The sequence below is a fragment of the Urocampus carinirostris genome, chromosome 9, assembly GCF_059441175.1.
Source record: "Urocampus carinirostris isolate Australia breed hairy pipefish chromosome 9, RoL_Ucar_1.0, whole genome shotgun sequence".
Lineage (NCBI taxonomy): Eukaryota > Metazoa > Chordata > Actinopteri > Syngnathiformes > Syngnathidae > Urocampus > Urocampus carinirostris.
In genome coordinates this window covers 15247843-15390384 of record NC_142357.1, presented here as the reverse complement: position 1 = coordinate 15390384, position 142542 = coordinate 15247843, and the positions used below count along the sequence as shown (strand labels likewise).

Here is a 142542-nt window from a genome sequence, read left to right as displayed (position 1 = left end):
TTCTTCTCATATCCAATTATACAAAAGGTCTGGCAAGGTTTTTGCATTTGGTTCACTCCAGTCATCTCTACTTTTCCTACTGCTTAATCCAGAGATCATATTACATTCGGATTTAGGATACAAATCAAGATCAATGTATTAGTCTAATTTTATGCAAAGCATTTTCTTTAATCTCAGACTGGCTGACTTGTATGTCAATTAAGTGACATATTTTTATAGCTCTAGCATTTCTTTGGAGCTGCAGCCATGCAGCAGCCATGTTGTTCTCAACAGAGAACAATATGTCGTGTTTAATAAATTCCGACTAAACGAACGGAGTCTTCCATTGTCTCTTCATCTACCCACACTGTCGTTGGGGTCGACTGGTAGATCGTGATCAACATATTGGGCATCCCTGCTCTAGTCTAAACGTTTTTGTCTCAACGAATAGAAAAGTATCCAGTTAGTGCCAAGAAAGCCAACAGTTTTTATATTATTTGTTACAACATATCTTTGTGTTTGCCCCTTTTTAAAAAATGACAGGCATAAAAAAAAGGAAAACAGACATACTTTGCCGCGTAAATTACACAAGAGTATCACATGTCAATATAAAACCATGCAAATCTGAACTGGTCTGTCAGAACCAGAACAGACAGTGGAACCAGACACGTAAAGTTTTAACACAAGCTTTATTTTACGGGAACGGAGCAGTCATGCGCAGGAACACAAACGCCAGCGATTCAGCGATCGCTGAGCAGAAGAAGTGAGACAGGCACGGGAAAATAGGAAGCCAGGGGCAGACAAGATCAAAACCAGACAGGACAGACGGGCTCGATACCAGATACAGGATACACGAGCAAGATACCGGACAGGACGGGACAGACAGGATTGATAACAGAGCAAGATACTGGACAGGACGGGACAGACACCAGATACTGGATACTGGAGCAAGATACCGGACAGGAACGGAAAGACGGGATCGATACCAGATACTGGATACTGGAGAAAGATACCGGACAGGATAGGACAGACGGGATTGATACTGGATACTGGAGCAGGATACTGGACAGGATGGGACAGACGGGATGGATACCAGATACACGAGCAAGATACCGGACAGGGCAGAACAGACGGGATCGATACCGGATACTGGATACACGAGCAAGACACCAGACAGGACAGACGAGATCAATACTGGATACTGGAGCAAGATACCGGACAGGACAAGACAGACAGGATCGATACCGGATACTGGAGACTGCAGAAAGATACCAGAGAGGACGAGACAGGCGGCATGAATACCGGACACTGGAAACTGGAGCAAGATACCGGACAGGACGAGACAGATGGGACCGATACCAGATACACGAGCAGGATACCGGACAGAGTCAAAATACAAGTCTTGTAAGTGCAGGGGTTTGTTGACGGACTGACCAGGAGTGAATGAGAGCACTGAGTTTAAATAGGAGTGGAGCCAATCAGGCAACAAGCAACAGCTGGCGCCAAACGAGCGGGCCCAAGCGAGGGCAATGGGCAATAATGACATGGTCTTTAAAAGGCAACAGTAATTGTTACACTGATTTGCAATTTTATTATTTGTGAGATCATGCACTATGTTTGTTTTGTTCTGCATGGTTCCTTTTGCACACCACTTTAAAAACTTCATCTTGAATCTGAAAAAAATATCATATTTTGTTTGACACTAAAGTAGGGTTCGGTGAATGGGCATATGATACTGGGGGGATTCGGTAGCTCCAAGAACCACTGAAGTTTCAAACTCATTATGGCAAAATCGAGTTGATTATATTTGTAATTCTACAGTAAATAAATGCAAAGGTTTTGAATCAGTTGAAATTGGGAATCCTCAGTTTGATACCTATGCATCGGCTCGCTACAGTTTAACTGTACGTGTCAGTTGTATCGACATTTTGTTCTGTGTGCATTGTTACAAATAATGACAATAAAAGTAAATTCTATTCTATTCTATTCTATTCTAATGTTGACAAATTCAATGAGGAAACAAAGCTTGCCTCGCAGAAATGTCACGCTGACATGTTTCAGCCTTTATTCTTTATTTAGATCTTAAGTCATGTATCAAGCACATAGGCCCACAGCGTGTTTCCATTTCATTTTCAGTACTTTCATGTCCTTGTCTAGACTTTAATAAATGTGTCAAAGCCTGCAAGAACTCTGTTCTTTAGATCATGGTAATCTTAGACACAATAAATCAAAGTATAAAATACAAATGTACACCAAGGCGTTAACTGAAATGAGGGTTTTATGTAACAAAGGAGTCTGGAATCAAACCTGGGGCATTTGATCTATGAGGCTTGCTTGCTAACCCTATAAAGGACCTCTTTACAATTGTTTGGCTTTTAAGTTAAGAACTTGAGTTTAGTGGATTCACTGAGTGTTTTTCAGTCCTTTTAAGGAGCTGAACTTGGTCTTTTCCCTGCGCTGCTCTCTCAGGATGAGCTGGTGTGCATGGTAACGAGGTAAGCTGCCTTCCAGGAACCTGCCCGAAGGTTGCCCCGCGCTGCTATGCTAACATTAGCATTCCGCCAGCAGGTGATTTGTTCAAACACGTACTGTGTTTAAATATTCAGGTAAAAATATGCGGAAGGACTCGCAAGGTGCATGACTGGTGTGCACTTCTCAGTTAATGTGTTGCGGGTGTGGGCATGTTCTCTTTGTGCATAAGTTTCTCCGTAAAGTCATGAGTTATAGTAACTAGTTACTTTGTTTGAAAAGTAATTCAGTTCTCCCCCCTGAAACCAAAAAGTAACACCTTGCTTTGAAAGTAACTATCTTGTTCGCATAATAACCCTTTACACCCACAGAGAACCTGACCCCCCCCTAAAACTACTTAAAAACTGCCGCATAATAAAAAAAAAAGAAGAAAACATACAGTATACACCACCCTGCAGCCTCTATATTTCTTGGCTTGTGCAATCTTGAGGGATCACAAACAAACACTTAGCTGAGACACTCCATTTCCATTTTGTCTCTGGGCTTCAAACCACTCTAAGATATCCTTCTCATTTCTAGGTACCCTTCAAGATGTTTTCTTTTTTTCTCCAGACATGGTTTATTGCAAGTATAATTTTACAAATAAAAATACCAAAATTTAAAACACTTTTACCGTTACCTCCATTGATTTCACGTTAGTTTTTGTTCCCATACAATCCGCACCTGCCTCCCCACACAGTTCCTACCCATTGCTACTGGTGACACACAAAAAATATGCACATGTAAGCTGACTCCCACTGATTTCAGTATTCTTTTTATAGTTGTAAATAAGGCTTGGACTCAAGTACAGGAAGGGGAATATCTTCATGAGAAATTCAGCTTTCTCGTACTCTGTGCTTGATATGGCGCCACTGAGACTGTATTCAGTTGTATTTTGGAGGTGAATATAACGAACCTTCAGGGGCTGCCTCCACTAGGTTGAGGGATGTATGTGACAACGTGAGGGAAAAATGCTTATCCAACAAAGCAAACTATAAGTAATCATTTGCATTCATTAAGTAGTGGAGTATCATAGTAACGCACCAGATAGTTAAAACGGTAGGGTTACTATATGTTATCAATACTGCATTAGAGTACTCATTACTGAGAAAAGTAACTGCCTTACAGGAATAAATTCCTTTGTAACGCGTGATCAAATATTGTACCTCAACATGTTAAGAATATTAACACTTGTCCGTCCAATTCCGAGCACGGGAAATTATTGTTCTGAGTTTTCTTCTGGATATGTTAATTTGGGGGGATTTGTTTTGAGGTATGAGACAAATAAATCAATCAATGAAATATGTAGCCCAAACTGGCTGGCATTAAATTCTCTGGCTAACAGCAGGTCAAGGTCATGAAGGTCAATGTGTGAAAAATATCTGGAGGCAGATTCAAGGTCAAAAATGAAAATGTCCGATATGTGTTGCATACCTGTCAACTTGTATGTTTCCCCATATCTTATACGTTTTTTCATCATCGCCTTGCCCATTTTGGCTCTAATCCGAATCGTCTCGGTCACTGTTGGCAGTTGACCACGTCATCATAGATTGCTAATATTGTTGCTGTACACTAACAAATGTTATCCTCGGTTAAACATTTATTTGGTAAATGAAATACTGTGTTTTCACTAATGTATCTTTGTTGAGAAAGGATAGTGGGATGTTTGGCCGTGTTCTAAGGGATGGGCAGGGCACCTGTATGATGCGGCAGAGGTAAACCAGTGAAAGCTGTTGGGCCTTGCTGTTGAACAGAAGCGTGTGTTTTGTAACCCTGACCCGAGTGACATTTCATGTGTCCCGTTTCATCTGGAGGGACGAAAGCATGACCAACTTGTGTCCCGAGGTGCTTAACTTGTTTGGGTTTTCGGGCATTTGGGTTGGCCATGGTCAAATTTTTGTTTTTTTGCTACTTTTTCTTGTTTTCCTTATCTTTGTTTTTGTCTATGTGTTTTTCTTGCTGTCGATCACCCCTTTCGATGGATAGGACCAGGGTACATAGATAGATAGATCTCTGTTGTTAGTCAACATAGTCTGTCTTGCTGTGAGTAAATAGGTTCTGCGATTTGTAAGGTTAATTCTCGCTTGATAATGAAGATTTCAATCAATAAAAAGGGGAGCAATTGGCCAATGATGACAGGTATGGTGTTGGAAGGTTATGTTACTATCGATATGGAAGGCATGCAGCAAACTACAGATTATTCAAATTGACTTTATTGCAGTTGGTCAAGAACGCTTTGCTACTATTGTCAGAAGAAACATTTTGGAGAGATAAAAAAACTCAGCCCGCGAGACCCTCCCCAGGTTAAACATTCCTGTTTTCATTGAGCACCATGGAAACCAGGCGCAAATGAGTGTCACCATGGAAACCAGGCAAGAGCAAGCCAGAACAGTAGTGGAATTCAACCACTCAAAAAGTAGTTTAAAAGCAAGCGTAGGAAATCCTTTATTCCAAGCTTTATTTTTGGCCTTTTACACTTTAGTCCAAAGATGTCCAATGAAACCCCACCTAGATCCATTTAAATATTCAAAAAAGCAAAATAATTTACATCAGAAGTCTTTAGTTTGATGTTAGTTCATGCATAGCTTTCTTTAGCCATTTTTGTCAGTTTACTAGTGGTACAGGTAGAACATTTTACTTAAAAAAGAAGCAATGAGCACCATAATTGATTTTAAAAATCTGTCTTATTCTTGAAGTTAGTGTTGAGCACCACCGTAACAGATTCAAATGTTTTTTTTATTCTTAAAGTGAGCTATAAGAAGCAGCCGGTCATGCGACGCCTCCACTTGCGCTTGTAGCTGACGCAACTTAGATTAGGAGGTCGTTGTCCACATCCTCTGCAAAGACAAAAAATATATTCCAGAGTGAAGCAAGATTAGCGCTGGCAATTAATTGTCTTGAAATCTTTGGAGGACCGATCCTGACATATGTAAAAAATAAACATATCAATAATTGCTAACAAACGTATGCTATATAAACACATAAATAAATCACGTAATACCAAAATATGACGTAAAATGCAATCCATTCATATAGTTAGGTATTTTGTAATTGTATTTCGTCATTTATTTAGTTTGCCGCGTTATCAACACAGTCCAGAAGATCATTGGCGGCTCTCTGCCCAGTCTGGAAGACATTACTGCTTGCGATTCAGCAGCAGAACCGTCAACATTATAACGGAGTCTTTTCACCCTGGCCACCTCCTTGACCTGTTGCCCTTTGGTAGGTGCTACAGGTCCCTTACAGTATGTCTCTAATGTGAGTACAGCCCTCACATTTCCTCAGAGGTTTCATGAAAATATTTAATTGAACAACCCTGAAGAAAAATCACATTGACACAATAAAAGGTAGTCTGTGTAAAGATTATATAGCTAATATAGTGTTTTATTTTTCCCCCTCAAAAAACTCAAAATATAGCCATTAGTATCTAAACCCCTGGTAACAAAAGTGAAAACACCTGTAAGGTAAAGTTACTGAAGTTCAATATTTTGTGGGGCCATCATTATTTTGCGGAACCACTTTAATCCTCCTGGCCATGGATTTGACTAGAGCCTCACAAATTTCCACTGGAATGATTTTCCACTCCTCCATGACAACATGACTGAGCTGGGGGATATTCAAGATCTTGTGCTTCTCCACCTTCTGCTTGAGGAAACCCCAAAGATGTTCCATTGGGAGACATGCTTGGCCAGTCCATCCCCTTTACCCTAGGCCCCTTTAGAAAAGCCTTGATCATCTTAGAACTGTATTTGGGGTTATTGTCATGCTGGAACATTGCCCTGCAACACAGTTTCTGGAGGGCGGGGATCATTCTCTGCTCCAGTTTTGTAGTATGACCCGCGGCTACATTTTTCTCAATTTTCTTTTTCTTACGATGTTTTTTTTAGGAAGTCATTTATTAATCAAATATAACCAGCACACATATATCAATCCATAACTACAAATGAGAAAAATTGGTCAACATCGTTTTTTCTCATGTATTGCTTAGGTATTGGATTCTTGATTCTCAATTAATCAGTTAATCTCTTATTTTTCTTCTGATCAGGTCCCACTGTCAACATTTTAACCCAATGGGGCCACCCCTGGTCTAAGTAGACTTATAAAATCAAGATTTTTTTGGGGGGTGGGGGGTTATTGCCTTAATCTACACTGAGGCTAAGGGGGGACAGTGGAACTGTGCTTCCGACTTTGTTGCTGTCAAGGCAAATTGAGACTGAGGAGTTTTTTGGGGGATATTTGAGACTACTCACCCTCCTTAATGCCGAAGCAGGCTGCCCATTCATCCAGGGCGATGTATTTGTCGCCATCGGCATCACATTCCTCGAAGAAGCGTGTGGTGCAGTGCTCCATGGGAATGAGAGGTGCGCGCAGGGGAGCCAGCTCACCGTGAGTCAGGTAGCTGTCAATCGCAAAAATGCACCGCTCTTGTCAATGTCAAAGCCTTAGCCTTTTTTTCCCCAAGGGTTTTGCAACAAAGTATTTATTGAATCTCTCCAGGGGTATGTTTGAACACATTTTTAGAAAAATATTACAATTCCAGACTACAGAGCACACCTAATTAAAATCTCATCTCATCTCATCAGCCGTACCGCTTATCCTCATCAGGGTCGCGGGGGGGCTGGAGCCCATCCCAGCCATCTCCGGGCAGTGGGCAGGGGACACCCTGAACTGGTTGCCAGCCAATCGCAGGGCACACGGGGACAGACAACTCATTCGCTCATTCACACCTAGGGACAATTTGGACCGGCCAATTCACCTGAAATGCATGTTTTTGGAACGTGGGAGGAAACCGGAGTGCCCGGAGGAAACCCACGCAAGCACGGGGAGAACATACAAACTCCGCACAGGAAGTCTGGAGCTGGATTTGAACCCACAACAGGTTCCCATGACATGAACTGTGCCGCACAAGCGCTAACCACTGCGCCCCTAATTAAAATCCACATGATCAAATTCAAGAACGAATCGGAATTTTGTCTCATTACGAGCAGCACTGGACTTAAAGCCGCAGGCTTAAACAGCCATAAAATAAGCTATTTTACGTTCATTTCTGGGCAGCACGGCTGCACAGTGGTTAGCACGTGTGCAGCACAGTTCTGAGGTCATGGGATCAAACCTCCTGTGTGATGTTTGCATGTTCGCCCTGTCCTTGCGTGGGTTTCCTTCAGGCACTCCGGTTTCCTCCCACATTCCAAAAACATGCTATCTATCTATCTATCTATCTATCTATCTATCTATCTATCTATCTATCTATCTATCTATCTATCTATCTATCTATCTATCTATCTATCTATCTATCTATCTATCTATCTATCTATCTATCTATCTATCTATCTATCTATCTATCTATCTATCTATCTATCTATCTATCTATCTATCTTGGTCATATCCCTCAACATGCATGCTAGGTTAATTGGCCGGTCCAAATTGTCCCTAGGTGTGAATGAACGGGCGAATTGTCGGTCCTTGTGTGCCCTGCGACTGGCTAGCAACCAGTTCAGGGTGTCCCCTGCCCACTGCCCGAAGGTAGCTGGGATGGGCTCCAGCACCCCCGCAACCCTACTGAGGATAAGCGGTGCAGATAATGGATGGATGGATTCATTTCTTGAATTTTAACCCCGAGGTACAACTGGTGGCAACTGTGCGGGGAATTTGGCGTCACATTCCCCTGCTCACCTGAGGCTGTTTTCAGCTGTGTCGTTTTTCAGTTCTTTTCCTAGTCATTTATGTCACGTGTTTTCAGATCATGTGACCATTCAAGATAGCAATTACAAAGACGAGCATATATTTACTATGGCACAGAAAAAAAATGCAAATGAAGATATATATATTTGAGTATATATTTCTGGACAACACCGCCACAACAACCAATCTGTGCCAGATTGCAGCACAGACATGTGTTTTTATATTGTTGTAATTGGTGGTTTCCACAGAAATGGACAGAATTGCATTCACTTGTTTCGTCCCTGGAGGGTCAAAGGGAATTTCAGTGACCTGACATCGACACAGATGAAACAAAAAGACATGTGTAGCATTTTTGATCGGTTAAACTGTTGTTCAATTCGGATGTATAAATTGAGGACTTGATTTGTGGGTGAAAAAAATCACGAGTATGTTGTAAATGTTCAATAAAATACTGTTAAACCTCCTGTTATGTATTAAATGAATAATTTTGGCAAAGGACTAATTTCTCCTCTAAAAGGGTGTCCTGTATGTCTCCAGGTTTGACTGCAATGTTTTGTTTTTAAAGCGCATAAGATCTGGAAAAGAGCAGCTTGCTGTTTTCCTCAGTGAACCACAAAAAAGAAGAAGAAGCCGTAGCGTATTTAAAGCAACAGTATTTAAAACGAAGCAAAAGAAAGTGGCTTGTAATACGTAGTTTATGGTTTCCTTTTTCCCCCATGGAAAAAAATAATTGTCGGTGTAGAATTTTTGTGGGATACACGCACCCGTCGGCAGGGTGACCATCTAGCTGCTTGAACTGCCAGTGCACGGGGAAGATGTACATGTTGTAGTTCTTGACAAAGTCATGAGCCAGCAGGTCCAAAGTGTGCTCTCCTGCGATCAGCCTCTTCTCGTTCTCATAGATCTTCTTCACCTGAAGGGCCCAAGTTGGCAGGTCAACAGCGCACCAGAAAAAAAAAAGCGAATAAACCAGCGGCAATTAGGCAAGCACGGTTGATCTACACAGAAGTTAAATTTAATGACTTTGAGCGTATGCGAGAAATTTGCTGATTTTGGACTTTTAGAAAAGACACCATCATCTCTGTGAAAGGAACCCGTTGAAAGTCAAGGCCAGGGTGTGAAGTTTAGCACCTGATGCTGACTTTTACTGTGCTAGACGGAGGAGAACCCCCTCCCCACATCTTAGGAAGAGACGAAGCCAAGCACGCACTCACCCTGAGCTTCTGCTTCTCTGTCAGCAGATTGTTGTCTTCGTCGCGCTCGTACAGAGTTACCAGGACGTTCTTCAGCCAGTCCCTCATCCTCAGAGGAAACTGCTTCAGCTCGTTGTCCATGCAGGGTGGGATTTCTGCGGCATCACAAAATACCGTTCAACATAAACTGTCCTCTGACTCAAGGGCGTTGCAACATCTCCACGTGCACCTTTGCTGTAGTTTGAATGAGACTGTCATTATGAAGTAGAATATTTAAAGACACTCGTGAGTGCATCAGAGGAAGGATCAGGCCTAAAAAAAAATCAACCCCAACCCAGACCTGCAGGTATTAAAGCCCGACCCAACCAGAACTTGACCGGATTACTTGATTTGCAGGGCCCACCCCGAGGACAAGTTTCATATTTGATTTGTTAGGACTCGGGAAGAGGAGAGGTGATTTATAATAACAAACTAAAGTCTCTTTTTCCACAAAATCTAAGTTAAACAAGACTGTATAAAGTTTATACTATAAACATTTACATCTTCTGTATTTCTGTGTCTACAGAGGTTACACTAACGGACAATTTCCCATCATCTACTGAATTATTTAAGAGTCGATGGTTGAAAATTGGGCCATAAACCACAGCAGCAGAACACCCTTAATAATCTAGCAAGGCACTTTAGGAGAGAGAGAGGCAGAGAAACGAAGAACAATGATGGGTGGACAAAAAAAAAAAGTCAGCAAGAGAGACCCAAATGTAATGATTGACAATTTAGGCCCAAGCCAGGCCAAAATTCATGTCGGACTCAGGCTTGGGCTTAAGATCTTACCTCTAGAGTGCAAATGCTTCACAACACTCAATAATAAGCTAGTTCTCCACTTGAACCCTGGACTCCAATAAGAACGTAAGCATGTTTGTGCATGTCTCAGTCGACACAGCTGCAGCTGTTGCTACTCCTCCCGCTTTAAATGGCTTCTCTTTCTTGGCAGTACACTTCTCCCTTGACCTCCAAGTTCCATTTAATCCATAGCAAAACTTTTCGTAATTTATTTGTTGAGTACAATAAATAAAGTTTGTGATAGTTCTCTGAATTTGCACGTCAAAAAATGGTCTTCCTACAGTGCAGCAAAGCAACATATACTAGGGTTTAGGCACAAGCACATCCTCCATTTGCACACCGCCAACCTGTTTGGTTTTGCCGTATAAAGTACGTTTTTTATGCCTTTTAAGACGAGTACGATGAAAATTTGTCAATTTGCATAATTCCGAAAAAAAAAAATATGGTGTACGATTATTTTGTATTTTGTACAGGAAAATACGACAGATTGTACGGGCATGGAGCCGCGGAGGTTGACAGGTATGCATTTCCATTTTTTTGAAGGGAGGGGACACCATCTTTTGGAAAACACTTATTTACTGTTGATGCCCATCTATTCATTTAAGCATTATAATGTTGATACCAATACCGTAATTCCTCATTTTAACGCAGTTTGCTTTTCATGGTTTTGCTACATCACGGATTACTATTGTTTAATGGTTCTGTAGTTATTTAGAAAATGAATGAATGAATGAATAAATAAATAAATACATGAATAAATAAAACATTCACACAGTACTAGTATTTAATAAAAGCTTGAGGCTGTAAAGAGGGTTTGTTTTTTGGTTTCACAGTATAATGGAGTATTTAATTGTAAAAAAAAAAAAAAAAAAAAAGGTTTCTGCTTAATAGATTTTTGCCCTTTTGGAACTTAACTCCTTCGTTAAATCTGAATATCTGAATATCTTTAATCATCCATGACAAACAATTAGGAACCTCCTCATAGTAAACATTTTTTAGAAGTTTTGAATATTGGATATTTGTGAATATTCAGTGATGGAGATGGTTCACCTTTGCAGGGTCCAATGTAGTCCAGGTGAAGCTTGTGACCTTTCTTGGTTCCCTCCAAGGCACATTTTCCGGCAAAGAAGTGGCAAGAAGTGTCGTAGGTCTTGTTGTCAGTCCCACAAACCTGAACATGACAACAAGAAAATCCAAAGCATTAGTGTGTGTGCTTTCAAAGGTTTCTTCATTTCGTTAGATGGATGCATGTATGGAATGATGAATGGATGGTGAATGGAATGCGTGGTTGGGTGTGTTGATCTGTTGGGTGGGTTGGATTTTAAGTAGGTGGGTAGGTAGGGAAGCTTTGAGTAAACAGGGCATGTTTGATTCAGATATAATTTATGAAGAAATATATTTCTGTTTTGTTTTGGGTGTGCATCTCACTGATGTAGACTCACATGCTCGAATGGTCCCTCAGCGGGGGTGCAGGTGGAAGGGTCCTGACACACACACATTGGTGTGTTGCTCTCGTCTACCTCACACACTTTGCCCTTCTTGCACTGGTGCTGCAAGCAGGGGTCTGGAAAAACAAAAACGTACACACAAACGCTTGTTCTTTGGTTTTCCCCAAAAAGGAGTACTATATATATTTTGCAACTATATAAGGACAAAAAATAAATAGGACGAGTTCTCACATAGAATAAATTATTTTTGTGTTTTGTATGAATTTCATAATAGAAATATATGCAATATATGACGGCGATAGTGTGCCTAGGGTGAGGACCAAAATCTAGAGCCAATCTGGGGCCCATCCCAGCTATCTTCGGGCAGTGGTCTGGGGAGACCCTGAACCGGTTGCCAGCTAGTTGTAGGGCGTATTTATTTTTAAGGTTTTTAATGAATTATACTTGGGCGGCTGGTTGGCACATCATCCTCACAGTTCTGAGGGCCTGGGTTCAAGTCCAGCTACCAGCCTCTGTGTGCAGAGTTTGCATGGTCTCCCCATGCCTGCATGGGTTTTCTCTGGGCACTCCGGTTTCCTCCCACATTCCTAAAAAACATGCATAGGGGGGCGATTGGCGGGTCTAAATTGTCCCTATGTATGAGTGAGTGTATGAATGGTTGTCTCTGTCCGTGTGCCCTGGCAACCAGTTCAGAGTGTCCCCCTCCCACAGCCTAAATACAGCTGGAATGGGCTCCAGCACCACTGCGACCCTAGTGACCATAAGAGTTACAGAAACTGTTCGTATTGATTATTATTATTATTTGTCATGTTTTTACTTTGTTTTTATTGTTTGTATTTGGCATTTTGATCGATGGGTGGGGAAAATGGAGATTTTATTGCTGGATGTTCTTATACAGCACTTTGAGTATCAATTCCTTGCCTGAAAAGTCCTTTACAAATAAATCTTAATTGGATTTGATTAGTGTTTAGCTTACAGCAGGGAATTGCCGGAAAATAGAACTTTTTTTTTAATTAGCTCAATTGTTTTCTAATTATTTGTTTATTATCATGTTGAAAAATTACTGTTCACAGGCATGACACTTAAACAATTTAGTTAAGTTGGCAGGGTGACGCGTGGAAGTGTGTTGCGGCGACATTATCCTTTGCTTGCTCACTCTCGGCCACGTCTTCCTCCACTTCAATGGCCTCATCAAAGTCACCGATCTCCACCTGAACCGGGTTGGTGCCCACTTCCGCCTCCTGCAACCCAATAAAGATCAAAGTTAAGGCAGGGAGGGAAGCTAATGAAGCGGAGTTAAAAAAAATGTCCACCCCAATGGGAAGAAAGGAAGATGGCTGTTGAAATGAAAACCAATGGCTCTCTACGGCCAATAGAGAGCAGTATTGAGTTTGTATAGTGTGGTGAGTTTGTTCATGTGTAAAACTGCATTCACTCAACTGTTAAAATAAACCAGTTAACACATTTAATGCCAAACATGAAAATATCTTTTCCCACTGTTTGTGAATAAATGTGTTGGGTTTAGAAAAGTTCCCTTGCATCCATGATAATAATACTTAGAGTAAGTTACTAATGTAGGCTTCATGATAAATGATACTACTGAAAATAAATGCAAAAAATTTTGAATAGACATACTTTTACCGATTCGGCTCACCTCAGAACAAAAAGCCTGCATCTGGCCCTGGAGCCAAACTGAGTTTGACATCCCTGCTCCAACGCTATCTGCTGTTTATTGACTTTAGAAACAATTTCACCTGCCTGTGAGTACCCCTGACAAACAAAGTTGAAATGTGTTTACTGTCATTCTGGACTAAAAGCCGCGCCACAATTTCAACCATGCGGCTTAAGCAGAAATATGTCTGAGGTATGTATTTTTTCCGCAAGGTGCGCTCAGGTAGAAACGGTAAGAGTGAGACAAGTGGTGTTGAGTAAGACGCAAGTCACAATCGCAAGTAAAGAAAATGGAAGAAGTTTAATGTACGGTAACACGCTTTGTATATGAATAAAATGAGCATGGGAATATGCAAAAAGAAAAGCATATGATGCCGCTTTTGAGTTAGAGGATATCGAGCTAGCCGATAAAGAAGGAAACAGAGCAGCTCCACATACACTTTAGTGCGGCTTATATATATGTATAACATATTTTTTCTTTAAAAGATGTATTGTGTGCAGCTTAAAGTTAGGTGGGGCTCTTAGTCCGGAAATTGCGATAGATTTTAAAAACCTTGCTCAGAAAATGTTGCAATGTAACTTTGATACAAGCAACTGCTTCATGAAATGCAATTAAAAGTATCTAAAGGTTTTGTGTCATCCTATTGAATGTGTTGTATACATAGCTGTCTCAGCTCCTCGTAAACCAGGGGTGTCAAGCTCATTTGAACTCGGGGGCCACACGATAGAACAAACATTCTTTTGGGGGCCGGACTAGTCGATTCAAGAGAAAGAAAAAGAGAGATAAAGAAATAAGAGAGAGGGCGGGACAAAGAAAGTGAGAGAGGGAGAGAGCGTGAGAAACAAAAGAGATAAAAAGAGAAGTCGTGAGAGAGGGGGAAAGAAAGGGAGAGGAAGAAAGAAATCCAAAGAGAAGTAGAAAGACAGAAGGAGGGAAAAGAGAAAAGAAAGCGCAAAGGGTAGGAAGAGAGACACAGAGAGTGAAAGAGAGAAAGAGAGAAAGAAAGAAAGAGAAAGAGAGAGAGAGAGAGAAAGACACAGAGAGTGAAAGAAAGAAAGACAGAGAATGAAAGAGAGAAAGAAAGAAATAGAGTGAAAGAGAGAATGAAAAAGAGACACAGAGAATGAGAGAGAGAGAGTAAAAGAGAAAGAAAGAAAGAGAGTGAAAGAAAGAAAGAAAGAAAGAAAGAAAGAAAGAAAGAAAGAAAGAAAGAAAGAAAGAAAGAAAGAAAGAGAGAAAGAGAGAGAGAGAAAGAAAGACACAGAGAGTGAAAGAGAGAAAGAAAGAGAGTGAAAGAGAGAATGAAAGAAAGAGACACAGAGAATGAAAGAGAAAGAAAGTGAAAGAGAAAGAAAGAGTGAAAGAAAGAAAGAAAGAAAGAAAGAGTGAAAGACAGAAAAAGAGAAAGAAAGAGAGAAAGAAAGAAAGAAAGAAAGACACAGAGAGTGAAAGAAAGAAAGAAAGAAAGAGACACAGAGAGTGAAAGAAAGAAAGAAACAAAGAAAGAGACACAGAGAATTAAAGAGAGAAAGAAAGAAAGAAAGAAAGAGTGAAAGACAGAAAAAGAGAAAGAAAGAGAGAAAGAAAGAAAGACACAGAGAGTGAAAGAAAGAAAGAAAGAAAGAGACACAGAGAGTGAAAGAAAGAAAGAAAAAAGAAAGAGACACAGAGAATTAAAGAGAGAAAGAGAAAGAAAGAGAGAAAGAAAGTGAAAGAAAGAAAGAGAGACAGAAGGATAGAAAGAGAGAAAGAAAGAAAGAGAGAAAGAAAGTAAGAGAACGAACGAAAGAAAAAGAAAGATAAAAAAAGAAAGAAAGGAGAAAGAGAGAAAGAAAGAAAGAAAGAAAGAAAGAAAGAAAGAAAGAAAGAAAGAAAGAAAGAGACACAGAGAATGAAAGGAGAGAAAGAGAGTGAAAGAGAAAGAAAGACAGAGAAAAAAAGAGAAAGAAAGAGAAAGAAAGAGAAAGAAAGAGAAAGAAAGAGAGAAAGAAAGAGAGTGAAAGAAAGAAAGAAAGAAAGAAAGAAAGAGACACAGAGAGTGAAAGAAAGAAAGAAAGAAAGAAAGAAAGAAAGAAAGAAAGAAAGAAAGAGACACAGAGAATGAAAGGAGAGAAAGAGAGTGAAAGAGAAAGAAAGACAGAGAAAGAAAGAGAAAGAAAGAGAAAGAAAGAGAAAGAAAGAGAAAGAAAGAGAAAGAAAGAGAAAGAAAGAGAAAGAAAGAGAAAGAAAGAGAAAGAAAGAGAAAGAAAGAGAAAGAAAGAGAGAAAGAAAGAGAGTGAAAGAAAGAAAGAAAAAGAAAGAAAGAGAGAGGGAGAGAGAAAGAGAAAGAAAGAAAGAAAAAGAAAGAGAAAAAAAGAAAGAAAGGAGTAAGAAAGGAAGAAAGAAAGAGAAAGAAAGAAAGAGAAAGGCACCTGGCTTTGGCAACAACAAGTTGACATATTTCAACCTGCGGCTCGTTTTTCTCTTGTGCTTCTCTGAGTGTTGTCTCGCGGGCCGGATTCAATCTCTTAGCGGGCCTGATTTGGCCCGTGGGCCGCCTGTTTGACACCTGTGTCGTAAACGATTGAAAAAGGGCACTGCCTTGGTTAATGTTTTAATTTAATTTGTTTTAAAATGCGCATCTGCTGTATATTCATGTTAGCAATTATCCTGCAGGCAGAAGGATAAACGATTCTCTTGTTTAAAGACAACATGTCGTTTTCATAACAATTCCCGGGTAGAAGTTTACTCTTGGCGCCGTCAAGGCTTTATTTGTGACCCCTGAGGCTTTGAGGTGGGACTGGCCGCATTCCGGAAGGTTCCGCCTTGAAGGAACCAGCCTGTGACTTTGAGTAGTCCAGATATTAACCAGCAAGACGTCAGCGCTTCCAGAGAGCTGGCAAGAAGCAGATTTTTCCAGCTGTGGTCTTAGTGGTCCTCTGGGAGCCAGCGTTCACACGCTAATCTTCCGGGGTAGGTTTTTTTTTTTCTTCTTCTCCTTTTAAACAGCAAGTAGCTTGCAGGACATTCTGTCCAGGCGCTTCATTTCCTGACTATGGCTACTAAGTGGAAATTGTTTTTTCTCTATCTAAATACAGCTGGTGGTTCAGAAGATCAGGAACTTTGATGTTAGTACATATGGTGACATCATCAAGAGAAATATGTTTGTTTACTGACAATGCTTGTCACGTATAGTCCCCAGAAAGATTTCATTATGTCTAGATTTGAAGTGCAGACTTCCTGGTGAAACTTAGTTCATCTTTTTTGAATTGCCAAGACATGTCCTGTATGACAGAGCATCACACATGACATCTAGCACACATCTGGTCTTTGTTCAGGTGTTTGGGAGATTCCGGCAGCTTCAACGTGCTTTCAAGATTTCATATTGTCCCATATTACTGCTTACTGCTTTTCATCTTTTTGAAGGCTGTTTTGGCACTCATAGGCACAAGAAATTGGGATCAAAGGTGAAAGTCTTCTCACTGGACAGACTGTCATTCTTCTTTCAATAGACAAAAACAAGTATCTCCGGGCATGTTTGGCTTTTGTATTCTAATTCTTTCTAAATATGATCATTTGGTAGGTAAGATTTCGTTGTTTTATGTATTTTTAAGTAGAAATGGCAGCACTACGACCAACCAATGGCATGTCTGCTTCAGTCGTTTTCAGGTTACGGGGCTAAGGGTTTCCAAAGGTTTACTGTGGCTCAGTTTCTCCAGAATGGTGATTCTGTTTCTCAATAAATTAGGCCATTAATTTGGTCATCAAGCTTAACTCCGAATACCAGCAAATGGTCTTTCTTCCTGCTGATGTCCAAGTTTTGAAAATTTGGATTAGGCTGTTCCTGGACCTAAATTAGGGACCCCTGGTTTTGAGGCCTCTAAATGGTCCCCATATTTCATTTCATTGAGGTGGTATTCTCTTCCTCCGTCACATTTACATTTACCTTCTAATGCTGCATTCTTTGTTTTTTTCCGCAGGCCCCCAGACATGGAGTAAGAGCTGAAAGTAATGGAACTGACAACTCCCATTTTCTAGGTTTCTTTCGTGCCTACAACTCCCCTTTCTTGGTCAAAAACCCGAATGCAGAGGTTGAGCTTGCTTGTTGTCAATTTTGATTTAGTTCAACTTGACAAATTGTAATCAATGTTGCTGAGTGACGATTGGGTGCAGGACAGCCGGATTCACCTCAACAACAGAATCCTCTGCCACTGGTTCGTCCACCGCCATCTCTTCGTCTATCACAAGTTCCTCATCGGCTGCCGGCTCCTCATCAGCTGCCAGCTCCTCGTCCACTACCAGCTCCTCATCGGCCACCAGCTCCTCATCCATGACCGGCTCCTCCTCCGGTACCAGGGCCTCATCCATGGGTTTCTCCTCAGTCTGACAAACACATAACAAAATGCTCAAATTTAACACAAGAACCTGATATAGGACCATATCCAGCATTTCACATTGGAGTGAGTAATGATTTGAATGGAGACCTGAAAAAACCCTACACTTTAAGGAAGCTGGCGACTTGCCAGAGCTGTTAAAGAGTGAGCAGACTTACAGGAGCAGCCATGGCATGTCCCGCCAGGCAAAGCAGGAAGATGACCAACATCCTCATCTTCAGTGTCTACAACCACAAAAACAAAAGGAAGAGACTCTTAAGTTGCATTTACATTCGTGTGCATTCAAAAACAAATGTCAGACACAAGTGAAACCCTGAGAAAATCATTAGTAGACCATCGTATGGATTTTTAAATCGCAATTGACTTTGGTTTCATTCGTCGCCAAAACTAAAAATGGAAAACGAGCTATGAAGCAGGATTCTGTCAGGCACTAAACATTTCTCTTTAGGGTGAGCGTTTTCTAACAAATACAGCAAAGTTTGGTGTGCTTCCAAAGCCTTGGGTTTGAGCTGCTTTTCGACTTATTGGTGCAGTAGACCACAAGGCTTGAGACAGCAGCAATTGCATAGCACGATTGCGTGGCATATGTTGGACAAATGAGCTTTGTGTCTGGTACGGGCTGGCTGTGCCAACGCAAGCAGCAGCTCATTAAGGAATTTTGCCTGCCTCTGAAAGCCTTCAAGACAAGAATTCCAACGCAGTACTTTTGTTTGGGTTTTCTCTACAACAGGAACGCCCGTATGGAGGAGCCACTTTAGAGATGCCAATATCCATATCTGGGATGTTTGCATCTTAGATTGAATGTGTTGAATGTGAAAGATGTGTGACAAACATTCAGGATGGACGTCTGTTTTTGATGTTCACTTATGAAAAGACTAGCATAATGGCCCAGTGTTGCTGGGCTCTGCATTGCCAAGCATTATACTTGGCCATAGTTTGTTGAAATAGTTCCAGGTGGCCACTAGGAATCGCCAAAGTGCTGCATGCAGCTCCAAAGCCGCTTGTACACACAAGCAGATTTGTATCGATTTTGTTGGTAGTAATTTGTGGTGCTTTAACATGAAACCTATCTTAAGACACTCACAGAAGTCTAAAGTACAACTGTGTACATTTTTACAAAAATCTGTTTAGCCTGTTCGGAGCCTATAAGTCACATACAAACACAAACACACACACGCCAACCTGGATTTTTATGGTAATTTAGATTAGATTTGAAAATATGCCACCTATTTAGCTACTGTAGGATGTAAGCATGATAAACTGTTGTTAAAGCGTCGGTGTGGTAAAATAAGATCATTAAAAAAAATTCAAAAAGATTCTGAACAAAACCACCGAAAGATTGTTAGATTGCCTTTATTGTCCACTCAATTCAGTTTGATTTTCAGCAGTACCACAATTATTCATTTAAATGAATATAAATAAGAACAGAACACTATTAAATGTGTTTTGAAGTGATGAAGTAAAAGATGTACTGTGTTTATATTTAATTTGGGGATTATTTTTAAACTACTTGCACCTCTAATACAAATGTAAGTTTGTCAAATAAAAACTGTTTAAAAGATTACTTGAGTAAAAAAGTTGTTTTGTTCATGTTAGTTTAAAATTGGTGGAAAATGGTCAAATAAGTGAAAATTTGGATGAAAATATCATGATAACAAGTGATATAATTTTACCGTGTAATCCGTCTTGTTTTAACAAGACAACTTTTGCTTCGCTTTATGCTTTGTTTTGGGTATTAAGCTAATCATGTGATTGATACTGTATATGCTAAAAGGAGGCCATTTGAATGGGCAAGATATTTACTTGCTTCAGTTCAAAAGTTAGATTTTAGTAGACACTCTCAAATTACATTGTTTAGCTTGGGTTGATTCTACATCTTTTGAAATATGCATTGCTTGCTTTTGGTCCCAATTTCCAGGAGAAAACTTTTGCAGCCAAAAGAACTTGTGTAACAAGAACATGGTGCACAGGGAATAGATAAAAGGGTGGGGGAAGATCTCGCTGATGTGTTTGATTTGGAGGAACACCTTCTTCCCATTGGGCCAGGAAGAGGAGGAGGAGGAAGAGGAGGTGACGCCAGGTAGCAAACAAAGTGTTTTATTTGGAAAACCCCCAGTCCCTTTTCTAAAGTCAGCCTTCACTACACAAGCTTCTTTGATTTGCTGTCCGACTCGGCAGGCTCAGGTTGCCAGGAAAACGACCTGCTGCACGCACGCTCACACAAATACACATAGAAGCAAAGAAGACTTAAGTTTCCAAACGGAAATATCGAAGGAGGCTCAGTTGACTTCAAGTTGAACAACCAAGAAAGATGAATAATAAATACTCAATGATAGTTTGGATTATTGCGACAGTACTTGGCCTCAAAAGTGATGATGCAAAGGTTTTCAGAATTTTAATTGATAACCGTTCGATTTGGGTATTTGTAGCAATTATTTGCGGATAACGCCCGAAGCGTCTCTGCAAAGCACCCCCTGCTGACTCCTGCGCACGGCCAAAGCTTCCATTGGCCAGTGAGAATGCATGAAAGTAGGGAAACGGGTTCCTGACTTAGCTTTCATGTCCTAAATGTTTTTTTTTTCTCTTTCGTTTCAGGTGTCACCACAAAGGCTCCATAGTTAGTCGAGGGAGAAGGTAAGATGAGCTCGGCCCACTGGAACGGGAGCCCAATATGAATTGTGGGTCCTTTCATTAGGAACTCTTCTCTGTTGCTATTTGTATTGACTCACGTTGATTCATAGGAGTCAAGATACATACTGTAAGAGTCAATTTTGTTTTGAATTATTGTTGTGTGTAGGTGGGCTGTCAGACCTATGCAAAGAGTATACACAGGATTAGCCGGTGCCACTGATTGACAGACAAACATTTCGACCAGTCTTGCAGATTTTTGGTTGGTAAAGGTTAGATTTTTCTTGCTACTTTGTTTCTATGTACATTTGGGATTTTCCTAATAATTGACTCACTTTTCACAAAACCTTTTATTCATTCGATACCGTCTCTTTGACTTTGACCAGTGGCCGCAAGTAGTGGATACAGTCATAAGGGTCAGCGACCTGCAGTCAGGGTAGGCAAGTGAAGTTGTGCCTCAGCTGTATTCACGGAAATACAAAATCAAAAATATATTAAACGAGTATATTTATTTAGTAGGGTCACAATATCACAAAATTGCTGTTCTTTACATTATATAATGAATCTTTTAATAAAATTAGTATGTAATATGCTATCGTTCTGAGCATCAGCAGATGGAGAGTGAGCCATGCAATTCTTAGTGAGAACAATGATTTGGCGCACACATAGGCCCCAAACATAGTATAAGTAATAGTATTAGCAAGCTAACACCAAGTCAAGCCATTCAACCTATTTAGCGATGCTTTTATTCAAAAGGAGCAGCGCGTAGACTTATTTTATGAGTTAACGTAAGACAATTTTTCTATTCAGTTTATATATAGCTTTATTGCTCTGCAACAAAATGATGAATACGATTTAGGTTCATTTCTCTCAATGCTAGTTACTGGTAGTAGTGAGTCCACCAAACATATCGACTGGATGGAATACCGCAATAGGCCAATTTTTCTTGACCAATAAGAGAAGTGCTTTGGAAAACAGATGAAACACGTCACAGCAGACACAAAGCATTAGGATGAAGTCCACAATCATTGGGTCTTTTTGCCCATTTTAGAAAAAGTGTACAAAGCCACTGTTAGGAGGGGGTTTCTGCAAGTATGCAGCCACTCGCATTGCACAAATACTTCCACCTCTGGCGCAAACTGCTCTCAGTCAACATTGATTGTCCTAAAATCTCAGAGGAACTTCTCCGTTGGGCAGAGACTTCAGTTGACACTTCCCACATCGGTGCAGCTGCCCGCCTGCTAATCCACAAGTCTGCACTGACCATCAGAAGGAGCAAGAGCCGTCCAGGATGTATGGGTCAGGAAAGGTAGGCCCGTTGTGTGTCGTGTGGTGAAACAATTTAAAGTAAAAATATTGGGAACGTTCAAAACACTTGACTGGACCATCAAACCCTGTGACTTGACGCGCGCTTTTATTGTGAAAAGTTGAGCTTTGAACGCCTTACTGCAAATCTAATATTCGTTCATGTGTTAAACCGTAAGTCGTTAAGCAGATGAGTGGTCGTCATGACAACCTGCATTCCTTCACAGGCGTCATCGCCCTTTCTTGGCATTTCAAGTCAAACGTCTGATTCACTACAACCCTTGGCCCCTAGTAATGTGTTGTTAGCGGATGAAATGGCTCTATGAGCTGCTGCCTAGTTTGTTACATACTCATACTTTTTTTTAACTTTTTTCTTACTTTTGTTTTTTTCTTGCTTTTTTTCTGTTTTCTTGTTTTTTCTTATTTTTTTCTTCATTTCTTTGTTCTTCTATTGTTCCTTTTTTATGTAGGTTTCACTATGTTTTCTATCTTTTTTCTTCCTTTTTTCTCTAGTTATTTTCTTCTTTTATTTCTTTTGTTTCTTTTCTTTTTCCTTATTTTTTTCTTGATTTTTCTTTCTTCTTTTTTCTCATTTTTTTATAATTTTCTTTTCTTTTTTTTCTGTTTCTTTTTAATTTGGATTTTTTTCTCTCCCCCTTTACAAAGTAATGTTGTTCATAATGTTCTATGAGAATCGTTAATAGATGGATTAAAGCAACAATAACAATCTGAAAAGCCTTTAGCGGGGCAAAAGAGCTGTCTCTTTTAAGTGAGCTGAGCCAAAAGAGTTGGTTCTCGAAAAAGGGCCGGAATTCCCATCACTACTGGCCCCTACCCTCCCCCATATGCAGCCCATCCTCACCCCCTGCAACCTATCTGCCTCCCCCACCGCCAATGTGGCAAATAGTCTGCGTCCTGCAGCGACTCTTGTCTTTGCCCATTTTGGATGCTTTGCCAATCTCATTCTTCAGATTTATTTTCGAGAAAGGTTACATCCCCCCCCTAAAAACTTCAGAATATTTGCAAAAATTCACCTTATTGTGTGGTGTGAAGCGTACGATGGCATGCAACAGTCACACATCAAACAGCAAAAATGAGAAGTTGAGTTCCTTACCTTTGGTAGCAGACAAAAAGCAGACGTCAGCTCCAACCAGATCTAGATGACTTCTGAATGCTTCCCACTGTTGCCTGGTACTGTGGTAGGATGTCCCCCTCCCTCCTTTCCTCCACTTCTTACTCCGCCTGCTCGGTGGGAGAGGCCAGACTGTGACCGCAAATTGAGCAGCTCCTGTTGACTTTGCAGACCAAAGCGGCGCTAAAAGAAGGCCCAAGGAACTTGTTGACGTCGTCCAGCCCGGGAACTTGGTTGCACTCCACCTGCACTGAACTTTTTCCCCCACCGGGTCTTTTTGTTCCCCAAACATTTTAAGCCTATCACATTTCTTTTTTTTTCTTTTTTTAGTTCTATCACAACATGTTAGATTTTAACACCAGCAATAATAAAACATTCAGGACAGGATCTCCGAAGTAAAAACTCGAGATTTGTGTTGTCCCCATACTGCAATGCTATAAAACTAGTGAGCTGTCAACACACTTTTGTTGTAAAAGCATCATATATACTGACTAAGCTTGGCAATGCCATTTTTGTTACTTCTATTAATTCATCATTGAACTGTTTATCTGAGATTAAAACCTAGTTGTTGTTGTTGCTTTTGTTGACATTCTGCCAAAGCTATTGTCAGCAATGCAATGTTAAAAAGGCTCTTGGGTCGTGCCTTTTAGCCAAATCCCTTGTCAGTGGCCCAGACCCTTCTTGTGGGTTCTGCTGACTTTGTTGACCAATCACAAGTAGGAACCACGCCTGCCAGCAGAAATCTGCATTGACTTGAAGCCGCCTATTTTTTGGCGAGTTAACAATTTCACCCACCCCCATCTGCAATTGTTTTACAGTGCTGTGAAAAGGTATTTGCCCCTTTTTGATTTCTGTGTTTGTTGCATATTTATTACTCACAAAGGTTTCGGATCATCAAACCAATTTTAATATCACACAGACATAACGTAAGGAAATACAAAAAGCAGTTTTGAAATGTTGATTCAATTAAGGCACAAAGAAGTCAAAACCTATCTGGCCCTATGGGAAAAAATAATTGCCCCCTGAAGATAATAGCGGGTTGGGCCACCTTGGGCAGCCATTATAGAAATCAAACATTTAGGTTAATTTGTAATGAGTCTTTGGGGGAATTTTTCCCCACTATTCTTTGCAAAATTCGTTCAAATCTGCCATAATGTAATGTTTTCTAGAATGAACTGCCCGTTTAAGGTCACACCCCAGCATCTCGAATGGATTAAAATCAAAACTTTGACTTCGCTACTCTAGAACCTTCATTTTGTTTTTTGTTTTTTTAGATAATCAGAGGCGGACATGCTAGTGTGTTTCAGATCGTTGTCCTGCTGCATGATCCAAGAGCGCTTGGATTTGAGAGCACGAAATGATGGCTGGACATTCTACTGCAGGATCTTTTGATAACCACCAGAATTCACTATTCCGTCAGAGACAGTTAGTTGTCCTGGTCTTGAGGCAGCAAAGCAGTTGAGGTCAGTGTTCATGATTCCCCTATAAGAAAGACATTTGCCAAAAATGGCATCCTTGGAAGAGTTCCTACCACTGCCGCTAAAGAACACAAAAGAGTCGTCGCAAAAGTTGCTCTGCCCGGGCATCAAATTTCAGATCAAGGAATTCCATCCAGAAAGTCAGACAGAAGCGATAGAGCGAATCAGTCATTTAATCTCCGACTACAGGTACAGGCGTGCATGAGCCAGGTGGGACGTGGCGTTTTTCTGTCCTCCTTGGAAGCTGCCAGAAAGCCTGAGACAAGGAGTGAAGGGCCCCGTTTTGGGTGGACCGAATGTGCCTGTTTTTTCTTGTTTCCCTCTTTATTAACCTCCGCCTCTTTCCATTCCAGTGGCTATGGGCCATCATGTGTTGTCAGAGGGGACCATTGCACCAGACATCATCGTGTTCGGTGCCCAAACGTCTGGAGTGCGACTTGAACTTATCCAACTTTCCATTCAGATGCACGTCATCACATTAAGAGCCTTTAGGCGTATTTTTGCCAGCAGTCATCCCACTTAACAAACGAGGGAGCATGCCACCTTCAAATCTAAATTAGCAAAGAAAAAAAAATACCAATGCAAAATTGGGTAGGGCAAAATTCCATACAAATCTTGATTTTATATGTCGTTCCGATCGATTGTTTGTTTAAAGGTGGGGTGCTTCATTTGAGGTGTCCCTAAAAAGGTTGTGTGTGAGCAATTTTCCCTCTAACTTTTAACGGGTCTGAGCGTTCACACAAAGTCGTTGAGCAACGCTTGAAACAACAGTGAGCAAGAGCAACCCCAAGTGTGGCAACTAAATCATTATCAAACATGTCCAAAACTTGACATCACGTTACATTTTGCTGAGTTTCCGGCAATGCAAAATTATTTTTCACTTTTGAATGAATTGACCAATGTACGATTGCAAAAGTTGCAGGGCCTACAAACGTCATTTGCTTTTACAATTCTTTCACAAGATTTCCATTTTTTTTTTCCCGGTATCTTTTGTCGCATAATACTAACATTTTTGGGGGCTTTTTAGTCGGTAGCACGATACAGAACTGTATTTAATTACATTTTTGAGTGGAAGTACAATGTTGGCAACAAGATTAGCTTGATATAATTGGAAATTATTTGAATGCAACACAAACTTTTACCTTTTTCCCTGTTTCCCCCCCCCCTTTTTTTTTTTAAAAAATCATTAAAAAAAATGTCATTGTGTTTATTTTTTCCTAGCTGTTACTTTTTTCTTGCTTTTTTGTTCTCCATTACCCTTTTCCCTTTATCTGCTTCTTTCTTGTCTTCTGGCTTTTATCTGAATTTTTCCTGCTTTTTTTTTTCTCTTTTACTCTCCTTTTGTTTCATTTTTTTCTCAGCTTTTCACTACCTTTTCATTTTGGTATTTTTTTTTCTTTTTTGTTCTATTTCCCCCCTTCTTTTAAGTCATTTTGTGCACAATTTTACATAGTATTTGGTCGTGTAGGGTTTAAAGAAGCAAAAACAACCCAAAGAGCCGTTTGCAACCCGAAAGAGCCGGTTCTTTTTAGTGAGCCGAGCCGAAGAAGCCGGTTCTCGAAAAATTCTACTGACTTTGCTCAACTTCGTTCTACTTCGACATTGACTTCAAAATACCACATTTAGAACACAGCATCAGGGGAACCCGTGTTTTTTTACCTTCATGCACTGTAACTTTGACTTCATTCGCTTTTTAATTAACAATTTTGAGCCCTTGTTTTTGTGAGCTGGCTGGATTTTTTGTGTGCGAAAAAACTCTGGGTAGTGAGCAATTGTGCACACACACGCAGCTTAGAGGGAACATTGTGTATGAGTATATGTGAACAATGTCCAACTGAGTTCAGAGCCCCTATCCTTTATTCTCCACTGCACCTATCTGTGTATATCTTACTTTTAGCAAAGCTATTTGGGGCACACCAGATTATGTAGGAGGAATGGGGGTTGTGGGGGTGGGCATTAGTGTGTGACGTCATGCCTTCCCCGCAGATTTTTTTTTTGGTTTGGTGAAAATGAGTAGGCTCCGAACGCCAACCCAAACCCATGTAAGATGAAAACAGAAGAGTTAATTCATGCACGTCTAAAAAATGTAAAATGCATTAAAGAGAGTTTGACTGAAGCTGCAATGATCACACAAGCCAGGAGCATAAGTCAGCGAGTACAAATGTTCAAAATTCAACTCAGCTCCCTTAAGCAAGACATTGGTTTTTTTTAAAACAGTAGATAAAAAAAAAGCCCATCATCAGTTATGTGCAGTCAGGGGAGGCAGGTGAGGAATTGCCTCACATGTCATCTTGGAAATATATAATTAAGTAGTCATATTTATTCAGTTTCAGATATGTCTCATCTAACTTCACACATTTTCTTTATATCATTGCTGAATTTTCACAACATGATGATTTTCTTGGTTGGATGGGTTGTTCGAGGCGTCCTAAAACAGTTGTTAGGGGTACAATACATTAGGTAGGAGGAATGGAGGGAGGTTGGAGGTTGTAGAATAACTTAATGCTCATCCCCGCATTTTTGTTTCCATTTGTAAGTGTACCATAAAAATGGTTATGTGCGAAAAGGCATGATTTAAGTAGAATCTATATGCCAACCCAACTCCAAAGAAAGATGAAAAACTAATAGTTTATTTGGGCATGTCTAAGAAATCCATGTACTTGCATGGCTGCAATAATGACACCAGCCAGGAGATGGCGGCAGTGGGTAAAAAAGTTCTAAATTTCATACATTTCCTTGAGTACAATGAGTATGTAACGTATTTCTTTGCACAGCGTCTGCAGATGCAGAGCGATGCACGCAATTCTCTTGTCGCATACCAGAGGGCGATAGTGAGACCAATTTGGTGCACACCTCAGCCCCAAACATTAGAATAAGAGATAGCAATAGTAAAAAAAATAGTAAAAATAGTAAAAGCGAACAGCAAGTCAAGCCATCCAGTAATTATTTTCTTGTAGCATAGACTTTCTTTCATAACGGAGGATTACCTATCTATTAAAGTTTTTCTCCACAAAACGTGCATCTCATTTATTGATTGAGGTTTTATTTGGGCAGAGCACGCACAAAAAAACGCATCAACATTTTAAGAAAAATAATGGACAAATATTTTGTAAAAAAGAAAAACACATATACCAAACAATAATGTCCCCAAAGGAATTAGACAGACGGACGGACGGACGGACCGACGGACAGACAGACAGACAGACAGACAGACAGACAATTACAATTTCAAAACAGTAATGTTAAGGACAAGTACTAATAATGGCGAGAACGAAATAACAAAGATGTTATAGACACAATACCAAGGACAAAAAAAACAACAATAGTAAGGACAAAATACTAAGAAAAACAGACATACATTAGACAGCCAACCTGGCCTCTTGCAGTGCATACTGTGTTCGAATTCTATCTATCTATCCACCCTGGTCATATCCCTCGAGAAGGGTGACCGACAGCGAGACCGACACATACACAAAAACAAAGAAAAGGAAAAAGTAGCAAAAAACACACAAAAAATGACCATTGCCAACACAAATGCTCAAACACCCAAACAAGTTAAGCGCCTTGGCACCCAAGTTGGTCATGCTTTCGTCCCTCCAGATGAAACGGGACAAAAAAAGCGGCCATGTCATTTAGGTCAGGGTGACACAACACACTCTTCTGTTCAACAGCAGGGCCTGACAGCTTTCACTGGTTTACCCCTGCTGTATCATACAGGTGCCCTGCCCATCCTTTAGAACGCGTCTAAACATCCCACTATCCTTTCACAACACCTCTCCACTCATTCCTATCACCAACAAGAGCTCTAGCTTCCACTATATTTAAACTTCTTCTCTCCAATGCACTCATTACACCATCCATCCACATCAATTGCGGCCTTCCTCTTTGTCTTCTTCCATTTACTTCTGCTCTGTCGATCCTCTTCAACATTTGCTCCTCATCCATCCTCTCCGTGTGTCCAAAATTCAAATTCTAGGTATTTTAAATACTCCGTAACGCTCAAATCATGACCCCTTTCTTGAATTCTAAACATTTTCTGAAAATTTATGAGAAACATTTTGTTAAAAACTTTAAATATAATTATAGAAGTATTGTATTTGATGGGCAGCACGGCGGCGCGGTGGCTAACGCGTGAGCTGCACAGTTCTGAGGTCATGGGTTCAAATCCAGCAACCAACCTTTGTGTGGAGTTTGCATGTTCTCCCCGTGCTTGCGTGGGTTTCCTCCGGGCACTCCGGTTTCCTCCCACATTCCAAAAACAGGTTAATTGGCCGGTCAAAATTGTCCCTAGATGTGAATGAGCAAGCGAATTGTCTGTCCCTGTGTGCCCTGTTCAGGGTGTCCCCTGCCCACTGCCCGGAGATGGCTGGGATGGGCTCCAGCACCCCTTCGACCCTACTGAGGATAAGCGGTGCAGATAATGGATGGATGGATGGATTTGATACAATCCTGAAATGTGAACAACTTAGACTGCAGAAACAGCTCCCACATGTCAAAAATACGCAGTGATCGTTAACTTTATTTATAAGTTAAGGTAAAGACAATAAAACCATTTTCTAGGTCTCAGTTTATACGTTGGTTTCGTGCTCTGCCAATTAAAGGATGAATCATTTATTTGCACATCTGTGCCTCACCAGACTCGAACCTCACTGCAAGTCACTGCCATCATGTGCACGAGCATGTGCGCTTAAGCCTAAATTTTGCAAACCTCTAAGTACAAAATGTTTTCCCTCTTGCATGAACTTGTTGCCACACGCAGCTCACCCAGACAAGCACTAACCGTCAAGATTTGTGGATAGAGAAGAGATCTTCTCAAGAGCCCAACATCAAAACTTGCTATCAGATTGGCAGCAAATGTGTCGCCTTCGTACCCAGACCAGGTGATCGTTAACGTGGCAATGTTGAAAAAAGGAGCAAAAATAAATAAACAATAAAATACAACTAAAAAACTTGCCCACGCACGAAGGCAAACAAAAAACTTGCCCACGTACGAAGGCAAAAAAGTAAGAAAATAAGGCTATTGTCCAAGCACTCTGCTTCCCCCTGCTGTCACGTTTAGGATTTGCTTCTAAATGACAAACGTCTCAATGCAATGCAGGACACAAAAAGCTTCCTGATGGCTTGTGATGTTTTGCAGTTGACCCATGAAACCCATTCATCCATCCATCCATTATCTGCACCGCTTATCCTCAGTAAGGTCGCAGGGGTGCTGGAACCCATCCCAGCTATCTTTGGGCAGTGGGCAGGGGACACTCTGAACTGGTTGCCAGCCAGTCGCAGGGCACACAGAGACAGACAAATGACTCGCTCATTCACACCTACGGACAATTTGGACCAGGCAATTACCCTGACATGCTTTGGAATGTGGGAGGAGACCAGAGTGCCAGGAGGAAACCCACGCAAGCACGGGGGGAACATGCAAACTCCGCAGAGGAAGGATGCTAGCTGGATTTGAACCCATGACCTCAGAACTGTCCAGCGGACGCGCCAACTACTCATCTACCGTGCCGCTACCAGTGAAACCGAAAAATGGTAAATAATTTGTACATCAAAACAAACTCTCATATTGCATAAGGGGTGTATGCCATAATTCAACATTTTTGGCTGAAAGGTTAATTTTTATATGAAAAATACTCGGGACACAACCCACCTAGAAAGTATTTCAGTAAAACCAGTTTTCAGTTTAACATTTCAAAAGGACGTTGTGCAAGTTTAGAACATGTTAGTGGTACAAAAACTTTCATTCAGTAAAAAAAACATTAATTTGAATATTCAGGCAAAAATACATACCAATGTTAATTTTTAGTAAATGGTTTTAATTATGGACTCAGGTATTCATCAATGTACAGTATATATTTATGCTCTTCTGAGGTCCGTTTTATCATCAGTTACACCAGGGACTTTTTTTCCTCACTGTGCTTTTTGATTTTGTTTATTTATATCTTTCAGGACGACTTTCTGTTTTCCCTATTCTCTCACTAACATTTGTCTCTTATAGTGATTACACAGTGGATTTAGACTTACAGTGCTTATATTACTTTATTAATATTATTAATATTATTGTTGTTGTTATTGGTATTCTGCTTGCAGAGCCTGTTAAGATAAGTATAGGGGCTATAAATGTGCTACTGTTTTATTTGATTGATACTATTTTTTCTTTTTTCTTTATTAAAGCACTTGAATTTACGTTGATTATTTTAATCTACTTACAAATTACATTTATTTTTGTTGATTGGATCCTATTTGGCATTAAGATTCTGTTTAAACCAAGTTAAGTGTTTACTTTTTCCATATTTTGCTGAAAATGCAGAAGTAAATGGAAAGAGACCAAGAAGAAGGCCGCGATTGACGTGGATAGATAGTGTTACGAGTGCACTGCAGGAAAGAGGTCTAAATCTATTGGAAGCTAGAGCTCTCTTTTGTTGATGATAGGAATGAGTGGAGATGTGGTATAAAAGGATAGTGGGATGTTTGGACACGTTCTAAGGGATGGGCAGGGCACCCGTATGATGCGGCAGGGGTAAACCAGTGAAAGCTGTCGGGCCCTGCTGTTGAACAAAAGAGCGTGTTGTGTCACCTTGACCCGAGTGACATGGCCGCTTTCTGGTGTCCCATTACATCTGGAGGGACGAAAGCATGACCAACTTAGGTGCCGAGGTGCCTAACTTGTTTGGTGCAATTGGGTTGGCCATGGTCCAAAAAAATTTTGTGTGTGGGTTTTTTGCTACTTTTTCCCTTTTTTATTTTCTTTAGTTTTGTATGTGTTTGTCCTGCTGTCGGTCACCCCTCTCGAGGGATATGACTAAGGTAGATAGATTGTTGAAAATATTCCCATCCATCCATTATCAGCACCGCTTACCCTCAGTAGGGTCGCGGGGGTGCTGGAACCCATCCCAGCTATCTTCGGGCAGTGGGCAGGGGACAACCTTAACTGGTTGCCAGCTAGTCGCAGGGCACACAGGGAATTAACGATTCGCTCGCTGATTCACACCTTGGGACAATTTGGAGCGGCCAATCAACCTGCATGTTTTTGGGATGTGGGAGGAAACCTGAGTGCTCGGAGGAAACCCACGCAAGTAAGGGGAGGACATGCAAACTCCACACAGGAGGTTTGATCTCACGACCTCAGAACTGTGCTGCACACGCGCTAACCACTGCCCTGCCGTGCTGAAAACATTCCTGTACCCACAAAAATATTTTATATAGTTGGTGCTATATTTTACTAGTTATTTCGTTGTTGTTGTTGTGTTATGTACAGCCCTTTAAGACTTTTTGTGATAAAGGGCTAGACAAATAAATATGACTTGACTTGACTATTAGCGATGGGCTTCTCAAATACTTGAAGCATTTGCCAAGTATTTTAGATGAGTGGTTCATGAACCGCGAGTCGAGGAGTGTGTTGATGACATAAGCAGTAACGTATAAAGGCACGCGAAGCTGGTGTACTACGTGACTGATTCAGGAAAGGATCCGCTAGCTTCGATTGTGGTTTGACATAAAAGCGTCAACGCCCGCAGATTTACAGGTTCTGTTTCAGTACGGAGAATAATAGAAATATGCACTTCCAATTCTTTACAAACTTGCTATCACACATCTATGCTTCTTTTTTTGGGGGGGGCAAAAATTCTCTGCAAAAAAAAAAGAAGAAATCGCCTGGGTTCAAAACTTTTGGAAAGAAATATTGTTTTTAAATAAAAATGAGGAAGAATTTTCTTTTACCTCCTTTTTTCACTTGTTGCATATGCATACCTGTCAACTGGTACGTTTTTGCCGTACAAAGTACATTTATTTTGCATTTTAAGACGTGTATAAGAAAATCTGTACGGAAAAACGCAAATTTGTCATTTATGGGTACCATTCGACTATCACGAAACGGCAAATCAATCAAGTCAAATGAGTTCGCCGCGGTAGCCTCTATCTCGGTATCGTTTTTTTCGTTGCAAATGGAGCGAGTGGTTTGATGCTTCTGTGCGCATGCGTCTTCCGCCTGGGGATTTCCCATCATGCATCGTTCCGTGGTAGTTGTCTAGTGAAAGGAAGTCTGTCTCTTTTTAAAGAACCGGCTTTTTCGGCTCAACTCATTAAAGAGAGCCGTCTCTCAAATGCTCATTTGCTTTGATGCATTTAATTACGAATTATTATGTTGTATAAAGAAGAAAAAAAGGAAGTATAAAAGGAGAAAATTAAAAAAGACAGGTTTGTGGTTATCCCTTTAATCAGTATATTACCAACAATAATTTGCAGAAAATGAATTAATAATTTGAATAAGAAAATTCTGCTTGATTATATTTGTATGTATTTTTTCCTTCTACAGTGAACCTCCAAGCTACTTAATTTTTGAACATTTTTTTATAATAAACCTCATTAATGTCGAGCAACTCATTATCTCACAACAAAATGTTAATTAACAATATATATGATATAAAGAAAAACATGTACAATATAACATGTTAAACTACATAAATAAACACGTATGAAAAAATAAATATGGTGTAAGACTATTTTGTATTTTGTAAGGCAAAATATGACGGTTTGTAAGGGCGTGGAGGTTGACAGGTATGCATATGCACAAAGTAACACAAAACAATTCGTTATGCTCTTACTCTCTTAATTCACCCTTCAAGTCAAGTGGCATTTATTTGTATAACCATCACAAAATGTCTCAAAGCACAAGCCACAATTATACAATCCCCTGATCTGAAACCGACATGCAGGCAAAAAAACTCAAAACCTCAACATGAGGAAAATGGGAAGCCTTGAGAGGGGGCTTCACAGGTGGAAATCCCCCTTCCAGGATGACCAGGATGCAATAGATGTTGCATTGTTTCCCATCTCACCTGGCTGGTCGATGCAGATGTTGACATGCTTCAGGTCTAGGTGATGGTCCGCTGACTCATCTCGTTACGTCCTTCTCCCTCATTCCACCAACAACCAGGCAGCCGGAAAATATATATTTTTAGATTCGGAGTGTATTTTACACAAGCATGTTGTATATTTTTTATGTCCACATGATGACGTAGTCGAGGTATTGAATCATCTTGAAGCCCTGAAGCATATGTGGAGCATTTCCCTTACTGCTTCATAGAGGTTCATTTTGCCATCACTAGTTTTTTTTTTTTTTTAATAAAAATTAAAAACTTATAGGTCAGATTTGCTTTTTTTTATATACTGTATAGTGGAATCCCTACCTCAGGTTGCAACCATGTTTGTCTGTCAACCTGCTGTTACGCTGTGCTTTGCAGACATGGGACCAAGTCACACATGTGCAAGTCTCAAGTAAGTCTCAAGTCTTCACCTTCAAGTCCCAAGTAAGTCCCAAGTATTTTTTTCTTGGGCAAGTCATGTCACAAGTCAAGTCCCGAGTCTTAGATTGCCAAGTCCAAGTCAAGTCACAAGTCATAAAAACAGCGACTCGAGTCGACTCGAGTCCAAGTCACTAAGTCTCAAGTCCCCATGTCTGGTGCTTTGTGCCACTGGATTTCGTTTGCTTCAAGAAATACATTTTTCGTTTAACATTTTACATTTACTGTTGGTAGTATACGAAATTAAGTATGGACTTGCCCCTTTATATATTTCAGATTTAATTTCCCCCTATGCTCCTGCTCGGAGCCTTCGCTCAGAAAATTCTGGTCTACCAGTGATCCCAAGAGCCAGGAGGAAATCAGCAGGTTCGAGAGCGTTCTCCATTCAGGCCCAGGTGCTGTGGAATGTTCTGTCCTCTGAGATTCGATCTGCAACCTCAGTGGAAGTGTGAAAATCTAGGCTTAAAACACACTTAGATGCACTAGCTTATGAACGATGTTGACCTCAGGAAGCTGTCAACCGGACATTCTGTTACTACATCTATTTCATGCTGATGATGTCTGTGTAGTCTGTAAAGCCCTTTAAAACTTCTTGTGATTAAGGGCTATACAAATAAACAGGACTTGACATTTCGCAGTAACAAAAACAGTTATTCTTAAACATGGGTACAAACTGCAGTAGTCTTTCTTGAAAGCATAAGGTTGTTCTCATCAAACTATTCTTGATAAGTGTCTGGATAAGACTTCACTGTTTGTAAGGGGCTGTGGCTCAGGAGGAAGTATGGGTAAAAAATTTGGCAGCTATTTTTTTTTTAATTTAGGGTTATTCTTAATGGTAGGGTGCGTAGTTTGAGGTGCCCTTTAAATGTTTAAAATAAAATATTTCTCTGTTTAGTATGTGTTTACAATGGCCCACTGAGTTCAAAAAGCCTTTATATATTTTTTTCGCCACACCTATACAAATAAATCTTACTTTTATCAATGGTGTTCTGGCCAAGGATCACATTAGGCTGGAGCTGAGGAGGCTGAGGGATAGGGTGAGGAAATTTTTTCGCCCGTGCTCGAGGTTTCTTTTATTGTAGGATCAAAATCGTGAAAGAAAAAGTCTGTTTCAAAAACGGTCCAAATGCCCACCCAAACCCCCAAAAATAGTTTTTTTTTAATTTTTTTTGAGCGCATCTCATTGAGACATGAATGCGCACGCGCCATACAAGCACATCAGACAGGAGAGAGAAAGAAAAGACTCAATGTAGGATTGTGGCAGCTGACTGTGTTTTGGGTGGGTTTCAACTGAGGATAAAAACTCCAATCTTCTCAAGGTTTGTTCATTTTGCTCATGCTGGGGTTTTTAATTTTTTTCCTTGCCCTCATGTAGGTTTTAGATCAGGAGATGGTGTCATGATAGTCTGTGGTTTGCAATCATCTGTGGTCTGTGCATCCCTTTGAGACTCCCTGTGATCAAGGGCTATACAAATAAATATGACTTGACTTGTTTGACTTGACAGAGGCTGCAATGAGGATTTCAGCCAGAAGATGGCGTCATCAAGTAGAATATTTTGAAGTTGCGAACACCACCTTTAAATGTATTTTATTTTTTTTTTTTAGACGTTAAACTTTGTATATAGTAAAATAATAAAATAGATTTGTCGGTGAAACACCTTTCTTACACCCTTAGTTTAACATTTTTTTCATAGTTAATAAGGAAAATAATGCATGCGTTTAAATTGGACAATTTCCAGCAGCACACAAGACACGGTCTTACAACAAACTACAGAAAACACATTGATGAGAAAATAGCAACTGGAAAGCTTGTCAGGTATTTATTTAAAAAAAGGAGAAAGAAAAACATTAAACATTGAATTAAAAAAAAAAAAAGCAAAGCTTTTAGTTGTCAGATCAGGGGATGTTGTGATGGTGGTCTGTGAAATGCCATCTATTAACAATAATGATTTGAATAATGACCAAAATTCATGAACTATTGTATAATCGTGTATTTTAAAAAACACTCACAGGTAAGAAATATATACATTTATTTTACATAACAATATACTTACTTGCAGGGAGCTGACATGATTCTCTTCAATCTTTTTGCTAAGGGTACCCTAAAAACCCAAAACCTAGTGAAAGACTGGGCCAGAACCATCTGAAGAAATATAATGCAGTTTTGCTTGTTTTAGTCGCTGTAGTTTGTATTATTACGTGTGCGTTGTACCACGGGTTTTTGGATGCACTATACAAAACAGCGTCATCTAGTGATCAAATATTAGTGTCCCTTTTAATTGTTTTAACTGTTTTAAAATGTAGACCTTACTTACATAAAAAGGAGCCTCACCTAATGGGAGCTGACATAATTGTCATTTTGCTGCTAGAAGTAGCCAAAAACCTCAAAAAGGACTTTGAGTCTCTGTAGTTTGTATTCTTTCGGTTGCATTTGACTACACAATAAAGTAACATCTAGTGATTAAATATTACAGAAACCTCAATTGCATTTTGACCTGGGATGACTGACAACATTCTGATCATAAGCAGGGGTTGGCAAACTACAGCGATGCTAAGAGAAGCATAAATAAAGAGCTGATTTATGTCAAAAATGACCTGCAGTTTTAAATATGTCCACTGGACTCCAAACCACCCACTGTAGTTGTAAATGCTGACTACCATTTATCAACCAGAGAATATATCAGAAAACCCCAGTTGCGACATTCCATCCATCCATTATCTGCACCGCTTATCCTCAATAGGGTCACGGGGGTGCTGGAGCTCATCCAAGTCATCTTCAGGCAGTGGTCATGCGACACCCTGAACTGGTTGCCAGCAAGGCACACAGAGAAAGACAACTCACTCGGGAAGAACATGCAAACTCCGCACGGGGAGGCTGCGGTAGCTAGACTTGAACCCTGAACCTCTGCACCATGGGGCTGCTACCATTGCAATGTTATTTTATTTAAAACAGAACTCGCAGTTTAGGGCCTGGTCCTGAATGTCGACAAAACTAAAGAGATCATTGTCGACTTTAGGAAAAACCAGCCCAACCATGCCCCACTTTGCATCAACAACAAGGCTGTGGAGGTTGTCAGCAGTATCAAGTTCCTAGGGGTGCACATTACAAACAAACTCACCTGGTCCGTGAACACTGCATCACTGGTTAAGAGGGCACAGCAGCGCCTGTACTTCCTGCGGAGGATGAGGAGAGCCCACCTGCCCCCACCCTCCCTCATTACATTCTACAGGGGCACCATAGAGAGTATCCTGACCAGCTGTATCTCTGTGTGGTGTGGAGGCTGCAGCGCTACCGACTGGGGTAGTGTGAGGAGGGTAACGAGGACAGCAGAGAAAATAATCGGGACTACACTTCCCTCCATTCAGGACATTGGCCAGAAGCACTGCCTATCCCATGCTAAAAACATTACCGGGGACCCCTCTCACCCCCATCATGGACTGTTCACTCTGCTAGCCTCTGGGAAGAGGTACTGCAGTGTGCGGTGCAGGACCACCAGGCTCCGCAATAGTCTAGTCCCCCTGGCCATTAGACTGTTAAATGGTCAATCTAACATATAGTTAACTTAAATCTAAACGGCTGCTAATCTGACTTTTGCACTACTGGCAGTTTTTTTTTATAGCTTGCCACTCCTTGCACATTGCTCTCTGCACTATTGTAATTACAGCGTTATTGTTACAGTGTTAATGTTACTGTGTACCTGACTTGTTAACCTGACTGCCCATTTTGCGCATCTGGTTAGCTACTCTTCTTGCACTATCGGAACTATGGTAAAATACTATACGTAGCCAAAATACAATACAACATTATTTATATCTGTACATTCAAGGAAACTGTGGGGGTCAGATGCATCGACATTTCGTTCTGTATACACGTGTACTAGAATGACAATAAAGTAGATCTGAATCTGAATCTGATACGATTGCACTCACCTTGATTTCTTATTGCGCTCATTCAATAAATGCCAAAATGTCACTGTACTTTTTTTTAATTAGTTTTATTAATCAAGATATGAAATTTCCCGCCATAAGACACTTCTGAAGTAGCCCTTTAACGTTCCGTTTTTCAATGCGAATTATCAAATGAATTGCTTAAGAAGGGAGATACAATTCTGCTATTACTTTTGATTAAAGTTTTTGCTTGTAAATGAAAATATTAGTATATATTGAGTGTTTCAAAACCAATTGCATGAAATAGTTTATTTAGAAACAAATAGACGGTAAAACATTACTTGTGCCGGAAAATGATTGGCATATGTTATCTTCTGTGAACTGCGCCTGGTTGGCAACCAGTTCAGGGTGTCCCGTGCCCACTGCCCGAAGACAGCTGGGATGGGCTCCAGCACCCCCGCGACCCAACTGAGGATAAGCGGTGCAGATAATGGATGGATGGATGTTATGTTTATTTCTCATGTGTTGCCGAAGTATAAGATTACAAACTCTCTATTGGCAAATACCAAAAATTAAATATATCAATCTGCTTTTTTCCCCCCTCGCAATTTTTATTAAACCTAACACGGCCTGTGGCTCATAAAGTTTGCCCACCCCTGATAATAAGGGGCATAGTAACTGTGAAATAAGACTGACTCCGACGGTAATCATTGCATATAAAAGTCCAAATGTAAGAAAATAATTTACAAAAAATAATGCTGAAGAGGAAATGATGCTCATGTTTTTCAGTAAACTTTGGACCTGCAAAAAGAGAACATAAAAACATTGAATGGAATGGTGACCCCTCTTTTTGAAGGTTGGCGGGTGAAGGGCGCCCGTGGCTTACCTGGCGAAAGCAGATAAGGCAAGAACGCTGAGCAGGAACTGGATGCCATAGAACACCAGTAGAACTATGCACAGCAGGAACTCCAGCCGTAGAACCAAACTTTGCAGCAGCATGAAGTACACGCACAACGTCACGCACGGCAAAAGCAGAAAAAGAGACATCGCCGTGGTCACAGCGTGCTCGCACAGGTTTCCCTTCCATCCTATCACACAAACACACGCGAGTGTACCCATTTCGATCGTTTTCATCCAAACAACAAGTCTGTGTTTGAAGGACCCTTTTTGGAAAAGGCTGCTATCATATCTAAGACCACGCCCATAGAGGCATGATCCGGTCAAGCGTCCATGGTCCATATAAAAAGAGGAACTGATCGATTGTTGGCGCTCTTTTTTCTATTGCCTCGCATGTAGCCGCAAGGCGCGGCCGTGCGTGCCTGCTCTGCGGGCTTGAACTCAGCACGTGGGCCACACGTTGAAACCAGATAGAGCACGAGGCCAAATCTCTCCGCAAAAAAAAGTAAGAGGATTCAAATGTTTGCTGGTCCTTGGAATGAGCATTTTTTTGTGTACAAGGGAATCTCCCCAAATCAACTACAATTCTAGCGGAAACTTTCATTTTGTGCTACTTTCAGCGGTCGATAAAGCCAAAGCGCTTTACAATGTGCTTCTCACTTTTCTCTTTTACACACCAACTAACTTATAGCAGCGTCAGCCATGATAGGCAACAACCTGCTAACAGGGAATCGAACTTGGGACCTCTAAGAATAATCAGTTTCAATCCTAACAATTTTCATATTTAAAGCTAGGAAGACCTCACTGTGGAATGAATACGTCCCAAGCACCCACCATAAAAGATCCGCAGAATCTCCAGCCCGAGAAAGAGAAAGAGCAGTGCCACGTCCAGGATCAGATTACTTGTTGGGTAGGGCAGCAACAGGCCTGTTAAGAAGATGCAGGTGAATATCTTTAAAGAACGCTTGTAGCCCTTAAAAATGACCTGTGCGGGCAGGACGAACGACCTTTATAGATGAACATGAGTATGCTGGACAGGAAGAAGGCAGCAAAGTACCAACTATTAAGATACAAAAGCACCTGCAGGGGGGTCGACGACAGCTGGGGGTACACGTCAAGGTCAGGAGCTCTCAGAAACGGACACTTACCACCACAACCTCACACAAAGGATACAATCGGTTGGCCACCTGTCGAAAATGACATAGTTGTCAAAACTGCCAAATCTTTTCACCTCTTCTTTATATTTTTGGAAATGATTAAAACTTGGAATAGTTTTCCCTTTTCATCTTTTTCCAATACTCTCTCGTCCAAACAGACTTCAAAACAAAGATGATTTGCAAAGAGGCATAGAGAAATTTTATTTTCATAAAATTGGCAAAGCAGGCACAAAACATATTTCAAACAACACAAAAAAAGGAAACTACAATATTCCAACGAGATTGTTTGAGGAGCAAAGAGCCTAAAGGCGGGGTGCGTTCAGCTTAAGGCAAGTAAAATTCAATACATTTTCAAATCAAATTCAAGACAATGTCCACAAAAAAAATGAAGCAAAAAAAAAAACAACACCATAAGATTTAGAGGCAATTTTTAACACATTTTTATTTTTAAAAAAAATGTAAATCATATTTTGGTCCAGTTGAAAACTTTCTGTCTGGAAAAACTTAGCACTCTCCAAAATTTTAGACACTGAAAACAATAAATGAAAGGGATGTTTACAGCACATAATGGATCCTCAGTTAAAACTGTCCTATCACGAATAATGCTTCTGCCTGATGAAGAATATTTTTATTATGATGCTTGACAAATGACTTTTTTAAATAAATATTTTTAGTCTAAACAAATATAAATCTTATTAAAGCGTTCAATTTTTTAAGACTTTCAAATATTGGATTCAAGACATTTTATTCCCGATTAATGCCTTATTCCTAGAAGAGTGAATTTAATGATTTTTAAGATGTTTTAAGGATCCGCTGCTAGGGTGCGTATTTTGTCAATTCTTGCCTTCTATGTTCATTTACTATTTGGAAATGTCGCAAGTGTATTTCGTTGTATCTCCATCTGAAGAGTTTTCTTGTTTTTCTTTCCCTAACGCACAAAACTGCAATATAATTGTGGCTCATAATATCTATGTGTCACAATTCCTTGGATCAAAGTATTTTGAATGCATTTGACTTGGTTAGTTAAACATTAATATAATATATTTAGTACTAGGTTTACAAAAAAGTCGCAGACAGCAACAATATGCAAGGACGTGAAACAGGAGTCTTCAATGAGACACTGTAAAATATTTGACTACTATATGTATTATGTAATGCAACCCAAAACAAATGCTACAAAGCACAAGGAAGAATACAAAATACGGAGACTCAAAGTGACCATTTCAATAATATTTTTTTTCCCGAGCCTTTTTTTTTCAGTTCCTTCGAAGTGAGCCTCTTGTAACTTAAAATATATACAAATTTCCTCACCTAAGAGTATTTGGGGGGAAAAAAGACACCTCTACATAATAGCGTGATCCCAAGAGCCAAGAAGAGATCCGCAGGATCGAGAGCGTTCTCCATTCGGGCCCCGTTGCTGTGGAATGACCTTCCCTCTGATAGTCTATCTGCAACCTCAGTGGAACTGTTTGAATCTAAGCTTAAAACACACTTCTACTCTATAACATATGATTGACCTATATTTAACGTTGACAATATCTGTGTATTGTTTGTTATCGCAACATCTGTTGCAATAAGCTGTGGTTTGTGCAGCCCTTTGAGACTCCTCATTATTAAGGTCTATACTAGTAAACATTACAAATCCATATTGTTTTTTTTTTTAATCAAGGAAACATGTAATACACAAAGTCCATTTGAGAACTTCACTGATTAGGGGAAGAAATGTATTATCTAACATGGCCATTGGTGATTGATAGTAAATCGTTCCTCTTTTAACAGGTTGAGTATACCTTTTGGTCTTTGAAGGTTACGTTTTCTAACTATTATTTTAATATCAAAAGGTTTACTTTTTTTTCTGTTTTGACTACGTCACTCGTTTTCGTGAAATAGAAATGTATATATTTTGTATGCAAATTGTTTTTAAGTGACTTGTTTAATGAAACGCATCTCGGGGTTTCTACGTATCCAGTACGTAATCTGACTTTAAACTTTCGAGGTAGAACATATATAAGGCTCTCAGTTGTGCAGTGTTCCCTCGTTTTGTAAATTATACACTATTTGAACAAAAACTGATATTAAGCGAACTAAGTTCACCGCCACCCGCGATATTTAGGGTGTATCCTTTACGATTAAGCTTTTCTCCTCCGTTTTTTTAATAGATGCAAACGCATCGGGTAAAAGCGCTTCAAATTAAAACAAATGTTTGACGATTCCACCTCCTAAATACATATCAATAATTGCAGACTTAGTTGCTCTTACCCGGCGCCATTTCTTGTTACCTTGGTGACAGCTTGGCGGAAGTGATACTAACTCGCTTGACGACATAGCTGGCCATCTTTTATTTTGCTGTCCTCTATTGTAGAAAATGAGTACTACTTGGTAATTTTTACCATTTTGTATAATCTTCTCTCGATATAAATGTATCTACTTCTGAGATTATTTGCATTTTTTTTCTTGTTACGTGGAATATTCTTAAGATTCAACAAAAAATACATATAAATGGGAAAATCCTCAAGTCGCTGATTGGCCTGGTCTCGTCTTTGATGGTTGACGTGGCACACTTTTAGCTGCGCAGCCGCAGTAGCGCGCTATCCTGGCAGGAAGATGGCGTCCGTCAGGATATGCTCGGCTCTGTTGACATTTTTCTTTCTCAACGTGTTAAATGGCTTCGTTAGTGCCCTGTACTTTCACATCGGAGAAACCGAAAAGAAGTGTTTCATAGAAGAAATCCCGGATGAGACAATGATTATCGGTGAGCGCCTTGGCCACACGGAGAAGCGGCCTTGCCCATGCTAACCGCTAGTTTGCAGAAGTTAAAGATTCGTTCACGTCACAGTTTCCCCCCTCCCGCAGTTCTTGCAGTAATATGATTCAAAAATCTAATCTCACACATTTTTTTAAAATTTAACGAGACTTTATTTCTTAATTATTAAAACATATACTTTGAGTTGCGTATCTTTGCTTGTCCTGATTAAAGCATATAGTAATTTCGTGGCTGAATAAAATGTTTTAATTTTCATGAAAATCAACGTGGTGAAACATTGTATGCAACGAGATTAGGCATGGCAATGTAAGAAGGTCTTTAGAGAGAAAACGAGGACGTGTTACTCTCAGTGTAATTGGGCCATTATTTACTAAGTGGTGCTTAGAGATCGGCCTAAGTTGTAGTAATCATGGAATGAATGAATAGTGCATCGTAACAATAGTGCAATGAAAAGTAGTGCAATGACATTTAGCAGCAAATAAATAGCAAGTTATATTTTCACTGATTAGTGCACTTGTTAAGGGTGGTGATGGCCCTGGGAAAAAACCTGTCTCTGAGCCCGTTTTTGTCCTTTTCCCTGTATTACCATAGCGACGCTGCGGTGCAGCAAATGGATGGCACTTGTACCTAATGATTGTTTGTGGCAGTGACAAAAAGAAAAATAAACATCTTCCTGCACCATTTAACTTTCTATCGTTTGTAGGTAACTATCGGACTCAGATGTACGACAAACAGAAAGAAGAATATCTGCCGGCCACGCAGGGGCTAGGCATGTTTGTGGAAGTCAAAGACCCCGATGAAAAGGTTTGCAATTTAAACTGAAATGAATAACATGGAGCTGGAGCTAATAATAAACTTATAATGTAGTTTTGTTGTTTTGGGTCCAAATAAGAAGTCTTGTCAAACCTATGAAAACATGCTGCATTTGACTAGAAATGAATTTGAAAATTTTGAGTTCAAGTAAAATGCTGAAGCCAAAATTCATATGCAACAACTTTTCTCACAAAGGTTGAATCGGCCCGTGTCATAACCTCCCATTTTGTCTTCTTGTGCTGTCTTCAGGTGATCCTGTCTCGTCAGTACGGGTCCGAGGGAAGGTTCACCTTTACATCTCACACCCCAGGAGAGCATCAGATCTGCCTGCACTCAAATTCATCAAAGTTCTCCCTCTTTGCTGGAGGCATGCTGGTGAGGATGTGCAGGGTGATACATCCACGCACGTTGCCCACCGATTTTCTCTGACCCATTGTTTGCCACTTGCCTGCAGAGGGTTCACCTGGACATCCAGGTGGGCGAGCACGCCAACAACTACGCTGAAATCGCAGCCAAAGACAAACTGTCAGAACTACAGCTTCGTGTCAGACAGCTGGTGGAACAGGTGGACCAGATCCAGAAGGAGCAGAACTACCAGAGGGTCAGTGGAGATAAGAGCTCGTGTTTCAGAGTGTATAAGTTGCAGCATTTACTTTTCGAGGGAGCAAAGGCCCGTATTGTGTATTCGAGGGTTTCGCCTTTTGTACGTTACCAGAGTCCAATCTGGCAGAGCTCGGTAGCCTAGATGGTAGGGCGCCCGCTCCGAGACTGGGAGGTCGCTGGTTCAAGCCTCGGCGGAGTCATACCTAAGACTTACAACGTTGGTACTCATTGCCTCCCTGCTTGGCGCTCGGCATTAAGGGTTGGAATTGGGGACTCCCAACACAGCAGTTGGGTCTAAAATGGCGGCGCCCTGTTTGGCTGCGGCTGCATCGGCTCGTTACAGTTTAACTGTACGGGTCAGGTGTATTGACATTTCGTTCTGTGTGCATGGTTACAAAGAATAATAATAAAAGTAAATTCTATTTAAAAAAGTGAAGCTAGCTGTAACAGTTAAATAGCGTCACAGGAGATTGCCCGCTGGTATAATCATAAGTTCTCGTGTATAGTAATGCTTTTTCCTCATGTTCCCTGTAGTACAGAGAGGAGCGATTCCGCCAGACCAGTGAGAGCACCAACCAGCGTGTCCTGTGGTGGTCCATCGTTCAAACTCTCATCCTGGTGGCCATTGGCATCTGGCAGATGAGGCACCTCAAAGGCTTCTTCGAGGCCAAGAAGCTGGTCTAAACATATTTCAAGAAATGCAGCATGGCACCGAGGTGTGATGCACTTAAGTTCCTCGAGGCCATTAATAATATTTATGATTTCCCTACGGATGGAAATGTTTGACTGGTGGGCCCAACATGTGTTTTGATGAGAAATCAAACTGGCGTCTGGAAGATATTGTGGCCGATTGTCGATGTTGCATCGCCTATGATCGCTGCAATTTTCCTTGGTGGTAGAAATCGCCCCCTAAAAAATATTTCTCTGTCTACTAGGTAACAGTCCAAAGTGAAGAGAACAAGTTACTGCATCCGGTGTGAATGTAAACTTTTTGCTGAAGTTAAATTCAGCATTGTATGACACTGTCGTGTTGCTTTGTGGGTAGTTGTGTCAACATTGAATTGACAAAAAACTCAAAGGGTTTTTTGGGAGGGGGGGAACATTTACATTTTTTTAGGCCAAATTAGTGAAAAGGTTTATCCAATTTGCTCTTTAAGAGAAAAACATTTTTTATGCTTCAGGTTTGATACTAAATGTAATAGTTCAAAATATGTCAAAATAAACGTTGCTGTATATCTTTTCTGACTACCAATTGTTTGAATCTGAAATGACCAGAATCTACCAAAGTATGTGCTTGTTCATGGCAAGCAGTGCCCCAATACCAGGCTTGGACTTAATGTTGATGCTAAATTTTGACTGAGCTACATTAAAATCACTTTAAAAAGTTTTCAAAATATATTAACTCAATTTGCTAAATGCTTTGCAAGGAACACTTGCCTTATTCCACTCCACTATTTGAGTCCAATGGTATGTGAGCAAACCCAGCCATGGGTGAGTACTGTTGCGGTTCCAAGGTCCCATAACCGGCTACGCCTAGTCGTCAGTGCACCACTTGCTGTGGTGTGTCTTGGGCCAGTACAGCCTGGTGATGCCTATCCTGACTGTCTTTAAGGGTAGAGGTTTACTACCCCACATGAAATGGATAGTACTGATTTATATGGTTATCAGGATCAGAAGAATCCTCCTACAGTGACTTGCGGAACTATTTGGCCCCCTTGAACATTGTGACCTTTTGTGACATTTCAGACTTGAAACATAAAGATATAAAACTTATTTATTGTGAAGAATCAACAATAAGTGGGACACAATTATGAAGTGGAACACACTTCATTGGATATTTTAGACTTTTTTTTTTAACAAACGAAAAAGTGTGTTTGCAAAATTATTCAGCCCCATTTAGTTAATACTTAGCGGCACCTTTAACGTAGCGCCACCTTTTGCTGGGATTACATCTGCAAGTTGCTCGGGGTATGTATCAGTTTTGCACACGGAGAAACTGATATTTTTGCCCATTCCTCCTTGTTAAACAGCTCGAGCTCAGTGAGGTCGGATGGAAAGTGTTTGTGAACAGCAGTTATCAGCTCTTTCCACAGATTCTCAATTGGATTGAGGTCTGGACTTTGACTTGGCCATTCTAACACCTTGAATGTTTTTTTGGTGAACCATTCCATAGTAGATTTTGCTTTGTTTTGGATCATTGTCTTGTTTGAGGACAAATCTCCGTCCCAGTCTCAGGTCTTTTGCGAACTCAATCAGGTTTTCTTCCATAAAATTGTCCTGTATTTGGCTCCATCAATTTTAACCATCTTCCCTGTCCCTGCTGAAGAAAAAGCAGGACCAAACAATGATGCTGCCACCACCATGTTTGACTGTGAGGATGGTGTGTTGAGGGTGATGAGCTGTGCTGCTTTTACGCCAAACATAACGTCTTGCATTGTTGCCAAAAAGTTCCATTTTGGTCTCATCTGACCAGAACACCTTCTTCCACATGTTAGGTGTGTCTCCCAGGTGGCTTGTGGCAAACTTTAAACAACACTTTTTATGGATATCTTTTAAAAAAAATGGCTTCCTTCTTGCCACTCTTCCATAAAGGACAGATTTGTACAGTATATGACTGATTGTTGTCCTATGGACAGATTCTCCCACCTCAGCTGTAGACCTCTGCAGTTCATCCAGAGTAATCATGGGCCTCTTGGCTGCATCTCTGATCAGTTTTCTCCCTGTATGAGCTGAAAGTTTAGGGGGACGGCCCCATCTTGGTAGACTTGGAGTGGTCTGATACTCCTTCCATTTCAATAGTATTGCTTGCACATTGCTCCTTGGGATGTTTAAAGCTTGGGAAATATTTTTGTATCCAAATCCAGCTTTAAACTTCTCCACAACAGTATTTCGAACCTGCCTAGTGTGTTCCTGGTTCTTCACGATGCTCTGCGCTTTAGACAGTCTTCTGAGACTATCACAGTGCAGGTGCAAGACTTGATTACACACAGGTGGATTCCATTTATCATCGTTAGTCATTTAGATTTTCATTGAATCGTTAAGAGATCCTCACTGAACTTCTAGACAGAGTTTGCTGCACTGAAAGTAATGGGGCTGAATCATTTTTCACAACCACTTTTTCGTTTTTTATTTGTTAAAAAAGTTTAAAATGTCTAATAAGGTCTGTTCCACTTCATGAATGTGTCCCACTTATTATTGATGCATCACAAGAAATTAGTTTTATTTTTCAATGTAAAGCGTCATCCCACTATTCAAAGATGAGCTAGATCTCTGCATTGTCGGGCAGCAGCGTGTGACAATGCTGATACTACACTGGTGACCAAAAGACAGAAGTTGCTCCCTGAGAAAACAAAATGGGACAACACATCGTTTTAAATACAGTAGTTTGATATTCTATTTGTCCATTAATGTTCTGGGACAAATTGTGTCATTAGGTGCTCCAGACATGTTTACACCTGTTCTGCCCCGCCCCTACTTTTCTCTGTATTTCACACTCGGATGTACAGGTATCACGGACATTGGGAATTTGCAGAACACAAGTTCATATATTTACAACAGCAAAGTTGATAAATTATGTAATATAAAAACATTGTGAGTGTGGTAAAATTTCCATGCCATGGCCTGTGATAATTTACATTGGGGTATATATCCCAGTTCATTATTTTATCTTCTAAGGTACTGCACCTGTATCCCAGTACAAGTATCATCTGCTGTACTGCCTCTTGTGGGTAATATCCAATGCCTGTGGTGTCTGGGCTTCAACGAGGAGAAATTCCATGCCTGTCAATTTTTGTACCAAATTTTTGATTAAAACTAAAGTGTTTTCTGTTAACTTATCAACATATACTTGCATTTCTTTCCAATAAAAATGCATCACAAGAGCTCGCTGCACATCAGCCCTGTATACATCTATAATAAAATCAGAGAGTAGTATTTTAAAGTCGGAACATTTATTGTGCTTTGTTTCCGCTGGAGCAGAAAACGAGGTTGTACAGGATAACGATCTGCTTTTCACAGACATTTTGTCTTCATGAAAATATATTAAATTATTATATATTGGTTTAGTTAGAGCTTGCGACATAATATACATTGGTTTATTGAGCGCTTGCGTCATGTCCGTTTCCAATGAGCTGTCGTATCTTGGGCTGCCGCTGCGCGAGCTCGCCAGCGTCACCTACGCCTAGCTCAGGTGCTCTACTTGTCAATGCTACGTGCTAATGCTAAATGCTACGTGTCATCAGTGTCCAGCAGTTGACGCCGCTACTGCCGCCGACGTGACCCATCGGTGGCTGCAAAAGAAAAAGACTTTTGTCGCTGGAGATGATTATTACCATGGCGGACATTGAAGACTCGCCGGGGAATCCGAGTTGCCTCTTGAAAAAGTGAACTTTAGAAGAAGCACGATGATGTTCTCATCCAGGAGAAAACCTGTGCTGTATTTTAAGGAAGAGAGAAGGTAAATTGATTTCCATGACACCCCCAAAGTTGTCGAGCAAGACAAACGAGGTTAAGTAAAAGTTGGAGTAAAATTCGACACAGAGTTTTGCAACAAGTATCCACAAAACGAATTATCCCTACTGTCTGTACGTGTTTTTTATTTTAAGGGTTACAGATCTTATCATTACGGGGTTTGTTTAATGTTTTCAGTCTCTGTAATTTGCGCAGATTAGACATTTTAAGTATAACACAAAAAAAAAAACATTCTAAAACTTAAACCATTTGAAAGGTAAAGTGTGTGTTATTGAGCACCTTCTAGCTGCACAAAAACTTCATTCATTTTAAATATCTTAATTTCAAAATAAGCAAACATATATAAAGATCATTTAAACTTGCATTTTTTGTACGTCGAGAATTATTCATTTAGTTTACATAACATGAGCTTCACCTAGCGCAGGGGTGTCAAACTTATTTTAACTCGGGGGGCGGGGGGGCACACGATAGAACAAACATTCTGTCGGGGGCCGGACTAGTAAATTAAAGAGAAAGAAAGAGAGATAAAGAAATAAGAGAAAGAGGGAGGGAAAAGTCAAGTCATTTTTATTTGTATAGCCCTAAATCACGAAGAGAGGGCGGGACAACGTGAGAAAAAGAGAGCGTGAGAAAGAAAAGATAAAAAGTCGTGAGAGGGGAGGAAGAAAGAAATCCAAAGAGAAATAGAAAGACAGAAGGTGAGAAAAGAGAAAAGTGTGAAGGGTATGAAGAGGGAGAGAGAGAAAAGGAAAAAAGGAAGTTAGCGCAAAAGAGGTTAAAAGACACAGAGAGAGAAAGAGACAAAGAGCAACAAAGGAAGAGAAAAAGAGACACAGAGAGTGAAAGAGACAGAGTGGGAGAAAAGGGGTGGAAAGGAAAGAGAGAGAGAGGGAAATAGATACAAGTACAGTGTCTTTGTGAGAGGCACCTGGCTTTGGCAACATCAAGTTGACATATTTCAACCTGCAGCTTGTTTTTCTCTTGCGCTTCTCTGAGTGTTCTCTCGCGGGCCGGATTCAATCCCTTGGCGGGCCTGATTTGGCCCGCGGGCTGCCTGTTTGACACCTGTGGCCTAGAGGGAGCTGCCATGTTTGTGTGTCATCTCGCTGCTACGGGTACCCCAAAAATACCTTCCAGAGGGCTGGGCCCAAAAAAAAAAAAGAAGGGAAAAATGGTGCTTGTTTGCCCTCGAGGTGGGATCGAACCATATGATTCAGAGGGGTTAAAGTAGTGTATGTTGCCGAGACGCTCTGCTGATGAAGGGATGCACTGCACAGCAACTCACTCTTGTTGGGCTGTGGGCTTAATGTTCAATGTCAGGTTGGGAAGATCAAAGTTGAAGGAATTTTTGGTGAATGTGAGTGTGTTTTTGACTCTAGCCACTCCCACTTCGACTTTAGTATATACTGGTAGATAGATTCTTTGGTCAGTTTGGGTCTCAGTAGATTGTATTCGTTTTTTGTGCTTTTAGCATTCTGATTGCCTACACAATCAGCAACATCTCCTGGTCTAATAATACACACACACACAATACTCAAAAGCGTCTCTACTGAATAATATACTTGAATGCAGGGGTGACTGTCTCGTGGCCCGCGGCCCGCAAGACCAAAATTTGTGGGCCCCGCCACAATATGAAAGCTTAATGTTAGTGCAGCCCGCGCGAGGTTGATGTGGATGCTAATTAGTTAAGCAGGGATCAAAATTAACACGCCAGTGATTGAGATGGATGTTTGTCTGCACTTTAATGATTGGCTAGCTGCTTCCTGGTTTGACTTATTGTAGTTCGTACATATCACAGACTATTAGTTTTAACAAATTAGCTGGTATAATTAATGTTTTTTTTTTGCAAACTTATCATGTAATATTTTATTTTAAATAAAATGTGGAACGAGGGGCTGCTGTACTGGGGAAGGAGCTAGTCACTGCTGTTGAACTCGCGTTTGACTGACTGACTGACTAACTTTTGGTGAGTTTCTGCCTTTGAAAACCTGTTGCGGCCCAACCTCAGTCGGACCCTTATCCTGGTGGACCCCATGTAAATTGTATTTGAGACCCCTGCCCTGATGACATAGAAAAGTAAAATAACATGGGTCGGCAACCTTTTCTGTACCGCGGACCGGTTTAATATCTGACAATATGTTCACGGCCCCAGCTGGGTGGTTAGTGCGTCCGCTGTACAGTTCTGAGGTCATGGGTTCAAATCCAGTTACCAGCCTTTCTGTGCGGGGTTTGCATGTTCTTCTGCATGGGTTTCTTCCGGGCACTCTGGTTTCCTCCCACATTCCAAAACACATGCATGTCAGGTTGATTGGCTGGTCCAAATTGTCCTTGGGTGTGAAAGAGCAAGAGAGTTATCTGTCTCTCTGTGCCTTGCGGCTGGCTGAAGACCAGTTCAGGGTGGCCCCTTCCCACTGCCCGAAGTCTGCTGGGATGAGCTCCAGCACCCCCGCGACTTTACTGAAGATAAGCGGTGGAGATAATAGATGGATGGATAATCTGTGTAAACCCACTGTGTAATCATGTGCAACATTCGGATGTCCTTGTTACATTGCACCGAAACCCATGCATTCATTTTCTGAACAACTTATTCTCTCGAGAGTTGTTGGGGCGCTAGGCCCATCCCAGTCATGTTCTTGGAATGTGGGCGGAAACCGGAGTGTCAGAGGGTTTGGGGAGAACATGCAAACTTAACACAAAAAGGTCGGTAGCTGGAATTGAACCTGGGACATCTGAACTGTGAGTTGGACGTGCTAATATAAACATATACTCACTATCGTAACGTTTAACCCAAAAAGTCACACCTATATGCGTGTCAAGTAATTAAAAATTAAAAACTCACCAAAGTAACTGACCCCGGCAAAAAACGTCTTAATGTTCTTGACATAGGGATGCGCGCATTCTTCAACACACTTGACGAAAGTTGTTCAATGGAGACAAGTTTACTATCTTTGCAAAGTGGGCTGCAGTCGACTATTCTCCACACTGGTTGGCTAAAAGCACATAAATTTGGTTTGATTCCTCGCTGTATCTTCCACGGACGGGGATTCTCGCTTCCAACGTGTCAGTTAAAATCAATAATAAGCAAAAAATAGTGGAATTTATTTTCATTCTGTGTGGCCTGATACCCAATGGCGCACGGCCCAGTACCCATCCGTGGCCCGGGGTTGCTGACCACTTGTTTTACAAGATCAAAACAAACTTTAAATATTTACAAGCTATTTTTTGTAACGTTTATTAATGTCTTAAATTGAATCTAAATTTGCTGATGGTTTTGGATATGGCTTTGCACCATTTGCAAAATTTCAAAATCTGACAAGTAACAACATGTGTATTCTTTTCATTTAAAGTGTGACACCCTACAATAATTTGCCTTACTGTTGTTTTTTTGTCGCATTTTGACAAAATAGCAAGCATACCCAATGTTTACATTCAAGTTTTAACTATATAAATATATAATACAAAGGATGTGTAAGCTACGGTCTGTACTGGCACAACCCTCTAATATCACCGGTGTGTAAAGGAGGCTGGCATGCGGTCGCTGCTCAACATACAAGCTGTTGGTCGTCTGCGTGCTGCTGCTGTTGGCGTCCCTTCTGTGGCTGCAGCTTAGCTGTTCGTCGGACACCGCTGGTTACCGGATGCGGGACAACCGCGTAGCGCCTCCGTGCCGATCCGAGTTTCAGCACCGCCATGCAGATGAGGCTTCCTGGGGTCCTCACAAGCTGGCGCTCCTAGTGCCCTTCAGGGAGCGCTTTGATGAGCTGCTGGTTTTTGTGCCCTTCATGCACGCCTTTCTCAACAAGAAAAAGATTGCGCACCAGATCCTTATCATCAACCAGGTGGACCACTACAGGTGAGTTGTCATCATAGGAACTAGGGTTACAACAAATGACTATTTCAATGGTGGACTGGTCACTGACGATTGAAATGATTAGTTGAATTTGTTGTGTGGAAATTTACTGTATATACATAAAATGGGTACAATGAAAATACATCTTTTTATTGAACAAATATACTATCTAAAACCAATTGGTGCAGTGCTCACACACTAGAGAACTAAATCCATAAATATACCTCTGGCCATTTTTTAGGGACAAGAAAATAAATAATGAATGAAAATCATGTTTTCATTATCCATGTAAACCAAGGCACGTAAGAAGTAGAATAGTATATGAAATAAATATGATGTCAATTTTGTGAAGTTCATTTAGTGGTCAACTCCAAAGTCAAAAGCATTAAAAAATCCTTAACAGTTTGAAATGAAATGCTTTTAATGAATGATGCATGTCATTTTGAACGTTTTAACAGCTGACATTATATCTCTGGACTGCATGCGTTTCATTTCAAATCCGTTTGTCCGACACACTCTGCCATAATCTTCTAGCTCTCTTTCTTTAGGCAAATGTACACGTATGAAATATACAATGGCATGTACTCAAAATTATTATTGGCTTGAACGTTATTTGAGTCTTTCAAAGGCAGGTCATACTCTGTCATGCTAATTGTCTGACTGTTTTCTTTAAATGTTGAGGTTCTGCTATGATAGGCAAGGTGTGCTTTGTAAGTAGTCCTTTTTTGGGCCGTATCCATGCTAAAATGCTCCTAAACTTTACAAGTTTGGATGCTCGACATTGGCGCTACTTTTTCTCTGTTAGAGATTATATTCATGTAGAGCAGGGATCACCAAAGTGGTGCCTGTGTACCTGGATGTGCCGGTGGACCTGTTCTGAAAGTAGTTAACCAGTGCTGGGTCATTTTGATTTTGTTTTTTGGTTGACTGAGTTTATTTTATCCTACTTCCAGTGATTCACCTGGTGATAACACGAGTTGTTATTTCAGAAATGCATGCTGCGTGCCCTCTGCACTGACTAGTAACAAAAAGTAGCTCAGTTTAAGAAAGGTTGGGAACCCCTGCTGTAGAAACTCTTCAGTTGAATAAACGCATGTGGTAACAATGGAATCCATTCCGACAATCCTGATTTTGGTTGACAACGCCGACTAATCGTTGCAGGACTAATATAAACCATGAAGCTGGCGTGCTGAGTAACGTTTGCCTCGGTCGTCAGGTTCAACCGGGCTTCTCTGATCAACGTGGGCTACCTGGAGAGTGCCAACGACACGGATTACCTTGCCATGCACGATGTGGACCTGCTGCCCCTAAATGAAGCACTAGACTATGGCTTCCCTGCTGAGGGGCCCTTCCATGTGGCCTCGCCGGACCTGCACCCACTCTACCATTACCAGACTTACGTGGGCGGCATCCTTCTGCTCACCAAACAGCACTATCACATGGTAAGCGCCATCACCCCCTGATTTAACCCGCGTCATATGCCCCGAGGTTGTATTTTTGCTTCTAGACCAGCATTGGGGAAACTTTTTAGGATCAAGAAATTTAGATGTGGGCCAGCCAGGGGGAAAAAAGGCCCATTGATGTATTTCTTTTTTTTTGTATATGGACATAGAGTCTTACATTCAATAACTTGGAGATACATAAGGATAAATGATAACATAAGCTAATCCATTTTTTCCTCATTTTTATTTACCTACACAAGTAATGTTTCATTGTATTTGTTTATTAAGGAACCATTTAATCCGAATGGTTTTTGAACACTCAAAATGTTTAAGTACATATATTTATGAATAAAAACTTTAATTAAAAGTTTTAGCAAAATAAAATATCGTTTTTTAAAACACTAAATTTGATCATTTGCATTGGAAAACTCAATGCAATAGGGTGCAATAGGTTCTGGACGTTCGTAAGTTAAATTTGTTCACAAGTTGCTTCACTGTTGTATTTTGTATGTTTGAGGTTTGTATAAGTAACCTGTTTGGTTTTGAAACTGAAAAATAAACGTTTGATAAAATAATATGCTCTATAACGTTACAACGCAGGCTGAATGATGAAGCATAGTACTGAAGAACAAAGCTACACACTAGGCGTTGACATTCTGTGGTATGTGAAGCCCTTTGAGACGCCTTGTAATTAAGGGCCATCCAAATAAACATGACTTTACTTAGACAGATAGATACTTTATTCATCCCGTAGGGAAATTCACACTTCTAGCGGTATCCTTGTGTTGACGGATAAAATAGTAAAATAAAGATATGGAATACAAAAATACCCAATGTAACGTTTTGCTATAGAGATACGGAAAATACACACTGTAGTAAAAATATGGTAATATGCAAATGTGGGGGTTGGGTTCAATGTGGGCGTTTACTCCCCCGAGTGGAGTTAAAGAGCTTCATGGCATGAGGAAGAAATGATCTCCTCAGTCTGTCCGTGGAACAAGACTGTGACAGCAGTCTTTAGCTGAAGCTGCTCTTCTGTTTGGAGATGATGCTGTGTAGTGGATGTAATTAATTGTTCATGATTGACCGCAGCTTGTTCAGTGCCCGTCTCTCAGCTACAGTTGTCAGGCTGTCCAGCTTTGTGCCCACAACAGAGCCTTCCTCACCAGTTTATTAAGACGAGAGGCATCCTTGACTATAAAGATAAAGTTGAGTTTAACTTACTTTTGGAAGATGTGCTTAAGAGGTCCTCCTCCTTTGTAGACCACCTTGAGCGTTCTTATTCCACTTTCGTTTCAAAGAAAATGGCTCGCCTACTATTCTTTAAACTTTACACCAACCATAATGAATGGATGCACGAGATATTAAACAAAAAAAGGTCAAAGTTCTTATCGCGCTAGCAATACAGTACACGTTGTTATTTTTACACACGAACCAGGAAGTAGAAGCCTGATTTCTTCTTCGGGGTGGATACTAGGTGACCTTTCACTGCACCACGCGGCGGAAATAAGCACTGCAATACTGTCCTCTACTCGAGAAACGGTGCGCACATTAAAAATCTAACAGCAATGTCTGGATATTTTTCTACATCCCGAAAAAAATGTTCGTATCTACCGTTTTTCGTAAGTCGAATTCTCGTAAGTAGGGGAGCGTCTGTGTCTATGTTAGTATTTTCTATTTTTGTTAAATGGGCTGGGTTAAAACACCACAAAGGTCCTAACGTGGCCCCCTGGCTGTAGTTTGCCCATCCCTGAGTTTAATGTTTAAACAATTGATTTGATGATTTAGAAGACCTTTTCTGCGTTTTTTTATTTTTTTATTTTTGGTGAAAATGTTTACTTCAATTTGGGAACTTTGCTGTTATATAAAGGAGAACTTCTTTAACCTTCTGCAAAGACGCCCAGGGGCTATATTTTAATTGTGCATTTTATAATCCGAGTGACTGCAATCGTTTAGTCTCAAACTGTATGTACATGGCTTTTATGTTAAGTCAAATAACATCAGGATCGCTTGTTTTCTGAAATGTTTTCTGGTTGATAAATGGTAGCTAGCAAACGCAGGTAAGTCTGTTTTTTGGCGACATCCAGTATACATATTTAAACCTGCATCTCATTGTTTGATGCAATGCGGCTCGTTTTTCTCTTGTGCTTCTCTCAGCATTCTCGCAGGCAGGATTAAACCCTTGAGTGCGCCTGATTTAGCCCGCGAACTGTAGTTTGCCCAACCCTGCTCTAAACTCTCAATTGCTCACAACAAACATATGCCCACAGTGCAACGGGATGTCCAATCGATTCTGGGGTTGGGGCCGTGAGGATGACGAGTTTTACAGACGTCTGCGAAAGGCCGGGTTGCAGGTGAGCGGTACGACATTCAAAATGGAGGTGTTTTGTTTTTCTCTGCTGATGTGAAATTTGGTGGCCCTTTGCAGTTGTTCCGGCCCAGTGGCATCGACACGGGCTACGAGACCTTTTTGCACGTGCACGACCCGGCATGGCGCAAGCGGGATCAGAAGCGGGTGGCGGCCCAAAAGCAGGTTGGCACCGCTTGCCTTCTCATGTCATTAGCCTCGAGCCCGTTTGCACCCCATCCTCCAAATTATCGAACGATAACTTTCTACATTTGCGGATAAGTTAGTAATCCAGGTGTTCGACTGGCATGTGCACAGCATTATCTTTATTCCGGTAAACAACAGAACAATTTACACAGAGCGCCAATGGTAGCTTTCCTGAGACCCTTATGCAATCTCCTACAAGACATGCAGAACAGCATTGCAGGCCGTGGTTCGTTGAACCGTGTGCATACAATTGCATTTATCAACCTGTTTGGTTCGATAGAAGATTGGATTCAGCTGCGTGGAGGTGGGTAGGAGCTGCAGTACCCAATTTGGCCACGAGAGGGCATTAGGGAAGCAGAGCCCATGAAAGAAGATGATCTTTGACACAAAACCTATTTAAAGACACCTTTGGAGGCCCAAAGCAAAACTCGATCAGCTGAAAATCAGATCGGCTGAATTTATAAAATGGTTTAGGCAGATTTTGCTTCCGTCCAGTTTTGTCCGTGTAACAAAACTACACTAATTATTTACAGTTACTAGTTAAATTATTTAAAATAGAACTCCGTTACCTTGTCTGCCTCCTCCCCCACACCCATTTCCTTGTGTTTTTTTTTTTATTTTAATTCTTTTTTTCCAAATTGAATGTCCAATACAGGCTGCCCGAAACGTTCCACATGGTTCAGGAAGCGTCCCGTTTTTTTTTTGTTTTTTAAATCAAATATTTTTTTCCTGCAAAGGAGTGAACCAGCGATAACTGAAGTGCAAAGTAGCGAGGAGTATTTAGAGTAGGGAGAATATTTTAAAAGTTGTATGTGACAATATGAGTTATGCCGTAAAATGCAGCCGTCTGAGTGCATCACTATTCATTATTTGCATTTATTGTGTAAAGTAGTAATGCTTCATCTAGTAAAGACAGTAGAGTTACTAGATTTTTTATAACGCCTGTTGCAGAGTAAATTAATTGTGTTTCAAGAACGTGTTCCTTTATAATGCAGACCAAACACTGATTTTGTCTCATATAACTAGTTCAGAAATACAATACACGCAGTCTGATGTGCTCAATCGGCTTGTAAAAATGGATAAAGTTATTTTTGTCCAGCCTGCTACATTTGGATACCGAGCGGCATTTAAATGTGAAGGCTGCTCAGTTTTCCAAATGGTCTATTTTCCAAATTTCAAGTGCAAACTTCTCTCAATTGAATGCCAACTGTTTTGTGTTCTTGCAGGAGCAGTTTAAAGTGGATCCTGAAGGGGGCCTCAGCAACCTGCGCTACGAAGTGGAGTCCCGCCAGGAATTGACTATCGGTGGTGCTCCCTGCACAGTCATTAACACCAGACTGCAGTGTGACCAAGATCGGACGCCCTGGTGCCTCTTAGCCTAGGACACAACAAGTCCGACAGTTTTGTCGAGAAGGCAAGATGGGCTGATCTCATCAATGGGAGATCCTCAACCGTGTCACAAAACCTGTATTTATTCGGCATGGGACAAAATGGCGTGCGGGATCTGCCAGGTTTTGAATGCAACCATATTGGAGTACCTCTGTTATGAAGGGGGTAAAGCCGTTATTTTTTTGATGATCTGAGCGGAAATCGGGAAGGAAAGTCTGGCGCAATAGTATGCAGCTGAGAAAGCCAAAATGAAAAGAAAGCTCAGCATTCCAAATCAGGCGCAGTCATTGCCCTGCTACACTCCAATTTTCAATTATTATTTGATGCGTCCTCACAGTTATCAACACCACTTGCTCCAAAAGCAAATTTAACCGATAAGAATTGCAAATGCATCCAAAAAAAAACAACAACAAGTTGGCTAATAACAAGAACGTTTGATTAGATGCCACCAACATGAGCTAGCGCAGGTCAAAAATGACATGAAGATGAGTATGATTATCCGAAATGATAATCAGAAGAACAATCTGTTTCTCAAAATATCGTATTTGAAGCCCCAGTGTGTAATATTTTACCTCTTGATGGCACTGTATTGTGTAATGTGAACCAAAACCAGTGCCACAGAGCACAGCATAGCAGCAAGTTGCCAGACAAACATGGCTGCGACGTTCGGTAGCGATTTCACTGTAAATAAAATACACATTTCTCGACTTTTTTAAACATATAAATTCACATTGGTATGATAATTCAGGTATTTTTGCCTAGTATGACAAATCAATGTATATTTTTCACTGAATTGACATTTATTTGTACCACTAGTAGGCACTAAATATTACACACTGTTCTTTTAAATTATTTTGAAATCCTGCTGAATCCTCTTTTTGTGTGGGGTTTAAAATGATAATAAATCCTTGGTTTGAATTGATTAAAAATGCCCCTGTTGTTGGAGCAATCCTAAAATTTAATTGCACCCATGTTAATAGCGTTAGCTTATTTAAAGTTATGAACAAATCATGTGTTTGTTTCAACTGTAATCAAATCAATTTACCTGCTGAATTTTGACTCATGAAAATGTTTTTTCCTTAAATTACTCGGTATTTGGTCATAAACAGGCTTTACGTTCTGAAATGACAAAAGGTGGAAGAAGACTATTTCTTAATTTGTTACTTTTTCCTGATTAAAAAAGATTAGTGCCATTTTTTTTTTTAGTAAGACATAACACACAAAATCCTGAAATTATGTCTCTAAAATGTTAAAATCCTATGGGTGTATCGACGGCGCTGCAAATAGTGATCAAGCAAGATGGTTTCAGATACATTGCATTTCTGATCATTTCTTCCAACGCTCATTCAATAATTTTTTAGGGTATTGTCATTTTCAAAAAAAAAATGTCTTACCTTGGCACCCAGCATTCAAGCTGGCCTAGCGCCACGTAGTGGTGATATGGCGTTGCGCCTCCTCATGCCAAACCCTAATTGCGCCTTGATGGTTGGCTCTTTTTATCTGTCACATTCATTCAGCCACCGTCTTGATAGACGTGCGCACGCATGTCCAAGCTGTTTCTTTGCTCACAGACAAAGAAACGGGATTTGTCACTTTCTATTCAACCTTCTGTCGCGTCCCTGCTCTTTCTTTCAATCTCCTGCTAAAGGTTTGAGATGGAATCATTGAAGTGTTGTCCTCATTAGCAGCAGAGTCGAGGGTAACGTGATACACACAACTGCAGTAATAGGTTTCACTATGTTTTCTGACCGTTTCACTTTTTGTAATGGGATTACTTTAAGGTTCGGCCCGAACCTCAGCCTGGTTCTTTTATATTAAATGCTTGCTATACTAAAGATAATGGGGTTCGAACGGGTGCTTGAAGTTGCTGAAAATGCTTGAATTTTAATGTTGTGTTTTCAAGCGTTGAAAAGTGTATGTAATGCTTAAAATTGTTGCCATGTTTCTCCACAAGTCTGCTTAAAAATGATGCTGACACTTCTGTGTGATGGCTTTGCTTTGCCATTACATTTATTCTTACCTCATGATAAACGGCAGCTGACTAGTTTTTATGGCACTGTCCTATGGAGCCTCATCACCCCTAACAGGTAGCGTCCAAGAGGATAAGTTCATGCTAAATGGTTCTATGAAATGTGTAATAGTGCAGGGATTATGTATCATTTATGGACATTTATAATGGGCCCTGCAACAAATAGAGGTAGCATTTTGGCCATAAGAAAGGTGTACAAACCCTGAAATTAGAACCAGTAGATTGCATATTCTCTTTGAAAATTCAGAAAGATCGAATACACAGCTGTTAAGCCTTTATTTAGTCTAATGTAAAATAGTCGTTGGTTTTATATTCTCTTGGCCGACCACCCATGCGGGCTCAAACTTAGCCTCACCAATATGTGACCCAATGCTCTTAACTGGTTCAAGCTGGATATTGTGTGCAGGAGTGCTTTTAGATAGGAAAGCGCACAGGAAGGACAAGTTACAGCAATCTAGCGGACAATCTCAAGTCTAATATCTGAGAGGCCTAATCTAACATAACAAGTACTGATTGTGCTTCTCCGGTTTTCACTTGAGGATGTATTGGATTTAGATTTGGAAACAAGCTTGGCCAGTCCATCCTCTTTACCCTTACCCCCTTTAGAAAAGCCTTATGGAACAGTAATCTGCAGGCTTCAGTACGACAGGAAACTAGACATGTATTTTAGTTGATGACACTTGCATACCTGTCAAACCTGAGTAATAATAATGTGTCAAGATAAAGATATATTCGTGAGGGTTTGTTATATGCTAATACACAGGAGATCTAGCTGTAAATGGTCTACATTTATATAGCACTTTTCAAGTCAATGAAGACCTCCCAAAGTGCTTTACAATGTGCTTCACACTTTTCCCTTTTACACACTAACTAACCGATAGCAACTACCTGCTATCGGGGGCATTAGGGATTCTGGGTCTTGCCCAAGGACACTTCGACATACAACACGGAGGTGGGAATCGACCTGCGACCTCTTGATCCCAAGACGAGCACGTTACCTCCTGAGCCCCAAAAGCAAATATTGTAGCCGGTTGTTGAAGTAAGTGTTCAATAAAATTCTATTGGCAGTGGTGGGATTTGAGCCCACGCCTCATCAGAGACTGAAGCTGAAATCCAGCGCATTTGACCACTGGGCCACACGATTGATTGATTGATTGATTGGTTGATTGATTGGAGAAATGTTCCAGGCGTATTCCTATTGATCGATCGATTGATTGATAGATACTTTATTCATCCTCGTAGGGAAATTCAGATTTCCAGCACTCTCCTGTGTTGTTTATTAACAGGATGCCCACTGGTTGCTTTGTTGTAATTTAGCCACAGCGGAGTGGATTACGTCACACGCTAGTCCAAAAGTTCGACGTCCCAGGGATACACCACCTTGTGTAAGCGAGTCCACCTACTCTCCGCTTCCCGCAGGCTTTCGTGTCTCTGTCCTGAACAGCGCTGAAGCCGGTTAGCTCCGGGTAGCGCCACGTTAGCGTCCGGGGTGCTAGACGTGAGCCACGTTTTGGTAAAACAGCAAACTGCACTCCCTGTGCGCTTTGATGTTTTTCACCAGCACAGCCAGTTCGTCTGTCTTATTTGGTAGCGAGTTCACATTTACCATGATGACGGACGGTACCGAAGACTTATAACGCCGCTAGCCGCTTAGCTATCTCCGGCTCTGTATCCACCATAATCACCAAGGAAGTCGAAGAGATAGGATTACGTAAGCATATGCCTTTCCTATTCCTTTTTGAACATTTTACGTTAGCATTGTTTTTGATTTCTGACTTTTTTTTGTTTTATTTTGTTTTTCATGTTCTAAACAAAGTTTCAATTATTCATTTAATGTATTAAATGGTTATATTCATTCAGTGCTAAAGTTCTTTTCTCATTTAACTTCAAAATCTTTTCTTCAAAAATGCAGAAGTTTTAAAATGTATTATCAATACAATTAATACAATTCGTGGGTAATGTACTACTGTGCTAAACGTCAGATGCAGAGTGAGGAAGGCCATTCTCTTGCCTCGTGACAAAAGGCGACAATGAGGCCAAATATTCTGATTTGGTGTAAGGACAATTGATAGTTCTTAATCACGTGACAATAGCAACCTAAGTAATGGCGGCCACACTGGTTGGGTGTAAGCTGTTAAATATCCCTCATTTTTATTGAGATTGACATTCGAAATATAGTGATCAGACTTTTAGTTGGGCTGTCATTAAACGTTCCGGGGCCCTGCGACTTGCTGGAAAAACAGTTCAGGGTGTCTCCTGCCCACTGCCCGAAGATAGATTGTGATGGGCTCCAGCACCCCCGGAACCCTACTAAGACAATGGATAAATGCTCCAGGCTAAGTTATGACAACAAATGTTCACTGATGTACAAACAAGACTAATACACAGCAGAAATCTTTAAGGGTTCAAATGAGGCTACTCTGGGACTTGTTTTACCCGTAGAACGCATACCTGTCAACCTGTATGTTTTTTCCGTACAAAGTACGTTTATTATGCATTTTAAGACGTGTACGATGTACAAGAAAATCTGTGCAGAAGAACGCAAATTTGTCAATTATGGGTACCACCCGGTAAACACCGACTATCACGAAACGGCAAATCAATCAAGTCTAACGAGTTCGCCGCGGTAGCCTCTATCTTGGTATCGTTTTTTTCCGTTGCAAACGAAGCGAGCAGTTTGATGCTACTGTGCGCATGCGTCTACCGCCTGCGGATTTCTCATCATGCATCATTCCAAGAAAAAAAAATATGGTGTAAGATTATTTTGTAAGGGAAAATATGCCCGTTTGTACGGGCATGGAGCTGTGGAGGTTGACAGGTATGTGAACGGGGCACTATCATCGACAAGGTATTTTAGCATCTTATCCACTCACTGGATAAGGGTGCACTCCTTTCAGCCTTGGCTTTCAGGGACACTCGTGGCTTTCTTTGGAGCTCATTTCGGCTGGGAAACGGCCCAATATTTTGTTTATGGCGCATTGCAAGTGAGGTTCTCGCTTTGGCCTCCACTCACAAGGTAACAGTATGAATGAATGAATCAATGAATTGCCTTTATTGTCATTATACAGTAGTACAACAAAATTTAAGTGCGAGTAGCAATGTAGAGAGCGGCCGTCTAGCATCGAGACAGGTTTCCGTGATGATTAATATACAACAGTCAGTTTTCTACAAGGTGAAGCTCTAGGTCAGGGGTGGCGAACACGTTTTACACAAAGAGACGAAATTTTCAACTGTGAGAATCAAAGAGCCACACCACGCACTGACCTACCATGACAGATAGACACACACAAACCCACATAATTAAAAACATATTATATAACATAACACATAACACTATTTCCGTTTTGCCTTGCATTTTGCTATTTTGACCATGAGGGTAACAGTCTTCACGCTCATGAAATGTTAACTTAATTTTCCGGCATGAGACATAACCTACGCATATGATTGGCAGTCGGTTATGTGTCCGGAGCAGCATAAAAACAACAAATTTGCCAAATTAATTGCAAAATATTATTCAGTATTTGTTATTAACTCTGATGGATTCAAGTGTGTTTCAAGAGGGCGAAAAACTAAACATGAAACGAGGCAAAGAGACACAGTGTATAGAAAATATGATGAGGCAAAGAGCCGCATTCTGATTGGCTCTAGAGCCGCGTGTTCGCCACCCCTGCTCTAAGTCATACGTTTCATGGGTAATGGATCTGGTGTCAGTGAGATCCAGGCTCAACTCTGCTTATAGTTGTGAGAGTTTTTACCGAGCCGCAGCAGTCGCTTTTACTTTCCCTACTACCACTGCCTTCGTGCCTTCCCGGACCGGATAACAATCCACGGAGCACCCGAAGATTTCGCTAATTCATCGGTGATATATTAATGTACGTAGCCAATCTCCACAAGCTGTCCGGCGTAGTGGTATAACGGCGATGTGTGTGTGGATAGAGTCCGAAGACACACACATGTGGTAGGTCCACAAAAAACACTGAATGTAAGCATGAAAGGCGTTGCGTCCATGCGCGCCGCCATATTGGATCAAAGTACTTGGAAATAAGCTGTAAAGACACAAAGAATCGCTTTATATTTATCTTTCATTTGAACAGTCAACAAATAGTGTAGACCCATGATAACATCATATCCAGTCCGTACGACCCACCCATTATGGTCGACCATCTACATTCAGGTATACGCATGACGTGCTAACAGCAGGTAAAGGAGGATTACCTATTGATTGATCCTTTAATTGTAATTATAAGTTAGGGTAAGAGAACACAACTTTTTTATCTTTCATACAGTTTATATATTGCTTTCTTGCTCTGCCAAATAGAACGTTAGTCAAAGTATAAGTAAATCTGACTGTGCCTCACCAGAAACGAACCTCACTACACGTCACTGCTGTCTGTTTACGCTCGCTGTGTGTCCGTGTTATTGTGTGTCTTTTCTTTCTTTAGGGGTTGGAATGTTTTGCCTGTGATATTTGTTACGGATGTATGCATCATGTCATAATGCATGCATATATTGGAAACAAATCCACCCCCCCCCCCCCCACCATCCACCCCCCCCCCCCCCCCCTCCCACTCTTATTGTTTGGCGTTAACAGCTCAGATGCTGTTAGGAGGCTTGTTCTTGAATGTGAAGATTCGTTTTGGGGCTATGTGTATGGGAGTTTTTGGGGGATGGGGCCTTTTGGAGGTGATAATGAAGGTAACACTTTTCACGCGCATTCACGAGAATAGAAGCATTTGCACTGGAGTTTAAAATTAGAGAAAAACTTGAATAATGTTGAGATAATACCATCTCCACTGTTACACAGTTAAATTACATTTGATTGTGTCTTTATTACTACAAAACTTCTTCCACAAAATGACTGAAGGCATTCCATAAAAAACAATATTGTTCAGAAAACTCACTGATTAAAATTATTGAACAACGTTGACTTTGACGTGGAAAAAAATCTGAAGCGTATAACAGTCCGCAATTAGTAAAAATTGTACAAGCCTCTGCTGTGAATTACGTCAGCACATCTGTCAACACAGGATAGCAATAGTCTGATACACTTCTCTGGTATGATTTTGGTTCTTCCAGTCTCCTCCACAGTTTGGTAATTGTAGTGTTTCTTGACCATTACTTTGTCATCAAGGATTCTCCAGAGGTTCTTTATTGAGTTTAGATCAGTGTTCTGGGCTGGCCATGCCATTAAATCACTGTTTTCACCTTCAAGGAAATTCTTTACCCGTGTTCCTGTTTAACATATGACATGTCCTGCATGAAGACTGCAGACTTCTTGGGCGATGAATGCAAGTAAAGAAGCATTTGCTGTTGTAGAAGGTTCTGATACCCATTTGCATTTACTACCCCATGAGTTCTACCAGAGGCCCAGCTCCTGCTGCAGAAAATATCCCTCAAACCATGACACTCCCTCCTCCACCTTTCACTGACTTTTTACACACTTTGGGTTGTCTTTCTCCAATGTGTCACCGAACATAATGCTTCCCATCAAACTCAAATAGATTAAATTTGCTTTCATCACTGAAGTGAACTCTGGACCAGTTCTCTTCTGTCCACACAACATGGTCCCCAGCAAAGCTCAGTCTAGCCTTTTGATTTAGATTTTTTTGCTAATGAGAAGTTTGGTTACTGCAGAAAAGGCCTTCAGTCCAAATGCTCTTAAATGGCAAGACACTGTACTGCGAGACAGATCCTTACTATGTTCAGCACTGAAATGACGAGCAATTCCATGTGCAGTGTGAAAATGATTACCCATTAACATCCCCCGCAGTGACCTGTCCTCTCTTTCATTTGACTTTTGTGGAGGACCAGCCTTCTTGGGCAACTTGAATGAGTTTGTAGTTTTGTAAAGATGCAATACTCTTAAAATCACAGATTTGGGGTGATCAACTTGTCTTGCAATGGATGATGGGGTGATTGTCACGAGGCGGAGTGGAGTGGAAGGAGTGATCGGACCAGAACGGAGGCAGGAGGCAGGAAGGGAGAACTCAATTGCGTAACGATCCAAAACTTTTATTCACCAAAATAAAAGTTGTCCAAAACTCTGGGACATGACAAAACAAACAGTTGTTTCTTCCAACTCAACTAAACAGGACAAGGCATAACAGAACGGACAATGTTTAAAACTAAAACAGGAACAGGCATAACAGACCGGGGAATGTGTAATGAGCCAGCGCCCGCCAAACCCACAACCCAGCCTTAAGTAGCAGACCAGCAATCAGCTGATCTGCTTCAGCTTGAGTTCGGGGGCGCGGCAGACTGGTCGCCATGGCAACCGTGACAGTGATCCCTTTCGTTTTCATCTGGACAACCTGCTGCCAGACGCTTTCAGTCACTTTAGAATGGACCACAAAATCAGTAAAACTGGCAGTTAGAATGCTAGTAGAAAAGGGGTTGACAGATAATGAAAGAAGTTAGCACCATGTGCTAGATTAGCACCATTAAGTGGGAGGCACCTGAAAGTGTTCTTTAATTTTGGTCAGTGCTTTTTTGGCAAAATACTCCTTTTTATGTTGAAATTCCTTATCCGTTTTGTGAAAAAGTGTTGCAGTAGCATAATATCAACGCAACAAAATGTTCTTAAAGTGTTGAGCAGTGAAGATGGATTTTTCAGAATTATTGAATTGCTTGTAAATTCTTCTCTAGTTTGGATCTCTATTGTAGGTGAACGCATACAAGCTTTTGAAAGTTTATATTTCTAATTGAAGCAACTCCCCCGTGCACTATGAATAGTGTAGCTGGGATTTCCCACATCTATGATAGGCAAATTTTGGGGGCCAATTAAACAAATTGGGAGGGCCAGACTGATTAGAGCTCAGATAATGGAAAAAAGACTTGAGAATACTCGCTACGTTGCTGTGAGTTTTCTTGCTTGGCATATTCCTACCCAAAAGCACTCTTGAACACATGAAGCAGGTTGAATCAGTAAAGACCATTGAGTCTCACATTGGCACATTGAAGAGGCCGAGTTGGCCCTCCTGGACCGCATAAAACTAGGCACTATTTTAGACAAGACAGACTTCTGGGCTTGTGAAAATTGTCATGGCCTGCATGGCTAAGCCAGAGGTGGTCAACCAAAAATTTAAAGGGACAACTGTTTTAAAAACAATAAACAAATATCTCAACTCATCTCATCTCATTAGCTGCACCGCTCATCCTCAGTAGGATCGCGGGGTGCTGGAGCCCATCCCTGCAATCATCAGGCAGTGGGCAGGGGACACCCTGAATTGGTTGCCAGTCAATCGCAGGGCACACAAGGACAGACAATTCGCTCGCTCATTCACACCTATGGACAATTTGGACCGGCCAATCCACCTGAAATGCATGTCTTTGGAATGTGGGAGGAAACCGGAGTGCCCGGAGGAAACCCACCCAAGCACTGGGAGAACATACTAACTCCGCACAGGAAGTTCGGTAGCACACACGCTAAACACTGCGCCGCCGTGCTGCCCAATCCAAGATGAACGTATGTTTACTGTTTTAAAGAAAAGGGGGATTGTATATAAAAGTTAGTAATTCCAAAGGTAATATCTTTTCAAAATACTTTTCAATAATAGCATCCATTATCTGTACCCACCGCTTATCCTCAGTAGGGTCGCGGGAACACTGGAGCCCATCCCATTGCCCTCACCTGTGCCTGCTCGTTTGGCGCCAGCTGCTGCTCGTTGCCTGATTGGTTTCCCTTCTATTTAAACTCAGTGCTCTCATTCACTCCTGGTCAGTCCGTCAACGAACCTCTGCACTGGCAAGGCAAGTATTTTGACTCTGTCCCGACTTGTCCAGTATCTTGGTCGTGCATTCGGTATCCGGTATCGATCCCGCGTGTCCCGTCCTCACCTGTATCCTGCTCGTGTATCCTGCATCTTGTATTGATCCCGTCTGTCCGGTATCTTGCTTGTGCATCCGATATCCGGTAACGATCCTGCCTGTCCCGTCCTCACCTATATCATGCTCATGTATCCTGCATCCAGTAATGATCCCGTCTGTCCGGTATCTTGCTCGCGCATCCGGTATCGATCCCGCCTGTCCCGTCCAAACCTGTATCCTGTTCGTGTGTCCTGCATCCTGTATCGATCCTGCCTGTACCGTCCTCACCTGTATCCTGCTCATGTAACCTGCATCCGGTATCGATCCTGTCTGTCCGGTATCTTGCTCGTGCATCTGGTATCCGGTATCGATCCTGCATGTCCCGTCCTCACCTGTATCCTGCTCGAGGATCCTGCATCCGGTATCGATCCCATCTGTCCCGTCCTGTCCGGTATCCTGCTCTGTATTCCTGTATACGGTATCGATTTAGTATGTCCTGTCCTGTCCGGTATCTTGCTCGTCTGCCTCTGGCTTCCTGTTTTCCCGTGCCTGACTTCTCTGCCCCGCTTCTTCTGCTCAGCGATCGCCGAATCGCTGGCGTTTGTGTTCCTGCGCATGACTGGCCCGCTTCCGTAAATAAAGCTTGGTGTGAGAATGTTACGCGTTTGGGTTTGTTTGAGTTCTGACACGTGTATAATTTTTGTTGAAGTCTTTTCATTTACAACTTATACAATTTATATCTGACCTGTCCGACGCTTTAAATATTCTTACCACTGTTAGTGTATTTCTGCTAAAGATGTTTGCATGCATTCACAGTTTTGTGTGAGCATTGAGTATAGTCTCACAAATGCACACTTTGATAAACACAAAACACACAATGCTGTGTGGTGGCGTGGCGTTGGCATAGTGATATTGGCCATCTGCGTCTGGCGCTGACATTGGCGCTAATAGCGGCGGCGGTGGCGGCAAATGGAGCCTCATTAGACGGCGGCCATGATGGCTCCATTAAATGTGTTCACAGCTAAACGGCTGAAAGAAAACGTCAAGTGGGCTAATCGCCACCGACTTCCGGTGAAACTGACGAATGTCAAATTATATACTCAAGTTTCTTCTTTTTCCCAAGTAAAATGACAAGATTTTGGGATCAATAGCTTCGCGATTTAGCTTTGTTTTTCAACGTCTTTAAAAATCAAAATAAATATAAAAATGTGATTCATTCAAAAATGCACTAATACAGAGGTCCAGGACCTTTTTGACTTTAAGAGCCATGTATGCAAGATATTATATTTTTTGAGAATTTTTTTTTTTATCAAAGCCTGATCTCAGAAAAAAAGCTAATTTTTCAGTGCATTTTATTTCACTGTGTGTGATTTGATGATTTGATGAAATATGAAATAATAACAATTCCGGAGTCTGTGTCCCGTATCAACAAATGTCCCACTTAAAATGTGTCTCCCTCCAACATTTACTATGATCGTTAACATGTATTTTGTTCATTTTTGTCATGTATAATGGTTTCAAAGCAAGGTGCGAGCAGAGTTTTGTAGAATTGTCGCTAAATACTGCAAATGAGAAGGATACCGATGTTTTTACCTTCAGTTATGTTACATGGTCCCAGTTCTAACCTTGGGGATAGACTGGTTGTTATTTATACTCCATTCTGTTTCATAGATGTGAATTTTCAAAATCTGTAAAATCAACAAACATTCATCTCAAAAATACACAATCGTGTTGTTCACATTTGTCATTTTTTTCATAATTTGTGCCAACGACATGCTTGAAAAAATATGCAGGAAATGGTAAAAGGCTGATGTCACACTTGTATGCGTGTTCTGATGTATCTCATTGGCTAAAAAACATGAAAATAATCCCATTTTTTTAAAAAATACACACCTAAAATGTAGAAAAATGCTATAGCGCTTCTACCCATAGTGGTAGAAACAAGATGTTGCACTCGCGGCCTAAATGCGCAAAAAAAGGGAATTTTATCTCCGAGCCAGATGTACTCATGAAAAGAGCCTCACCTGGCTCGCGAGGCATTAGATACCGACTCCTGCTTTAATGCTTTAGTAGCCTAGATGGTAAGGCGCCCGCTTTGAGACTGGGAGGTTCGGGTTCGCGCCCCGGCCGAGTCATTCCTAAGACTTAAAAAGTGGTCGGCGGCGCCCTCTCTTGGCTGCGGCTGCATCGGGTCAGATGCAATCGACATTTCGTTCTGTGTACATTGTTACACAGAATGACAATACAAGGAAATTATTATTATTATTATTATTATTATTATAAGTTCCACCTATGGAGGCTATGCACTCATCCGAGACTTTGTTCTTTCCAACCAAGACCAATTCTTTTGAAAACAAGGGCGCTCATTTCGTGAATGCTTTCGTGAAGGACTCGCTGCAGCTCTGTGTGTAATATCATTCATTTTTGTTTCATTTTTTTAACTGAAATTAAAAACCTCAACAGAAATGCTCCACTCCAGCACTTGTCTTGCAACCCAGGTGTTGATCAGAACCAGAAGAGAACAAAATTCTCTTCTCTTTCAGCGAAATTTGAATATTCCATTAAATAGAAACAGCATTTTTCCTCCTGAGACACTTGCACTTTTGCAAGAAAAGCACAACTTTCCTTGCGTGAAATCCCGACGAAGCTGAGCAGTTGGTGTCGTCCTCCGTCCGTCTGTCGTCCGCCCGTCCGTCCGTCGGGTTCTAGTACGGCAGCTGGAGGTTCAAAGGTGAAGCGTGTTCCGCGTGGCGCCGCCTGCCGATGAGGACGGTCGGGAGGCGCTGCAGCCAGCCATCTGCGGCCCCGGCAGCGGGCGAAAAAACGACGCTCATTTTTACGGCACTGACAGGCCACAAACGCATCACCAGCAGGCGAGTGTAGTGTCAAAAGAGCAGTGTGGCCAAACGGCCCACTTGCTTAATACTAACAAATGGCTAATCTGCTAAAAGGGCTCAAATAGAAACGCTCCATGAGCCAAACAGCCCCATGCATGAAAGAAAATCAACTTATTTTCTCTTCTACGTATCAGCGCCCTCTGGCGGTGAAGAGTCTGTCCCTCCTTCAGAGAGCCGTCTGCAGAGTTTGTGAGTTCCATCTCACTGGATATTTTTTGTTTGATGTCACGCACATACTCGTAAGTAGACAGTCGGCCATACTGGATGGGTCCAACAGACGCAATCTGATGTTAACAAGGGTCTACATTGTAGAGTCTACACATAACATTGTAGGCTCTACAATGTTATGTTATTGGTTATTCAAATGAAAGTCGAAGGTCAAAGGTAGTGTTTCTCAGCTGGTGGGACGCGACACAGTTTTGGGTCTTGGACCCGTTTTTAGTGGGTCGTAAAATAATGCTCAGAAGAAAAAACTGAGGGTAAATGACACAAACTTTGTCACATGTGCCATTTTACACAACCGAAATCGAGTTGAACGTTTGTTTGAGCACGGAGACGCAAATACACTGAAAAATATACGAGATATAGATTTTATTATGGGGCGGAACTGCAGAAGAGTGGTAATTGGCTCAGTTCTGCGGTCATGGGTTCAGCTACCAGCCTTCCTGTTTTGAGTTTGAATGTTCTCCCTGTGTCTGCGTGGGTTACTTCTGGGCACTCCGGTTTCCTAGCAGATTCCAAAGACATACATTTCAGGTTGATTGGCCAATCCAAAATGTCCCTGTATGAATGATTGTTTGTCTCTGTGTGCCCTGCGACTGACTGCCAATCAGGTTAGGCGCTAAACTTTAGGGTGTCCCCTGCCCACTGCCCGAAGACAGCAGGATGGGCTCCAGCACCCCGTGACCCTACTGAGGATAAGCGGTGCAGATGATGGATGGGTAGATGCATCTTATTGATAGAAAGACATAATCATTGATTTTTTGCCGAGCAAGGTTCCGGCACGTAAAATTATAATACCACCAAAAACGAAGCGCCATTCTTTGACAACACTGTGAAGGAATTTTGGCCCACTTTCCTTTGCAATTTTTTTTTTAAATCTGCCATATTGGAGGGATTTCTATCATTTTGTTTTAATTGATGAATTTCTTTTTACTGTAACAAGCAGCTGAAATACTACCTGTAGCTGTAGCCTTGCATTGCAGTTTGTTTTGAGTGGACACATTGACTTTTGCGCCGCACACCAAGGCTGATAGGCTAGCGTATGCTGTCAGTCAATCACAGTGGTGCACAAAGACAGGCAGGCCCACCCAACACACACACACACAGCATTTCCCCGTGATTGCATTTACTGTGTGCTGTCTGTCTTCAATTCAAAATTTGTGTAGTATCAAAAGCAAGAATAGTAAACCGTGATACAGCAAGGAATTACTGTATCTACATTAACACTCCTCATACGCGGACAATGCTACTGAGGCTTCAAATGAATGTTGGCGTACAGCGTTTGTTTTGTTTCTTGAGCTTTCTGAAGAGTCTGCTAAGAATAGTTGTGCCAGTGCGCTCACCGCGTGCTGCTGCCAACACGCTTGCAAACTTGTAATGTCAAGCATATGCAGGCCGATCTGTGGCGTTACTTGTAGCGAAAGCGCACCAGCGTAGGAAACGCGTCGTCTTTGGGGGCCGCGTGACTCTAATTAACGCCTCATTAAAAGCATAATTCTCTTCATTATCCGCTCGCACTCCGAAAGCCAGCAGCCGGGCGACGAGGCGGCGAAGAACAGCCACAAAATGTGTCGAAGGAGGAGCCAATTTGGAAACCGACGCACAAAGAATTATCCAAGTGATGCCAAGACACCAACTCTCATTTTGATGGCAGTAAAGTGCGTAGCAAACATATACATAGTCATCCTTAGCAAGGGCTTAGTTTTGGCATGGACAAAGGAGACATTTAACCACCAATATTGAGCAATCTTTGTTTTGTCCCCACCCATCTTATGTGCGGGCGGCACAGTAGCTGAGTGGTCAGGGCGGAGTTTGCATGTTCTCCTACATGCTCGCGTGGGTTTCCTCCAGGCACTCCGGTTTCCTCCCACATTCCAAAAACATCATTTATCAGCTGGTCCAAATTGTCCCTAGGTGTAAATGAGCGAGCAAATTGTCTGTCTCTGTCTGGACTGGCTAGCAACCAGTTCAGGGTGTCCCCTGCCCAGTGCCCGGAGATAGCTGGGATGGGCTCCAGCACCCCTGTGACCCTACTGAGGATAAGCAGCGCTGATAAAGGAAGGCTTGATGAATATTATGTGCCCATTCAATAAAAAATGTGCTATGTTCCTACCAGGAGCTTTTTGGTTCAGAGCTTTGAGGGTGCTGAGCACCCAGAGTGTCAAGGAGAACATGGATGCTATTCAATGCAACTAAAATGAGGACTAATATCTGTAGATGATGACAAAGTCATAGTATGAAGTGGTAGAAAAGTTTTTGAACACAACCACTGTAAAACAGCCTCTCACTCGATCCTTCACAGACTCTGCCGCTATGTAACAATGTACAATGTTTTGTAAGATTGTCCACATTTTCAACTCAATGCAACCTTTGTGCGACTCCAGTGGCTTTTAAGCATCTCTTGTTTGATTGCCTTTATATCCCGCTTGCACAGAAGAGGGCGCTTGACGTCACACTCAATGCATTGTAGTGGAAGTGCTCATGGATGCTAGTATCTAGCAATTTGAAAGTTATTGAGCAAATAACAGAGTTCTTCCATCAAATACAAATTAAATCTAAAACATCCCTTTCCCTCTACAGAATGCTCTTTGAGTTTTTGTCCGCAATAGTGTGTTAATTTCTACACTATGTGGGAAAAAATGGAAACTGAAGAGCCGCGAGAGAATTGAAGATTAATGAATCGAAGGTTTGCAAGTGGAAGAAGCTGAAAAACGAAGTCCAACAGGTTTGTATCCATGCGTTTTACTTTGTAATCAATACTTAAATAAACCACAACCAAACTCAGTTTTGCTACCGCTGTATTTTAAAAAATGCACACTTGTATGCTTGGCTGTGTTGTGCCCAAAAATGCCCTCTCCTTGCATGAAATGTCTCCCTTCGCACAAACGTTACTAAAACGTCTTTGTATTTAGTTTTTAGGGGAAAGTAATAAAATAGTTAAGCACGGAGCATTTGCACCTTGCATGCACGAGGAGACTCAATTTATGCAAACGCATGGCACCCGCGCCCTTTCTTGCGGGTGCGCCTACTGTAGTGTTAAATTCTGGGGGGAAAAACAGCTACAGTGGGCTCTATAGGACTTGAAAATACAATACATCATAAGAGCCTCACTTGAAGGGACCTGACATAATTGTCCGCCATCGTGATGCCACTCAAAGGCCTCAAAATGGGTGGGCAAAAATGACAAGAAAATTGTGTGGTTTGGTCACTTTGAGTGTCCGTAGTTTGTCTACTTTCTTGTGCTTTTTTAGCGCCAGTTTTTGGTTGCATTAAACAATACAGCAACGCCTTGTGGTCAAATAATATATGGTTCACAGATCTCTCGACCACCTGGGTTGTCTGGTGTGTCTTGGGTAAATAAAGCCTGGTGGCGCTTATCCCTCTCCACATTTTTTTTAGATTGGCCCCCTTCTTTTTAGTATTTATATGCTTCTGCTTGGTGATATTGTCCAGTGTAGTATTAGTTTCCATACAGATGACACTAAACTGTATCTGCCACTGGATAAAACTGCTCAGTTAAGTTGTAGAAATTTGAAGGCCAGCCTTACCGAGATAAAAAGATGGCTGTCACTTAATTTTTTTGCGCCTAAACCCAGAAAAAAGTGAGATGTTTCATTTGCCTCAAACATTGCTCTGAACCTCGACAAATGTAAGATCACTCATAGTGATTCGGTCAAAACTCTAGGTGTTATATTTGATCCTAATCTGTCGTTTTAGATACATGTGAGGAATATTAATAGAATAGCTTTTTTCCACCTTCGTAATATTGCGAAGACTTTTGACTAAGACAAGAAAGTTTAACCATATAACTCCTATATTAGCTGAATCGCACTGGCTCCCAGTCCGCTTAAGATGTGACTTTAATGTTCTCTTACTAACATACAAATGTTTGCATGGACCGCCCCCTCTTGCCTCTCCGATTTGATTTCCCCCTATGTTCCTGCACAGAGCCTCCGCTCTGAAAATGTCGGTCTACTTGTGACTCCAAGAGCCAAGAAGAAGTCTGCAGGTTCGAGAGCGTTCTTCATCCGGACCCCGGTGCAGTGGAATGCTCTGCCTCAAGAGATAAGATCTGCAACTTCAATGGAAGTTTTTAAATCTTGGCTTAAGACCCACTTCTATTCAATAGCTTATGATTGATGCCCACCTCATACTTTTCTTTTCCTGTCCTTTTTGGCTGCCTGGCTGATGGTGATATGAGGGAAAAGGACGAATCGAGATGAGTCAGCGGACCAACAACTGGACCTAAAGCATTTTAACGTCTGCATCGACCAGCCAAAAGAAATGGAAGGCTGCGTCTTTGCTGTCACGCACTTTTTGGACAAATTTCTACATATTTCCTATGTTTTCTTTTATTGATGTTCACTATGTTTTGTGTACTGTTACCCAATGCTAAATCTATTGCACCCTGGTCATCCTGGAGGGGCATTACCTCTTGTGAGGCCCCTTTGCAAGGTTTCTTATTTTCTTCGTGTTAAGGTTTTGAGTTTTCCCTTGTCCGCATATTGGTTGAAGATTAGGGTATGGTGTAATTGTAACCTGTGCAGTCCTTCGAGACATTTTGTGATTAGGTCCACATAAATATATGTGACTTGACTTGAAAAACCTACTGGTCTGACTCAGATACACTTCATCATCTGATCGCAGTGGTTGTCAGTGTAAAGCACCCTACTGCTCTAACAAGATTAGCCGGAACCTGCAGTGCACTTTGATCCCAAAGCCTTTGGGCATGCGTATGACGATACTGATACCAGATCCACTTTGGGGAAAATTCTTGGGTGGGGGGGGCTGATCATGAAAGAGAAAAAAAATGTAAGTAGCCTTTTTAGTTGATATTCACATCGTATATTACAACTTGTGGCGTTCACTTTTTTGTTTAAAAACAAACTTTGTGGCAATATTGTTGTGTCCTTTGCTTTTGTGACATATTAAAACCTGTTTTTCTGGCCTTTGTGTTTTATGGTTGATTTGTTGATTGGTTGGTTGGTTGGTTGGTTGGATGGTTGGTTGGTTGGTTGGTTGGTTGGTTGGTTGGTTGGTTGGTTGGTTGGTTGGTTGGTTGGTTGGTTGGTTGGTTGGTTGGTTGGTTGGTTGGTTGGTTGGTTGGTTGGTTGGTAAGTTGGTCGGTCTGTCTGTCGGTCAGTCGATCGGTGGGTCGGTCGGTTGGTTGGCTGGATCCCTTAACCGCTAGGGTAGTAGGGCCACCATTTCCTGTGTTGTGTCTTGGACAAGTACAGCTTGGTGATGTTTCATACATACACGTCTTTAATAAATTGTCCTTTTAAATGTCACCTACATCGTGTAAGTATTTCTACCAAGGTGGGCACCTGACATTATATTGTTTAGAAATAATCCCGTGCAGCACAAGCCAAAAAAACGCATATTGAGCGCGTTCTCACCCTCACACGGTGTCAAGTGAAGACTGTCTCATTTGAATATAAATGGTCTGAGTAAAGTGTTAATTAACCTAACAAGCTTCAAATGTTCTCACACTCCATTGTTTTTTCATGGATTAATATCTCAAACACGTGTACATGATATATATATATATATATATATATATATATATATATATATATATATATATATATATATATATATACGTGGATGAAGTATGTATAGTTGTAGATAGGTACTATGTCTATATTGCTAAAGTAAAGAGGGATATCGTACATAGTGCATAAAGTTTCCTCTTGTGACATATAAAGATGAGATAAGCGAAGCTATGCGATGTCTTTTTTATAGTTGGTGTGAGTTGTGTGTCATTAGCATGTCATTATGAGGCGCGAAGTCATTTACACCTTTGAATTTTCTTAGGCAAATCTTCTTTGAAAATTCTCTGCAAAGCCAATTCAAAATTTTGAGAGCCGGTCTGTTTTTTGTCGAGACTGAAGTTTCGACGGCTCCAGTCTGTAGAACAGACCTGGTACACAAGCAGCTGCAAACATTCAGGATTATGTTATTGACTATATTTTTTTAACAGGTAACTAGGAACTGTATTGGGTTACATTGATAGGTAACCCTCCCAAACCTGGAAGTAGAGTTAAATAAGCACACTCAACCACTAAAACATTTTTGAAAACACTGTTTATGTCAATGATTCCTCATTCTGTTTAAAAGTTAAATGTCCTAGAAAATCAAAATGACCTTATTACTGTTGAGCTATTTTCGGATCCACTTCGCGTAGGTGCCCTTGGGGGGCTACCCGGTGCCCACGAGCATCACATTGGAGACCCCTGATTTGGAATCAACAATCAACCTGCCCTGTATGTTTTTGAAATGTGGAAGGAAACTGCAGGCAAGGAAAGAGCATGCAAGCTTCACACAGGGAGCCTATTAGGAATCAAACCCAGGACCACATAACGGTAATCTGTGTAATCGTTTAATTACAAGCCAACCGAATTTTATCATGCATTTCCTGAAAACAAAACAAAAAACCTCATTGTCTGTGAGCATATTTGTAGTGCAAACTTGTGTGCCCTGGTGTGCACTTTCTTTTGAAGCTGTACATCACGGGCATGGGGACACTGGCATTGGGAGACGTGGAGACAGTTTATCAGTCGGTTTATGAAATTTGATAATCCATTAGGAAACAGAAACAAGAAATGGGGAAAAAATAAGGTCTTGTGGGACGGATGTTGAGTCTTTCGAGATTCCTTCTTTTTGTAAGAGTCTGTGGCTGGAAATAGGGAGGGATGAATTTGTATTAGGGGGATTTCATCTACAACGTATATTTAGGACATAATTCTTATGGGTGAAGAAAATACACTATCTAAATATTGAGAAATTGTTTTAGCTGCCGCACTTGGTTGAAATCACGCTAGGTTACGTAAATTAACACTTGTAAGGAGTTTGCTTTAATTTATATTTTCCTTAGGCTTTTAGGAAGAACTAATCTAAATTTGAGCAATGGCCAATTTTTTCAATAGATGACACCAGCGATTCACCCTAAAGTTTAGTTGGATTTGTCTCATAACCTGGAGGCAAACTCTCAATATTAATTTAACTTTTAATTCTTTTTGTTACAGTTCATGAATTTTGGATGATAATTAATTATCCGAAAAGAATAAAAACTAAGGACACAAGTTGTTTGATTCAATATACTGAAAGAAAGATTTATTCAACATAGAATCGAAACGGAACAAGAAGGACAACCGTTGCTCTCAGGCACATTAGGTGTATGATGAATTCAATCATTGTCGGGAAAAAATAAAAAAGACAAAGGAAAGGAAGATCAAACCGACCAAGGGGTAGGGGTTGAACTGATGGCGAGTGTCTGGAACATGGGGAAGGGGACGGGAATCAAAAGAGGTTAATATTATGTAAAGGGAACGGGATTTCTATTTTTATAGGATTCATTTAGGGTATTCATTTGTTCAGGCTATTCCGCTAAAGTTTCCCAGCCCACAGAACCGAACAGCATGAAGTTTGGAATCAAACCCTCATCTCGGGGAGGTCTCTGACGTTTTTAAATTTAAGGTCTCGGCCGGGACACAGCGGGGATGGCAGTTGCGATCGAACAGATTTGCAGTGCGAAATCCTGTGCCATTAAAGGATTTTTCGTTTTGTATGGCCTTTGTGGTAACTCGGGTTGTTTGCCTGGCTAATCACATCCCAGTGGGGCGATTTGGGAGAAAGCTGACACTTTCCCCGAGGGTCTCAGTGGTGAACCGGTTTCTAGATTAGTGGGAGATGAAAACCTCAACCCCAAATTGTTATTAAGACAATAGGGGGCTGAAGATTAAAACAGAATAGCTGGTAGTATGGATATCCTGACCAGACACACATCACAAACAAGTGGCATCATTTGTCATGACTCATACATAGTCAGGAATGTTTTAATCACAATCACAAAATTCATGTTATCAGACTTTATTGTAATCCACCTGAAGATTTGTGGTCTCTGTGATGAGACCTGGGTACGTCTGGAAACTGTCCACCGGGATGTGCCGTCTTTCCACCGTTCCTAAAGGCCTGAGTTCTTTGAATTGAGGTGGAATGCAAAAGTTCTGTTCCATCTGTGGTAACAAGACGAACACAAAAAAGGTGGACGGGAAAAATAAAATGAAAAAAACGTGGTCCCGGGGAAACAAAGGCGTACGTAGTCCGATAATCCAGTGGAAACAAAAAGGAAGAGAGTGTTTGGGGAAAAAAGGGGGGAAGGTCGTTCGGGTCCGCGGCCAACGTAAAAAGGGAGAGAAAAAAGAATGGAGTAGTCATTGTTGTGCTGGGCTTTTTTACCCTACACACTCTTAGATGTCGTTTCCTTTTCAATCGATCTATTTAACATACAAATGCTATCTCGAAGTAGAAAGCAGTTTAAAAAGTTCATTTTTAAGTAGGGAATGACGACAGACGCTTTTTGGGGCTTTTTAACTTGTCGTTTTTGATGAATTTGATTATTAGTATTTTTCCCCTTTTTAGCTTATATTAATTTTTATTTCGCGTGTGTTTTGTGTTTATTTTCTTTAGTTATTTACACTATAGCAGTTCTTTTCTTTCAGTTTTGTGTCTCCTTATGCATGTGTGTGTGCGTCAGTTCATATGCTTGCTGATAAGAGTAGGGGTTTAAAATCCTTTCTGCTGCCTTTTACTGCCATCTATCTATCCGTGTTGATGAGCCTATCCTCAGGTATGGTTCCCCGTTTGGTTATTCTTTGCCTTGCCATCTTTTCTTTGCACAATCCTGGTGTTTGTGTATAAGACTTTCAGGGATGTTGGATAGGGAGAAAGACTGGGAATTATTATTGTACCTTTACTGTTTTATTTAATGCTTTAATTTGCATTTTGTAGTTTGAAAACTCTCATACAAATAATTCTGATTTGATTTGGACTTAAAATAGCTATCATCGATAATGGCAAGGCATGTTGTAATATTGTAATGTGTGATTGCATACATAGTCATGATTATATCATTTCTTTATTATAACCAATTCATTATTTCAGTCATTTATAAGTACGTCATTTATTCAGTTGCAACGATAAGCTCAGTTGTGTTTTATTTTGAAAGCAGATAAGGCTTGGGATCTTCATATCAGTTCCTTTAAAACCTGTTTCAACTAAGACGCCTCCCTTCCCTTTTTCTCAGTTTTGTTTTCCTTAGGTTTTAGTCATTGAGCCGCCCTCCCCGTATGAAAGTAATTGTCAGCCATTTTGTGAATCCTATAAGCCATTCTCCTATTTCTCATCTGTGCCTGGAATATTCTGTAATCATAAAATGTCAAAGAAACTACTCATCTCAGATCAAGCGCTTTTATATAGTATCATTAAATATTTGCCAAATAATACTACTGATTATACAAGGTAAACATCAACATTGCAAGGTTTATTTATATCATCCTGTCAGAATCCTAAACTTTTTCAAGCTAACTTAAAATAATTAAGAGCATCACTCAAATCTTTTTGAGTAATCTGTTTTTTTGCTGAGTTTTGCAATATTGCTCAGTTTTGAAAACTTGGTTTATGGTGATTAAAGCACTTACAAACATTTTAAGCATGTATGTGTCCTGTATCAGTCATTGGAAACCATTAAATGAAAGTGAAATGAAATGAAATGATCTGCATTTATATAGCGCTTTTCAAGTCAATGACTTCCCAAAGCGCTTTACATTGTGCTTCACACTTCCCAATAGCGGCCGTGATCTGTGCAGCCATGTAAGGCGCTAACCTGCTTATTGGGGGTAATTGGAGGTTCAATGTCTTACCCAAGGACACTTCGACATGTAACACGGACAAGCCGGGATACGAACTGGGATCCCTTAATCCTAAAACGATCGCTCTACCTCCTGAGCTACTGCCGCCCCAAAATGTAGTCCATAAATCTCGTATGATGTATTGTAGTTTCCTCTATACGGTATGTCAAGGATGAACTTTCAGTACACATAAATTGCGTATTTTTAAGTACTTGATTTACAAGAACAAAAGGGAGCTGTCTGTCACAAATTGCAAAGATGTCTATTCTAAAGAAATGAAGATTTTCTTTTTCACCTGTTTGATTTTATCTACCGCTGTAGGTGGGCATCTTGTATGGTTTCCATAGCAACACATGGTACACGCATATAGATGGATTTTATTTTATTTTCAAACTCGGAAAGCAAAGGTGGCAAGTTGGGACAAGTATCCCACCAGATCACACGACCATGGGAACGGGACCAGCTGACTATAGGACACCGCACAAAATCTGATCGTTAATTTCAGAGGACTCGTTGGAGGATTGAGAGAAAGGTGGCTGTCGTGCAAATGTTACAAACTCAAGTCCAAAAGTTAAGTTGGATCCTTCGCATTTTGGACAGCCTTCTTTTGTTTTGGAGCTTTTGCTTCAATTCAAGTTTCCTGCAAGTCATGCAGTGAGTGTCTGCATGTTTGTGTGTTGGTCTTGTTCCCAGACGTGCTCCCGGCTGGCGTCCGTCTGTTGGCAACAGACGCCATTTGCTTTTCTGGTGTTATTAATACACGTGTATCTTTTTGAAAGACGAAGCACGACGTCAGCGTGAGCGCTTGGGTCCTTCCAAATCGTTTATTGCATTTCTGGAAGGACCAAGGCTCCCAGTCTGGACTTTCCGGCCCAGTTCCTTACCTCAAAGAAGCCTTTAGGAGAGATGCACTTGTTGTGACCTACATGTTGCACATTTAAACCTCAGTCACAATCCTGGTTTGTCAGCCAATAAAGTGACAGTGCAAGTTTGTGTGTTTTCTTGGGGTTTTGTTCAGTGTATTTGCTTCTTCGAAAATGGAAAAACTTTCTGGTCCTTCAGCCAACTTCAAGATGCGACGTCAGTGGCTAGCGTGCGCCATCCTAGCCTAGCGGGCCGAGCAGACAGGTCGGGTGGAGCCCTGGCGAGTGGCGGCTCGCCATTTGCTGACATGCTGGCCACCTTGGGAGCGCTTGTTTCGGGCCTCAGGGGATTCTTCCTCCAGCTTCTGCCGCTTGTGTTTGGTCCTACGGTTCTGGAACCAGACCTTTACCTGCCCACATGCAAAGACAAGTCAGAAAGGATCAGCAGAGGCCAGCACTATGTCTGAAAGCAGACTTGGAGTTTCAAAATAAGACAGCGATAACTACGCGTCGAGAAAAACGGCAACACGACATGAGACTCTGAAACATAGGATTTGGAAATTCTGATTATTTCAAAGTTACGACCGTAAGTCTGTTCTTTGAACACACTGTGACACAGCACAGAATGCCAGCAGGTTCTTTGCTTGGGAGAGATGTGATCATTGATAAAACAGCTGGCTTAACAGGAACCAACTTAGCTATTTTGCCCGCAAGAAATACTTATCATTTGAATATCATCTTGTAATGTCAAAACAATTATGAAATGATGTCAGAACATGTATATTGAATCCAATGATTTAATTCAATTATATAAAGTAGTTGAATTGTATGGTATTTTTGCCTGGCAGCCAGCGGCCAAGCAGGTCAAAATCAACCAGAACTCAAAGGTCTAACCTGCATGCTACTTCACTGTTGGGCTAAGAGTTAGTGTAGTTACGCTAATCCATGCTTGCTAAAGCGCCCATTGTCACAAAGAAAGGACCGGCCAGAAGCCGGCAGTGAACCAAAGCTTCGGCTGAGAGCAACCAGCAGTTCTGGTCTCAACCAGGACTCCGGACCGCATACTTCACCCCAGACCCTCTTTATCGGCCCAAAATAACGCCCAGTTGCCCAAAATTCTGCAGTATAAATTTCTATCTTAATGGTGCCAGCCAAGATCCCACTCTATCTTTCTTTTTGTCTCTTTTTCCTTATTCTTATTTTGTGTAGCAATCTATTTGAGATTCTTCGGGAGATCATTAGTACGGAAAATTCCTTAAATCTGAGAGTGTTTGTTTCTTGATTAAGGTATGTTGAACTTTCAAAAAACTGTGACAAGAATTTAATTGAAATTGTCGTGTAATCATCCTTTAGATGAACTAAACAATTTTTCGGATATTATTATCTAAAAAAACTTATGTAGTGTTCCTGGAAAGTGAGGCGAGTTTAGGACAATCAATTTTTTGTTAAAGTAAGTTATTGACCACCCAAATTCGCTACACGTTCAATGCCTAGTATTGAGTATAGTTAAGGGATTAAAATTACAAGATATACAGTATATGTTACAGTCAGAGGTACTGGACACATCTATACATTTTGTAATGTTAACGTAACACTGGTCAATTTGAAGTTGTTAGGAAAAAAACAAATAAAATATAAAATCCTTCAAAGTGCAGACAAAAACTTTGTGTTGTGTCTGAGGGGCTTACACACAGTACATGTTGTCTCAAATCATAAGATTATGATCCAGATCACCATCAAGCTCCTGCAGAACTTTACAAAGCACTGACCATTTGAATCAGCAGCGTTAAAGGCGGTATACACTGGGAAAAGGCGTGTCACCGTTATGACCGCCCAAGATCCTTCAGCTCACCTGCGTCTCGGTGAGGCTGAGCGACAAAGCGAGCTGCTTTCTCTCTGCTCCGACCACGTAGTGATTCTTGTCAAATGCTCGCTCTAGACGCTGGAGCTGTGGGGGAGAAAACGCAGTGCGGATCCGTTTGGGTTTGCAGGAGAAAGCGCCGTGCAGCAGAAGATTCTCTGGGCCCCCAACATTGTTGCTTTCATCACCTAAGCGCAGTGCAAAAAGTCAATAACAAGAAGCGAGGCTGTTGAGTCAATGTTAGCAGCCCCTTGGCTGTTTGTCGTGCAATTTGGCTACCTTAGACTGCTAACTTTGTTATCCCCGAGAAAAAACTGACAAAATTATTTCCTGATAGCCAATGATCAACAGTGGCGGGTATACCGTATGTGCAACAAGCAGTTTCTTTGCAACCGGTCATTATGACACCGCGTCAAACCTACAATCTCCAATACAAAAAAACAGTATTTTTCGCTGTATCGCAGTTTATCTTTAGTGGTTTTGCTAGTTCACGAATTTTAACCATACATTGTGTTCTGCATTCTGATTGACTAAACAATCGACTTGCTTTTTTTCTGTCTGTGTGTTAATAATATTGCTGTCTAAGTTGTACACTTACATAAAACAATTTAACAAACATAAATTAGGTACATGCACGTCTTTTAAGAGTTGAGTGTCTCCAAAAGCTATCATGTCAACAAAAGGTTCTGGACCGACAAAAGCACCTATGGCCAAGCCCTAAAGGCAGAGGATGATGCTTTCCATCGCCAACAAAGTTGGACTTCTCCACAAGGAAGGTAAAGCATTTTCACGCCGCACTTTTGTTTCCCAAGAACGTCTACGTGATAGCGCTGTAGTAAAGAGAAGCTGCACCCTGGCCCAAACTTGCAGAAAGTATTTGGCACGTTAGCCTCGGGTTCCAGAAGACAATATGGAAAAGTGGCATGAAAAGAACACTATGGCTAATTTGGGTGGCGCGTGTGCGTTTATCCGTCAGCCGATAGCGCGTGTGCTTGCGGGCACTTTCTCATTTGATAAGGTTTACATACAAACAAAGATTTTGATGGCGGGCCTGAAAAGATGCACCGCCGTTGTCACGTGGAACGCAAAAACGGCGGTCGGCGCTGGGACAAAAGACGACGAACATGGCAGCAAGCGGGCGGCCATGCCATATTCACATGCAAAGCATAAGTTGAGGGTCAATGCTGAAGCTGACTCGCCAATTTGGTCTGGTGGGCACGCATCATATTCTTCTCGAAAGGCCTGATAGTGTAAAGGGAGTGTATTGGCAGAGCCAACTCTTCCAAAATCAGTTGCCACCCTTTTCTTTGCACAAAATGTGTTAGCACCGGCAAAAATTATCCGCCTTGGTAAGCACTAGCGGCCTTTTTTTATACATGTAGTTGAATTTGCTGTATGACTCTATAGTGTTAAATTATAGTGATAATCTAACACACTAAGAGATAGGGGCTTCACCAGAGCATTGTCCAAACTCCGTGGTGGGACTTAAGGGTTTTCAAGGCCTTCTCCCCTGGCCTCAAAATATCTGAATCATATGATGTTTATTATATTTTGTCAATCGATAAAATAGTTCCAAATTGTCTGTCAGCTTCCATTCATTGCTTCTCCTTGGTTACACTGCTTTCAAAGGCGTGTTTTCACATTTAAGCATTTAAGCATTAAACCAATCACATTTCTGCTGTTAGTTGTTGGCAGGTTTAGAAATATACCTGGACGCCTTCACAAAAAATCCTAAAGGCCGTGCTCCGTAATATCAGTCTTTGACAAAGCTGTTGGTTTAGCCAATCAAATTCCCAGTTGGCATCTGCAAGCTGGTGTTAAGAAACTTCGCCCGTTTCACAAACTATGATTAGCAGGAAAAGGGTTTGTCCGATTTTAAGCCTGACCTAAGCCTGACCCGATCTGAATTTCAGGCTGAGTCAAATTGTTAGGTTTGGGTCGAGCTTCTCTCTCACTGACTTTTTTTATACCATCCACCTGTCATTCTTCATTGTCTTGGATTTCATTACAAACGACAGGCCTTACATGTTGTGCGGCGCAGGGCCATTCGAGGGGACCGCACTCGACGGCGGTGTCCTCTGACCCATAGAACCGGGCGTACAACGGAGGCCAGGGTCAGCTAAAATCATGCCTCCCCCACCTGAGTCCTAACAAACGAAATAGAACATTTCACTTCCAAGAACCTGCTCACAGAACGACATATTACTATCCAGACCAGAACTGAAGGCCCAAGTCTATAATCTACGGCCCGGCACTGTCTAAAATACAACTTGTGGTCAAATATAATTCTGGTTGCAGCTTCTGTCTTAAATCAAGACAATCTGACCTGCACCAAAGCCCTGTTATGCGGCGGATTAAATAAACACTGAATGCAAAACATTTAGTTGCCAGAGAGCGACAGCCATTACCAGTTCTGTGAACACCATTTGTAAAAGACCACACTAGTTATTGTGTATGTTATGTCATTTTTGTTTCAGTAACACTACCTAATCTGCATTTTATTGACATCCCATTTTACTAACAACTGTATTTATATACTGCTTTGTATATGTTCATTTTTACAGTGGTAGGTAGGTGAAGTTGAGAGTGATTGATATATGTCCGGAAATCCTGTACAAACTATGGTGATTTAGTTTTGTCCTTTGAGTGCCACCATAGCTCCACAAGAGTGAGATCTTAAAAGGTAACCAAACGGGTGTTGATTTTAAAAAAGCTGGTTTACTTGAGCCTGAGCCTTAAAAGTGGTGAAATTCGTCAACACGGAATGATTGACTCGATACATTTTTTAGCTCATCAAATAGTCCTCTTTGCGAAAGGTTTGGATTGCTCTGGCCTACACATATTCACGCACAAACACAAGGAGGCGCTACCACCTATGGAGGAATGATCCTGCTATATTTAGAAATAAATTAATAAACAATTAAAATAAATATGCTTTTCATCTGTTGATCAGTGAGAAAGGCATCTAGTTCACAAATCATCTGCATAGCCTTTCTTCACTGATCAACTATAACATGAAAAGCGATCGATGAGTCCACCAATTAACTGCAATGCTTTGTTACCAATAGATGAAAGCTCAAAGAGTTTAACCAGTCCCATGATTTTAAAAACATTTTGTCAAAACACATGACAAACTAGATATGGAAAGAAATGACAAAATTCATAAAGATATAAATGAATAGAATTTATTTCATATTTAGATGTAACAGGATTTGTGTTCATTTATACATTTTGGTTTTCGTAGCCGGGGATCAATACGCCAAGGACATCTTAGCCCCCCACGCACCTGACCCTAATGTAGTGCTGTTGGCTTCCTCAAGCCGTTATCTTCAACTCTCACTGGAGCAGCTCACTGCCAAGTGTGAAGCGGCCAGGATGAAGATCAACACCTCCAAGTCTGAGACCATGGTCCCCAGCCGGAAAAGGGTGGCATGCTCCTTTTGGGTTGGGGATGAAATCCTGCCCCAAGTGTCTCGGGGTCCTGTTCACGAGTGAGGGTAGGATGGAACGGGAGATTGACAGATGAATCGTTGCATGGTCTGCCGTCATGCGTACTCTGTACCGGGCCGTCATATTACCAGTCGATCTACGTTATTACCTTCACCTATGGTCATGAACTGTTGGTCATGACCGAAAGAACAAGCGGCTGGAATGAGTTTCTTTTACAGGGTGGCTGTGTTCTCCCTTGGAGATAGGGTGAGAACCTCTGTCATCTGGGAGGGACTCAGTGTAGAGCCGCTGCTCCTCCGAATTGAGAGGAGCCAGTGGAGGTATCTTGGGCATCTGATAAGGATGCCTCCTGGACGCCAGCCCCTGGAGGTGTTCCAAGCATGTCTCACCAACAAGAGGCCCCAGGAACAACCCAGGACACACTAGAGAGACTATGTCTAAAGGCTGGCCTTGGAACGTCTCGGGATCCTGTCGGATGAGCTGAAAGAAGTGGCTGGGGATAGGATGGTCTGGGTTTACCTGATGAGGCTGCGGCCTCCGCAATCTAACCCCAGGTAAGCGGTAGAAGAAGAGATGGATGGATGGATCACAGGAGTGGTCCTCCATCTTGCCATTTGCATTGAAAAAATTGATACTCATGTCTTGTATATCGATGGATCTATTTGGTAACTTTTGTTACTGTTAAATGCACTAATTTTCATGGCACTGTTATTCGAACTTAGGCCAGTCTCCAAGCACTACCTTGTAAATATTTTTGCCTTTTTAATCCCATTCATGCCAACCTTTTGACATTAAAAAGCAGATCTGATCGCGCATTCTGTTTTTATGAGTGAAACCCTATCAGTCTCAAGAATATTACAAAAAACGTGCTTGTTTAGAACCGGAAGTGGCAAACTTTTACCAAAACAGAAATATAGTGCGATCGTTGGAGCGGTTTATTCACGCACAAGACTTGGTCTGGCTTTAATATAAAGCACCCGTAGACTAAAATACTAGTCTTGAGTCTAGATTTTTTTTCTTTACATTTGAAAATTTGGAAGAAAAGCGGAAGGTTAACGGGTAAAGCGGTCGTGATGGCTGAAACATGTAGAAATTCAAAAATGTGCCCCAATGCCTTTGTTTGTTGATCGTTTTTTTGATCTTTTTTATCCTCTTGAAAACGCTGACTTGGTGAGATAACAGGACAAGAGATATACACAAAAAAATAAGTATTTAGTTGCAATATTGCTTTTTGAAGACCTTCCATTAGTTTGAAACCTTCATGGATGTTGTCCTTATTTTAAGGACCATTTTTTAGCTTTTTTTTATACAGGCTACATGGAAATGACTGAATAAAACTTGTTTTTTTCTTTTACTTTTTGGGAGCAATTTAGGGAAAGTCATAACATTCAAGGTTGAATAAAATATAATTTAGGGCAGGGGTCAGGGTTAGATTTTGCTCTTCATGACACTGTAGACTGTGGTGTTTTATGTTCTCTTTTAAATTTTGCTGTATGTAACACAATTCCCTACAGGTTCGGTCCTGACAAAGTTTCAACTACAGTTCACAGTCACTGTGTTGAACCAACAGATCCCGTTTTGGCTGTATGTATCCATGGAATCTTGTTAAATAATGCACGTTCACTGTTGAGACACCTTTACGGTAAAAACCCATGAAACAAACCGCAAACACCCGAAACGTAGCCAAGCACCCAGAGAAATTTAGAGTGGGTTGATCCCTGCACACAAAGCAGACTCCCCTAAATACATCTGTATCCTTCTCCTTTGCTGTATTTCATGACATTTTCATGAAAGAACGCTGCTCGCACTTTGTTCTGAAACCATTACTTCCGCCAAAAATGACAGTCAAAATGAGCCTCAATGATCCTAAAGATGGGGTGCGTAGTTTGAGGTGTCCTTAAAAAGTTTAAAATCAAATATTTTGTCTCTTAAGTGTGTGTTAACAATGCCCAACTGAGTTCAAATAGCCTTTTTGTATATTTTTCCACCACGCCTATGTCCTTTTATCTTACTTTTACCCTCGGTGTTACGGGCACAAAGCGCATTACGCTGAAGGGAAGGACGTGGGGGGAAGGAGAGTAATGTTACGCATGTGCTGGGGTTTTTCTTTTATTCTACGATGAAAATGGTGAAAGTAAGAAAAGGTCTGTTTCAAAAACAGTCCAAATGCCAACCTAAACCCCCAAAAGATGAAAAAATAAGTTTACTTAAGGGCGTCGAAGAATTTAGGATATTTGCACATGCAACAAAACGAGCTTGACAAACGCTGCAATGATGAGTCCAGCCAGAAGATGGCATCAGCAAATAGGATGTATTAAAGTCCCGGACACCACATCTTAATATCCGCAGGAGAGACAAATTTTAAGTGGTTTATTTGTTGATATGGGAGGCAGGCTCTGACGTTTTCATTATTATTTCATACATTTTATGAAAGCATCAAACAGTGCACAGTGAAATAAATGTACTGAAGAGTTAGCTTCGTTTGGAGAGCGGGTTTGGTGGTTTTGTTGAATTTTGTCTTAAAATATCAGGTGTGTTGTTTTTTTTCAAAAAACACAGGAAGTAGCAATCTTTTATCAGAATGGAAATATATATATATATATATATATATATATATATATATATATATATATATATATATATATATATATATATATATATATATATATATACATATATATATATATATATATATATATATATATATATATATATATATATATATATATATATATATATATATATATATATATATATATATATATATATATATATATATATATATATGTTTTTGTTTTGTAAATAGGTGAGAGCTAATAAGCTACGCTTCTGCTCACTCCTTTCCCATATGTTTATTTTGTTTTCTCTTCCTTTGTTTTCTGGTTTATGTAGCTTCCTCATTTTATTTTTGTATTTTACATTGTTTGACAATAACGAGGAAGCCTCGCAGTATTTGTAATGCATATTCAGAATAAATGATTACAACAGCAATCGCCTCTCTTTAAAACCATCATGAAGTCACGCTGCAAAACTTTCCCTTTTTTCCAAAACGGTCGCGTTGGGTGTTCGGGTTTACCTGGCAGCGCGTATCGGCGATGGATCCAAGAGGCGGGAGGTCCGGCGGCGTCGCGCGGGTAGAGGACTCTGACTCCGAATCCGGATGGATGCTGACCCAACGCAGGAAACCCAAAGTTGGTTCCGAGGGACGGGTACGAAGTCCGGATGCTTGCAAGTCTGTGGAGGACCTCGGGGAAGCGCAGCGCCGTGGGTCGGATGGGCTCCCCGACGGGCTGGATGCAGGCAGGTCGAAAGATCTGCTGCTGCTTCCCGACCAGAGAATCGATGGAGAAACATTTTTGGACGCTCCCGAACATGACGACACGGGAACCCGAATGGGTCACACCGGTATCATGACGCAACTCTCGCACCCGTGCGAATTCTTCGTCCCGAGTGTGGAGAGCGTGACACCAATTGAGCCTGATGATGAAGCATCGCTTTCTTTTGATCGCCTGCAAAGAAAGTCCACACCTCTGCAGAGTCAGCGCAGGCGCCTGCGCGCACAACGACCGCTTGAAACGCACAAGTGCGCACCTGCGCTAAAGCAGGAGTGGGCAAGAGGTGGGGGCGCAATGGGTTCGAAAACTTGGCGGAAGGGGGCGATCCTGGAGACCAGGACTGGCCCGAACCTTCATGGGGCCCTAAGATATATTAGATTTGGGCCCCCCTATTACTTGTTAATTTTTCATATCTACTAGAACTCATTCCACGTTCTACTCCAGGGCTGGGCAACTATTGGAGTCGGGGGCCGCATCTGACATGTTATACGTCATTTTAAATAGATTTGTTTTATCAAATTGGTTTGGAAACGACCACAATTAGAGCAAATTACTATACTGGGTCCCTGTTTTATGCCTTTCATTTGTTATTTAGTTTTCAAGTATTACTATAGTTTTTTAGGTGTTTTTTTTTTAGTATTTCTGAAGATGGATTTTTATTGAAGTTCTGTAGTTTTTGTACAACTAATGTATTATTTCCATTGTATTTTTTAGTATTTCTGTAGTAGTTTTGTTGTATTTCGAAAATAGATTTTTTTGTTTTACATATATAGTATTTTCATAGTATTTTTTTATTATTAGAGTAGTTTTATGATTTATAGTATTTTTGTAGTATAACTGTAGTATTATCTTTTTTGTAGTATTTCCATATAAGAATGTTTGTTGTATATCTGTAGTATTTCTGTAGTATTTTTGTAGTACAGTGTTACTGTAGTTTTTTTTGTAGTATTATTGTGATATTTCCGTAGGATAATTTTTGTAGTATCGCTACAGGTTTAATTTGCAATATTTCTGTTGTAAACCTCTTGTAGTAGTATTTTTGCTGTAATATTTCTCTAGTAGTTTTTTATATGATTGTATTATGTATTGGTAATTTTAGTATTTAAATAGATGTATAATTGATCTATTTCCAAAGCAGTATTTTAGTAGTATTTTTGTAGAATGTTTCTAGTATTTACATCGTAGTATTTTTGTCACATTTCTTTAGTATTTTTGTCATATTACTGTAGTTGCCTTTTTGTAGTGTTTTTGGAGTAAATAATTCCTTAGTAGTATTTTGTAATATGATATTACTGTATTACTGTAGCATTTTTTGAGTAATTCTATACTATTTGTTTACATTCAGAATGAAAGCAAAATAATATACGAAGCACCTTTTTTAAGCACTCTATTTGATATTTCGTTTTGTAATTATTGTGACGTATTTTTTTTGTATTTCTGTAGAGGTATTTTTGAGTGGACGCACAAAGTGACAGTGAGGACAAAGTTAGCAGCAAAAAAAGTGGACCACTCTTGGGAGCCCCCTAGTGGTTGCAGGACCTGAGCGGCCGCTTAGCTCGCTAATGCCTTTGGTCGGCTCTGCTGGAGACATATTCAAAGAATAAAATATGCATGCAGACATTTACCTGTTATATTTCGTTATATATATTAGATGAATCGATTTGGCTTCGAAGCACTTACAATAAAGCAAAAAACAAATTATAAGATTCCTGTTTTAAGCACTCAATTTGATATTTAGTTTTTTGGTATTTCTGAAGTAGTATTTATGTTGTGATTCCATAAAAGTAGTTTTGTAGTATTTCTGTGCTATTTCCAGGATTGTTTATAGTACATAGAGTATTTTTTGTAGTATCACTGTTGTTGTATTTTTGCAATAATTTTCTTTAGTAGTAATGTTGCAGTGTCTGTCGTAATATTTGTGAATTTCCCTTCGGGGATGAACAAAGTATCTATCTATCTATCTATCTTATTATTATCATATTACTGTAATGCTTTTTGGCGTATTTCTTTAGGAATGTTTTTGAAGTATTTCCATGTAGGTTTTTATGTAGTATTCTTTCTGTATTTTCTTTGTAGTATTTTGAAGTATTATTTCGTATTTATGTAATATTACAGAAGTTGTGTTTTTGTAGTATTTTTGTTGTTATATTTCCATAATGGTTTTTGCTTTTCAGAATAAAAGCAGAATAACATATAAGGTCCTTGTTTTTAAGCACTAAATTTAATATTTAGTTTGTCGTATTTTTTGTTGTGGACACACAAACGGATCATGGGGACACAAATAAAAGTTGTGGTCGCAGTTTTCTTTGATTCCAAGGCGAAAATGGTGAAAGTAAGAAAATGACTTCTTTAAATACGGTCCAAGTGCCAACCCAAACCCCAAAAATATCAATGAGTAATAGTTTTTTCGAGCGTGTTTAAGAATTTCACTTACTTGCATGCCCTACAAGAGGAGCTGGACAGAGGCTGCAGTGACGATTTCAGCCAGAAGATGAGATCAGCAAGTAGAATATTATGAAGTGCAGAAAATACTGCACATTATTTTCTTTACCAAAAAACAGGCTGGACAGAAACTCTTTTATGCCTTTATTGCCCCCTAGTGGCGGGAAGGAGCATTTGGTTTGCATTTATGTTAGAAAAATCAGAACTTTTGATAGAAATGAGCTACATAATTGCTTTTTTTATATATACTCAAGAATTTAGAGCAGACTGGATTAAGTCATCCAATGGGTCTCCACGGACTCGAGGTTTGAGAGGAACGACTTATCAATTTTATTAATTATCACGTTGCCTAAATTGGGAGGATTTTGTCAAAAAAACATCAATCACTAATTAACGCAATTTTTATCATTATTTATATTGTAATTAAAACAATAAAAAATGCACAGAAAGCTGTACAATACAATGATGTTATACATAAACATGTTTCCAAAGGGAGTAGGCTGATAAGTGCATACCAAAATTCGTTTTTTTTCCTTGCAGGGAAAACATATCATACCTGTCAACCTGTACGGTTTTGCCATACAAAGTACGTTTTTTATGCATTTTAAGACAAGTACGACGTACAACGAAATCTGTACGAAAAAACGCAAATTTGTCAATCGCATGCGTCTGCCGCCTGGGGATTTCCCATCATGCATCATTTCGAAAAAAAAAATATGGTGTACGATTATTTTGTATTTTGTACGGGAAGATTTTGTACGGGCATGGAACTGTGGAAGGTGACAGGTATGACATATCCATATTCAAAACAAAACGAGCCGAACCTAACTCCACAATGTGAAATTAGAAATCAAATAAATGTAATTTCTGATTTCTGAATATAATGCAATATATATTTAACCCTGCCTCATAATGTAATACGAGTTATTCATTTTAAATAATGATATATCTGTAATTTGGGCGCATACGTACTACAGTATATTTTTGACATCCATCCATTATCTGCGGGCAGCACGGCGGGGCAGTGGTTAGCGCGCGTGCGGCACAGTTCTGAGGTCATGAGATCAAACCTTCCTGTCTGGAGTTTGCATGTTCTCCCCGTACTTGTGTGGGTTTCCTCCGGGCACTCCAGTTTCCATTCCCAAAATACATGCATGTCAGGTTAATTGGCCGGTACAAATTGTCCCTATGTGTGAATGAGCAAGAGAGTTGTCTCTGTCTGCCTTGCGACTGGCTGGCAACCAGTTCAGGGTGTCCTCTGCCCACTACCCGAAGATAGCTGGGATGGGCTCCCGCACTCCTGCGACCTTACTGAGGATAGGCTGTGCAGATAATGGATGGATGGATGGATGGATGGATGGATGGATGGATGGATGAATGGATGGATCAATTTCATTTTCGCATCATACAGGAAACTATTCTTAAAGGCCTTCTCTGCTTGCCTAGAAAAAAATCCGAATTATATGATGTAAATATATTTTGTCCAGAAATACTTAAATAATTAAAAAATGTCTTACTTTTATTGCTTTCCCTCTGGTTGCACTGTTTGTAGATGTGTGCCTTATTTATTTAGATATTTAAACATTTAACCAATCACATTTCAGTCATTACTCGTTGCCAGGGTCAGACATTTGCCTGGAGGGATTCAAATGCAGATCTGAGGGTCCTTGTAGCATAACATGGGTGTCAAATATGTTGTTGGTTTGGCCAATCAGATTTTGAGTTGGCAACCTCAAGGCCTTCTTGCAGGCATAAGGAGTTGCTGCTTAGATGCGGTAACGCACCAAAGTTTAAAATCTAATATTCTGCTACATAGTATTCTGAAACATAAATTAAAATATTCATATATTAATCAAAAAGAGATAACATACAACTTCTTTTATACTCACTAAGTTTAATCTCAACTTCACAGAAACCCTGGGGAAAAATGCATATTGATCAATAATTGTTTGTTTGTTTGTACATGATTCAAATTGAATCTTTTCTTCCGGCGCCGTCACGAATGGCAGCCACTCCAGCAGCTCCCGTGTTATTTTCGATTGTTCTCGATTGTTCTCAGCTCAGGGATGCTGCTGGAAATGTGAATTTCCCTTCAGGGATGAACAAAGTATCTATCTATCTATCTATCTATCACTTCCAAGAACTGCTTCATGGAGCCAGTTCGTTTGTGAACAACACATTACTATAGTCGAGTCAATTCAAGTCAAATCATTTTAATTTGTGCACCCCTTAAATACAAAATAAATGTCTAAGGGCTGCACAGACCTACCATTATAACACCATCCCCTGAGCTGAAAATGCCATCACTGAAGGCCTAGGTGTGAAATGCACGGCCTGCCACTGCTAAAACACACTCCAGGACAAAGTCAGCAGTTTCAACTGTGGGTAAATGTTAATCTGCGAACTTGAAAAAGAAGACGTGCGTAACTCATTCACTGCCGTTGACAGCCATTAAGGTCGTTAAACTACGTGGGTTGGCAGTGAACGAGTTCAATTAACCTGTTAGGAGAATGTTCAAGTAACCAGGCAAAACAATTAGCAGCTCTTGCGCAATTTGGCCACTTAGGGGCAGTGTTATACTGTGCACAACACAGTCTACTTGCAACAACAGGAGAACGCGCAGGACAAAGACTAGGAACCTTCCCGTGGTGTCCTGCGAAGGGCTCTCTCCCGGGGGAGCCTTACGAATCCAACTCAGTCCACTCAGACTCGCTCTTTCTTTCTTTCTTGCTCCTCTCTCCTTCTTTGTCTCTCATTTTCTCTCTTCCCCCTTTACACTCTTGTCTCTCATTTTCTCTATCCCTCTCTTTCCTACTCTCTCCCCACCTCTCTCTCTCTCTCTTTCCCCCCTTTTTGCATTTTTTCCCCTTTTTTCTGTCTGTCTTTCTCTCTTTCTATCTGTTCCTCTCTTTCTCTCTCTTCTACTCTCCTCTCTCTGTTCTTCTTAGGGCGGGCGACTTCGAGAGCAACCCTGGCCCCCAGTCCAAATGCCAGTGGTGCTTTCGAACCATTCGCTGCGACCACACCCCCAATCACCTGTACTACCTGCCCCGACGGATCACCACCTTATCGTGGTGGGGCACTTTGTGCGTCTCAATGACCCCTAGAGCTATGTCGGCGGGAGTCTCGTACTCCTGGCAGGGTTACCCAAGCCGAACAGGTCGAAGGGTAGAGTCCAGACTAAGAGTGATCCCAAAAGCTGGTGGCGGCACGCTTTGAGGCGGTTTCCCACAGACCTGGATCCCGGCAGCCGCCTGCAGTTGTAGGAAGATGCCGGTCGTCTAGGGTCTCCCTTGCCACTGGAACCGTCTTCTCTACAATCAAGATAGTGGCGTTGGGGAAAGCGCACCCCTTACGCCACTTTAAAAACCATCATTGCGCAGGTATCTTCTTTTACCTGAGTCCCCGATCACAAAAGTCTGGCGGCGATGGAGTATCCAGTGACGGGAGCAGGTTTGAATGAGCTGGAAGCTCTTAGCTGGACCTCTGCACGTCAGCGGCACAGGGCAAGGGTCGTTAGCAGCTGGGATTGAGTGGCAGCTGTTTCCGGCAGACCCCTGTGCGTCTGAGCAGCACTATTTAGTGGCCGCACTGCTCACCCCAATTGGGGAAAGGCCTAGAAAAGGTGGCCTAAAGATTGCCCACTCAGCACAGTACCCGGACAGGAAACCGCGCCTGTCGGGACATTCCACTATGCGGTCGAAAAACAATAGCATTTAGAATTGCAGCATGGAACATAAGGACACTCCTGGATACCAGTCTGGACAGACCACAGCGCAGAACAGCACTCATTGCCAACGAGCTGAAGCGATATAATGTGGATGTGGCAGCGCTCAGCGAGACCAGACTCCTTGAGGAAGGCTCACTCAATGAAGAGGGGGAGGGTTATACATTCTTTTGGAAGGGTTACCCCATGGGCGGACACCATCTTCACGGAGTTGGTTTTGCAATTAAGAACACCCTACTGCTGAAGCTCACAGAGTCACCAGTGGGTGTCAGTGAAAGACTAATGACTCTTCGCATCCCACTTGCAAAATGCAGACATGTCACATTAGTTAGTGCCTATGCACCAACACTGCCATCGAATGATGAAGAGAAGGATCGCTTCTACCAGGAACTCGATGACATCCTCAGTCACATCCCGAGGAATGACAAAATCATGCTGCTTGGTGATTTCAATGCAAGAGTCGGAAAGAACTTGCAAAACTGGGATGGTGTGATAGGTGCCCATGGCATTGGAAAAGTTAATTCCAATGGCATGAGACTTCTTAGTCTGTGCGCGGAACATAACCTTACCATCACAAACACCATCTTCCAACAAAAGAATAAATATAAGGCATCCTGGATGCATCCCAGGTCCAAACACTGGCATCTGATCGACTACGCGATCGTGAGGAGGGCTGACCTGAAGGACGTACTCATTACAAGAGCTATGCGTGGGGCAGACTGTTGGACCGACCACCGCATGATTCTGACAAAGGTCAGAATGCATGTCCGGCCCCTAGCACGTCAGGGTGGTTCAAAGAGGAAGACACTCAACTGTGCCAAACTCTCCAGTAGCGACACCCTTGACAACTTCCGTTGCTCTCTAGCAGAGAGGCTGGCAAACATTGAGCAGCTGGTCATGTCAGAGGCTGGGATGGATGAGAAGTGGACCTATATATCTACCACCCTCTTTGACACTGCAGCCCAAACCGTTGGTTTTAAAACTAAAAAACACCAGGACTGGTTTGACCAGAATGCCGGAGAGATCTCAACGCTCCTGGACAGAATGCACAAGGCACACAGAGCCACCCTGAACAACCCACAATCTCAATTCCATAAAAAGCTGTGGCAAGCCCTTCGTTCCGAGGCCCAGAGAACGCTCAGAAAACTGCAAAATGAGTGGTGGATCTCAAAAGCCAATGAAATCCAGTCTCACGCTGATAGAAGCGATATGCACAGTTTCTATGATGCAGTAAAAACCATCTATGGCCCCAGACACTGCTCACTGGCACCTGTTAGATCTGCTGATGGAACATCTCTAATCAAGGATCAGGCTATGATAGTGGAGCGGTGGGCTGAACATTTCAACACCCTGCTCAACCAGCCCACCCCAGTGGACCCAACTGTCCTTTCAGAACTCCCTGAACATCCTACATTGCCAGACCTCGACCTCCCGCCAACTTTCAATGAAATCCTGCATGCAGTCAAAACCCTGAAAAACAATAAATCCCCTGGACCTGACAACATCCCAGCTGAACTTCTCAAGGTAGGAGGCTACCTCTGTACACGGACACTGTTTCAATATATTTCAGAGGTGTGGAGACGAGAGTGTGTCCCGCAACTGTGGAAAGATGCGAACATTGTGACCATCTTTAAGAATAAAGGAGATAAATCCATCTGCTCCAACAGTAGGGGTATCTCTTTGTTGGCCACTGCTGGAAAGGTCCTTGCCAAGGTCATGCTCCGCAGACTCATCTCTAAAATATCGGAATGCGTCATCCCAGAGTCACAGTGTGGTTTTCGAAAGGACAGAGGAACAGTCGACATGATCTTTGTGACACGTCAGCTCCAAGAGAAATGCCGGGAGCAGCACAAGGACTTGTTCATCGCCTTTGTCGATCTTTCAAAGGCATTTGACACAGTGAACAGGGACCTACTGTGGCAAGTCCTGAAGAGATTTGGGTGTCCACCCAAGTTTCTCACCATTCTTGCACAGTTCCATTCAGGGATGACGGCCAGAGTGGTAGTTGGAAGACACAGCTCAGAGCCCTTTGGCGTCGAAACTGGAGTGAGGCAAGGCTGTGTGCTGGCTCCAGTTCTCTTCAACATCTTCCTCGTCTGTGTTACAACACTGCTACGTAGAAGGATGGAGGAGCAGGCTGGAGTTACCATCAACTTCAGGGCTGATGGTAACCTGTTTAACATCAGGAGGCTACAGGCAACTACCAAACTGACTTCAGAGACCATCATTGAGCTACAGTATGCTGATGACTGTGCCCTGGTTGCCCATACACGGGAGGCTCTGCAAAACATTCTCTCGGCAGCTGTAACTGCATACACCAGAATGGGACTGACGATCAACACCCAGAAGACAGAGGTACTCTGTCAGTCCAGTGCTGACCTCTTACCAAACCCAATAACCCTCACAGCAGCAGGGCAACACCTGCTCATGGTGCCCACCTTTAAATATCTGGGGAGCATAGTGTCTGACACCTGCTCATTGGATGATGAGATCCAGAGCCGTCTCAAGCAAGCATCAGCATCTTTCGGTCGACTAAGGATAAGGGTCTTTCAAAACAACAACCTTAGACTCCACACCAAAATGCTGGTCTACAGAGCTGTATGCATCACGACATTACTGTATGGATGTGAGGCATGGACTATCTACAGCCGCCATCTGAAGAGCCTCGAGACCTTCCATGTAAGATGTCTTCAGAAGATCCTTGGCATCACATGGAGGGACAGAGTGCCGCACACAGAGGTGTTGGAGAGGGCAGGCAGCTGCAGCATGGAATCCATTATGGCCCAACGCCAACTTAGGTGGCTGGGGCATGTTGTTCGAATGCCCAGCCACAGACTGCCACGCCGTATCCTCTATGGTCAGTTACATCTAGGCCAACGCAGTGCTGGTGGGCAGAAGAAGCGGTTCAAAGACCAAATGAAGAACATCCTGAAGAGATGTCGGATAAACCCCTCCTCACTGGAGGAACTTGCTTCCTGCCGAGACCTCTGGCGCTCCCACTGCTCACATGGAGTGGATTACATGGAGGAACAGCGCATGCAACACCGTGCAGCAAAGCGTGCAAAGAGACATGCTCGCCAGGCCACCCCTGCTCCCCCCAGCACCCCCTTCACATGCTCTGTCTGTAACCGCATCTGTGGATCCAGGATCGGACTCTTCAAACATCAGCAGACTCACAATTAAAAGAAGATGGTCATCATCGAATCGATGGACAACCCCAAGCAGCAGCAGCACCTGCCCACGGGGCTTCCATAAATCATGCACCGGCCTGTCCGAAAGCACTAAGGACTTTAGAGGCTTCGTCTGCTTGGTTTGCTTGGGTCGCACCCCGTCAGGCCTGGCGGCACAGGACAGTCGCAGCCCCCTCTCCTTCGGAGAACTACGGAGCCTCCCACGAGCGAGTCTGGCGCCTTGAGTGACTCAACGACGACGAAAGGAGAATGCTGCGAATTGAAAACCTGTATTTTCATTTAAATTGCTTCGTTACTCGGGGCAAAGCCAATGTTTTTTTAACAACAGAATATTGCTTTCAACGTGGAGCGAGGAAACCTACATTTAGAATCACCAAAGATTAGTTTTAGTTTTTTAAAGATCATGTTAAATTTGAAATCGGAGCAGGAGGGTGCACCTGTAAATACAATTTTGTAATATTCGCCCTTAAGTTTCATTCTACAGTATTCAAGCAAAAAATAAGAACTCATCATTTGTCAAGAGGTGCTTCAGGCAATGAATTTGTTCACTAATCTGTATATGTCAAGATTTGCCCGGATCACATTCAGTTCCAGTATTGGATTGTTGTTTTTCCAGGTGAACCCGTTTTTGAAACCTCGTTCCCAAGTCCTCCGAAAGGAGAACATAGTCTTCATTTGAAAGCCAAAGTATTCAAACAAGGCCCTTCCCAAGCCATCACACTTTGAGTCGCAAGGAGATTTGAGCTTCCGGCACTTAAAGGGACACTTAGTATTATTTAGTGGCTCTGAGATAAGCCTAGATTTTGAATTGTTTGACAGCCAACGAAGTACTGTACTTGTTAAGTGTTTGGTCCCAAGTACTATAAAATGGAATGTGTTACTGCATTTATAGTCAGCTCTTCATTTATAAAGTTTATTATTTCATTCGTTCCCTTACTTAATTAGTGAATAATAAATGCACTTCATGATCATTTACATATTTAATTATAATTATTCTCTTGTCTTATTTATATATCAATTCAGCTGTTATCCAGTCTCTATATTGTTCCGAGAGGTATTTTGGTTGCTGTTAGGGGAAGGCCCTAAGACTTGGGGCCTAAGTGTTTCCATCAGCACCTACCAGACCCAGTCTGGACAGAAGGCTGGTAAGAAGAACTTGTTCACTGAACCACTAACCACCGTCACAGCCTGCTCTCCTGGTTTGGAAGTGATTGTCATCCATTTTTACTGTGCATACAACCATACAGCTTTTGTACTGTATCCATGCACATGCACAACATCCATCCATCCATCCAGTATCTGCACCGCTTTATCCTCAGTAGGGTCGCGGGGGTGTTGGAGCCCATCCCAGTTATCCGCGGGAAGTGGGCAGGGGACACCCTGGCCTGGTTGTCAGGCAGTCGCAGGGCACATAGAGACAGACAATTCACTCGCTTATTCACACCTATGGACAATTGAAACCGGCCAATTCACCTGACATGCATTTTTTTGTAATGTGGGAGGAAACCGGAGCGCCCGGAAGAAACCCACGCAAGCACGGGGAGAACATGCAAACTCCACACAGGAAAGTTTGATCTCATGACTTCAGAACTGTGCCGCACATGCGCTAACCACTGCCCCGTCGTGCTGCCTCATGCACAACATGTTGGAGGTATCATTGGAACAGTTATAATTAAAAAAAGTTCGTTATATGAACACACGGAGGAAGAAATATCATTCCTCCTTCACGGTCCACAAAACTTTTGTAGCGTGTGTAGGATTCAATTCTCAACTTCACCACCTTAACATTGTGATAAATATGTTAAAATATACCGAATCTCAAACTAGGATTTGTTTTTATCGATCGCAATTTTATTGTTGAGGGCAAGGTGGATGGCCAAGGTGAGTCAGGCAGTCCATCTCAGGAGGTGGACGTCTAGCCAGTCCAAGCAGGAAGCCAGGACACCAACGCACGAGAAGCCCACCAGTAGCCACAGGAAGCCCGCGCTCACATAAAGTGCGCGCAAACTGCAAAGAAAATGTTTTAGGGACACATTCAAGCACAGGTAGGTGTCAAACCCCTTTTGTAGAGATCATTTCAAGGACGTCGTCCGATTACGTTTTATTTAAACAGGCGCAAATGATGTGATCCAAGATGGCCAACCTTTGGTGCATGCAGGGCCCTCATTTACCTGTGGCCTGGATTGTGTATTATCACAAGCCCTGCAAATATTTTGTGAGTGGGGGGCCAAAAACTGTCAATTATCTTCTGATGATTGTCTTTTGTCATACATTTTTTTTAAATTCACTTAACACATTCGGAATCAACAGATACAGTGATCTTTTGTGAATAATTAAGAATGTAGATTTTTTTTTTTTTACAAACAATCAATAGCTGTTTTTTTTAAAAGTGGGGTGCGTAGCTCGAGGTGTGCTTACATTTTTTTAATATTAAATATTTTCTTTATTATGATTGTGTTAACAATGATCAACTGAGTTCAAAGAGCCTTTACATTTTGTTTTTCACCGTGCCTATCTTCTTTTATCTTACTTTTAGCATTGAGTGCGTTAAACTGGAGGAAAGGAGGCGTGAGGGACGGGGGAGGAGGGTGATTACACACACGTGCTTGAGGTTTTCCTTTATTCTGGGATGAAAATCGTGAAAGTAAGAAAATGACTGTTTCATGTAAAGTCTGAGTGCCGGCCCAAACCCCCAAAAGATGAAAAAAATGTTTGATTCAAGTACACCTATATCAAAAGCGAAAGCAAAACGAAGCACGTCCGCACGCGATAACAGTTGGTCAAGAAAAGAGCGATCTACACCCGTACGCCGCTCAGCATCGCATCCTAGCGTAACCACTCACGCATTACCGGCGTTTGAACTCCGATTTTTCACCGAACAGCGAAGCCAGAATTCTTCGAAATTTTTGGTCGGACTCCGATTTGTTCAAACTGAGAAGCGTTCGAAAACCGAGGTTCCACTGTATAAGGATTTTACAGCTCCAACATTTCGGGTTGCCAATCCCCGTTTTAGGCACAGCCGTTGCAATGGGTGGACAATAGGTGGATGCCTAATCTATGCATATATTTTGGGGGAATGACTGTGCCCAATGCATTTGATATGCCACTTTTGATAATGATGTTTGGGGGAGGGTCTGGTTTTAGGAGAGGTGCGTTGACGTCACCATCCAACTGACCGTTGCTGCGGCGATTCAGAATAGCCGTGAAAGTAGAACAGGCGGGCCAGCACGTAGGATGCACCACACACGCAAGACACACCTGCCGAGAAAGGAGGCGGGGGCACAAAAAGGTAAGCAGCACGACCCCCCCAGGAAAGCAGCTGCTCGTAGTGGGTGACGTCACCTTGGCTGAAGAACACTCCAGACGTCCACAGGATGGCGACAAATACGGGAAAATATTCAGAGCAATTCGCCCTGCAGAGTGATCATATTAATCTGGGTAGAGTTCTGATGACATAACCACAAACCTACTGAGCTCGGAAGACCCTATCGAATTGAGGTGGTCCAGACGTACAAGGGGGAGAGACGCCATACTTTCTTCGGGCGCTGATCACCTGAAGGGAAAAGTAGGCTGCGCATGCGCACTCCTACAATTAAACACTCGACAACTGAAGAATGTCACAAACACTTTCAAAGGGAGACGGCACAAAACCGTTATCATGTTTTACTCTGCACGCACACAAAACAACACAAGCACAGATGCAAACACGCTCACTAACAGCTTTACTGAATTATTCAGATAAACGGGAAGAACAGTAAAACTTCGGATTGACACAGATCCATCCCATACCTGTCAACCTGTACGGGTTTGCCGTGTAAAGTACGTTAATTATGCATTTTAAGACGTGTACAACGTACAAGAAATTCTGTACGGAAAACCGCATTTTTTTTCCAATCATGGGCACCATCCGGTAAACACCGACTATCACGAAACGGCAAATCAATCAAGTCAAAGGAGTTCGCCACAGAAGCCTCTATCTCGGTATCGTTTTTTTCGTTGCAAACGTAGCAAGCGGTTTGATGCAGTGAAAGGAAGTCCGTCTCTTTTTAAGAGAACCCGATTTTTTGGCACAACTGATTAAAGAGAGCCGGCTCTTGAACGGCTCACTTACTTTGATGAATTATATTACGAATTATTATGTTGTATAAAGAAGTTAAGAAAAAAAGGAAGTATAAAATCAGAAAATGAAAAAAGACAGGTTTGTGGTTATCCCTTTAATCAGTATATTACCAACAATAATCTAATGCAGAAAATGAATTCTAAATTTGAATAAGAAAATGTATTATTCTACTTAATTATATTTGCGTGTATTTTTTCCTTCTACAGTGAATGCCCAAGCTACTTAATTTTTTAACTTTTTTTATAATAAACCTCATTCATGTCGAGCAACCCAGGAACTCACAACAAAATCTTAATTAACAATATACAGTGGAACCTCGGTTTTCGAACGCCTCTCAGTTCGGACAGATCGGTGTTCGACCAAAAATTTCGAGAAATTCTTGCTTCGCTGTTCAGTCAAAAAAAATCAGGGTTCGAACGCCGGTACGCTAGAGTGCGATGCTAAGCGGCGTACGGGTGTTTTAGCCCCTAATTATGCCTCCGAAGAAGGTCTGTGCAAGCAGGACAGGTGAAATAAGACAGGTTGTTGGTACAACTATTGCCTTTAAGAAAGACGTAATAGCTAAATATGAAAGAGGTGTACGAATTTCCGATCTTGCTAGTGAATACAGAATGGCTACATCTACAATCAGTACAATACTAAAGAATAAGGAGGCTGTGAAATCGAGTGATGCGGCTAAGGAAGTTAGCGCTATAAGCAAGCAACTGCCGCAAGTTTTGGAAGAGGTTGAAAAACTTTTGATGATTTTTCTCTCCCCACCGTCCACCACAAAAGAAATCCTATTCATAATCCTTTTTTTTATTTTTACACGTTCATGTTAGCGTAGTCTTTCGTACGGAAGATTACGCTAATGCGAACGTACGATTAGCCTGGGTTAGCTTTGTTTACGTAAAACATTCAGGGTGTTGAAAAGGAGCCCCCTTTCCAATGAAGCGCTAGCCACTTGTTGTGGAGACCCGGGTGCTAAATGACGTGTAAACGACCTGATTTTTTTATTTTTACAGGATCATGTTAGCGTAAACTTTCGTACGGAAGATTACGCTCACGCGAACGTACGATTAGCCTGGGTCAGCTTCATGTTTACGTTCATGGTAAAACTTCAGGGTGTTGGAACGGATTAAAACGATATCACATTACTTCTAAAGGGAAAAACGATTTCGGTGATTGAACAAATCGGTTTTCGAACAGGGTTCTGGAACAGATTATGGTCGAGAACCGAGGTTCCACTGTATATGATATAACGAAACACATGTACAATATAACATGTTAAACTACATAAACACGTTTGAAAAAAAAAAATGGTGTTGTAGCGAGCAGAGACGGGAGTCGTAGGCGGAGTGTCAAACAAAGGTGCCAACGAAAACTGCTTTAATGACATTTAAACTTGCAATGACAAAACAAAAACAAGAGAGCGGCTCGAGCCGGCCGAATTAAGAGTCCCCCTAGGAACTCGCTAACTAAACAATGGTTCCGTGGGTGAATTATGTAAAACCCACTACAGTGTAAGATTATTTTGTATTTTGTAAGGGAACATACGACAGTTTGTAAGGGCATGGAGCCGTGGAGGTTGACAGGTATGCAATCTTCCAAGCATATGCAGGTTGTTTGGGATTGGGGCGTTGTGCTAGTGATAGGTCTTTCGCTTTATGATCTCGCTCTTTGAGGTGATGGACGAATGCCGGCTCCTTTAAGACGCTCTCTTTCCACCTGTTTTCGTGCTACACACAGGAGGGAACAGTCAGTGGCAGCCTGGAGTTCAATACGCAGGGCAAATTTTAAGTATTGTATGTAAAGAAACGAACTAGTTAGGTTTTCATCTGAATATTATTAATGGCTCCAAAGCAGAGTGCATTGACTATCAGTGGCACAAGAAGGCTGAGGCACTTTCCAAACGCCAATCTTCAGTAGACTGCTGAACTTTTTTGTCTTAACAGACTTTTTTGTTTTTGAAGTTCTGTGTTTAAATTGGTAAGAATTGTATTATAAAAGTTTTAAAATTTTTCAGTTTATTTGCAGCACCGATGAGTTAATATTTTTAAGTTATATGTTGTTGTTTTGGGCAGCACGGCAGTTGTGCGGGACAGTTCTGAGATCAAACCTTCCTGTGTGGATTTCCTCCCACATTCCAAAAGCATGCATGTCAGGTTAATTGGCCGGTCCAAATTGTCCCTAGGTGTGAATGAGTGAGTGACTTGTAACTGTCTGGCAACCAGTTTAGGGTGTCCCCTGCCCACTGACCGAAGATAGCTGGGATGGATCCAGCAGCCCCGCGACCCTACTGAGGATAAGCGGTGCAGATGGATGGATGTTTTGCATATTCTTTCAGGGATTCAGTGATGTTGTATAACTTTAACGCTGTTCGCTTCTCGGCCTTTTGGCTAAGATCAAGTGTAGTAACTGTGAACTTAGCTTGGCCAAAGGCTTCTGCTTGGCCTTGATGCTAAGTCCTTAGCTTGGCCTTTTGTGTACTTTCTATGAAGTCACTATCTTTGATTTTTGCATTTCGGAGATGGAATATGAGCTTGCTCTGTCCACTCCACGCATCGGCCCGGTATTGCAGTACCTCCGGGAACGGTGCATTGGCAATGATCGCAGCAAGGCTTTAGGGCTAGGAACTTAGCTTGGCCTTTTGGCTGAGAGTAAGTGTCCCGGCTCCTAGGCTTTGTAGCGTATTATGAACTGACCGGTAACGGATAATGAATAACGAAGATAGATCAATAACCCTTAAAAAAAACCCTCAATGTATAAAGAAGCTAAAATAGTTTTATACTACTACTATACTATTTCTTGTAGCTCTGTAAATAGTTTGATATTTGTATTTATTGCACTGAAAAGCAAATATGTTTACTTTACATTTTGTTGTGTTTGTCAGGGATTCTATCTTGCTTGACTAAAAGTTGCTTAGGATAAACTATTTGAATATCTAAGTTGGGTTATGGCTCATTTTAAATAGAAACAAAAAAAGCCGATTAAAATATAGGATCATCATACATTTTCATAACTATTAATTTGGCACATGTCATTCAGTATTGGTAATATATAATAAAAAAAAATTCTTAATTGCCGTTTGAGAGGCAAAAGAGCATGCGGATCTCTAAAAAGAGCCGGAATTCCATCAGTCAGTGGAGGGAGTTTGTGCAGGATAGAGGTCTCCAACTTTTTTTAAGCTGAGCGTCACCTTTTGTTGCATATAACACAAAAGGCAAGGATTTTGATATGTATATCTAAAATAACTTATGTTATTATGTTGTAACAATGTAACAGGTTGATCATTGGAAGTAGGGTAATTAATTGAAAAAAGACTTTCAATTATAGCAGCACGGCGGCGCAGTGGTTAGCTTGTGCGGCACAGTTCATGTCATGGGAACCTGTCGTGGGTTCAAATCCAGCTCCAGACTTTCTGTGCGGAGTTTGTATGTTCTCCCCGTGCTTGCGTGGGTTTCCTCCGGGCACTCCGGTTTCCTCCCACATTCCAAAAACATGCATTTCAGGTGAATTGGCCGTTCCAAATTGTCCCTAGGTGTGAATGAGCGAATGAGTTGTCTGTCCCCGTGTGCCCTGCGATTGGCTTGCAACCAGTTCAGGGTGTCCCCTGCCCACTGCCCGAAGATGGCTGGGATGGGCTCCAGCCCCTCCGCGACCCTAATGAGGATAAGCGGTACGGCTAATGAGATGAGAGATGAGATGAGACTTTCAATTAACTAGAAAAATCACAGTAATTCAGTACAGGTGAGCTATTTTCAGAACTGTTATGCGGGCACCTTAGCTGTACTCCGGGACCACCACGTTTTGAGAATCCTCGTGTAGGAGAAATCAGGCTAAGCCTGGGTACAGCAGCTTGAGACCTTCCAACTCAACTTATCCCACCAGGTGACCGAGCTTCACATACTCTTTAAGAAGGGAGAGCGCAAACCCCCTACCGTGAAAATTCTAATCAATCAGTTGTACACGAGATCAGAACATCTCGCACACAGTTGAAAGCAAATTGATGCATACACAAAGATGGAAAAACCTCAAATTACACGCACGACCCGTCTCACCTTGCTCCAGGACGGCAGCAACGGTGACAGCGGCCAATCCAACAAGCTGCTGTTGCTCCATGGTGACTGCTACCAGTGCTGCCAACTGGCGCCCGTACCTGCCCAAGACACCCTCCAGTGGGCGGGGCCAAGCACACCGATGGCCAATAACCAGCACGCCTTTTGTGTTAATGCAAAAGCACGCACAGCAGGTGTGTAGTAGAAGTATATTTACAGAACACAAGGCTCTTGTTTAACACAAATGTATCAAAAGTAGAAAATACTTACAAAACTGGTCTGCCGTATAGAAAAATAACATCTATGTCCAGACGGTAACATCACTTAGCAAAAATAGATTTGGGAGCCTGAACACATGAGGGCGGCCTTTAGCTATAGTCCGAAGCGAGCTGCCGCGTGCCCTCAGTGACTTAAAGGTAATCCCAAATTCGGAAACATGCAAAATTTGAGGAAATAGAACATGTTTTTTGTGCATAAAATCTATATATAATTCATCTTTATATTCCAATTATTTTCCAAGATAATAAATTTTGAAGACATCTTGAGCTGTGACGTCATCAGAGTAACACCAGTGCGCTTGCAAGCCAGTCGCCATACAGAAAGGCGACTCACCAGCAACATGTTGCACTGAAATTATACATAAAATGTGTCTAGATGTTAGTTTACAAACTGCTAAACCGTATAAATTCAATTCTTGTCTGTTTCCTATCCAGACTAGCACAGAAATTGAAGCTGCTCGCGACAGCAGTGGTTGTTAATCGGGAGCAGTTTGAGGAAACTCAATGCCTTTACCATCACAAAAAAAAACTAGTTTCATACTAAAGTTAATTGGAAATACATTCGAAACTGAAGAATGCAGTTCAATAGGAAATGAACACTATATCTAGACATGGTATATGTGATAACTGCAGTGCAACACCTGTATTTTACTGTGAACCGCGAAATATATTCCCTCCGTTAGTCTTTAGTGTGGCCTGTTACAAACTGTGTGTTCCTGACTTATAATCAAAATGTGCTTCATTACAATAAATGGGCAAATTACCTCTATTAAAAAGGTATCAAGACTGGCAATTACATCTGTCATTTTCTCCTCTTTAGCAAATATCAAGTTTGCCTTCCTCACTTGCCCCTACCACCGAATTGACGCACCTCCTTTATCTAATTCTCTGGCATTATTACTGCTTTTTTCTGTAGACATATATTTTAGGGACATTCTTTTGCCACAATTCGCCATAAAATTGGGTTCAGAGAAACTTTGTTCACTACAGTTGCTGTCTGTTTCAGAGCTTGCCTCACATGTTGAGGAAATGGGATTTGACATTTTGAAAGTGTTGTTTTTCTTAAATGACGCCACAGCTTTACAGCAAACTAGCAAGATGGATCAACTTTACGGCTCAATTTCTCAGGTCCCACGGTACATGGAATATTTTGCAACATTTTGTGCCTGATTCAAGAAAGAAAAAAAACTGTTTGGGAATACCTTAAAGACGTCAGGCGAGTTTAATTTCTCTCTTGTAGCCCCCAACACCTGGCTACAAGAGTCTGGGGGTCCAAAAACTAACACATGGGCGCAGAGTGGCTCCACGTCTACTGGTGTGAAGCGAGCAGCTCGTCCAGGTCGGCCATCCACTCGTGCGCACTTTGACCCTTGAGCAGCGACTCCACTAGATCGCTCTCAGCGGCAAAGCTACCGGCGCTGGCGTTGTAGCCAAACGACAGCTGCTGCTGAGTGGCCGTCCGGCTGACCTGGTAACCTTGGTTACATGATAGGCTTTGCCGTCCATTGCCAAACGCTGCCAGCTCGGGGAGAACGTTCGGGTTGTTTGGATGGTTCTGAACAGGTTGCTGTTGCGCTGGGGACTGGCCCAGGCCCGATGGGTTTGGTGGAGCCCTTTGCTGAGCACTCTGCATCATGGGTGCTACAGGACGTCCTGCAGCGTTGGCATTAAAAGCGTTGGTGGTGGCCATTTTGGGAATGCGAGTCTGCTGCTGCATGTGGAAGGCGTTGGAGGTGTTGGCGAAGGCATTTGGGGGCAGGCCGGCATTGCCGGGCGGCTGCTGTTGCTGCTGCTGCTGCTGCTGCCAGGCGGCGCTCTGGGCGACTTGCATGCTAGCGGCCATCTGCTGCTGCTGCTGCTGCTGCTTCAAGACAACGCCAGTGCCAGGCTGTTTGTTGAGGTGCTGCTGGGGATGCAAGTTGTGCCTGTACAGGGGCTGGCGCTGCTGAGTAGCGTGGGCTGCGCCACCCCCGCCGCCCGAGTGTTGCACCATGTTATTGTACAGCACCTGCTGCACATCCGCAGGTGGTGCGGCACCACCCCCGTCGGCGAGCCAAGCGGGCATAGGGCTGGCATCCTGCGGAGGTGGGGCTGGCATGGCGCTGGAGCCCATGTTGAGAGTCATCATACCCGGTTGAGGGAACATGCGCTGGCCGGAAGGTGCAGGGCCTCCCATTGAAGACACGCTTGCCAACGACTGCGATGAAGCTGAGGGTGGACACACATGTCACTCGCAACAACATCAAGGTTTCAGTCAGCTGATTATTCTATCCTTTTTAACTTTCACAAGTCAGATATAAGAATAACGTGACATAGCCTGGACGTTTCCCCCCAATCCTGTTTTTTTTTAAAAATCATTACAGATATTTAGAGTACTTCAAGTTGAACGTGAAACAAAAAATGGAATTGAACGTGTATCAGCCAACACCGTTTTCATTACACCATCAATAGTCTGTGTTTGAATGAAATATCTACAAAATAAAACTACTGTAAATTACGCGCACCTAAAAACCCCGAACTGGCCAGTAATTCAAAAGTGAACCATATAATCCGGTGTACATAATGTACTATAAAATTCGGTGGATAAAATTGGAAATGCATAGTTACAAATAAATTATACTGCATACGGACACTCTTCTGCCTTTGAGAAACAGATTTGTCTTCCGAGTGCCCTCGTGGTTAAAATGTTAATTGTTTGTTCCTTAAAGGAAACAAAAGCGAAGCGCAGAACTTTGACGCCAGCTCAGACGCCAACTTTTCAAATCTCATTACAAATCTTCTTGTGTTGTTGCTTTGGCCAAAAATTGTCCGTAAAAATGGAAGGTAGTGTGATTACTTGAATGAAGATATAGGTCTATGGTAACGCTTCGTACAAAATTACGTCCTCTTGTTTGAATTCTTGTCAGAATGTCTGAGCTTAACTTCGAATGTATCTCAGTAAGTAGTTAGCTAAGGCGACTTTTATTGGTACTTTTTAGGTTTACAATGATCTCATAATAGTTGAAGCTTTTGTCTGAATAAACAGCAACTAAAGGAAAACTGTCCGGTTATTCAGGACGTCGTTCACTAGTCGTTTAGATGGGGAAAAAGGGGACACTTCGGAGTAAGAAAAGCACAGTAACCATTTATGAATGAATTAGTTTTAGTGGTTAAACCAGGTGCCAATATGTTAATTTATGTTTTATGAAATAAATGATTTTATATTAAATGTTTTTATTTATTTTATATGCAGCCGTAACTCGTACTGTAGTTTTAATTATATGGCCCTTTTGCACTTTATTAATGAAAAACAGATTAGAAAAGACTATTTTTTGGGGTGTGTGCCTTATATTCCGGTACACCTTATAGTGCGAAAACCATGCTACTTGTTTTATCAAGATATTTTAAACCAGGACAAGCATCTTTGTTTAATCAAGCTTGATTTAATAATGAGCACAAATAAAATCAGCCAAAGGCAAAGTGCATTACCACGCTCTCTTCACATAAATCTTATCCCATTGGCAGAAAATGTTGCTTGTTTCATCCGTAATTAAATGTTTTTGTTTTCCCAGTTAGATGCCATTATTTATGGTTTACATCAGCAAATTATTTCGCTCAATTAAAAAAAGTCCATAAAAATGTTGCTAATTATAAGGATGATGATGATTCTTCTTTTCTTGTTAGAACAAATATGTAAAATTAGCATTTATTTTTTCTGACAATCTGGTGAAATTTCTTTCACCAAGTAATTTAAGATTTCTGTGGGAATCCTTTAACTTTAGTAATTCCATGTCTGTTTGCATGTAAGTCTGACATTGTAACAGGCTAGATGTGGAGGTGGTCCACACAGTAATGTTTTGTGACTTTGTTCCATTTGCATGAGAGCAAAAAAAAAAAAAAAAAAAAAAAAAAAACGAGAAGTGAGGTTAAGGTCTTTGATTAGACAATCGTGTTGCATGCAAATAAGCCCGGTACCTCATTTGCCTGGCAGGAAGTTTTTGGGCACAAAAAGCATCACCTGTGGCTCAATTTGAGCCGGGATAATTCAGGCAACATTATTTTCAATCCTCCTCATAGGATGGGGAAAGTCAGGGTCGGAGTCAGCATTAAGCTGACTGTGGACACACATTTCATGACTGCAATCATTTTCTTCCACACATAACAAAGAGGTTGTCTTTATCAAGATGTACTTTTAGGGGACTTCAAAATGCCCTTCTCTTTTTCAAAAATTAACATATCTGCAAGTAATTTGCATTTTTGCCAAGTTATTTATTTCAGGCTTGTCGACCAGCGTGGTGGCCTGGTAGTGGAGTGTCTGCCCAAACACTGGGAGATCAGAGGTTCAATCGTGGCTGAGTTATACCAACCGCATTTTTTTTTCTTTTTAACTCCCCGCTGAGTTTGGCCCTACTTTTGAGCGCTACTGAAACCAGGAAACTGTCCGTCTACTTTTGACAAGCGACAGGTCAGTTTCATAAGCTGAAACAGAAGAGAGGCAAACAGAGAAAGCATCGCAGTTGGTTTGCTGTATACTGCAAGGACGGGTTCAACTGGGAATGCATGAAATTCCAAACATTCCTGCCTGAGCGTCATGGACATGCATAGTTGCACAATTGCCAGGGTGTTTGCTAAAATTTGAACTTGGATCCTGTCATAGGTTATTGTTTCCTTGGTCTTTAAAAGAACTTGTAAAGCACGGATGTTTAAAGAAAAACATGCCAAGTTTTTGCGGTCTTTTTTTGTTGATTATTGTTGTAAGATTTTAACAACAAGAAAAACGTGCTTATAAATTTGGAATGAATTTAAAAAACCTGTCTATGAATGCGAAAAACCTGACCAACAATCGAGCACATTGTCACAACATTAATAATGATCATGGTTTTCTGACCTGGAAACTGGCTGACAGGTGCCTGGGGGAAAGCATTCTGATTTGCTGTTTGCCCGGGCTGGTCCTGGTACTGAGGCGGGGGTCGGGTTAGGTGTCTCTGAAGCTGCTGGTCCTGCTGCCGTTGTTTTTCCTGCACAGCACAAGCAGTTTCAGCCCCCCACTCAAAGTGAAGTCAGTGAATTTTCCAGAATTTGAAAATTTTCTACCCTTTGGTGAGCCATTTCAGACAGCATCAAACGCTATGATGCGTCACTTGACTTTTCAAGGTTGGTTTTGCTTTAAAAAGGACACAAAACTCTACGGAAACAATGCAATTCCAGAGTTTGCCTTGTTTCTTATTAACAATTAGCCATTGAATATAATTTGGCTTGGCCACAAATTTGTAAGTTCTAAAAATCTGCCATAGAGTGTATCAGTAATGCAATGTAGCAAGTAATACGGTAATAGCAAAAGGACAGTGTTTAACACAGGCCTGAACATGTTTAGTAATTTAAAACTGAATCAGTTTCGATTTGACACAAAAGAAATTAAACTATTAACTATTTTTGTCCTGTTAGTGGAAAGCAACCTGACCTGCTCGGCCAACATCTGCTGCCTCTGCAGGTAGTGCTGCTTCTGCTGCTCCAGTATCTGTTGCTGCTGCTGCTGTTGTTGTTGATGCTTTAGCGTCGTTGCCGCTTGTCTGCCAAGGTAGGCCGTGTTACCGTGGTTGCCCACCATTGCGTTAGGGACGGGTGTTGGCACTGACGTCAGGGTGCCAGCAGGACCGGAGCCATGTAAAGGTGTTGGGTACGAGTTCTGGTCCTGCTCCACGTAAAGGCGGAGATTGTGACGTTAATAAAAGCAGTAATTTATTTTGCATTCAACATTATGAAAATAAAACTCACACATGCCTTACTGTCACAAAAATACAACACTAGTAGAAAATACACAGTAGAAGATAGCTGTCATTCATTTTACTTGGCTATGATTTCCGCAGCAGTGCTGCTGCCCAATACCATAAATGAAAAATTTGTTCCACGTGCCTACAAACTGACGGGACACGCAATTTAAGTAAATTGATTCAGAAGCTAGCCAATGCTTAGTTTTGACCCACACACAAACTAAGTCAGTCAAAACAGGGCGACTATGACTTATTAATTTGACGTGATGTTGATGTTGTATAATAACAAATGTGCGGCAAAAAACATTGGGTCTCAAAAAACAAAGGACTGACTGCTTTTTCATGACCATTGACTAACATTTTGCAAGATATTTTCCCCACATCCATTATTTAGTGTATACCATCTGTTTATGTCACTTATCAGGTACATAAGTTACATATATTAGTAAACATCAGTTAATCAAGCAGGAAGAAAGCTATGTTAATTCACTGATTTTGCAACTGTTCATTAATAGCCTCTTTTAATACAATGACTTGTGGCCTGGACTATCCTTTTTGTTTTCACTTTGCAGGGAAAATGACATTCTTGAAAATATGTATTTCAACACCTTGCAGTACTTTTAGGTTCTCCTATTATAAAATCCATGAGGGATAGGATATTTACATCTTATGGGCAGGTCCACTGAAATAGTAATGGGACAAATCCAGATATCAAGATTTGTTTTTTTTTCCCCCCATTCTATTATAGGCATGGTAGTGCTGCAAATAAATATTTGAACACCTACTAATTAGCACACATTCTGGTCTTCAAAGACCTATAAGTCCTCCTCCAAAAAGTAGTGTTGGAAGAGTTATAAGAGAAGTGTCAATGTCGCTCTGACTGGGCCCCACCAAGCACCATCTAACCTGATGGTGTATCAGGGACCCTAACAAAGGTGAGGTATCAGCACAAAAATATACAGTAGGACCAGAAAAGAAGGATATATTAGCCAGCTTTAACCACCAACATCAAGTTTCTTAAGTTTTTCTGTGACAATTTGGATGATATAGAGGAAATAAAACCAATTTCTCCAGTAAGTGACAGCCCAAAACTATAATTGTTCCTGCATGCGAGTTACCTGCGAGTGTGTCAGATGTTGCCGGAAGTTAATGTTGCTCTTCATCTTCATTTGATGTTGCAGCTGCTGCTGCTGCCTAAGGAAGCTGAGGAGGGCGGCCTTGTTCTGGTTCTGGCCATTGGCAGGCCGAGGGGGGCTGGGCCCGGCTTCAAAGTGTGACAGGGGCTTGGTGTTGTTGTAGTTCAACATGGCCGCCTGAGCCCCAGCCGGTGCCGGGGGTCGAGTGAGAGGCGGCCCCTGAGCCGGGTGGGCCAGCACGCCGGGGTGGCCACTGGCCCCTGCCACATAAGCGCTGGCCCCTGCCTTGGGCGAGCCCTTGGGGGGCTGGCCGGACAGCAGCCGCTGCTTCTGCGCACCAGAGTTGAAGTCCTGCGGGTACAATGAGGGACTGGACGGTTTGTCAGCACCAAATGGGCTCTGCGAGGGGCCAGCCATCTGCGTCCAAGGTGGTGGATGTGTGTGGGAACCCGCCTGGCTGTGGAAATTAGCACGGGCAGGTGGTGTCTGCTTGTGTTGAAGTTGGCTGTGGAGGTGCTGGGCCCGCTGCTGTTGGGCGGCCAGCTGCTGAAGCTGCTGGGCCGGGGAAAGGTCTTTGGGCAGGAGGTGGTTGGGGGGTGGCGGCGGAGGCAGCCTTGCCGGGGGTGCGCCAGGGGAGGCAGAGGCCGGGGAGCTGATGGAGTGAGGCTGGGGTGCCGGCCCAGAGGATGCTGAACGAACATGAGGGGACCCAGTGCGTGAGTCCTGCTCGAAGGTGGATGGGGAGAACTCGGATTTCACACTTCCTAGATCCAGAGGAAGAAGACCTTGCGATGACTGGCCTCCGGTCCCACCCCCTCCTGGGTTGGGCGTCATCTCCAGAGGGTCTTTGCGGTCCTCAAAACCGTCGTTAAGGATGTCCTGGATATCCTCGTATGGCACAGTGCGATTTAGCTCCTCCATGAGGTCCGACCACTCTTGCTCGTCCAAGTTGAGGTCTGGAAATAGGTTGTTGTTGTTGTTTCCTCCCGCTGACGGTGGCATGATTGGCAGAATGTCATCAGGCTCCTGCTTCATCTCTTTGCGATGGAAGTCACCCACTGCTGCTGCCTCTTTGGTGACATCCGCCGTTGGGTCAGACAGACCGTGGGTGCCATTAGAAGCCAGAACCTCGCCCAGGCCCAGCTTGGAGTCCATCGGTGAGCCATTAGCTTTAGTGCCGTTATCCATGCAGGTCTTCTTGTTGGGTGGGAAGCTGTCAGAGAAGCCATTGACTTGCTCACGACCCAGCGGCGAGCCAGCGCTCTCTAGCTTCCTTTTCACACTCTCCTGCAGCTGTGATGAGCAGAAATGAAGACCATCAGGCACAGACAACTTTGTTGCTGCAATTAATCAAAATGCTGATGATGAATTTATTTTCAGCAGGCATTTCGGTTTTTATCAATGAATCAGATTTTGACAATTTATCACTGTCCTTGTTAGGCTTAATTTAGTGTATTGGTTAAGCGCGGGGAAAAAAAATACTAGGTTTTTATAGGTATCAACAAACAAATTATATCATTCAAAAGCTGAGTTTATTGTAGACTTCGGGGAATTTTAGATAGTTTAACAGTCTCCTCATTATGCAGTGGTTTACAGGTTTTGACCAACATAAATTTTTTAAAGTACTGTACTTAAATTTGTTTTTTTTTGTTTTAGGAGAATTTAGGAAAACTATTTCACCTGAAAGTTATATGACAGGTCAGTTATTTATCATTTGTATTTGATGCTTTCATTGCAAGTCAATGCATAATACTTTTTTTTTCTTTTTGGTAAGGGCAATTTATTTTGGTGTTGCTGTCTTGGTATTCCGGCCAAGCATTTGACATTTTGAGCTTCGGCCTAAAGTTTACTCAGGCGCATCCCTACATTGCATGGTGAAGAAAAATCTCCATGCACATTAACCCAGGAAAATACACTCTTCAAAAAGAAACTAGGTATATTAATAACCAAATATACAAGAAAAGTAAGAAGGTTAATACCACTAATAAGCCTCCGAAACGGAAAGATTGACCTGCCGAAAAAGGCCAGATAAAGCCTGCCCAATTCTGGAACAGAACTTTGGGAAATAAAAGAATAAAATCAACCTGCACCAGAATAATGGGAAAAAGGATGTTGGAAGAAGAACTTGAACAGTAGACCACGCCACTATAAAAAGGGTGGTGGTAGTGCAATGGCATGAGCAGAGTGCATCACTTTCAATTACATTGGCAGGGTTTCTACAGTTTAAGGCAATTTAAATTCAAGACTTTTGAAGACTTTTTAATGCCTTTTGAAATCAGATTTCAGACCAAGTAGACAAAATAACAATTGGAAAAAAAAACAAAAAAAAAAACACAAACATTTCTTGAACACAATACATCGTGCCTTGTACAAATTACCCGGCACAGCTTTTAGCCATGGCAGAAAATGTTCTTGGGACAGCCACTTCTCATTAAATTTAGACGGTCCAAAGTAAACTTATTTGTCCGAAGTTGCTATGTGTAATGTGGGTAGACCTACGACATGCGTCTGCTCTGGAAGGCTCGACTGAAACCACATTTCCATTTTGACCGTTTCATTATTTTGGTCATCCCATGATGCCACGAAAGTAAAATCGGTGAAATATTAAAAAGACAATCAATAAATGTTACAAAATATATTTTTGTTCAAACAAATATAAGTCCTATCAATAAATGTGTTCACATTTGGTACTTTCAAAAATTGGATTTAAGACATTTTAATGTAAATTAAGGCCTTAATTTTAGAATTAAAAAAATGAATGCCTTTAAATAGATAGATAGATAGATAGATAGATAGATAGATACTTTATTCATCCCCTAAGGGAAATTCATATTTCCAGCAGCATCCCTGAGCTGAGAACAGTACAATAATAAAGCCAAAAGAATACAATATACAAATACCCAGTGTGACGTGCAAATGCCCACTGTAGCGTGTTATATAGAGTAATTAAATAGTGCTACACAGAATGCATATTGCAGTAAGATTCGGTAATATCCAATGTAGGTGGTGTGGTTTAATGTGGGCCTTTACTCTGCCGGGTGGAGTTAAAGAGCCTCATGGCATGAGGAAGAAAAGATCTCTTCAGTATGTCCGTAGTACAAGACAGTGTATAATAGCTTTCAAGGATCTGCGGGAACTCTGGTCGGGTTACTTGTGTTCAATATAGCATAAGAAACAGATAAATTCTGATGTTCTAGAATATTTATTTTTCTCAGATATAGCAACATGATAAGGTTTTGGGAATGTGCTTTATGGTACGGATGGACAATGATGCAAAGCATGCTGCAAAAGCAACAGATATATTTTTAAAACCTGAAAAGTAGAATATTGTGCAATAGCAGAGTTATTTATCAGATCTCAATCCAAATATGCATGCCTTTCCCTTGCTCAAGACAAACGTTTCTTTTGAAAGATCCTCCAACTAGCCACAACTAAAAACAGCAACAATAAGGGTAAACGATCACAAGGGGGAAACGCAGTGTTTCTGTAATGTCAAGACATCAAGCAGTAGTCGCATGCAAAGGATTCTTTACAAAAACGTGGAAAAACTTTAATTTTACAGTATGGTTATTCATTCAGTTACTTTGAGCTTCCCAAATAACCAGCATTTAACTAAGATTAACTACAAATCCAATATGCTTAATCAGCTATTCCTGCACTAAAGTTTGTACAAGCCTGACTTGAAACAACATGTGACAACACGGGAACAATTTCGCCCCCTTCAAGAACGAATGTGTGTGTTCCTGTGTGCATGCACTTTTGCTGAGCTAAACAAGCAAGCGATTGAAGTTTCAGAACTTAAAATTCTCGTACGAGTCGATGGCCCGGTTGCTACAGAGACGACCTGTCAAAGGGTCAACAACGTACCAGTGTGTCTACTCAGCTGTCACAATAAAACCCAGTGCTCCTGTTAAGAAATGAGGCATTCTTTGACTTGTTCAATGGAACTAGTAAGCGACAGTATTTTCTGATTTTTTTTTGTTAAATTATGGTGTGTTCTTCCAATAGATTAGCAAAAGATGCAGCTAGCAAGTGCTTGGCTTGCAAACAATTAATATTTGGCCACATTATGCCTCCACTTTTGGCAACTTTTTGTAGGCAGGTTAATTTCTCGTAAGCCACCAATATGCTGCAACTTTTTGTCATGTTATTTAGTGGATTTTACACTTGATCTTCCTTAAATATTTTGCGCATCCATGTCAAACATGTTGCTTATTACAGAATTTGAATGACGATTTGGAGCTTGGCCAAAAACAACCCATTACATTTTCACTGTATTTACACAAACTCAAAATAAAATTGCCGGGCAAATCAATGTATTAATATGAGCTTGTTGTGCGTGTGAAAGGCTGGTGCGCATAAATGGCCTCTTTGTTACAAGGACCTAGATTTTGCAATTCAATAGGGTGCCGGGATGAACAAATAGCGTGTATCGGGCAGGTGAATGCTCCATTTGATCGGGGTAGATAGGGTGTAAAATTCCAGTAATGAAAGCATAAAGTACAAGGTACTAAAACTGGATTAAGAGGATATGAGGGTGTCTGTCCTTTTACACAGGTAGACAAACACCAAATATTGTCAATATTCTGGTTGCATGTAAATTAAGTCATTTGTAAAATAGTTAGAATAACTATCAATTTGGTGGCTTAGTGAGGGATGTAGTAGAGCGATGACATTTAGTGTTGTACTTACTGCAATAAGAGTGCTGTTACGGCTCTGCTCAGTCACTCCTCCACTTGTGCCACCATCACAGAGTTCCGTGCCGGCTCCTGTGGCAGTCCCAGACCCCCGGTGTCCGGCCTGATCCCCTGCACTGGCTGAAGGCTGCCTGTGCTTACTGGACCTCTTGGCCTTGGCCTGTAGGCAGCGCTGGTGCAAAGCGAGGGTCTGCTGCCTCTCCAGTTCCAGGCTCTCCAGCGCAGCAGCTTCATAGCGGCTCTCGCAGCTGTTGTGATGCTGTCGGATGAGCTCGAATCTCCGCCGCAGCCGCTCCATCACAACGGTGTGCCGCGGTGTAACAAAATCCGCCATCATAAATACAAAAAAAAAACGCGTGCGGGCTCAGGTTGGGTCCATAAAACGCCAACTGTAGCCGGCGGTCTTCTCTTTATTTTGATGGCTGGGGGCCTCCTAACATCCCCTCTTACGTCTGCCTGGCCTTCGGCCCTTAAAGAGGAAGCCGGACTGGCGTCTCCATGAGTCTTGCTAAGGGCTTTTGGTCATTAGCCGCCCAGCCCGTGAAGATGCAAAGCCGGGTGAAAGGTTTGGGATGAACCTCAGCCCGGCTCCTTTACCTTTAAATATTCTATACGAGCAATAACAATGACATGGCCGTAGGCTGTTTTAGGTACACCGGCACTTTCTCCTATGATGGATCAACGTATATACCGGGTTATTTATGATAATTTAGGCTTGTGGTGTTCTGCACCGAACTTAATGCAGCTATGCACCAAACGTAGTTTAAATGATAGGATTAAAAAGTATTTTTAAATGATTTAACGTGGAGAAACATTGAACGCAACTGGATTATACATGGCACTCATTGTTTTACATGGAACTTTGACGTAGCTGTGCTCAAAAAGTAGTTTCGGTGTTCGGGTAATGACAATAAATGTTCCCTTTCTGGATCTGAATCGCAACAACCATGAAACGTCACATTCCCGTTGAAATATATATTTGCGTCCAGAAAGATGCCCAGCTGTGAAGAACGTGACGCCTAGCTAAACGACTATAGCATTAGCAATATTTGTGTTGCGTCGCATGCTAACAAATTCCACCACTCGCTCAAGTTGCACGGGAGACGCACGACAACAATATTAAACAAAAGAAGATAAACAAAGACTACGCCCGAGCAAGTCGGCTACCTCACGAGGCAAGAGTCGGATTTTTAAGAGGGAGATTTCTTGTCGATTTGCAGTAAGGCAACTAAACTCTTTGAATGTTAGCCGGGTGCTAAAGTAACGAGCGGTAAAGTAGGCTAAGCTAAGCTGGGCTCGGGCGACTCTTTTCAGCGGACTTTGTTGTTGGCCAAGTTGTTAGGCCTTCCCAGCTTCCAGCGGCGCCCCGTTCCCTTCGGGCACTAGGGCAACATTGTCCATGAGAGGCACCAGGACTTACTGTAAAAGCTGTGCGGTTTACGGACTCTGTTTACTGCATGTGTTGAGACAACAGCTGATCCTGGGCCCGCCCGGGCGCTTGCTTAACTGCCTCCGTCTGTGTAGCTGAGGATAGCTCGACTCGGGAGTCCACCCGTTTCCCTGCCCTACTTCCTACCTGATGGATCTGCTAGCTCCTAAACAAGCCATACTCGTAGCGGGGTCGTTGTCAATTTGTCGCCAGAGGTAGCCAGTACTAGTTACGGGTTATGGATAGTTGTCGCTCCCGTAAAGCTGGTCTATTGTTTTCCAGTGGACGGGCAGGTTTACGCCGCCATTTTGGTCACTTTCTCTCTTTTTCTTTCAGGAGTGGAGTGAAACATTCACATCCCGCCCACTGCTCTTGATTGACAACGCAAACGACAAATAGACGGCCGCCTAAGCTGTACAGGAACGTAAAAGGGAGTTGGCGGACACTAACGTTATCTTTTGCTTTAATTTGGGATTTTTGTTTAAACCATTTGATTTTTTTTCTTTTTTTCCTTTTAAATGTATTGGTACAGTGACATGCAGTTAGGGGAGGCTATCGTCGTGGATGATAATAATATAATAAAAATATATTAAATTGTTGCATTTATTCAGTGTTGAAGTTTTCATTAAACTCACAATTTGAGGATTTTCTTTTTCAAAATTGCACATTTTTCACATTACATTGGGAATATTAATAGTAAAACCGGTATGCAATGTTTTAGTGTGATGAGCTTCTGGTAGTGATGGCAAGATGAAGTCCATCAGAAAGTGAAGCCCTGCAGGGAAATGCTCCACACACATAGGGGATTTGAGATGATTAATTTCCTCGACTAAAATTTATGACAATATTTGGTGCGTTCAATAAAACGAGTTTAAAATAGGCCCTGAATACAAAAACACATTTAATGAGTGTATAGAGTAACAGAGTAAGAGTGTATTCTGAATTGTTCTTTGTTACTTTGTGCTTATGCAACAATGGGGAAATAAGCAGGTAAAATAAAGTGCTTATTCAATTTTATTTGAAACTATTTTTTTCGAATTTATTGAACCCAGGCGGTTTCTTTTTAGCATAATTTTTATCTGCTTATTAAAAAACTCACATAGTACAGTACAGGGGTTGCATAGATATGGAATAGTAAATGTATACAGCATTGAAAGTTCATGTGTTTCTTTATTTTACAAGATTTCCTATCAATGCTTCCATTCTGTAGGAGCGATGCATAGACTTCGTGAGAGAATTTTTTTTTCCTAGTTGGCCATTTAATGCATTGCTATGCCAATCAAATTGTGAATAATACATCAATTCATATACTTGTACACCTCACCGGATGATAATGCTTGGATTCCTTATTTTTTTTTGGACTCATTTCTGAAGTATACATTTTAATGTTTTAATTTTGTGGTTTAAGTCATGTTAATGGCTTAGCCAAAACTGTAATTACAGTCTTTTGGGGTCAAAGTTGGGTCATTAATGTGTAGAATTAATGACAGCGTACTTAAAAGCCACTGGAACAATACCCAAGGACAGCGATATGTTGATATTTAAAACTGAAGGTCCTAGAACCCCGAAGAATCTTTAATCAGCAAGTTTGATAGTCGGCAAGTAGTCGGTTTGACCAGGTTTGACCATACTCACCAGCTGTGTAAGATTATCAAGTGACAAATGACTATAACGGGGAAGTTCTTACACTATCGCAAATATCCAAATGAATGTTTTTCACATCACCATTATGGGGTGTAGCGTGTAGAATTGGAGAATCAAACCCATTTGGAAATTGGGGTGTAACAACAGGTTAACAACAGAATACTTTCCAGATGAACTGTATGGTTGCTGAAATACTTTTCATCCGCACTTTGTAAATTGTAAGGTTAGCACCGGTGTTCTGCCTAGCTTGTCAAACGTTGTACACATTACACAGCAAGTACTTGGGTAACATTCCCAGACGCTCTGAAAAAAATGTTAATGATGTGCAATTGTTTTGGAGCCTTCCAGTGTTCATTTTAACTCTGAAAAGTGATGGGTCCCAACAGAGATCTATGGGTCCCCAAAATTTAGTGTTATCGAGGTTGAAATTGTAAATTGGCGACAAAAATATAAATGAATATATAAATCTATATATTCATTCAGTTTTAATCATCACACTTAATTGGTAATACAAAGCAGTTATCACTTCTGATTTTTCAGTTCACAAAAATATTGTACATTATACAAAATAATATTGCTGAAATGTTAGTCTATATATTCATGCAGTTTTAATCTCTTCAGATTTTTCAGTTCATATATTCTTTGTGGTTTGCTGTTCCGCCACAGTTATAATGCCTTCTCAAGGTCCAATTGCAGCAACGGAATTTCCATGGCTAATTTGTGGTTTTCATTGTCGTTGTGCCGATCCAATGTGGTTTTCTGAAAGTTTGTATTGCGAAATGATTTATGCAATCCAGTTTTTTTGTCACGCTGGGTGCACGCATCACAGAACATGTAACCTCCATTATCATCCTCCTCATGGCGTAACCAGGAATATAATTGAGTCAATTTTGGCAGAAAAGTCCTTTTCTTGATAGTATTCTTTTGTTTATCTTTCGTCGAATCGTTCGCTTCAAAACACGTTTTCCTTGCCTTCGCGGTCTTCTGAAGAATTTCTCCGCCGTTTTTTTGTGCCGGAATTATTGCCGTTGTTACTACTTTCTGCATTATGTTTCGACTTATTACAGACACTGAAGAAATTACCAGTTTTTTGTTGATTTGCACCTAATACCAACTGTTTTTACGGAGGCATACTTCTCTTTCACTCGACAACCACCAAAACAATGACGTCATCTCGAAGCAACGAGATCTCGTTTGCCGAGATCGGCATGCAGACGAAAACTCGAACCGCGAGACCAAAACAACAATGGCGGCCCTGTCTGACGAAAAGTTGAGTGCGGTAAATCTTTATTAAAAAAAAAGTAATCGGGTAATAATGACAATTTGGTGTCAAAAAAGTTGCGTCCCGGGGACGCACGTTGATTTGACACAAAAATGATGCGTCTAGGGCGCAGGGACGAGGGCCAACGATAACACTGGCCTTCATAGTAAAAATGAAAATACAGTGGCCTACAAGACTATTTGGCCCCCTTGAACTTTGTGACCACCATTTCAGACTTCAATCATCAAGATATAAAACTGTTATTTCCTGTTAGGAATCAACTATAAGTGGGACACAATCATGAAGTGGAATACACTTTATTGGGTATTTTGAAAAATCTTAACAAATAAACAAAAAAGTGGATGTGCAAAATTATTCAGCCCCATTGAGTTAATACTTTGTAGCGTTACCTTATGCTGCTATTAGAGCTGCTAGTCGCTCGGGGTATGTCTAGCAGTTTTGCATATCGAGAAACTGATATTTTTGCTCATTCCTCCTTGCAAAACAGCTCGAGCTCAGTGAGGTTGGATGGAAAGCGTTTCCCAATTGGATCGAGGTCTGGACTTTGACTTGGCCATTCAAAAACCTTGATATGTTCTTTGGTGAACCATTCCATTGTAGCTTTTGCTTTATGTTTTGGATCATAGTCTTGTTGGAAGACAAATCTCTGTCCCAGGCTCAGGTCTTTAGCAGACTCCATCAGGTTTTCTTCCAGAATGGTCCTATATTTGGCTCCATCCATCAATTTTGACCCTCTTCCCTATCCCTGCTGAAGAAAAGCAGGTCCAAACCACGATGCTGTTAACACCATGTTTGACTGTGGGGATGGTGTGTTGAGGATGAGCTGTGGTGTTTTTACACCAAACATTAACATCTTGCATTGTTGTCAAAAAGTTCAATTTTGGCCTCATCTGATCAGAGCACCTTCTTCCAGAAGTTTGGTGTGTCTCCCAGGTGGCTTGTGGCAAACATTTAACAACACTTTTAATGGATATCTTGAAGAACTAGCTTCCTTCTTGACACTCTTCCATAAAGGCCAGATTTGTGCAGTATACGACTGAATGTTGTCCTATGGACAGATTCTCCCACCTCAGCTGTAGACCTATGCAGTTCATCCAGTGATCATGGGCCTCTTGGCTGCATCTCTGATCATTTTTCTCCTTGTGCGAGCTGAAAGTTTAGGGAAATGGCCCTATGTTGGTCGATACGCAGTAGTCTGATACTCCATTTCAATATTATTGCTTGCATAATGCTCCTTGGAATGTTTAACGCTCGGGAAATCTTTTTGTATCCAAATCAAGCTTTAAACTTCTCCACAACAGTATCTCAGACCTGCCCGGTGTGTTTCTCGTTCTTAATGATGCTCTCTGCGCTTTAAACAGTGCAGGAGCATTTATACAGAGACTTGATTACACACAGGTGGATTCCATTTATCATTGTTAGTCATTTAGATCAACATTGAATCATCCCGAAATCCTCACTGAACTTCTGGACAGAGTATGCTGCACTGAAAGTAAAGGGGCTGAATAATTTTGCACACCCACTTTTTCGTTTATTTGTTGAAAAACTAAAAGATCCAATAAAGTGTGGTCGACTTCATGAATTTGTCCCACTTACTGATTCTTCACAAGAAATTAGTTTTATATCATGATGTTTGAAGTCTGGCAAAAGGTCACAAAGTTCAAGGGGGGCAATTAGGTTCGCAAGCCACATGCACGGGACTCAAAAGGTGTAATTTATCAGTGATTAAAGCAAAGTCATGTCACCTTCAAAACAAAGTTTAACAGGGCCATTACAAAAAAAGCACACGCTTGTATTCCATCTGGCCTTTTTATTCATCCAAACACAAATCAGCATCTCTCACAGTATTTCTAGTCAGAATTCGACCATTCCAGCGGTATGTTGCTCATTCACCACACTGCCTGTACAGCAGGTAAGGCAGCCCAATGAGTTAGTTTAAACCCCAAAGAAAGCTTAAACTGGGGGAAAAAAAGCAACCAAGAATCAGTTAGCATGTGGACCTGTTTTTACAGTGTTAGCAGAATGCATCAATAAAATAACACCAGGAGATCAAAAGACTCAAACTACATAAGGCCCAATATATATAAAAATCCTGTTATTCCAAACAGTGGAACTTTTCAAAAATCAATTTCCCACTCATTCGTTAAATGGTAATGTTCGCATAGTGGGCCCACATTAATTCAGAAAGTTCCACTACATCAAGGGAATGATCAATAAAAATAAGTACTACAACTAATCGATGTAGCTAATTTAACAAAGATGAGTGGACAGAGTGATGCTTCAAAAACAAGATTTATCACTTTGCCAATTTCTGTTCAGTGCAGAGCTACATTGAAGGATTAATTTACATAACAAAAACATAACCAAAATGTCTAACAGAAACTTGTGTGACCTTTAGAATTAGTTTAAAGAATTCGAGGTTGACCATCAAGTGTCAAAATTGTGATGTCACATGACAATAATTTAAGTCATGGAAGGAGTGGAAGGAAATTTTAATTCCTTCATCAGAGAATGAATAGAATCGGTTTTAACCCTTCAAATTAATTTTCTATCAAAGCTGGTTCTAGCTTTGTAGCAAATGAGCTAGATTATCGGGTAGGTATGTCACCTACCCGATAAGTTGTCGCCAGTCCGTCCGAAAGATGCAGCGGGTTGGAGTAATGCCGCAACGACTAGTTTCGGAATGATGCAGGAAGATACAAGTGGATTTGGATAATCTCATTCTGACCAACCAAAGAAAAAAAACAACCTTTCGTCTAAGGCAGTCTTGTTGGCGCTGGAATCGTCAGCGCATTTCGCTTTTCATCTTCACTTCCACGCGGAGGCTTAGCGTCCAAATAATGGGGTGGTAAGGGGGTGGTCACAGGAGGGCCATTGGTTGGTGTTGAGACGGAAGGACAGCTCAGTCCTTTCTGACCTTCCTGTTCCTGGGCGATCTTCGCAGAATGTCATCCTCCAACTTCTACCAGAAAAAAAAAGTCACTAAACCAAAGTCTAATGGTCTGCATTTATATAGCGCTTTTCAAGTCAATGAAGACCTCCCAAACCGGTTTACATTGTGTTTCACACTTTCACCTTTACATACACGAATTAAGCGATGGCAGCGTCAGCCATGCAAGGCACCCATCTGCTTATCGGCAGCATTAGGGATTCAGTGTCTTGCCCAAGGACCCTTCGACCTATAACACGAAGGAGCCGGGAATTGAACCTGCGAAACCATCACCAACTCAACCGATGATTAATCCAGCAACTTTCTAGATTAGCGTCTTCTCACTGGACTGCTCACACGTAACCCCTTGAGGTTTCCTGTAAAATGCTCTTAAAATTCCAATCCGAGACGTACCCAAAGTTAATTGAATGCCATTCTTTAAACCTTGGAGAATATGGACTCATTTGGTCTCTTAAAATGTAACACTCAGAGGTTTTGTCCCAAACTGAAATAATTACCGCAAGTGCTACCAACACTGATTAATCAAAGTTGGAACACACAGAAATAGAACGTTTTTATTCTTGCAATTAAATGCCTGAAGATAAGTGTAGCATGGGCAGCTTACCGTTTACCATATTTTCCGCACTAAAAGGCGCACCTAAAAGCCTTTATTTTTTTCAAAAGCTGACCATGCGCCTTATAATACAGTGCGCCTTATTTATGGATCAATTTTAAAGTTGCAAAGTTTCCCAACTAACTTGCAGCCGCCGACTAGATTTCCCCCCAAACGCCAAGTAGTACGCGGTGTATGCTGGGATTTATTTACCGGCGTTTCATTGGCTAACCAATGTGTCAATCATCATTTGAATCGATCACTATTGGCTAAAGTTGTTTGGAGGTCAAGGGGCGGATCCTTTTTATCATTTACAGGCTGCCATTGGCTTAAACGACAAACAAAGCCTGCAATTGGCCGAAAAAAATGTGTCAATCATCAGTTGAATCGATCACTATAGGCTAAAGTTATTCGGAGGTCAAGGGGCGGATCCTTTTTATCATTTACAGGCTGCCATTGGCTTAAACGGCGAAACAAAGCCTGCAATTGGCCAAAAAAGATGAATGCGTATAGCATGTGGCTGACGGCATAGAGAAAGCATTTTTTTCTATTCTGTATTTGTAAATATTGTATTCTCCTGGATTTACTACCCTCACGGATATAAGAGGACATTGCCTGCACATTATTATGAACACAACGACTTCGGTGAGCTATTCCGGGTTTTATATTGTCCCTGTATCTTGTTTCAGACTGAACTCGATGTTTCTGTGATAAGCGGTGCAGATAATGGATGGAATGGAGTGTCTATTTTTAAATTAAACTCAATTCCAAGTGTTTATTGTCATATGCACAGTAAAGTTGCGAGCGAAGAAGAAAATAGATACTAAGGAATGGTTATCATTTCTTGAATCCCAAGACTTTAACCTTCCGAATGATGGAACGATGCATTTGAGTGACATCGTACAGACACCGCATCCGCACGTGTTCTCGACACGTATTTGCGTCTTTGCAAGCTTTGGGAATGTTAAGGAGGTAATAAGTTGGACTGAACTATCTGACTGTTATGTCCACGTTCCCATTGTAGCGCCTTATAATCCGGTGCGTCTTATGTATGTCAAAAATAGGACCAAAAACTATTTTTTCGGGGTGCGCCCTATAACCCAGTGCGCCTTATAGTGCGGAAAATACGGTAACCGTAAAACAGGTAAGGCAATAACTTAAAGCCTTACCCGGTACATTTTCAAATTTGATCATAATGTTAAAATAAAAACCTTGTATTTTACACATTTTTCCATGGGTAGGTTTAGTCAAGTCAAGCCAAGCCATGTTTACTTGTATAGCCCTTAATCACAGAGTATCAAAGGGCTGCACAAATCAAAGACTATTGCAAACTACAGACTATTATGATACCATCCCCTGGTCCAAAACCTACATGAGGGAAAATAATACACAGATATTGTCAAAATAAAATATAGGTTAAATAAAGACAAATTGGGCCAGTTTGAGGGTTTAAATCTCATCCAACAGAAAAATTCTGATCATCTTCCAAATTTTGTGGTTATGTCTGAAACATTTTGAAAGAGAAAATTATTTGAAGGCACAATGTTTAGGCATTTAACTAATTGGCCCTTTGGACACGTCCAGTTTAACACTCCTTGCAAATGTGTATTTTACTATAACAACTTTTTCACAAAGTCTAAAAAAATTGGCCAATGTTTGACTTTTATTTCCAGAAGTCAAAAAATGAAAGCCAACACTTGTATATAATAATGGTGCATAAAATTGAATCATGAATTGCGTTGCACTTTTATTTTCAGCTCCGATTTGAATACACCCCTGGAAAATGGCATAAAACATGCTGGGAACTACATTGGTTGACCAATGTGTCAATCATCATTCGAATCAGGTGATCACTGGCTGAAGATATTTAAAGCTTACAAGAGGCAATCGCCGTTTTATCAAACAGGCTCGTACAGGCTAGTCCGGGCTGTGGACCGAGCAAAACCTGCCATTGGGCGCGAGTGGTGTTAAAAGGTCAGAAGCTAACAATCACATTGGGAATAATTTTACAAATGTGTTTATTTCAAGGAGGAGGTTTGGAGCAAAACAGCAGATTAAGGAACGTCCATCGAGGCAGAAACGTTTTACGGTGTATTTTTTTTCCTTCGTGTGTCGACATTATCATACGTTTTGGAGGGGAACAAAAATTACACGGGGATTTTTTTTTTTAGACTTTCCTAGATGTAACAGCTATTTTTGCGGACATTCAACTAATTTGGTGACGGCCAGGAGATGTAATTGGTGAATTACATGGGCATTATAGTTTTCGGTTATTTTATTTCAGGCTAATCATGATGTTGCTGTTTTGAGTATATTTTGAAATGGTCACATCATGAATCCCAAATGTTTAAGATTTTCAATGATGTGACATGACACATTTCAGTGACTGGTGACATACAGACACACATTTGTTATATTATAGCATAACAGGGTTGTAAACAGCAGTATTTAATATGTATCAAATGGTGAAGTACTGGATTCTTTGATTACTGATTATTTCCCCCCTTCTGATAACATTACATTGTAAAAAAATGTTTTAAGGATCTTGCATGAATTGAAGCTTGCTTGTTTATTTCAATTGACTAATTCTAATAGATGAACAGCAAGCATCCAAAGAACAAAGCCTGTTATTATTAATGCCATGCATCTAATCCTTGTAAACATTCATTTCAATAATAAAAAAGTGCAGACTTAAGGTTAAATCACAAGGAGTCTCAAAGGGCTGCACAGACCAGAGACAATTGAAAACTATAGACTATTACACAATCTGATCTAAAACCTACATGAGGGCAAGGGAAAACTCAATAGTTCAGTCAAGGTAAGACTCAGCACAGCTAAAACTTGCTCTTAAAGCTTAAATTGTTAATGATCTTATTCACAATCACAAACTTAACCTGATTGGTCTTTGTGAAACCTGGTTGAGTTTTCCCGCTAAATGAGGCTTCCCCCCCTAATTATGAGAGCTCTCATGTAGTTTAGTTTATTCAACCAATAATCTTCACATAAAAATCATCGGAAATTGTCTCTGCTCAAGTAAGAATTTAAAAATTTAACAACATTCAGAATTTAAAACGAAAAACAGAAATCACAATTTACAATTATTAAAGATTCGGACAGCACTTGGGTAAAAACTGTTTGTAAACCTTTTAGTACCCCTGAATGACTTCAAGCGTCTACCGCTCCGTAATAGATGAAAATGATCATTACCAGGATGATTCTCATCCTTAAGAATATTTGAGGTACGTTTCAAAACTCTATCATCATATATAGATTCCAGGGATGGCAAACCGATGCCCACAATCTTTTCCGCTGTGCGGATTACAGAATTGAACTTCGACAGATCTTTCTTTGTGATTCGACCAAACCAAACAATAATAGAATTTGCTAAAACACTTTCAATAATCGCCCAATAAAAATTAAAATTTAACTAGGATTTCCTGATGAACATCGTAGGAGTTCAACTTCCTTAGGAAGAAAGTTCTTTGGCGTAGATCTTCTGAAATAAAAGTCCCGAGAAGTTTGAAATGTTCCACCTGCTTGACTCTTTTACCATTGATAAGTAAAAATTCCTTCTGTTTATTTGTCCGAAAGTCAATAATCATTTCTTTGGTTTTGTCCAAATTCAATATCAAATCATTTCCATTGCACCATTCCACGATGTTATCCACCTGCCGTCTGTATGCGCTCTCATCATTGTTCATAATGTAACCAGAAACAGTAGTGTCGTCAGCAAATTTAACAACTAGATTGTTATCATCAATGGATTTGCAATCATACGTAAATATGGAATAAAGACAAGGTGATAAAACACATTCTTGTGGGGTACCGGAGTTTAGAATGAGATCATATGAGGTATGATTACCAATTTTCACAACTTGATGACGTTCGAGCAAAAAATCCAAAATCCAATTACGAATCAAAACGGCAAAACTGAGGTCATCACATAATTTCACATATAATTTAGAAAGTATGATGGTATTAAACGCAGATGAGTAGTTTATAAATAAAATCCTGACATAAGAGTTCTTTTTCTCCAAGTGTTCCAAAACCCTATGTAAACAAATGTAGCACGCTTTTCGAAGAAAGGTGGCGGTGTCGCACTTGTTTCTGAAAATATAATCAAATTTACTCCACCGTGCCTTCTTTGTCTACCTTCAGGGTAATGGTTTAAAAATATTTTAAACCATTATTTTTGCAAGTGATAACTGCAGGTCAGTTCTAAATACAATCTTCAAGGCTTTATTTTCCTAAAAATGCTAAATTAAAACATTTTTTTAGCGGGGAAATAAATGGTTCCAGTAAACCTGTGTAAAAGCAAGACATAAATGTTTGCAAAGTATTTTAGTTGATGTTCACCTCCTCTGCCGACGCATCTTCCTTCTCATCCTCTTTGTCAACATCCATGTCCTCGTCGTCTTTAATGGGCGGACTTTGGTCGTCAGCCTCTTCCTCCTCTCCTTCAGCGTTGTGCTCGCCATCTAAAATGTTCACATGCTCAGTTGGGAGTTTTTAGCAATGAGGAATATTAAAACAGCAAATATAGACCTGGGCTGTCCTTTTCCTCCCCTTCGGCTTCCTTCACATCAGGCTGAGCCTCATCAGTTTTTTTGTAGACTGCTGCAGCGGGCTCGCTTTTCTTCTGCGAACAAACCAGTAACATTGCCATGATTTTTGCCGTCATACCACTGGTTACCTACTGCACATACGACACAAACAAGATGTTCATGCATCACAACATCAAAAAAAAAAAAAGAAAAACAGTGGGTTTTCCTTCTTAAGGGGCAGTGACACACCAGCTGCGTACTTGGCAGAAAAAAATCCCAGGAAGGCCAAAATCAAAATAAATAAAAACACACAAAAAGCGCCCATGTGTATGCAGACAGATGTACACTTACCTTGCCAGAGCAACAGAAAACAACAATGAGGACGAGAGGCAATGCCACTGTCAGCACGTAGACTGCCCACAGCCACGGTCGTTCTTCCGCCGCGTTCATCATTTGAGTCGCTAAGCCCGGCTGTTGACAAAGTTAAATAACGTTAGCTTTTAAACGTAAAAAACAGAGACAAGATACCCCTCCACATGTGGTATTTTGACCAATATTTTCTTTATGTAATATGAGTTAAGGTTGATCTGTTTGGTTTTAATCATCTAGGCATCAGCTAAATTCACTGAAGTGATTAGCCTAAATAAGTGTGATGTACCATATAAGGCACACCCCGCTAAAGTATTTTGTAAAATATTTTTCCTATATACAAGGCACACCAGACAATAAGGTGCATGTAATTAAAATAACAGTAAAGGCAAAGGTTACACAATACTTAAAGTGCTGCATTCCACTGATCACAATTGCATAAAACAGCATAACATTGGATGCAACGGGAATCGAACAGTGATCACGGCCTAGATTGAAATGGATGTTGTCCAATAGATCTTAAGCGATACAGACGACATATGAGAAGTCATTAGGTCGTATCACACTTTTTAGTCACGGTACCAAATGCTGATATTTTTGGGCCGGGTCACAAGAATATTGTCAGAAGGGCAAGAGATTCTAGACCACATGTGTCAAACTCACGGCCCGCAGGCCACATCCGGCCCGCCGTGGAAGGAAAGCCGGAGCTAGCGAAGCGGCTAGCAGCGTTATAAGTCTTCGGTACCATCCGTAATCATGGTAAATGCGAACTCACGACCAAATAAGATCATCGAGTGTTGGTGGAAAACATCGAAGCGCACAGGGAGCGCAGTTGCTGTGTTTTGCGGAAACGTGGCTCACGTTTAGCATTCCGGACGCTAACGTGTAGCCACCCGGAGCAATCCGGCTTCAACGCCGCTAAACAGAGACACGAAAGCCGGGGGGAATCGGAGAGGAGGCGGACTTGCTAACACGAGGTGGTGTATCCCTGGATTTTCACAAAGAAAAGTTTTCCATCTGCCGCAGGGATGTCGAATTTTTGGACTGGCGTGACGTCATCCACTTCGCTACAAGCACCCCTAGGGCATCATGTTCATCTGTTAATAAACAACGGGGTAGACTGCTGGAAGTGTGAATTTCCCTACGGGGATGAATAAAGTATCTATCTATCTATCTAATCATATCCGGCCCGCAAGACCATTTTATATTATTGTTATTGATGCCCGTCAATATGAACAACGCTGTCTCATCCCTGGACATCATATTCTGACGTTTTAGTCACTGTACCTATTCCTTAATATATGTCGTATACTATACTATATACCAGGGGTCGGGAACCTATGGCTCGTGAGCCATATATGGCTCTTTCTATAATGCCTACGGCTCAGAGACAAATTTTTTGGTCCAAAACTAAAGCCAAACCAAAGCTGAATTACAAGGCAGTACTTTTCAGAATATATAGGGCATGTTTTCACTACGATTTACAGTGGAGGTGTCACAAAAAAAAAAAAACCTCGTTTTGGCTGTACAACGCTAAAGAATCCTTTATATAAAAGCTCACTATATAATCTGTGTTCACAGTGTTCAGATACTTTTTGATGAATCCACGGAAAAAATTGTAAATACGCCAAAACACCGGAAGATAATCTAAAGTTATTTGATTGGGAGAGTGGGAGGGATGGGTGGAGCTATGCAAAAAGTGCAAGCACTCCCTCCCATCTCTCGCCCTACTCCGTCTGCGCCAAAGGTAAGCACATCAGGCTCCCTGTTCTCAGAATGTTGTGACGCTTTTACAAAATAATTTGTGTCGCGTTTTCATATTTCTACTTTTGACAGGAGATATATTAAGGAGAGCAAAATCTTTTGGGGTATTTAAGTTTTTTTAATATATACATTGACATAGGAGCAAAGGAATTTGAATGTTATTTTAATGTTAAGTTGTTTAAGTTCTAAGTTCTATAATTTAACAAGATATTTTTATTTAGAGCAAAATAATAAATACTGTATAAGTGATTTAAGGATTCAATTTATTATTCTTGTCTGTTTTTATTCATATTTATGTTCCAAAAACATTCAGTTTAAGTTTGTTCAATAAATGTTTATCCTGGTTGGCCCGCGACCTTAAGTGTGTTTTGAATTTTGGCCCCTTGTGCAATTGAGTTTGACATCCGTGTTCTAGACGTAATGATGGTAAGGGCGCTGTGGGAAGTAATTTGGTAATTCTGAACTGAGAAGTAAGGCATTGTGGGAAGTTTATCAGTCATCCTGAAATAAAAAAGCATGCCTGCATGTTTTAAAAACATTAGTCACTTAAAACACGAGCTTAGAGAAATCATTCTCGCCAACATACCAACCCAATTCCCGTTGCACTTAATGTTATGCAATTGTAAAATATTGTCTATTAATTTTTCGGTGCTCTTACCATTGTTACCCGGTTTGAGCTCGGTTGACACCATAATTATGCAATTCTGTTCAGCAATATTGAATGATCAATAATTGCACAAATATGGAAATGCATTTCTGATTTTGTCTGCATATAAGGGGCACCAGATTTGAAGCTCACAATCAAATATTTGGTCAATTTGGGTGTCTTTTTGTGTGTAATTGCCACTTGACAGCAAGTATAAAAAATGCCACCGGGTGGATGTTACTTCTCAACTTGTATTCCAACAACAATTTACCTCAGCAGCACCCTCGGCTGCCTTTTTGAGGCCCCAACCGTCGCCAGCCCAGCGATCTGCAACGTTGCGGTCGTCAGTCACCATAAAATTGTCAAAAAAGATGTCCGACGTCATAGACCACAGCTCCAAGCCTACAGCGCTAAAGGAACTCATGCGGAACGGATGCAGGTCTTCGAAGAACTTCGGGTTGGCAATTTTGCGGGGCTTCCACACACCCTGAGGGAAACACGCGGTGTGGTGTTAGTCAAATAGGGAAGTGCAGATTCTACATTTGTATGCACGTCACCTGGTAGTTGGGGTTGTCTATCATGGGCGCCTTCCACTTGCCCTTGTAGTTGGGGTTGTCAATGGTGGGGCGCTTCCACTGCCCACAGCCGGGCGCCGCCTCACAGGCCGGGTTGGGGATCTGAGGCGCCTCCCACTCACCGTCCATGTCCTCATCCCTGAAGCACACACGTCACAGGTGAAGAAATGGCGGCTACGCCGAAACCAGGGTAGTTGCGGCGGTGGCGAAATACCAGTCATCAGGCTTAAGAGCGTCTGGGTCTCCGATGTATTCGGGCTCATCATCCAGCCAGCCGTCGGGTTTGACAGCACCCTCGTCAGGAATCTGAGCGGGAGCGTCCTCGTCCCTACCATTCAAACAATGCTATTAAGAGTTAAGAACCCGGAAAGCCCAGGCCCATAATCTACATTCTTATCCAACACTGACCAGTCTTCAGGTTTGGTGGCATCCGGGTCTTGGATTTTTGGCCTCTCATCCCAGTCTTCAGGCTTATGGTCTTCTGGGTCTTCAATCTCAGCAGGGGGGTTGACCGGCGGTGTCATGTCTGTGAGCAGGCTTCCACTGTTCACCACTGTTTGGTCCACCAGCATCTCAAAGGTGTTGTCAGGGTTCAGCACTGTGGCAGTGGTCAGGGTTATGTCTTACAAGTGGTTCAAGTGGACACATTTATCTGCCGAGTCGGGGCCAATGTTCGTAACCATCTTACCGAGGGTGTACAGGTGTGTTTTCTTGTCAGTGTAGTATGTGCGCAAGTCAGCGTCTGGCTTCTTGGCGTGTTTCTCTTCGTATTGGCCTGTTTTGGGATTCTTGTGTCGGAAAATGAAATGCAGCTTATAGTCCTCGCCACATTTGTCTGGTCCGAACATGATGGTGTATGGTGTTTTGTCCACGAACTCCGCCTGCGTATGTATCCACACAAAAATCAAACTATATGCACGACTTTCATTTTCTCAGTTTGTATCCAATTTGTTTGATTTTGCATTAATGTGTACATTGCCTTCTCATTTAAAATGAACTCTTCTATTTGCTTGTTTGTTATTTGTAAATATCCCCTTCAGGCTGTGACTTGTTTAATGCGCATTAGTAGTAATGTGCATTTTTTTGTAGACTGGTTATCAGCTAACTACACATCAATGTTTGAAATTGTGTCATGTTAAGAGGCCCTCCCCTCCATTTAGGCTGAACACATAACTCACCATTTCAGTTTCATTACAAAACGGACAAATGCCTGCACGTTATCATCCCTAATGAATTAAGTTGACAAACTAAACAACTTTAGCATTTGTTTCTCCACAAGAAAAATGCCAAGTCAAGCACACAACACGTATCAATCTCATAGCACCTAGTGCCTTCAGTGTTTCTGGATTTCAGGAAATGATTGTATTCACGTTTTTTTTTAAACCACAGGTATTATTTTTTTCCAAGGCACTTTGAACCCAAGGTTTATGCAACACTCTGGCCAGTACAAACTAGTGTAGTACTATAAAACACTGGGACAGTCAGGTAAATGCAATGAGCTTTGATGCTCATAAGAGCCAAGACTGACCAGATCCAATTCTGGCGTCTGAGTGAGTAACTTGACATATGCGCCGCCGCAGTCGATTCCAGCCTGGAAGTTCACCTCATACCTTAATACAAAAACATGCACAAATGTAAAACTCACAGATCACTTGGGACTGCATGCTTTATTCCTTACTGAACAATAAGTGGCTTGGTATCAAAAGTGAATGGTCGCAGAAGCAGGGCAGAGATGGCGTGATGTTTAGCTCGAGACTTAAGGACCAGGCCTTTGTCGCCAGGAAGCTTACTGTCCTTCATTTCCTCTACTTCCCACTTGCCTAGATGAAATCATTTACATGTGTTCATCATCAACGGTGAGTGTGTGTCCATATGGCTGACCTACCATCATACTTGGCAATGTCCTCATCGGTGTCTTCCTTCTTGGCAAGTGACAGCACCCAGCTGTTAAAACAATGGCATCCAATTAGAGAAGACTTTGTGGATTGCATACTGAATCAAATGTTAATGTCCATGCAAGTTTGATTTCTTTTCCACAGTCACACATCCTTTTCCCCAAATGTAGAGTCTGTTTGCTCCAAGCATTTTGGCTCAAGAAAACACGATGAATTCTCAGGGTTTAGTGAACTCAAAGATGTCCCATTGAGCCCGAAGGCAAGCTTTATATATTTTCTTAAGTTAACAATACTAAAGTAACTGGTATTTATGTCTAGCAGAAAAGAAAGAAATAATTGTTCAGGTAATGACAGGAAATCAGTGGCCTACAGCAAAGCGACGTCTTTTGAGGTCAACATTAAACGTTGCGATGGTCACCTTGAGACAGCTTAATTGTACAGCTTTATTCATTCATCAGAATATTAGTGTGAGCAAGTATAACATATTCTAAGGTAGATTTTTGAATGACATTTAAATTTAAGAAAGATATACAAAACTACTAAAAATTCAATACCCCTTATCATACTGAAATCATTCCCGAGCCTTGATACTCACAGATCGGCTGTGCCAAAGCCGTTAGTTGAAAAAAGAAACCCAAAACGTACTTTTGCATTTTGGCACTCAGGGACAATGCTTCTAAAAACGTATTACGGATAATGCTTCTAAAAAACGTATTCATAAATTTTGGCACTTAGTTAATATTGTTGCCCAGTAAGCCTCCCACCCCACGCCCTCCTTCGAAAATGCACTGATTACAAGTGACTTGAGGTCAAGAAAGTAATGAGTGATGTTGTTAATGTTTGTGGACTGGTTAGCCACGATCCAGGTTTGGAAGTGTTGTATTGTCGAGTAAGCACTTACCTGTCCAGTGTGTCACGATCGAAAGATTCTGCAAAGTAGTGCTCTCCAAATGGCTCGGGAGCCTTGTAAGTAACCTGCACAGAGGCCACCACAATCAACATTAATGCTACTCGCCGTATAGCCATATCAACAAACGGTGCATGGTCAAAAAGCTTACTTTGGGAACAGGTGGGGTCTTGGAAGAAGTAGCAACATCATCATCATCATGATGATGGTCTTCAAGATCCTCATGGGATCCCACAACATCCAGGTCCATGTCATCCTCGTCATCTACGTCCAAGTCCTCGTCCAAGATCTCTGGGTCATGGGTCTGAGCTACTGGCGCAAGGCACAGGCACAAGACCCCAATTGCCAGGAAAACCCACAACCTCACAGTCTGATCCATTCTCTGTGCAAAAGATGGCACACCACTGATTAGATCAAAGGCATGCTTTATGTTACCATAGCTATGGATGGGCGCCAGGTAACTGAGCCCGCCGAGGACAGGCCTGCAACACTTGCGACACCATGGGACACACACCGGCTTGAAAGGGCGGACCTTGTGCTCACATTACAGACCAACTCACTAGCATTGAAACACTTATTGCCACCAATTCTGTTTTTAACACACTGACGTTTTAAGAAAAACGGATGTACCCCATCTGTTCCTTGAGAAATTTAGCTTGAGGGATAATGTGCCTAACTCAAATAATATAAAAACAGTTTCTAGAAGGTACAAAATGAAAATTGGATCCTTCAGTTGGAAATCAGTTTTAAAAATACCGTAAATGATGACAGATGACTGTAAAGTGGGGACAAACAAAAGAGAATTTAAACAGGGTTCCTACAGCTTGAGGTAAGTCAAATTCAAGACCTGACTTTTTATAAGCCTTGTGAAATCAATTTAAGACCAAGTAGACAAAAAAATAAACAACAAAATAAAATATTTGAAACACAAAAAACAAAGAAACACACGTATTTCTTGCACACAATATGTCGTGCCTGGTAATGTGTACCAGGCACAGCTTTTAGCCATGTCACAAAACGTTCATTAAACAAGATTAGAAAAGCACCTGAAATGGGTCTTTTGTAGGAAATCTCTACTTTGAAAAGTTCTCCAACCAAAAGCAAAACCTTTATATGTTTAATGCCAACAGCTGGATGTAGGGTGACGGTTAAGGCAGCAAAATCTACCTCTTTGCTAAGTGGATTATTCATCACAGATTAGCTAGTAACTTTGTAGTACCAAACACTCATGTTGCATTCCAGTCATTGTCAAAAACGAGTCCAGTCATGCACTCAAACCCAAGGCAAAATATACATGACATCCAAAGTGTCAAAAGACACCAATCTGTATTAAGGCTTGGTATTATATGTAAAAATTGTATAGCTCACTCAGTTTTATTTTGGATTGTTTTCACCAATTTCCCCTTGTTTATGTCAATCCAGACGCTAATCAGGTTAATGGGATTAGCCAGAAAGAGGAATGTTGCTGTTAGTTTAGCGTAGTGGCCATCTGATACGCTTGTGCGTTTATTTTATTGTAGGTTTTATTAAAATGTCATTATACTTCTTAGGAGGTCTTTGATATGAATTCATGGTTGGTTTGTTTAAGCTTTGTTTGCTGAAAAACCTGCACCATGATGATCATGGCAATGACAAAGACAGCATCTATATTTATGGTATCTGAAAAATGGCCTGGTTAATGTTTTACTTTCCATTTCATGCAAAGACATGAAAGACTGTTGAATCAATGTGCATACTGACCAGGTTTTACTAGATTCACCGGACAAACTAGATCCAACTACATGAAGCATCCTATGGTATCTCAGCAACGAGCTCCTAGACGCCATTCGTTTAACAGATACCTTTCTCAATGGGGCAGTAAATCCACTTCATCCCACACCACTGCGTAAGTGGGTAAGAAATACACACAAAAAAGCGAGAATTTACAGGTGACATGGAATACTTCAGCTGCTTTATCCATCTCAATACTGCACATTGAACAGTGCCAAAAACTACTGATGGTAATGCTGCAATAATACTGAATAAATTTTGATTTGGCCTATTTCAAAGCAAGATGATTGAAAGACTTCAAAGACTTAAGTTTGGACAAAAAAGTAGGAGAATAAAATTAGATGTGCTCACAACACCAACAACATGTGATTGCATAATCAATGTACTATGGCTAGGTTTTTCATGAGACAGGCCACACTAACAGGTGGATTTGTTTCCTTTTTGCAACGACGACATCACTTACAACCCAAGTAATGTCTTAGGATTGTGAATGTAATGATTAACCATACAAATGTGCCTCTTTAATCCAATAGCCATTGTGGTCCCAATAATTCGATAAACCATAAAGTCATCAACACAACCCAGAAAATCATTGAATGCTTTCTGCCCAATGTGCAGGAGATTGCCAGCTTGCAATAATGCAACAGAGCCAACAAGAATATAAAAGACCCCTTTCTCAATGGGCAGGAAATACTCATTCACTTGGACATCACATCTTTGAACTCCTGCCCTACAGATTGATTGATTCAAACAAGTCAAGACGTGTTTTATTTGTATAGCCCTTAATCACAAAGAGTCTCAAAGGGCTGCACAGACTATTGCAAACCACAGACTATCAGGCTCAGAGACACTCTCACATCCAGGGCCATCACCACCCTAAACACCTAAAAAATAATGATGCTGTTGTACATAAAAGGGATAGTCATATTTCCTCAACCTATTTAGTATTTTTTGAAAAATGTTATTGCATCATTGTTATGGTGCACTTACCTAAGGCTAGTCTCGAAGCACTACCTTGTAAATAGTTTTTTCTAATGATCCTGACATACTTTATTTCTCTCTTTTAAGTCTTAATTATGTTTATACTGTTTTAACTACATTAAACATGACAATAAAGAAAATAGTACTTAGATGGTTAGCAATAAAACTTTAGGTATTAATGAAGTTTATTCTACTATTATAAACATTTAATATTTAGGTTACCCTTACAAAGATCAATTGGTATTGTCTGGGTAAAATCCTGAAAAGAATTTAAAATCCACGTGAATAGAATATGGTTTTTGAATTCTCAAATTATCCGGGAAATAAAAGTTACCCTTACAGCAGTAACCAGATTGTTAGAATACCAACGACACAAAAAAAGTATCGTTACGTCATGCATTGACCAGTTTAACCATAGTCTTTTAGGAATTGGCACCACTAACCTTGCCAGCGGGTCATTTTTGACTTGGGGTTTAACCAAGTCCTAACCACCAAATAGAATGAGTATCGCACAATATAGTTAAGACAACATATGAATCCATATCCCTATATTAACATAGTACTGTAATTTGATTTTGTGCCCCCCTAAGACATCAGTAATTTTGCTTTGAAACGCACACTTCACCACATAGGGGTTAGGTATGGGGAGGCGCAGCGTTTTAACCACGAAGCCACTTTAATCTTTCCAAACTAGTTTTCTCGTATCACATACAACTGAAGGGCCTCAAACTGTAACACACCGGAACCACAACCTAATTGCAAGTCTGCTGTCAATGAGCTTAGAGACATGTAACATTTCATTTCGAAACAAAAAGGTATAAGTGTACGATGAGAAGTATTACTACGTCCGCTGCGTCAATACTGTACGGCCACCTAAGATGTTGCTTATTTTAAATAATCTTAGCCTCAAAAAATTATAGCTGTAGGATCATTGCTAAACCGACCGATGGATGAACTAACTAGTTCAAAACTTGACATGCTGCACAGAATGCTAAAATAGCACGCTAGCATTTTTCAGGCCGGCACGGTTGATCTCTCTAAACGCCCGTTACACGAAACACAGCAAAAAAAAAGCACATTTTGGACAAACAGATGGATCTTGCAAGAAGTTTTACAATAATAAAATACATCAAAATCAACATGTACGAAGGAAATAAAGGCATTTCTTCGCTCAATGAACTCACCTCAGCCGCCAGCTTAGAAACTGGCATCTACAATCACGTGTGAATAATGGAGGACAAAGACCGCCCATGTCTGCTGCTGATTGGCCGAGAAGCAAGCAACTGTAACATTTCCTCGTCACTGTCACCGGCCAATTGGTCGCTTGGGGCGCTGCAATTCGTGGACGGCGGTGATTGGTCAACTGGTAAAGGATGCCAAGGCTTTATTGGTCCTTGCTGCAGCTTGATGGCTTCGTGACGAAAACCATTTCGTGTTTTTGGTTGGCATCTTTGATCGTCCATACATTTTTTTTTACTTTGATAACTGGGCGCATGATGCAACAGGTTGCAATAACTGACTTTAATATAATAAAAACACTATTTTGAGATGGAAAAAATGGATATTTCATGTATCCTGGTGAACGCCATTTTTAAGTTTGGTATGATTAGCCTCCCTATCCATTATCTGCACCACTTATCCTCTGTGGGCTCACGAGGGTGATGGATTCTTTTCCAGCTATATTTGGGCAGTAGGCAGGGAACACCCTGAACTGGTTTCTTGCCAGTTGCATGGCACACAAAGACAGACAACTCACTTACTCATTCACACCCACACAAGCACCAGGAGAACATACAAACACCGCACAGGAGGACTGGTAACGGGATTTAAACACATAACCTAAGAACTGTGCCGCAAACATGCTAACCGCTCAGCTGCAGGACCGCTCAGCTTCCTAACAATCTTGTGAAAACGGTGTCAAGGACACAAGCAAATACCGTATACATAAATGATTTACATTTCTATTTAAAATAATAACGGTGCAAAGTAACTAACCAGAATATCCCTGTTTTTAGTCGTTTTTTTTTTTAAATTGTTACATGCCAGACAAGTTACCAGTAGGTGCAGTCGATTTTTAGAAAAGGAACAAGACCCACTATTCTTAATTGGCACGCTCCAGCAAATACTTTAAACGGGTTCATTCAAAAATAGCAGTGTGGCATTCAATCTCTAAGTTCATCAATTTTGGCGAAGAAAAACAAAAAGAGCTGCGAATTGGGTGGCGCCTATTTAAAATGATGAAGACATCAGTGGTTTAACATGCATTTGAGGAAAATAGGTTGTTCAAAACACTG

At 41.3% G+C, this 142542-nt stretch overlaps 8 protein-coding genes and 1 pseudogene across 11 annotated transcripts; 3 read left to right on the top strand and 6 right to left on the bottom strand.

Moving 5' to 3' along the window:
* Window positions 1–4684: 4684 nt before the first annotated feature.
* On the bottom strand, window positions 4685–22877 carry sparc (secreted protein, acidic, cysteine-rich (osteonectin)). Its single transcript, XM_088344638.1, has 10 exons — window positions 22743–22877; window positions 17854–17919; window positions 17490–17684; window positions 12807–12891; window positions 11645–11766; window positions 11253–11373; window positions 9384–9517; window positions 8934–9082; window positions 6738–6886; window positions 4685–5324 (listed from the first exon to the last, which is right to left on the bottom strand). Exons 2-10 carry the CDS (start codon window positions 17908–17910, stop codon window positions 5296–5298), a joined length of 1041 nt encoding a protein of 346 aa, XP_088200764.1. The 5' UTR covers window positions 17911–17919; window positions 22743–22877; the 3' UTR covers window positions 4685–5295.
* Window positions 22878–35345: 12468 nt separating this feature from the next.
* Window positions 35346–41964, bottom strand: tmem216 (transmembrane protein 216). Of its 3 annotated transcripts, none has more exons than XM_088344635.1 (6): window positions 41742–41964; window positions 39499–39512; window positions 39311–39426; window positions 39160–39252; window positions 38315–38516; window positions 35346–38229 (listed from the first exon to the last, which is right to left on the bottom strand). In XM_088344635.1, exons 1-6 carry the CDS (start codon window positions 41805–41807, stop codon window positions 38214–38216), a joined length of 507 nt encoding a protein of 168 aa, XP_088200761.1. In that variant the 5' UTR covers window positions 41808–41964; the 3' UTR covers window positions 35346–38213. The 3 variants fall into 3 exon arrangements, with proteins under 3 accessions (XP_088200761.1, XP_088200763.1, XP_088200762.1); XM_088344637.1 differs by having other exon boundaries at window positions 39333–39426; window positions 41742–41794; XM_088344636.1 differs by lacking the exon at window positions 41742–41964 and having other exon boundaries at window positions 39333–39426; window positions 39499–40727.
* A 79-nt stretch (window positions 41965–42043) lies between these two features.
* tmed9 (transmembrane p24 trafficking protein 9) lies at window positions 42044–44901 on the top strand. The gene is made up of 5 exons (XM_088344633.1): window positions 42044–42234; window positions 42950–43050; window positions 43309–43434; window positions 43514–43660; window positions 44197–44901. Exons 1-5 carry the CDS (start codon window positions 42087–42089, stop codon window positions 44344–44346), a joined length of 672 nt encoding a protein of 223 aa, XP_088200759.1. The 5' UTR covers window positions 42044–42086; the 3' UTR covers window positions 44347–44901.
* Window positions 44902–47643: 2742 nt separating this feature from the next.
* On the top strand, window positions 47644–58560 carry b4galt7 (beta-1,4-galactosyltransferase 7). Its single transcript, XM_088344632.1, has 6 exons — window positions 47644–48118; window positions 51653–51985; window positions 53199–53424; window positions 55695–55778; window positions 55853–55957; window positions 57205–58560. The coding sequence occupies exons 1-6, from the start codon at window positions 48066–48068 to the stop codon at window positions 57358–57360; spliced, it is 957 nt and encodes a 318-aa protein (XP_088200758.1). The 5' UTR covers window positions 47644–48065; the 3' UTR covers window positions 57361–58560.
* A 19626-nt stretch (window positions 58561–78186) lies between these two features.
* On the bottom strand, window positions 78187–89561 carry emx3 (empty spiracles homeobox 3). Its single transcript, XM_088344339.1, has 4 exons — window positions 89264–89561; window positions 82729–82925; window positions 81140–81286; window positions 78187–78339 (listed from the first exon to the last, which is right to left on the bottom strand). The coding sequence occupies exons 1-4, from the start codon at window positions 89559–89561 to the stop codon at window positions 78187–78189; spliced, it is 795 nt and encodes a 264-aa protein (XP_088200465.1).
* An 11182-nt stretch (window positions 89562–100743) lies between these two features.
* Window positions 100744–107139, bottom strand: LOC148359403 (leukotriene C4 synthase-like). The gene is made up of 5 exons (XM_088344631.1): window positions 107043–107139; window positions 102353–102452; window positions 102225–102295; window positions 102059–102140; window positions 100744–100889 (listed from the first exon to the last, which is right to left on the bottom strand). Exons 1-5 carry the CDS (start codon window positions 107101–107103, stop codon window positions 100769–100771), a joined length of 435 nt encoding a protein of 144 aa, XP_088200757.1. The 5' UTR covers window positions 107104–107139; the 3' UTR covers window positions 100744–100768.
* LOC148359404 (U2 spliceosomal RNA) lies at window positions 105361–105587 on the top strand (annotated as a pseudogene).
* Window positions 107140–107234: 95 nt separating the features above from the next.
* Window positions 107235–120632, bottom strand: maml1 (mastermind-like transcriptional coactivator 1). Its single transcript, XM_088344630.1, has 5 exons — window positions 118896–120632; window positions 114186–115496; window positions 112758–112988; window positions 112185–112314; window positions 107235–109525 (listed from the first exon to the last, which is right to left on the bottom strand). The coding sequence occupies exons 1-5, from the start codon at window positions 119235–119237 to the stop codon at window positions 108627–108629; spliced, it is 2913 nt and encodes a 970-aa protein (XP_088200756.1). The 5' UTR covers window positions 119238–120632; the 3' UTR covers window positions 107235–108626.
* A 4413-nt stretch (window positions 120633–125045) lies between these two features.
* canx (calnexin) lies at window positions 125046–141570 on the bottom strand. Of its 2 annotated transcripts, none has more exons than XM_088344627.1 (15): window positions 141433–141570; window positions 137649–137879; window positions 137492–137565; window positions 136581–136639; window positions 136374–136515; window positions 136224–136305; window positions 135384–135576; window positions 135104–135293; window positions 134910–135023; window positions 134678–134834; window positions 134392–134607; window positions 131693–131812; window positions 131343–131436; window positions 131154–131275; window positions 125046–126217 (listed from the first exon to the last, which is right to left on the bottom strand). In XM_088344627.1, the coding sequence occupies exons 1-15, from the start codon at window positions 141457–141459 to the stop codon at window positions 126158–126160; spliced, it is 1881 nt and encodes a 626-aa protein (XP_088200753.1). In that variant the 5' UTR covers window positions 141460–141570; the 3' UTR covers window positions 125046–126157. The 2 variants fall into 2 exon arrangements, with proteins under 2 accessions (XP_088200753.1, XP_088200754.1); XM_088344628.1 differs by having other exon boundaries at window positions 125046–126214.
* Window positions 141571–142542: the final 972 nt, after the last annotated feature.

Excerpts from the sequence above, each read along its gene's own strand:
- LOC148359403 (XM_088344631.1), bottom strand. The coding sequence starts at position 107,103 with ATGGAGCAACAGCAGCTTGTTGGATTGGCCGCTGTCACCGTTGCTGCC. Across the intron at positions 102,141-102,224 it reads TGGAGTGTTCTTCAGCCAAG|GTGTGTCTTGCGTGTGTGGT; the intron begins GTGACGTCACCC and ends CTTTCTCGGCAG. Across the intron at positions 100,890-102,058 it reads TCTGAATCGCCGCAGCAACG|TTTGCGCGCACTTTATGTGA; the intron begins GTCAGTTGGATG and ends TTTTCTTTGCAG.
- maml1 (XM_088344630.1), bottom strand. The coding sequence starts at position 119,237 with ATGATGGCGGATTTTGTTACACCGCGGCACACCGTTGTGATGGAGCGG. Across the intron at positions 112,989-114,185 it reads AACATCTGACACACTCGCAG|GACCAGAACTCGTACCCAAC; the intron begins GTAACTCGCATG and ends TACGTGGAGCAG. Across the intron at positions 112,315-112,757 it reads AGCAGATGTTGGCCGAGCAG|GAAAAACAACGGCAGCAGGA; the intron begins GTCAGGTTGCTT and ends TGTGCTGTGCAG.
- b4galt7 (XM_088344632.1), top strand. The coding sequence starts at position 48,066 with ATGATGTTCTCATCCAGGAGAAAACCTGTGCTGTATTTTAAGGAAGAG. Across the intron at positions 48,119-51,652 it reads TATTTTAAGGAAGAGAGAAG|GAGGCTGGCATGCGGTCGCT; the intron begins GTAAATTGATTT and ends CGGTGTGTAAAG. Across the intron at positions 51,986-53,198 it reads AACCAGGTGGACCACTACAG|GTTCAACCGGGCTTCTCTGA; the intron begins GTGAGTTGTCAT and ends CTCGGTCGTCAG.
- tmed9 (XM_088344633.1), top strand. The coding sequence starts at position 42,087 with ATGGCGTCCGTCAGGATATGCTCGGCTCTGTTGACATTTTTCTTTCTC. Across the intron at positions 42,235-42,949 it reads GGATGAGACAATGATTATCG|GTAACTATCGGACTCAGATG; the intron begins GTGAGCGCCTTG and ends TATCGTTTGTAG. Across the intron at positions 43,051-43,308 it reads TCAAAGACCCCGATGAAAAG|GTGATCCTGTCTCGTCAGTA; the intron begins GTTTGCAATTTA and ends TGCTGTCTTCAG.
- canx (XM_088344627.1), bottom strand. The coding sequence starts at position 141,459 with ATGCCAGTTTCTAAGCTGGCGGCTGAG. Across the intron at positions 135,024-135,103 it reads GCCACCAAACCTGAAGACTG|GGACGAGGACGCTCCCGCTC; the intron begins GTCAGTGTTGGA and ends TTTGAATGGTAG. Across the intron at positions 131,813-134,391 it reads CAGCCGAGGGTGCTGCTGAG|CCGGGCTTAGCGACTCAAAT; the intron begins GTAAATTGTTGT and ends CTTTGTCAACAG.
- tmem216 (XM_088344635.1), bottom strand. The coding sequence starts at position 41,807 with ATGTCGTCAAGCGAGTTAGTATCACTTCCGCCAAGCTGTCACCAAGGT. Across the intron at positions 39,253-39,310 it reads CGTTCGTCCTGCCCGCACAG|GCCTGTTGCTGCCCTACCCA; the intron begins GTCATTTTTAAG and ends TCTTCTTAACAG. Across the intron at positions 38,517-39,159 it reads GATTCTGCGGATCTTTTATG|GATGGAAGGGAAACCTGTGC; the intron begins GTGGGTGCTTGG and ends TTTGTGTGATAG.
- sparc (XM_088344638.1), bottom strand. The coding sequence starts at position 17,910 with ATGAGGATGTTGGTCATCTTCCTGCTTTGCCTGGCGGGACATGCCATG. Across the intron at positions 11,767-12,806 it reads GGAGGAAGACGTGGCCGAGA|ACCCCTGCTTGCAGCACCAG; the intron begins GTGAGCAAGCAA and ends TTGTTTTTCCAG. Across the intron at positions 6,887-8,933 it reads GATGGTCACCCTGCCGACGG|CTACCTGACTCACGGTGAGC; the intron begins GTGCGTGTATCC and ends TGCGATTGACAG.
- emx3 (XM_088344339.1), bottom strand. The coding sequence starts at position 89,561 with ATGTTCGGGAGCGTCCAAAAATGTTTCTCCATCGATTCTCTGGTCGGG. Across the intron at positions 82,926-89,263 it reads TCGCCGATACGCGCTGCCAG|GTGATGAAAGCAACAATGTT; the intron begins GTAAACCCGAAC and ends CACTGCGCTTAG. Across the intron at positions 81,287-82,728 it reads TCAGCCTCACCGAGACGCAG|GTAAAGGTCTGGTTCCAGAA; the intron begins GTGAGCTGAAGG and ends GCATGTGGGCAG.